At 48.0% G+C, this 144179-nt stretch overlaps 1 protein-coding gene across 5 annotated transcripts; it reads left to right on the forward strand.

Moving 5' to 3' along the window:
- The first annotated feature begins 12873 nt into the window (after window positions 1–12873).
- LOC121274989 lies at window positions 12874–71860 on the forward strand. 5 transcript variants are annotated; one of them, XR_005942330.1, is made up of 8 exons: window positions 12874–13017; window positions 49665–49765; window positions 60676–60792; window positions 63774–63807; window positions 64060–64110; window positions 65181–65262; window positions 69015–69188; window positions 69259–69730. XR_005942330.1 is itself a non-coding variant. In XM_041182381.1 (8 exons), exons 1-7 carry the CDS (start codon window positions 12903–12905, stop codon window positions 69136–69138), a joined length of 624 nt encoding a protein of 207 aa, XP_041038315.1. In that variant the 5' UTR covers window positions 12874–12902; the 3' UTR covers window positions 69139–69159; window positions 71190–71860. The 5 variants fall into 5 exon arrangements, 3 of the variants coding, with proteins under 3 accessions (XP_041038315.1, XP_041038316.1, XP_041038317.1); XM_041182381.1 differs by lacking the exon at window positions 69259–69730 and adding an exon at window positions 71190–71860 and having other exon boundaries at window positions 69015–69159; XM_041182382.1 differs by lacking the exon at window positions 69259–69730 and adding an exon at window positions 71190–71860 and having other exon boundaries at window positions 69018–69159.
- The last annotated feature ends 72319 nt before the right edge of the window (window positions 71861–144179 follow it).

Raw genomic sequence — 144179 nt, forward strand, 5'->3', positions numbered from 1 at the left:
GAGTAGGCCATTCAGCCCCACCATTCTGTTCTGTCATTCAGTGACTGAGGTACCATCTCAGTCAATACACCCACTTTTGCCCACCCCTCCCATACCTTAATACCTCAGGACAGCAAAAAATCTAGCAATGTACAATCTCGGATTTAAAAGTTAACAATCATCGCAGCCTCCATCATACTGTTAAAAGTCAGCTTGCGGGTACAGCAAGTAATGAGAAAGCCTTTATTGCGAAGGTGGGATGGAGTATAAGAGTTGGGATGTCTTGCTAAAAGTGGACAGGGCATTGGTGAGACCGCACCTGGAGCACTGGGTACAGTTCTGGTCTCCTCGCTAAGGGAGGGATAGGCTTCCATTGGAGGCCATTCAGGGAAGGTTCACTGGGCTGATTCCTGGGATGAAGGGGGTTTGTCTTGTGAAGAAAGGTTGGGCAGGTTGGGCCCTGTATCCATTGGAGTTTACAGGAATGAGAGGTGACCTTACAGGAACATGTAAAATCCTGAGGGGACTTGACAGTTGGATGCGAGGAGGAGGTTTCCCCCTCGAGGGGGAGTTTAGAATGGGGGGGGGTGGGGTCACGCAGTTTCAGAATAAGAAGATGGAGATGAGGAGGAATTTCTTCTCTCAGAGGGTGGTCAGTCTGTGGAACTCTCTCCCTCAGAGAGCAGCGGAGGCTGGGACATCGAATAGAGTCGAGGCCGAGTGAGGCAGGTTTCTGATCGACGAGGGAGCCGAGGGGTATCTGGGGGGTATGGGGAGGGGGTGTGGAAGCAGACGGGAAAATGGAGTTAAGGCCATTATCAGATCGGTGGTGATCTTATTGAATGGCAGAGCAGGCTCGAGGGGCTGATTGGCGGAGCAGGCTCGAGGAGCTGATTGTTGGAGCAGGCTCGAGGGGCTGATTGGCGGAGCAGGCTCGAGGGGCTGATTGTTGGAGCAGGCTCAAGGGGCTGATTGTTGGAGCAGGCTCAAGGGGCTGATTGGCGGAGCAGGCTCGAGGAGCTGATTGGCGGAGCAGGCTCGAGGAGCTGATTGGCTGAGCAGGCTCGAGGAGCTGATTGGCGGAGCAGGCTCGAGGAGCTGATTGGCGGAGCAGGCTCGAGGGGCTGATTGTTGGAGCAGGCTCGAGGAGCTGATTGGTGGAGCAGGCTCGAGGAGCTGATTGGCGGAGCAGGCTCGAGGAGCTGATTGGCGGAGCAGACTCGAGGGGCTGATTGGCGGAACAGGCCCCAGCGGCTGATTGGTGGAGCAGGCTCGAGGGGCTGATTGGCGGAGCAGGCTCGAGGGGCTGATTGTTGGAGCAGGCTCAAGGAGCTGATTGGCGGAGCAGGCTCGAGGCGCTGATTGGCGGAGCAGGCTCGAGGGGCTGATTGGCGGAGCAGGCTCGAGGCGCTGATTGGCGGAGCAGACTCGAGGAGCTGATTGGCGGAGCAGGCTCGAGGAGCTGATTGGCGGAGCAGGGCTCGAGGAGCTGATTGGCTGAGCAGGCTCGAGGAGCTGATTGGCGGAGCAGGCTCGAGGGGCTGATTGGTGGAGCAGGCTCGAGGAGCTGATTGTTGGAGCAGGCTCAAGGAGCTGATTGGCTGAACAGGCCTGAGGCGCTGATTGGCAGAACAGGCCCGAGGGGCTGATTGGTGGAACAGGCCCGAGGCGCTGATTGGTGGAGCAGACTCGAGGCGCTGATTGGCTGAACAGGCCCGAGGGGCTGATTGACAGAGCAGGCTCGAGGGGCTGATTGTTGGAGCAGGCTCAAGGCGCTGATTGGCTGAACAGGCCCCAGGGGCTGATTGGCTGAACAGGCCCGAGGCGCTGATTGGCGGAACAGGCCCGAGGGGCTGATTGGCGGAACAGGCCCGAGGGGCTGATTGGCAGAACAGGCCCGAGGGGCTGATTGACAGAGCAGGCTCGAGGGGCTGATTGTTGGAGCAGGCTCAAGGCGCTGATTGGCTGAACAGGCCCCAGGGGCTGATTGGCTGAACAGGCCCGAGGCGCTGATTGGCAGAACAGGCCCCAGCGGCTGATTGGCGGAACAGGCCCGAGGGGCTGATTGGCAGAACAGGCCCGAGGGGCTGATTGGCGGAACAGGTCCGAGGCGCTGATTGGCGGAACAGGCCCGAGCGGCTGATTGGCAGAACAGGCCCGAGGGGCTGATTGGCAGAACAGGCCCGAGGGGCTGATTGGCGGAACAGGCCCCGAGCGGCTGATTGGTGGAGCAGGCTCGAGGGGCTGATTGGCTGAACAGGCCCGAGGGGCTGATTGGCGGAACAGGCCCCGAGCGGCTGATTGGTGGAGCAGGCTCGAGGGGCTGATTGGCGGAACAGGCCCGAGGGGCTGATTGGCGGAACAGGCCCGAGCGGCTGATTGGCGGATCAGGCCCGAGGGGCTGAATGGCCTACTCCTGCTCCTATTTCGCACACTCTTATGTTCGCACGTCGCTTGTGGAAGTGAGCTCCCAACGCCAAGCACCCTTTGCGCAGAGAGGTGTTTCCCAGTTGCGCTCCCGAAGGCCCTGCCTCTGGTTTCGTGACTCTGCTCCATAGTCCTGGGCTGGCCTGGCAATAGGAACGGTCCCTCTGCAAACCCCCTTATCTCTTCCCCTTGATACCTTGCTCCTTAGCTCATAGAATCACGGGGCTGAAGGAGGCCATTCAGGCTTTCACACCCCTGCTGGCCCTCTGCCGGAGCACGTCAGCCGGTCTGGCCTCCCCCCTCGTCCTTTCCCCCTTCACCCTTGCAAAATGTGAGCTCTGGCTCCTGATCCCTCTGCCAATGGGAACAGTGTCTCCCTAAACTGCTTTTCCCAAACCACCCCAGGTCCTAAACCGCTCCCCCCCCGCACCCCCACCCCGCCAGCCACCTCGGTCAGACAGTCAGACATCCTCACAACCCTCTTTTCTCTCAGGGGAGGAACCCCTGCTTGTCCAGTCTCTCCAGGTAATGAAAGTCCCTCATCCCAGGAATCCCAGTAAATGCGTCGGAGGCAGTTCAGGGAAGGTTTGCCGGACTAATATCGGGAATGGGCGGGTTGTCTTACAAGGAAAGGTTGGACGGGTTAGGCTGGTATCCGCTGGGGTCTAGAAGAGCGAGAGGAGACTCGATTGAAACATGTACGATCCTGAGTGGTCTTGACAGGGGTGGATGTGGAGAGGGTGTTTCCTCTTGTGGGAGAATCTAGAACGAGGTGGGGGGAGGGGGGTGGGGGTCACTGCTTAAAAATAAGGGGATGCCCAGTTAGGACAGAGATGAGGAGAAACTTTTCCTGTCAAAGGGTGATGAGTCTTTGGAACTCTCCTCCTCCAAAGGCGCTGGAGTCTGAATATTTTTAAGGCCGAGCGAGATAGATTCTTGATTGACCAGGGAGGTGAAAGGTTATCGGGGGGGCGGGGGGTGGGGGGGGCAGGGGAGGCAGGAATGTGGGGTTGAGGTTACACTCAGGTCAGCCGTGATCTTATACTCGTGGTCTATACTCGATGGAGTTTAGAAGGATGAGGGGAGGGGATCTGATTGAAACTTACAGAATACTGAAAGGCCTGGATAGAGTGGACGTGGGGAAGAAGTTTCCATGAGTAGGAGAGACTAGGACCCGAGGGGCACAGCCCCTGAGTAAAGGGAAGACCTTTTAGAACAGAGATGAGGAGAAACTTCTTTAGCCAGAGAGTGGTGAATCTATGGAATTCATTGTCACAGAAGGCTGTGGAGGCCAGGTCATTGAGTGTATTTAAGAGCCAGATAGATAGGTTCTTGATTGGTATGGGGATCAAAGGTTACGAGGAGAAGGTGGGAGATTGGGGTTGAGAGACTTATCAGCCATGATTGAATGGCGGAGCAGACTCGATGGGCCGAATGTCTTATGGTCTTATGGTCTAAGTGTGCGATGTCCATGACTCCAGACCACCTCCACCGCAAGGGGGGTGACTCTTACCTGCCTCCTGACAAGGCCCTAAGCCAGCCGATCGGTTCAGGGGCAATTAGGGAGAGGCAACAAACACTAACCTGGAGAGTGACGTCCATAGCTCTCCCCCCCACCACCCCCACAGTGACTCCAGGGGTGACTTACCAACAGGCTTTGTGCTGAAGAACTACTTCTACCCACCAACCCCCCCTTGTATTCGAATCGATTGCTCATCGTGCGCTCTGATTTACTTTCAGAATTCACCATCCAAATCATCTTTATATCATTCCATATGCTCTGGAGATCTCTGTGCTCCTCTGATCTCAACCTCCTGATTCCCATCGCTCCACCATTGGCGGCCGGGCCTTCAGCTGTCTATGGCGGGGGGGGGGGTTCCCTCAGCTCTGGAATTCCCTCCCTAAACCCCTCTCCCTAAACACTGCCTCTCTGTCTCTCTCTCTCTCTCTCTCTCTCTCTCTCTCTCTCTCCCTGTCTTTCTCCCTGTCTCACTTTCTGCCTCTCTCTCTCTCTCTCCCCCGTCTCTCTTTCTCTCTATCTCTCTCTCTCTGTCTGTCTCTCTCTCCGTCTCTCTCTCTTTCTTTCTCTCTCTGCCCCTCTCTCTCTCTGTCCCTCTTTCTCTCTCTCTCTCTCTCTCTCTGTCCGTCTTTCTCTCTCTCTTTCTCTCTGTGTCTCTCTCTCTCTCTCTGTTTCTCTCTCTCTCACTCCCTTTTTCTGTCTCTCTGTTTCTCTCTCTCTGTCTCTCCCCCGTCTCTCTCTCCATCTCTTTCTTTCTGTCTCTTTCTCCCTCTCTCTCTCCCCCCTCTAACTCAGTCCTTAACACCCCCTCTCTCTCACTCCTTTAAGTCGCTCCTTAACCCCTCTCTGTCTCTCCATTTCCCTTTCCCTTTCTCTATATCTCTCTCCTCTAAGTCTCCTTAACACCTTTCTCTCTCTCTCCCCCTCTCTCTCTCTAACTCCTCCTATAAGTTGCGCCTGAACACCTCTCTGTCTCTGTCTCTCTCTCTCTGTCTCTACCTCTCTGACTCTCTCTCTTTCTCTGGCTCTCTCCCTATCTCTCTCCATCTCCCTCTCTCCCTCTATCTCTGTCACTCTCTCCCTGCCTGTCTCTCTCTCTCTCTGTCTAGCTCTCGCTCTCTGTCTCTTTCTCTCTGTCTCTCTCTCTCTCTCTGTCTCTTTCTCTCTGTCTCTCTCTCTCTCTGTCTCTTTCTCTCTGTCTCTCTCTCTGTCTAGCTCTCTCTCTCTCTCTCTCTCTCTGTCTCTCTCTGGCTTTCTGTCTGACTATCTTTCTCTCTAGCATACTGTCTCTCTCCTATAACTCACTCCTTAACACATCTCTATCTCTTTCTCTCTCTGCCCCTCTCTTTCTCCTCCTTTATGTCACTCCTCAAAACCTCCCTATCTTTCTGTCTCTCTCTCTGTCCCTTCTTCTCGCTATGTCTCTCTCTGTTTCTCCTTGTCTCTCTCTCACCCTCTTTCTCAGCCCCTCTTTCTCTTTATCTCTCTCTAGTCTCACTCTCTAACTATCTCTCTCTCTCCCTCTCCATTTCTCTTTCTGTCTCTGTTTCTTCCTCAATCCGTCTCTCTCCCTCTGTCTCTCTTTCTGTCTCTTTCTCAATGCCTCTCACACTCTCCGTCTCTCTCTATCTCTCTCTCTATACCTCTCTCCTCCTTTAAGTTGCTCCTTAACATCTCCCTCACTCTCTTTCTCTCCCCCTCTCTCTCTCCTCATTTAAGTTGCTCCTTAAACTGCTCTGTCTCTCTTTCTCTGTCTCTTTGTCTCGTTCTGTCTGTCTCTCTCCCTATCTCTCTTTCTCTCCTTCTGTCTCTGTCTCTCTTTCTCTCTCTCCCTCTCTCTCCTCCTTTAAAACGCTCCTTAAAACCTCTCTCTTTGACTGAGTTTTTGGTCACTTGTCCCTCATATCTTCCCCCGTGACCTGGGAGTATAGTTTCATTCCGTGACACTCTTATGAAGTCCCTTAAGGACATGTTCCTTTGTTAAAGGCGCTATAAAAATGCAAGCGAGTAAGTACTGAACAATTGTTCTTGTCAACAAGGATTTCACGTTTCTGTGGCACAGTACACCAGTTCAGGATGGCACATGCTGCATTACAGGTCAAGGGAACACACTGCATGTAGTCACTGATTTAATCTGCAAGATGTGACAGTCAGTTTGTGCAGAGCAAGTTCTCTGTTAGCGTCTCTCAATACTCGTCTGTTTCTCTGTCTCTCTCTGTCCCTCTCTCTGTCTCTCTCGCTCTTTGACTCTCACTTTGTCTCTCTCTTTCTCTCTGTCTCTCTCTCTTTCTCTCTGTCTCTCTCTCTCTTTGACTGTCTATCTCTCTCTCTCTGTCTCCCTCTCTCCCTGCCTCTCTCTCTCCCTTCTCTGTTTCTGCCTCTGTCTCTTTCTCAAACCCCCTCATTCACTCTGTCTTTGTCTCCGTCTCTCCCTCTCTAGCGTCTCTGCCTCTCACTCCCTCGCTCTCTCTGTCTCTCTCCCTGTCTCTGTGTCTCTCCCTCCCTCTCTCTCTCTCTCTCTCTCTCTGTCTCTGTCTGTCTCTCTCTCTCTGCCTCTATCACTGTTTCTCTCTCTCTCTCTCTGTATCTCTCTCCCCCTATTTGTCTCCCTGCCTCTGTCTATATCCCTAAGTCTCTCTCTGCCTCTCTCTGTCTCAGTCTCTCTCGCTTTCTGTCTCTCCCTCTCTCTTTGCTTCTCCCTCTTGCTGCCTCTCTCTGTCTCTCTCTCTGTCTCCCTCTCTCCCTGCCTCTCTCTCTCTCGCTGCCTCTCTCTGCCTCTCTCTCTTCCTGCTCTCTGTCTCACTCTCTACCTCTCTGTCACTCTCCCTGTCTCTCTCTCTCTCTCTCTGTGTCGCTCACTGTGTCTCTCTCTGTCACTCTCCTAGTCTCTCTCTCTCTCTGTCGCTCACTCTGTCTCTCTCTCTGTCACTCTCTCTGTCTCTCTCTGTCGCTCACTCTCTGTCTCTCTCCCTCCCTCTCTCTCTCTCTCTGCCTCTGTCACTGATTTTCTCTCTCTCTCTGCCTCTCTCTCTCTCTGTCTCTCCCTCTCCCCAGCTCCCTTTCTCTCTCTCGTCACCCTGTGACACACAACAGGTAAACACAATACCCAGGGGCTGGGGGAGGTGAGACCCCTCGACGCACAGAGACACTGCAGCACAGCCCCTGCTTTTGCCATTGGATAATATGGGTTGCAGTTGAACAACCTTCTGGGATTGCCAAGTCATAGGCTCTGGATTTCGTCAGAAGGGCTGAGGTGCAGATACAGGAACATTCCAACTGTACACACCCATCCAAGGAATTCTTCTGAACAAACAATATTTCAGCTGGGACTCAGTCAGTAAACCTCTGGTGTCAGGATTACAAAATTATAGATTCAGGCCCAACTCCAGAGTCTTGAACTCCATAATCCAGGCCGACACTCCCCCCGGTGCCAGTACTGAGGGAGTGCTGCACTGTCGGAGGGAGATGTATATACTCTAGGATTTGAACTCCATAATCCAGGCCGACACTCCCCCCGGGGTCGGTACTGAGGGAGTGCTGCACTGTCGGAGGGAGATGTATATACTCTAGGATTTGATTTCCATAATCCAGGCCGACACTCCCTCCAGTGCCAGCACCAAGGGAGTGCTGCACTGTCAGAGGTAGATGTATATACTCTAGGATTTGAGCTCCATATTCCAGGCCGACACTCCCCCCGGTGCCAGTACCGAGTGAGTGCTGCACTGTCGGAGACGCAAGCTTCTGGACATGTCTCAGATCAGTGTCTAGACTTCTATTGTACTTCATTGGCTGTACCAGGAGATGAGGAGGGATTCTTCTATCAGAGGGTGGTCGGTCTGTGGAATTCCCTCCCCCAGAGAACAGTGGAGGTTGGCCCATTGAATATAGTCAAGGCCGAGCGAGGCAGGTTTCTGATCAACAAGAGAGTTGAGGGGTATGGGGAATGGGCTAGACAGGTAAGTGGAGTTCAGACCACAATCAGGTCAGCCATGATCTTAATGAGTGGGGGAGCAGGCTCGAGGGGCTGAATGGCCTACTCCTGTTCCAAATATGTTCTTATTCCTGTCCTGTGAAGGTGATGAAAAGTCCCAGGACAAGTGGGGAAGTGGGTTAAAAGTGAAATATGGTCGTTTCTGTTTCAAACACGGGTGTGGGCAGAATAACAGTGATGTGAACCCTTTTCTCAAATGCTAGTTCAGCCTCAACTGGAGTATCATGGAAAGGCCTGAGTCCCGCATGTTTTGGGAAGGGTTTCAGGGCCCTGGAGAGGCCATGGAGGAGATTGACTAGAATGGTCCCAGAAATGAGGGACTTCAGTTCACGCGGACACGCTGGGAGAAACTGGTGGGGGGTGGGGGTATCGTTCCCCTGGGAGCAGGGAAGGTGAATGGGGTGGGATCGAATCGAGGCGTTCGAAACCAGGAAGGGTTTGCGATGGAGTCAACGAGGAGGAGAAACTGCTTCCGGAGTCAGGAGAGTCAAGAACCAGAGGGATGGAGACAGAGGATGGAAGGAAATCAGGGAAAGGAACCAGAGGGGCTGGAGGGGGAGAATCGGGATTAACAGAAAGAACGAAGGATTTGAAGAGGAGGATCAGAATTGTAGGGGCTGGAGGAGGTTACAGAGATAGGGAGGGAGGGGGTGAGGGAGGGACTTGAACAGGAGGATGAGAATTGTAGGGGCTGGAGGAGGTTACAGAGATAGGGAGGGAGGGGTTGAAGGAGGGATTTGAAGAGGAGGATGAGAATTGTAGGGGCTGGAGGAGGTTACAGAGATAGGGAGGGAGGAGTTGAGGGAGGGATTTGAAGAGGAGGATGAGAATTGTAGGGGCTGGAGGAGGTTACAGAGATACGGAGGGAGGGGTGAGCGAGGGATTTGAAGAGGAGGATGAGAATTGTAGGGGCTGGAGGAGGTTAGAGAGATAGGGAGGGAGGGGTTGAGGGAGGGATTTGAAGAGGAGGATGAGAATTGTAGGGGCTGGAGGAGGTTACAGAGTTAGGGAGGGAGGGGGTGAGGGAGGTGTTTGAACAGGAGGATGAGAATTGTAGGGTCTGGAGGAGGTTACAGAGATAGAGAGGGAGGGGGTGAGGGAGAGATTTGAACAGGAGGATGACAATTGTAGGGGCCGGAGGAGGTTACAGAGATAGGGAGGGAGGGGGTGAGGGAGGGATTTGAACAGGAGGATGAGAATTGTAGGGGTTGGAGGAGGTTACAGAGATAGGGAGGGAGGAGCTGAGGGAAGGATTTGAACAGGAGGATGGAATTGTAGGGACTGGAGGAGATTACAGAGATAGGGAGGGAGGGGATGAATGAGGGATTTGAACAGGAGGATGAGAATTGTAGGGGCTGGAGGAGGTTAGAGAGATAGGGAGGGAGGGGGTGAGGGAGGGATTTGAACAGGATGATGAGAATTGTAGGGGCTGGAGGAGGTTACAGAGATAGGGAGGGAGGGGTTGAGGGAGGGATTTGAAGAGGAGGATGAGAATTGTAGGGGCTGGAGGAGGTTACAGAGATAGGGAGGGAGGGGTTGAAGGAGGGATTTGAAGAGGAGGATGAGAATTGTAGGGGCTGGAGGAGGTTACAGAGATAGGGAGGGAGGGGTTGAGGGAGGGATTTGAAGAGGAGGATGAGAATTGTAGGGGCTGGAGGAGGTTACAGAGATACGGAGGGAGGGGTGAGCGAGGGATTTGAAGAGGAGGATGAGAATTGTAGGGGCTGGAGGAGGTTAGAGAGATAGGGAGGGAGGGGTTGAGGGAGGGATTTGAAGAGGAGGATGAGAATTGTAGGGGCTGGAGGAGGTTACAAAGTTAGGGAGGGAGGGGTTGAGGGAGGTGTTTGAACAGGAGGATGAGAATTGTAGGGTCTGGAGGAGGTTACAGAGATAGAGAGGGAGGGGGTGAGGGAGAGATTTGAACAGGAGGATGACAATTGTAGGGGCCGGAGGAGGTTACAGAGATAGGGAGGGAGGGGGTGAGGGAGGGATTTGAACAGGAGGATGAGAATTGTAGGGGTTGGAGGAGGTTACAGAGATAGGGAGGGAGGAGCTGAGGGAAGGATTTGAACAGGAGGATGGAATTGTAGGGACTGGAGGAGATTACAGAGATAGGGAGGGAGGGGATGAATGAGGGATTTGAACAGGAGGATGAGAATTGTAGGGGCTGGAGGAGGTTAGAGAGATAGGGAGGGAGGGGGTGAGGGAGGGATTTGAACAGGATGATGAGAATTGTAGGGGCTGGAGGAGGTTACAGAGATAGGGAGGGAGGGGGTGAGCGAGGGATTTGAACAGGAGAATGAGAATTGTAGAGACTGGAGTAGGTTACGGAGATAGGGAGGGAGGGGGTAAGGGAGGGATTTGAACTGAAGGATGAGAAATGTTGGGGCCGGAGGAGGTTACAGAGATAGGGAGGGAGGGGCTGTGGGAGGGATTTGAAGAGGAGGATGAGGATTGTAGGTGCTGGAGGAGGTTACAGAGATAGGCAGGGAGGGGGTGAGGGGGATTTGAAAAGGGGGATGAGAAGTTTAGGGGCTGGAGTAGGTTACAGAGATATTGAGGGAGGGGTTGAGGGAGGGATTTAAAAAGGAGGATGAGAATTGTGGAGGCTGGAGGAGGTTACAGAGATTGGGAGGGAGGGCGTGAGGGAGGGATTTGAACAGGAGGATGAGAATTGTAGGGGCTGGAGGAGGTTACGGAGATAGGGAGGGAGGAGGTGAGGGAAGGATTTGAACAGGAGAATGAGAATTGTAGGGGCTGGAGGAGGTTACAGCGATAGAGAGGGAGGGAGTGAGGGAGGGATTTGAACAGGAAGATGAGAATTGTAGAGGCTGGAGGAGGTTACACAGATAGGGAGGGAGGGTGTGAGGGAGGTATTTGAACAGGAGGATGAGAATTGTAGGGGCTGGAGGAGGGTACAGAGATAGGGAGGGAGGGGGTGAGGGATGGATTTGAACAGGAGGATGAGAATTGTAGGGGCTGGAGGAGGTTACAGAGATAGGGAGGGAGGGGGTGAGGGAGGTATTTGAACAGGAGGATGAGAATTGTAGGGGCTGGACGAGGTTACAGAGATAGGGAGGGAGGGGGTGAGGGAGGGATTTGAACTGAAGGATAAGAATTGTAGGGGCTGAAGGAGGTTACAGAGATAGGGAGGGGTTGAGGGAGGGATTTGAACAGGAGGTTGAGAATTGTAGGGGCTGGAGGAGGTTACAGAGATAGGGAGGGAGGGGGTGAGGAAGGGATTTGAACAGGAGGATGAGAATTGTAGGGGCTGGAGGAGGTTACAGAGATAGGGAGGGAGGGGGTGAGGGAGGGAGTTGAATAGGAGGATGAGAATTGTAGGGGCTGGAGGAGGTTACAGAGATAGGGAGGGAGGGGGTGAGGGAGGGATTGGAACAGGAGGATGAGAATTGTAGGGGATGGAGGAGGTTACAGAGATAGGGAGGGAGGGGGTGAGGGATGGATTTGAACAGGAGGATGAGAATTGTAGGGGCTGGAGGAGGTTACAGAGATAGGGAGGGAGGGGGTGAGGGAGGTATTTGAACAGGAGGATGAGAATTGTAGGGGCTGGACGAGGTTACAGAGATAGGGAGGGAGGGGGTGAGGGAGGGATTTGAACTGAAGGATAAGAATTGTAGGGGCTGGAGGAGGTTACAGAGATAGGGAGGGGTTGAGGGAGGGATTTGAACAGGAGGTTGAGAATTGTAGGGGCTGGAGGAGGTTACAGAGATAGGGAGGGAGGGGGTGAGGAAGGGATTTGAACAGGAGGATGAGAATTGTAGGGGCTGGAGGAGGTTACAGAGATAGGGAGGGAGGGGGTGAGGGAGGGAGTTGAATAGGAGGATGAGAATTGTAGGGGCTGGAGGAGGTTACAGAGATAGGGAGGGAGGGGGTGAGGGAGGGATTCGAACAGGAGGATGAGAAATGTTGGGGTCGGAGGAGGTTACAGAGATAGGGAGGGAGGGGGTGAGGTAGGGATTGGAACAGGAGGATGAGAATTGTAGGGGCTGGAGGAGGTTACAGAGATAGGGAGGGAGAGGGTGAGGGAGGGATTGGAACAGGAGGATGAGAATTGTAGGGGCTGGAGGAGGTTACAGAGATAGGGAGGGAGGGGGTGAGGGAGGGTTTTGAACTGAAGGATAAGAATTGTAGGGGCTGGAGGAGGTTACAGAGATAGGGAGGGGTTGAGGGAGGGATTTGAACAGGAGGTTGAGAATTGTAGGGGCTGGAGGAGGTTACAGAGATAGGGAGGGAGGGGGTGAGGAAGGGATTTGAACAGGAGGATGAGAATTGTAGGGGCTGGAGGAGGTTACAGAGATAGGGAGGGAGGGGGTGCGGGAGGGAGTTGAATAGGAGGATGAGAATTGTAGGGGCTGGAGGAGGTTACAGAGATAGGGAGGGAGGGGGTGAGGGAGGGATTCGAACAGGAGGATGAGAAATGTTGGGGTCGGAGGAGGTTACAGAGATAGGGAGGGAGGGGGTGAGGTAGGGATTGGAACAGGAGGATGAGAATTGTAGGGGCTGGAGGAGGTTACAGAGATAGGGAGGGAGGGGGTGAGGGAGGGATTGGAACAGGAGGATGAGAATTGTAGGGGATGGAGGAGGTTACAGAGATAGGGAGGGAGGGGGTGAGGGAGGGATTTGAACACGAGGGTGCGAATTTGAAAATCGAGTCGTTCTCACACCCGGAGGGAGGTGGGCGGGGGGGTGGGGGGTGGCGGTGTCCGAGTTCCAGCAGAGGGAGGGTAAGGAGTGGATGCCCGGGACGCGGTGTGAGCTGGGGCAGTAGGAGGGGTGGGTGGGTGTTTGAACGCGTCGCCCCCCCCTGATTTTCTCCCGGACCTGATCCCTCCTCAAGTGGCTCTGGAACTTCTTTTTGAAGTGATCCTGATGTCACACTTGGCCAGGCCCGTGGGGGATGGACATGTCTCGATGCGGGTACACACGTCACAGAGAGAGGAAGGTTGCTCAGGAAGTGAGCAAAGAATGTTCCAAGTTGCTCCCGTTTGGCACTCTCACTTTCGAATATATTTGTCTTTTAAAATGAACAAGCCGGCTTTCATTTTCTTTGCGTTCTCTATCCAAATATCTCAGTGTCAAGGTAAGGGAGCTTTTTAACCCCTTTGAGGCCAGTTGTTCACCTTTTTACTGAAACGTCCAGATGTTGCATCATCTATCTTGGTCTAGGCCGCAGCCTGAGATTCGCAGTGGGTGGATCGCCCACAGGGTGGGCGTGTTTGTCCGGGGTGCTTGCGGATTGTGGGTGGGTGGGCGGCTGTGGTTATCGAGGTGGGGGGCCCCCTTTCTCCCTCCCCATCCCCCCACCGCGGTCATGTTTTTAGTTTCTACCCGCCGCTCATACTCGCCCCCCTCGCCGATTGCTATCGGGGAACAGGGAACATGGCTGATGTTTTTGCCCGGGTTTCCCTGAGTGCTGCCCACGATGAGGCCATTCAGCCCACGGAGACTTTGCTGGCCCTTCCGAACGGGCGGCAAAGTCAATCCCCCTCCCTCTCTGCCTCTTCCCTGTAATCCCCCCGCCCCCCCCCCCCACCCCCCCCGCCATCTCCGCGTAAAACTTCCCCCCCTCCCACCCATTCGAGCGTCTATCCAACTCTCCTTTTTGAAATTTCCGAGTGGCTCTGTTTGGCTCTGTTTGGATCTGTTTCCCTCTCTTTGGCTCTGTTTGGATCTGTTCAGCTCTGTTTTGCTCTGTTTCACTCTGTTTTGCTCAATTTGGCTCTGTCTGGCTATGTTTTGCTCTGTTTGTCTCTGTTTGACTCTGTTTTGCTCTGATTGCCTCTGTTTGGCTATGTTTTGATCTGTTTGGCTCTGTTTTTCTCTGTTTGGCTATGTTGTGCTCTGTTAGGCTCTGTTCGGTTCTGTAAGGCTCTGTTTGGCTCTGTTTTGCTCTGTTTGGCTCTGTTTTGCTCTGTTTGGCTCTGTTTTGCTCTGTTTTGCTCTGTTTGGCTCTGTTTGGCTCTGTTTGGCCATGTTTTGCTCTGTTGGGCTCTGTTTGGCCATGTTTTGCCTTGTTTGGCTCTGTTTTGCTCTGTTTGACTCTGTTTGGCTCTGTTTGGCTCTGTTGGGCTCTGTTTGACTCTGACTCTGTTTTGCTCTGATTGCCTCGGTTTGGCTCTGTTTGGCTCTGTTGGGCTCTGATTGACTCTGTTTGGCTCTGTTTTGCTCTGTTTGACTCTGTTTGACTCTGTTTTGCTCTGATTGCCTCTGTTTGACTCTGGCTCTGTTTGACTCTGTTTGGCTCTGATTGCCTCTGTTTGACTCTGTTTTGCTCTGTTTGGCTCTGTTCGGCTCTGATTGCCTCTGTTTGACTCTGATTGCCTCGGTTTGGCTCTGTTTTGCTCTGTTTGGCTCTGTTTGACTCTGTTTTGCTCTGATTGCCTCTGTTTGGCTCTGTTTGACTCTGTTTGACTCTGACTCCGTTTGGCTCTGTTTGGCTCTGTTTTGCTCTGTTTGGCTCTGTTCAGCTCTGATTGGCTCTGTTTGGCTCTGTTTTGCTCTGTTTTGCTCTGTTTGACTCTGTTTTGCTCTGATTGCCTCGGTTTGACTCTGTTTTGCTCTGATTGCCTCGGTTTGACTCTGTTTTGCACTGATTGCCTCGGTTTGACTCTGTTTTGCTCTGATTGCCTCGGTTTGACTCTGTTTTGCTCTGATTGCCTCGGTTTGACTCAGTTTTGCTCTGATTGCCTCGGTTTGACTCTGTTTTGCTCTGATTGCCTCGGTTTGACTCTGTTTTGCACTGATTGCCTCGGTTTGACTCTGTTTTGCTCTGATTGCCTCGGTTTGACTCTGTTTTGCTCTGATTGCCTCGGTTTGACTCAGTTTTGCTCTGATTGCCTCGGTTTGACTCTGTTTTGCACTGATTGCCTCGGTTTGACTCCGTTTTGCTCTGATTGCCTCGGTTTGACTCTGTTTTGCTCTGATTGCCTCGGTTTGACTCAGTTTTGCTCTGATTGCCTCGGTTTGACTCTGTTTTGCTCTGATTGCCTCGGTTTGACTCTGTTTTGCTCTGATTGCCTCGGTTTGATTCTGCTTTGCTCTGATTGGCTCGGTTTCACTCTGTTGCGCCAAGTGAGTCTGCGTACACCATCCTTTCAGGCAGCACACACCAGAAGAGCCTGCTCAAAAATCCCTTCAAAAGATTCCACATACATGTCCAGACATGTCCGGAAGGCCTTTCCAAACAACACCAGCCCCGGTGTTCTTCCTCCATTGACGTCAAGTGCTGGAAGAGCAACTCTGACCGGAAGAAACCGGTTCAATAACCGGACCCACCCCGAGACCCTCGATTAGATTCCAGTCTATAACTCACTCCCGGGTATCTGTTATTCTATATATAAACTCCCCGAAACACTGGATTAGATTCCAGTCTGTAACTCACTCCCGGGTATCTGTTATTCCATATATAAACTACCCTGAATCCCTCGATTAGATTCCAGTCCGTAACTCACTCCCGGGTATCTGTTATTCTATATATAAACCACGCGAACCCCTCAATTAGATTCCAGTCTGTAACTCACTCCCGGGTATCTGTTATTCTGTATATAAATCTCCCCGAACCCCTCGATTAGATTCCAGTCTGTAATTCACTCTCGGGTATCTTTTATTCTGTATATAAACCTCCCCGAACCCCTCGATTAGATTCCAGTCTGTAACTCACTACCGGGTATCTGTTATTCTACATTTTAACCACCGAAAACCCCTCGATTAGATTCCAGTATATAACTCAATCCCGGGTATCTGTTATTCTATATATAAACCCCCCCGATCCCCTCAATTAGATTCCAGCCTGTAACTCAATCCTGGGTGTCTGTTATTCTATATATAAACGCCCTGAACCCCTCAATTAGATTCCAGCCTGTAGCTCACTCCCGGGTATCTGTTATTCTATATATAAACCACGCGAATCCCTCGATTAGATTCCAGTCTGTAACTCACTCCCGGGTATCTGTTATTCTATATATAAACCACGCGAACCCCTCAATTAGATTCCAGTCTGTAACTCACTCCCGGGTATCTGTTATTCTATGTATAAACCACCCCGAACCCCTCGATTAGATTCCAGTCTGTAATTCACTCTCGGGTATCTTTTATTCTGTATATAAACCTCCCCGAACCCCTTGATTAGATTCCAGTCTGTAACTCACTACCGGGTATCTGTTATTCTACATTTTAACCACCGAAAACCCCTCAATTAGATTCCAGTATATAACTCAATCCCGGGTATCTGTTATTCTATATATAAACCCCCCCGATCCCCTCAATTAGATTCCAGCCTGTAACTCAATCCTGGGTGTCTGTTATTCTATATATAAACGCCCTGAACCCCTCAATTAGATTCCAGCCTGTAGCTCACTCCCGGGTATCTGTTATTCTATATATAAACCACGCGAATCCCTCGATTAGATTCCAGTCTGTAACTCACTTCCAGGTATCTGTTATTCTATATATAAACTCCCCGAATCCCTTGATTAGATTGCAGCATATAACTCACTCCCGGGTATATGTTATTCTATATATAAATCACGCCAAACCCCTCGATTATATTCCAGTGTGTAACTCATTCCCGTCTATCTGTTATTCTATATATAAACCCCCCCGAAACCCTCGATTAGATTCCAGTCTGTAATTCACTCCCGGGTATCTATTATTTAAATATGAACCAGTCGAACCCCTCGATTACATTCCAGTCTGTAACTCACTCCCGGGTATCTGTTATTCTACCTATAAACCACAACGAAACTCTCGATTAGATTCCAGTCTGTAACTCACTCCCGGGTATCTGTTATACTATATATAAACCACCCAGAACCCCTCGAAATGATTCCAGTCTGTAACTCACTGCTGGGTATCTGTTATTATATGTTTAAAACCCCCAAACCCCTCGATTAGATTCCAGTCTTTAACTCACTCCCGGGTATCTGTTATTCTATATATAAACCACCCCAAACCCCTCGAGACAATTCCAGTCTGTAACTCACTACCAGGTATCTGTTATTTTGTATATAAACACCCCCGAACCCCTCGATTAGATTCCAGTCTTTAACTCACTCCCGGGTATCTGTTACTCTATATAGAAACCACCCCGAACCCCTTGATTAGATTGCAGTCTGTAACTCACTCCCAGGTATCTGTTACTCTACATATAAATCCCCGAACACCTCGCTTAGATTCCAGTCTGTAACTCATTCCCGGGTATATGTTATTCAATATATAAACCACCCCGAAACCCTCGATGAGATTCTAGTCTGTAACTCACTCCCGGGTATCTGTTATTCTATATATAAACCACCCTGAACCCCTCGATTATATTGCAGTGTGTAACTCACTCCCGGGTATTTGTTATTCTATATATAAAACCCCCGAACCCCTCGATTAGATTCCACTCTGTAACTCATTCCCGGGTATCTATTATTTATATATAAACCAGCCGAACCCCTCGATTATATTCCAGTCTGTAACTCAGTCCCGGGTATCTGTTATTCTACCTATAAATCACCCCCAACCTCTCGATTAGATTCCAGTCTGTAACTCACTGCCGGGTATCTGTTATTCTATATATAAACCAGCCGAACCCCTCGATTAGATTCCAGTCTGTAACTCACTGCCGGGTATCTGTTATTTTATATATAAACCACGCGAACCCCACGATTAGATTCCAGTAGGTAACTCACTGCTGGGTATCTGTTACTTTATGTTTAAACCCCCACGAACCCCTCGATTAGATTCCAGTCTTTAATTCACTCCCGGGTATCTGTTATTCTATATATAAACCACCCGAACCCCTCGATTAGATTCCAGTCTGTAACTCACTCCCGGGTCTCTGTTATTCTATATATAAACCACCCGAACCCCTCGATTAGATTCCAGTCTGTCACTCACTCCCGGGTATCTGTTACTTTATGTTTAAACCGCCACGAACCCCTCGATTAGATTCCAGTCTTTAATTCACTCCCGGGTATCTGCTATTCTATATAAAAATCCCGGAACACCTCGATTAGATTCCAGTCTGTAACTCATTCCCGGGTATCTATTATTTATAAAAAAACCAGCCGAACCCCTCGATTACATTCCAGTCTGTAACTCACTCCCGGGTATCTGTTATTCTGTATATAAACCACCCCGAACCCCTCGATTTGATTCCAGTCTGTAGCTCACTCCCGGGTATATGCTATTCTATATATAAACCAAACAGAACCCCTCGATTAGATTGCAGTCTGTAACACACTCCCGGGTATCTGTTATACTATATATAAACCACCCTGAACACCTCAATTAGATTCCAATCTGTAACTCACTGCTGGGTATCTGTTATTATATGATTAAAACCCCCCGAACCCCTCGATTAGATTCCATTCTGTAACTCACTCCCGAGTATCTGTTATTCCATATAAAAACCACCCCGAACCCCTCGATTAGATTCCAGTCTTTAACTCACTCCCGGGTATCTGTTTTTCTATATATAAACCACCCCGAACCCCTCGATTAGATTCCAGTGTGTAACTCATTCCCGGGTATCTGTTATTCTATATATAAACCACCCTGAACCCCTCAATTAGATTCCAGTCTGTAACTCACTCCCGGGTATCAGTTATTCCATAAATAAACCACCCCGAACCCCTCGATTAGATTCCAGTCTGTAACTCATTCCCGGGTATCTGTTATTATATGTTGAAACCCCCCCCGTATCCCCTCGATTAGATTCCAGTCTGTAACTCACTTCTGGGTGTCTGTTATTCGTTTTATAAACACCCCCGAACCCCTCGATTAGATTCCAGTCTGTAACTCACTCCCGGGTATCGGTTATTCGTTATATAAATCTCCCCAAACCCCTCGATTAGATTCCGGTCACTCACTCACTCCCGGGTATCTGTTATTCTATATATATTCCTCCCCGAACCCCTCGATTAGATCCAGTCTGTAACTCACTCCCGGGTATCTGCTATTCTACATATAAACCACCCCGAACCCCTCGATTAGATCCCAGTGTGTAACTCATTCCCGGGTATCAGTTATTCCATAAATAAACCACCCCGAACCCCTCGATTAGATTCCAGTCTGTAACTCATTCCCGGGTATCTGTTATTCTATATATGAACCACCTCAAACAACTCGATTCGATTCCAGTCTGTAAATCACTCCCGGGTATATGTTATTATATGTTGAAACCCCCCCCCCCCCGTATCCCCTCGATTAGATTCCAGTCTGTAACTCACTTCTGGGTGTCTGTTATCCGTTTTATAAACACCCCCGAACCCCTCGATTAGATTCCAGTCTGTAACTCACTCGCGGCTATCGGTTATTCGTTATATAAACCTCCCCAAACCCCTCGATTAGATTCCGGTCACTCACTCACTCCCGGGTATCTGTTATTCTATATATAATCCTCCCCGAACCCCTCGATTATATCCAGTCTGTAACTCACTCCCGGGTATCTGCTATTCTACATATAAACCACCCCGAACCCCTCGATTAGATCCCAGCCTGTAACTCAATCCCGGGTATGTTTTATTCTATACATAAACCACGCGAACCCCTCGATTAGATTCCAGTATATAACTCACTCCCAGATATCTGTTATTCTATATATAAACACCCCGAAGCCCTCGATTAGATTCCAGTCTGTAAGTCACTCCCGGGTATCTGTTATTCTGTATATAAACCACCCCAAACCCCTAGATTAGATTCCAGTGTGTAACTCACTCCCGGGTAGCTGTTATTCAATATATAAACCACCCCGAACCCCTCGATTAGATTTCAGTTTGTAACACAAACCCGGGAATCTGTTATTCTTTATATAAACCACCCCGAACCCCTCGATTAGATTCCAGTCTGTAACTCACTCCCGGGTATCTATTATTTATATATAAACCAGCCGAACCCCTCGATTACATTCCAGTTGGTAACTCACTCCTGGGTATTTGTTATTCTGTATATAAACCACCCCGAACCCCTCGATTAGATTCCAGTCTGTAACTCACTCCCGGGTATCTGTTATTCTGTATATAGACCACACAGAGCCCCTCGATTAGTTTCCAGTCTGTAACACACTCCCGGGTATCTGTTATACTATATATAAACCACACCGAACCCTTCAATTAGATTCCAGTCTGTAACTCACTGCCGGGTATCTGTTATTCTATATAGAAACCACCCGAACCCCTCGATTACATTCCAATCTGTAACTCACTGCTGGGTAGATGTTATTATATGTTTAAACCACCCCGAACCCCTGGATTAGATTCCAGTCTGTAACTCATTCCCGTGTATCTGTTTTATATATAAAAACCACCCTGAACCGCTCAATTAGATTCCAGTCTGTAACTCACTCCCGGGTATCTGTTATTCAATATATAAACCACTCGAACCCCTCGATTAGATTCCAGTCTGTAACTCACTCCCGGGTATCTGTTATTCCATATATAAACCACACAGAGCCCCTCGATTAGATTCCAGTCTGTAAGACACTCCCGGGAATCTGTTATTCAATATATAAACCACTCCCGAACCCCTCGATTAGATTCCAGTCTGTAACAAACACCTGGGTGTCTGTTATTTTTTATATACACCCCCCCGAACCCGTCGATTAGATTCCAGTCTGTAACTCACTCCCGGGTATCTGTTATTTTATATATTAACCCCACCGAACCCCTCGATTAGATTCCAGTCTGTAACTCACTCCCGGGTATCGGTTATTCTATATATTAACCCCACCGAACCCCTCGATTAGATTCCAGTCTGTAACTCACTCCCGGGTATCTGTTATTCTATATATTAACCCTACCGAACCCCTCGATTAGATTCCAGTCTGTAACTCACTCCCGGGTATCTGTTATTCAATATATAAACCTCCCCGAACCCCTCGATTAGATTCCGGTCACTCACTCACTCCCGGGTATCTGTTAGACTATATATAATCCTCCCCAAACCCCTCGATGAGATTCCAGTCTGTAACTCACTACCGAGTATCTGTTATTCTGTATATAAACCACCCCAAACCCCTCGATTAGATTCCAGTCTGTAACTCACTACCGGGTATCTGTTATTCTATATATAAACCACTCCGAACCCCTCGATTAGATTCCAGTCTGTAACTCACTCCCGGGTATCTGTTACACTATATATAAACCACTCCGAACCCCTCGATTAGATTCCAGTCTGTAACTCACTCCCGGTTATATGTTATTCTATATATTAACCCCACCGAACCCATCGATTAGATTCCAGTCTGTAACTCACTCCCGGGAAGCGGTTATTCTATATATAAACCTCCCCAAACCCCTCGATTAGATTCCGGTCACTCACTCACTACCGGGAATCTGTTATTTATATATAAACCAGCCGAACCCCTCGATTACATTCCAGTTGGTAACTCACTCCCGGGTATCTGTTATTCTGTATATAAACCACCCCGAACCCCTCGTTTAGATTCCAGTCTGTAACTCACTACCGGGTATCTGTTATTCTATATATAAACCACCCGAACCTCTCGATTAGATTCCAGTCTGTAACTCACTCCCGGGTATCTGTTATTCTATATATAAACCACACAGAGCCCCTCGATTAGATTCCAGTCTGTAACTCACTCCCGGGTATCTGTTATACTATATATAAACCACACCGAACCCTTCAATTAGATTCCAGTCTGTAACTCACTCCCGGGTATCTGTTATTCTAAATATAAACCACCCCGAACCCCTCGATTAGATACCAGCCTGTAACTCAATCCCGGGTATGGTTTATTCTATATATAAACCACGCGAACCCCTCGATTACATTCCAGTCTATAACTCACTCCCAGATATCTGTTATTCTATATATAAACCACGCGAACCCCTCGATTAGATTCCAGTCTGTAACTCACTCCCGGGTATCTGTTATTCTGTATATAAAACATCCCAAACCCTCGATTAGATTCCAGTCTGTAACTCACTCTCGGGAATCTGTTATTCTATATATAAACCACCCCGAACCCCTCGATTAGATTCCAGTCTGTAACTCACTTCTGGGTATCTGCTTTTCTGTATATAAACCACACCGAACCCCTCGATTAGATTCTAGACTGTAACTCACTCCCGGGTATCTGTTATTCTATATATACAAACCACCCCGAATCCCTCGATTATATTCCAGTGTGTAATTCACTCCCGGGTATCTGTTATTCTATATATAAACCCCCCCGAACCCCTCGATTAGGTTCCAGTCTGTAACTCACTCCCGGGTATCTGTTATTCTATAAATAAACCAAGCGAACCCCTCGATTACGTTCCACTCTGTAACTCACATCCAGGTATTAGTTATTCTATAAATAAACACCCCCGAACCCCTCGATTAGATACCAGCCTGTAACTCAATCCCGGGTATGTTTTATTCTATATATAAACCACGCGAACCCCTCGATTAGATTCCAGTCTATAACTCACTCCCAGATATCTGTTATTCTGCATATAAACTCCCCGAACCCCTCGATTAGATTCCAGTCTGTAACTCACTCCCGGGTATCTGTTATTCTGTATATAACCCACCCCGAACCCCTCGATTAGATTCCAGTCTGTAACTCACTCCCGGGTATCTGTTATTCTGTATATAACCCACCCCGAAGCCCTCGATTAGATTCCAGTCTGTAACTCCCGGGTATCTGTTATTCTGTATATAAAACATCCCAAACCCTCGATTAGATTCCAGTCTGTAACTCACTCTCGGGAATCTGTTATTCTATATATAAACCACCCCGAAACCCTCGATTAGATTCCAGTCTGTAACTCACTTCTGGGTATTTGCTTTTCTGTATATAAACCAGCCCGAACCCCTCGATTAGATTCTAGACTGTATCTCACTCCCGGGTATCTGTTATTCTATATATAAACCACCCCGAATCCCTCGATAATATTCCGTGTGTAATTCACTCCCGGGTATCTGTTATTCTATATATAAACCCCCCCGAACCCCTCGATTAGGTTCCAGTCTGTAATTCACTCCCGGGTATCTGTTATTCTATATATAAACCACGCGAACCCCTCGATTAGTTTCCAGTCTGTAACTCACATCCAGGTATCTCTTATACTATAAATAAACTCCCCGAATCCCTTGATTAGATTCCAGTCTGTAACTCACTTCTGGGTATCTGCTTTTCTGTATATAAACCACCCCGAACCCCTCGATTAGGTTCTAGACTGTAAATCACTCCCGGGTATCTGTTATTCTATATATAAACCATCCCGAACCCCTCGATTAGGTTCCAGTCTGTAAATCACTCCCGGGTATCTTTTATTCTATATATAAATCACGCGAACCCCTCGATTACGTTCCAGTGTATAACTCACTCCCAGATATCTGTTATTCTATATATAAATTCCCCGAACCCCTCGATTAGATTCCAGTCTGTAACTCACTCCCGGGTATCTGTTATTCTGCATATAAACCACCCCAAACCCCTCGATTAGATTCCAGTCTGTAACTCACTCCCGTGTATTTGTTATTCTGTATATAAATCACTCCGAACACCTCGATTAGATTCCAGTGTGTAACTCACTCCCGGGTATCTGTTATTCAATATATAAAACACTCCCGGACCCTCGATTAGATTCCAGTCTGTAACACAAACCCGGGTATCTGGTATTCTGTATATAAACCACCCCGAACCCCTCGATTAGATTGCAGTCTGTAACTCACGCCCGGGTATCTATTATTTATATATAAACCAGACGAACCCCTCGATTACATTCCAGTTGGTAACTCACTCCTGGGTATCTCTTATTCTGTATATAAACCACCCCGAACCCCTCGATTAGATTCCAGTCTGTAACTCACTACCGGGCATCTGTTATTCTATGTATAAACCACCCGAACCTCACGATTAGATTCCAGTCTGTAACTCACTCCCGGGTATTTGCTATTCTATTTTCAAACCACACAGAGCCCCTCGATTAGATTCCAGTCTGTAAGACACTCCCGGGTATCTGTTATACTATATATAAACCACCCCGAACCCTTCAATTAGATTCCAGTCTGTAACTCACTCCCGGGTATCTGTTATTCTATATATAAACCACGCGAACCCCTCGATTAGTTTCCAGTCTGTAACTCACATCCAAGTATCCCTTATTCTATAAATAAACTCCCCGAATCCCTTGATTAGATTCCAGTCTGTAACTCACTCCCGGGTATCTGTTATTCTATATATAAACCACCCCGAACCCCTCGATTAGGTTCCAGTCTGTAACTCACTCCCGGGTATCTTTTATTCTATATATAAATCACGCGAACCCCTCGATTACGTTCCAGTATATAACTCACTCCCAGATATCTGTTATTCTATATATAAATTCCCCGAACCCCTCGATTAGATTCCAGTCTGTAACTCACTCCCGGGTATCTGTTATTCTGCAATATAAACCACCCCAAACCCCTCGATTAGATTCCAGTGTGTAACTCACTCCCGGGTATCTGTTATTCAATATATAAAACACTCCCGGACCCTCGATTAGATTCCAGTCTGTAACACAAACCCGGGTATCTGTTATTCTTTATATAAACCACCCCGAACCCCTCGATTAGATTGCAGTCTGTAACTCACGCCCGGGTATCTATTATTTATATATAAACCAGCCGAACCCCTCGATTACATTCCAGTTGGTAACTCACTCCTGGGTATCTGTTATTCTGTATATAAAGCACCCCGAACCCCTCGATTAGATTCCAGTCTGTAACTCACTACCGGGCATCTGTTATTCTATGTATAAACCACCCGAACCTCACGATTAGATTCCAGTCTGTAACTCACACCCGGGTATTTGCTATTCTATATACAAACCACACAGAGCCCCTCGATTAGATTCCAGTCTGTAAGACACTCCCGGGTATCTGTTATACTATATATAAACCACCCCGAACACTTCAATTAGATTCCAGTCTGTAACTCACTGCCGGGTATCTGTTATTCTATATAGAAACCACCCCGAACCCCTCGATTAGATTCCAGTCTGTAACTCATTCCCGGGTATCTGTTATTATATATATAAACCACCCTGAAGCGCTCAATTAGATTCCAGTCTGTAACTCACTCCCGGGTATCTGTTATTCCATATATAAGCCACCCCGAACCTTCGATTAGATTCTAGCCTGTAACTCATTCCCGGGTATCTGTTATTCTATATATGAACCACCTCAAACAACTCGATTAGATTCCAGTCTGTAACTCACTCCCGGGTATCTGTTATTCTATATATAAACCACCCCGAACCCCTCGATTAGATTCCAGTCTGTAACTCACTCCCGGGTATCTGTTATTCCATATATAAACCACACAGAGCCCCTCGATTAGATTCCAGTCTGTAACACACTCCCGGGAATCAGTTATTCAATATATAAACCACTCCCGAACCCCTCGATTAGATTCCAGTCTGTAACTCACTCCGGGTATCTGTTATTCTGTATATAGAACACCCTGAACCCCTCGATTAGATTCCAGTCGGTAACTCACTCCCGGGTATCTGTTATTCCATATATAAACCACACAGAGCCCCTCGATTAGATTCCAGTCTGTAACACACTCCCGGGAATCAGTTATTCAATATATAAACCACTCCCGAACCCCTCGATTAGATTCCAGTCTGTAACTCACTCCGGGTATCTGTTATTCTGTATATAGAACACCCTGAACCCCTCGATTAGATTCCAGTCGGTAACTCACTCCCGGGTATCTGTTATTCCAGATATTAACCCCACCGGACCCCTCGATTAGATTCCAGTCTGTAACTCACTCCCGGGTATCGGTTATTCTATATATAAACCTCCCCAAACCCCTCGATTAGATTCCGGTCACTCACTCACTCCCGGGTATCTGTTAGTCTATATATAATCCTCCCCGAACCCCTCGATTAGATTCCAGTCTGTAACTCACTTCCGGGTATCTGTTATTCTGTATATAAACCACCCCAAACCCCTCGATTAGATTCCAGTCTGTAACTCACTACCGGGTATCTGTTATTTTATATATAAACCACAGAGAGCCCCTCAATTAGATTCCAGTCTGTAACACACTCCCGGGTATCTGTTATTCTATATATAAACCACCCCGAACCCCTCAATTAGATTCCAGTCTCTAACTCACTGCTGGGTAGCTGTTATTATATGTTTAAACCCCCCCGAACCCCTCGATTAGATTCCAGTCTGTAACTCACTCCCGGGTATCATCTTCCGACTAGGGACTTTACAGCCTTCCGGACTGAATATTGAATTCAACAACTTTAGGTCGTGAGTCCCCTCCCCCATCCCCACCCCCTTTCTGTTTCCCCCTTCTCTTTTTTTTTTCCCAATTATAAAGATTTTCCTTTTCCCACCTATTTCCATTATATAAAATAAAAAAAAAACCCACTAGAGCTATACCTTGAGTGCCCTACCATCCATTCTTAATTAGCACATTCGTTTAGATAATATCACCAACTTTATCTTTAACACCTATGTGTTCTATTGTACTATTGTTGTTGACATCTTTTGATATTCTGCTTCTATCACTGCTTGTTTGTCGCTACAACCACACCAACCCCCTCCACCTCTCTGTCTCTCTATCTCTCCGCCCCCCACACACACACCTTAAACCAGCTTATATTTCAGCTCTTTCCTGGACTCGAACTCAAGTTCTGTCGAAGGGTCATGAGGACTCGAAACGTCAACTCTTTTCTTCTCCGCCGATGCTGCCAGACCTGCTGAGTTTTTCCAGGTAATTCTGTTTTTATTCTATAAATTAACCCCACCGAACCCCTCGATTAGATTCCAGTCTGTAAATCACTGCCGGGTATCGGTTATTCTTCATATAACCCTCCCCAAACCCCTCGATTAGATTCCGGTCACTAACTCACTCCCAGGGTATCTGTTATTCTATATATAATCCTCCCCGAACCCCTCGATTAGATCCTGTCTGTAACTCATTCCCGGGTATCTGTTATTCTAAATATAAACCACCCCGAACCCCTCGATTAGATTCCAGCCTGTAACTCAATCCCGGGTATGTTTTATTCTATATATAAACCACGCGAACCCCTCGATTAGATTCCAGTCTATAACTCACTCCCAGATATCTGTTATTCTATATATAAACTCCCCGAACCCGTCGATTAGATTCCAGTCTGTAACTCACTCCCGGGTATCAGTTATTCTGTATATAAACCATCCCAAACCCTCGATTAGATTCCAGTCTGTAAATCACTCCCGGGTATCTGTTATTCTGTATATAAATCACTCCGAACACCTCGATTAGATCCCAGTGTGTAACTCACTCCCGGGTATCTGTTATTCAATATATAAAACACTCCCGAACCCCTCGATTACATTCCAGTCTGTAACACAAACCCGGGTATCTGGTATTCTGTATATAAACCACCCCGAACCCCTCGATTAGATTCCAGTCTGTAACTCACTCCCGGGTATCTTTTATTCTATATATAAACCACGCGAACCCCTCGATTACGTTCCAGTATATAACTCACACCCAGATATCTGTTATTCTATATATAAATTCCCCGAACCCCTCGATTAGTTTCCAGTCTGTAACTCACTCCCGGGTATCTGTTATTCTGCATATAAACCACCCCAAACCCCTCGATTAGATTCCAGTCTGTAACTCACTCCCGGGTATCTGTTATTCTGTATATAAATCACTCCGAACACCTCGATTAGATTCCAGTGTGTAACTCACTCCCGGGTATCTGTTATTCAAGATATAAAACACTCCCGGACCCTCGATTAGATTCCAGTCTGTAACACAAACCCGGGTATCTGTTATTCTTTATATAAACCACCCCGAACCCCTCGATTAGATTGCAGTCTGTAACTCACGCCCGGGTATCTATTATTTATATATAAACCAGCCGAACCACTCGATTACATTCCAGTTGGTAACTCACTCCTGGGTATCTCTTATTCTGTATATAAACCACCCCGAACCCCTCGATTAGATTCCAGTCTGTAACTCACTACCGGGCATCTGTTATTCTATATATAAACAACCCGAACCTCACGATTAGATTCCAGTCTGTAACTCACTCCCGGGTATCTGCTATTCTATACACAAACCACACAGAGCCCCTCGATTAGATTCCTGTCTGTAACACACTCCCGGGTATCTGTTATACTATATATAAACCACCCCGAACCCTTCAATTAGATTCCAGTCTTTAACTCACTGCCGGGTATCTGTTATTCTATATAGAAACCACCCGAACCCCTCGATTACATTCCAGTCTGTAACTCACTGCTGGGTAGCTGTTATTATATGTTTAAACTTCCCCGAACACTTCGATTAGATTCCAGTCTGTAACTCACTCCCGGGTATCTGTTATTCTATATAAAAACCATACCGAACCCCTCGATTAGATTCCAGTCTTTAAATCACTCCTGGGTATCTGTTATTCTATATATAAACCACCCCGAACCCCTCGATTAGATTCCAGTCTGTAACTCATTCCCGGGTATCTGTTATTATATATATAAACCACCCTGAACCGCTCAATTAGATTCCAGTCTGTAACTCACTCCCGGGTATCTGTTATTCCATGTATAAGCCACCCCGAACCTTCGATTGGATTCTAGCCTGTAACACATTCCCGGGTATCTGTTATTCTATATATGAACCACCTCAAACAACTCGATTAGTTTCCAGTCTGTAACTCACTCCCGGGTATCTGTTATTCTATATATAAACCACCCCGAACCCATCGATTAGATTCCAGTCTGTAACTCACTCCCGGGTATCTGTTATTCCATATATAAAACACACAGAGCCCCTCGATTAGATTCCAGTCTGTAACACACTCCCGGGAATCAGTTATTCAATATATAAACCACTCCCGAACCCCTCGATTAGATTCCAGTCTGTAACTCACTCCGGGTATCTGTTATTCTGTATATAGAACACCCTGAACCCCTCGATTAGATTCCAGTCGGTAACTCACTCCCGGGTATCTGTTATTCTATATATTAACCCCACTGAACCCCTCGATTAGATTCCAGTCTGTAACTCACTCCCGGGTATCTGTTATTCTGTATATAAACCTGCCCGAACCCCTCGATTAGATTCCAGTCTGTAACTCATTCCCGGGTATCGGTTATTCTATATATAAACCTCCCTGAACCCCTCGATTAGATTCCGGTCACTCACTCACTCCCGGGTATCTGTTAGTCTATATATAATCTTCCCCGAACCCCTCGATTAGATTCCAGTCTGTAACTCACTACCGGGTATCCGTTATTCTGTATATAAACCACCCCAAACCCCTCGATTAGATTCCAGTCTGTAACTCACTACCGGGTATCTGCTGTTTTATATATAAACCACAGAGAGCCCCTCAATTAGATTCCAGTCTGTAACACACTCCCGGGTATCTGTTATTCTATATATAAACCACCCCGAACCCCTCAATTAGATTCCAGTCTCTAACTCACTGCTGGGTAGCTGTTATTATATGTTTAAACCCCCCCGAACCCCTCGATTAGATTCCAGTCTGTAACTCACTCCCGGGTATCATCTTCCGACTAGGGACTTTACAGCCTTCCGGACTGAATATTGAATTCAACAACTTTAGGTCGTGAGTCCCCTCCCCCATCCCCACCCCCTTTCTGTTTCCCCCTTCTCTTTTTTTTTTCCCAATAAATTATAAAGATTTTCCTTTTCCCACCTATTTCCATTATATAAAATAAAAAAAAAACCCACTAGAGCTATACCTTGAGTGCCCTACCATCCATTCTTAATTAGCACATTCGTTTAGATAATATCACCAACTTTATCTTTAACACCTATGTGTTCTATTGTACTATTGTTGTTGACATCTTTTGATATTCTGCTTCTATCACTGCTTGTTTGTCGCTACAACCACACCAACCCCCTCCACCTCTCTGTCTCTCTATCTCTCCGCCCCCCACACACACACCTTAAACCAGCTTATATTTCAGCTCTTTCCTGGACTCGAACTCAAGTTCTGTCGAAGGGTCATGAGGACTCGAAACGTCAACTCTTTTCTTCTCCGCCGATGCTGCCAGACCTGCTGAGTTTTTCCAGGTAATTCTGTTTTTATTCTATAAATTAACCCCACCGAACCTCTCGATTAGATTCCAGTCTGTAAATCACTGCCGGGTATCGGTTATTCTTCATATAACCCTCCCCAAACCCCTCGATTAGATTCCGGTCACTAACTCACTCCCAGGGTATCTGTTATTCTATATATAATCCTCCCCGAACCCCTCGATTAGATCCTGTCTGTAACTCATTCCCGGGTATCTGTTATTCTAAATATAAACCACCCCGAACCCCTCGATTAGATTCCAGCCTGTAACTCAATCCCGGGTATGTTTTATTCTATATATAAACCACGCGAACCCCTCGATTAGATTCCAGTCTATAACTCACTCCCAGATATCTGTTATTCTATATATAAACTCCCCGAACCCGTCGATTAGATTCCAGTCTGTAACTCACTCCCGGGTATCAGTTATTCTGTATATAAACCATCCCAAACCCTCGATTAGATTCCAGTCTGTAAATCACTCCCGGGTATCTGTTATTCTGTATATAAATCACTCCGAACACCTCGATTAGATCCCAGTGTGTAACTCACTCCCGGGTATCTGTTATTCAATATATAAAACACTCCCGAACCCCTCGATTACATTCCAGTCTGTAACACAAACCCGGGTATCTGGTATTCTGTATATAAACCACCCCGAACCCCTCGATTAGATTCCAGTCTGTAACTCACTCCCGGGTATCTTTTATTCTATATATAAACCACGCGAACCCCTCGATTACGTTCCAGTATATAACTCACACCCAGATATCTGTTATTCTATATATAAATTCCCCGAACCCCTCGATTAGTTTCCAGTCTGTAACTCACTCCCGGGTATCTGTTATTCTGCATATAAACCACCCCAAACCCCTCGATTAGATTCCAGTCTGTAACTCACTCCCGGGTATCTGTTATTCTGTATATAAATCACTCCGAACACCTCGATTAGATTCCAGTGTGTAACTCACTCCCGGGTATCTGTTATTCAAGATATAAAACACTCCCGGACCCTCGATTAGATTCCAGTCTGTAACACAAACCCGGGTATCTGTTATTCTTTATATAAACCACCCCGAACCCCTCGATTAGATTGCAGTCTGTAACTCACGCCCGGGTATCTATTATTTATATATAAACCAGCCGAACCACTCGATTACATTCCAGTTGGTAACTCACTCCTGGGTATCTCTTATTCTGTATATAAACCACCCCGAACCCCTCGATTAGATTCCAGTCTGTAACTCACTACCGGGCATCTGTTATTCTATATATAAACAACCCGAACCTCACGATTAGATTCCAGTCTGTAACTCACTCCCGGGTATCTGCTATTCTATACACAAACCACACAGAGCCCCTCGATTAGATTCCTGTCTGTAACACACTCCCGGGTATCTGTTATACTATATATAAACCACCCCGAACCCTTCAATTAGATTCCAGTCTTTAACTCACTGCCGGGTATCTGTTATTCTATATAGAAACCACCCGAACCCCTCGATTACATTCCAGTCTGTAACTCACTGCTGGGTAGCTGTTATTATATGTTTAAACTTCCCCGAACACTTCGATTAGATTCCAGTCTGTAACTCACTCCCGGGTATCTGTTATTCTATATAAAAACCATACCGAACCCCTCGATTAGATTCCAGTCTTTAAATCACTCCTGGGTATCTGTTATTCTATATATAAACCACCCCGAACCCCTCGATTAGATTCCAGTCTGTAACTCATTCCCGGGTATCTGTTATTATATATATAAACCACCCTGAACCGCTCAATTAGATTCCAGTCTGTAACTCACTCCCGGGTATCTGTTATTCCATGTATAAGCCACCCCGAACCTTCGATTGGATTCTAGCCTGTAACACATTCCCGGGTATCTGTTATTCTATATATGAACCACCTCAAACAACTCGATTAGTTTCCAGTCTGTAACTCACTCCCGGGTATCTGTTATTCTATATATAAACCACCCCGAACCCATCGATTAGATTCCAGTCTGTAACTCACTCCCGGGTATCTGTTATTCCATATATAAAACACACAGAGCCCCTCGATTAGATTCCAGTCTGTAACACACTCCCGGGAATCAGTTATTCAATATATAAACCACTCCCGAACCCCTCGATTAGATTCCAGTCTGTAACTCACTCCGGGTATCTGTTATTCTGTATATAGAACACCCTGAACCCCTCGATTAGATTCCAGTCGGTAACTCACTCCCGGGTATCTGTTATTCTATATATTAACCCCACTGAACCCCTCGATTAGATTCCAGTCTGTAACTCACTCCCGGGTATCTGTTATTCTGTATATAAACCTGCCCGAACCCCTCGATTAGATTCCAGTCTGTAACTCATTCCCGGGTATCGGTTATTCTATATATAAACCTCCCTGAACCCCTCGATTAGATTCCGGTCACTCACTCACTCCCGGGTATCTGTTAGTCTATATATAATCTTCCCCGAACCCCTCGATTAGATTCCAGTCTGTAACTCACTACCGGGTATCCGTTATTCTGTATATAAACCACCCCAAACCCCTCGATTAGATTCCAGTCTGTAACTCACTACCGGGTATCTGCTGTTTTATATATAAACCACAGAGAGCCCCTCAATTAGATTCCAGTCTGTAACACACTCCCGGGTATCTGTTATTCTATATATAAACCACCCCGAACCCCTCAATTAGATTCCAGTCTCTAACTCACTGCTGGGTAGCTGTTATTATATGTTTAAACCCCCCCGAACCACTCGATTAGATTCCAGTCTGTAACTCACTCCCGGGTATCGGTTATTCTTCATATAAACCTCCCCAAACCCCTCGATTAGATTGCGGTCACTAACTCACTCCCAGGGTATCTGTTATTCTATATATAATCCTCCCCGAACCCCTCGATTAGATCCTGTCTGTAACTCATTCCCGGGTATCTGCTATTCTAAATATAAACCACCCCGAAACCCTGGATTAGATTCCAGCCTGTAACTCAATCCCGGGTATGTTTTATTCTATATATAAACCACGCGAACCCCTCGATTAAATTCTAGTCTATAACTCACTCCAAGATATCTGTCATTCTATATATAAACTCCCCGAATCCGTCGATTAGATTCCAGTCTGTAACTCACTCCCGGGTATCAGTTATTCTGTATATAAAACATCCCAACCCCTCGATTAGATTCCAGTCTGTAACTCACTCTCGGGAATCTGTTATTCTATATATAAACCAGCCCGAACCCCTCGATTAGATTCCAGCCTGTAACTCACTCCCGGGTATCTGTTATTCTGTATATAAACCACCCCAAACCCCTCGATTAGATTCCAGTCTGTAAATCACTCCCGGGTATCTGTTATTCTGTATATAAATCACTCCGAACACCTCGATTAGATTCCAGTGTGTAACTCACTCCCGGGTATCTGTTATTCAATATATAAAACACTCCCGAACCCCTCGATTACATTCCAGTCTGTAACACAAACCCGGGTATCTGGTATTCTGTATAAAAACCACCCAGAACCCCTCGATTAGATTGCAGTCTGTAACTCACGCCCGTGTATCTATTATTTATATATAAACCAGCCGAACCACTCGATTACATTCCAGTTGGTAACTCACTCCCGGGTATCTGTTATTCTGTATATAAACCACCCCGAACCCCTCGATTAGATTCCAGTCTGTAATTCACTACCGGGTATCTGTTATTCTATATATAAACCACCCGAACCTCACGGTTAGATTCCAGTCTGTAACTCACTCCCGGGTATCTGTTATTCTATATATAAACCACAGAGAACCCCTCGATAAGATTCCAGTCTGTAACACAATCCCGGGTATCTGTTATACTATATATAAAAATCCCCGAACCCTTCAATTAGATTCCAGTCTGTAACTCACTGCCGGGTATCTGTTATTCTATATATTAACCCCACCGAACCCCTCGATTAGATTCCAGTCTCTAACTCACTCCCGGGTATCTGTTATTCTGTATATAAACCAGCCCAAACCCCTAGATTAGATTCCAGTCTGTAACTCATCTCGGGTATCGGTTATTCTATATATAAACCTCCCTGAACCCCTCGATTAGATTCCGGTCACTCACTCACTCCCGGGTATCTGTTAGTCTATATATAATCCTCCCCGAACCCCTCGATTAGATTCCAGTCTGTAACTCACTACCGGGTATCTGTTATTCTGTATATAAACCACCCCAAACCCCTCGATTAGATTCCAGTCTGTAACTCACTCCCGGGTATCTGTTATTCTATATATAAACGAACCGAACCTCTCGATTAGATTCCAGTCTGTTACTCACTCCCGGGTATCTGTTATGCTATATATAAACCACCCCGAACCCCTCGATTAGATTCCAGTCTCTAACTCACTGCTGGGTAGCTGCTATTATATGTTTAAACACCGCCGAACCCCTCGATTAGATTCCAGTCTGTAACTCACTCCCGGGTATCTGTTACACTATGTATAAACCACTCCGTACCGCTCGATTAGATTCCAGTCTTTAACTCACTCCCGGTTATCTGTTATTCTACATATTAACCCGACCGAACCCCTCGATTAGATTCCAGTCTATAACTCACTGCCGGGCATCGGTTATTCTTTATATAAACCTCCCCAAACCCCTCGATTAGATTCCGGTCACTCACTCACTACCGGGTATCTGTTATTTATATATAAACCAGCCGAACCCCTCGATTACATTCCAGTTGGTAACTCACTCCCGGGTATCTGTTATTCTGTATATAAACCACCCCGAAACCCTCGATTAGATTCCAGTCTGTAACTCACTACCGGGTATCTGTTATTCTATATATAAACCACCCGAACCTCTCGATTAGATTCCAGTCTGTAACTCACTCCCGGGTATCTGTTATTCTATATATAAACCACACAGAGCACCTCGATTAGATTCCAGTCTGTAACTCACTCCCGGGTATCTGTTATACTATATTTAAACCACACCGAACCCTTCGATTAGATTCCAGTCTGTAATTCACTCCCGGGTATCTGTTATTCTATATATAAACCCCCCCGAACCCCTCGATTAGGTTCCAGTCTGTAACTCACCCCCGGTATCTGTTATTCTATATATAAACCACGCGAACCCCTCGATTACGTTCCACTCTGTAACTCACATCCAGGTATCTGTTATTCTATAAATAAACACCCCGAACCCCTCGATTAAATACCAGCCTGTAACTCAATCCCGGGTATGTTTTATTCTATATATAAACCACGCGAACCCCTCGATTAGATTCCAGTGTATAACTCACTCCCAGATATCTGTTATTCTACATATAAACTCCCCGAACACCTCGATTAGATTCCAGTCTGTAACTCACTCCCGGGTATCTGTTATTCTGTATACAAGCCACCCCAAACCCCTCGATTAGATTCCAGTCTGTAACTCACTCCCGGGTATCTGTTATTCTGTATATAAAACATCCCAAACCCTCGATTAGATTCCAGTCTATAACTCACTCTCGGGAATCTGTTATTCTATATATAAACCACCCCGAACCCCTCGATTAGATTCCAGTCTGTAACTCACTTCTGGGTATTTGCTTTTCTGTATATAAACCACCCCGAACCCCTCGATTAGATTCTAGACTGTAACTCACTCCCGGGTATCTGTTATTCTATATATAAACCACCCCGAATCCCTCGATTATATTCCAGTGTGTAATTCACTCCCGGGTATCTGTTATTCTATATATAAACCCCCCCGAACCCCTCGATTAGGTTCCAGTCTGTAACTCACTCCCGGGTATCTGTTATTCTATATATAAACCACGCGAACCCCTCGATTAGTTTCCAGTCTGTAACTCACATCCAGGTATCTCTTATTCTATAAATAAACTCCCCGAATCCCTTGATTAGATTCCAGTCTGTAACTCACTCCCGGGTATCGGTTATTCTGTATATAAATCACTCCGAACACCTCGATTAGATTCCAGTGTGTAACTCACTCCTGGGTATCTGTTATGCAATATATAAAACACTCCCGAACCCCTCGATTAGATTCCAGTCTGTAACACAAACCCGGGTATCTGGTATTCTGTATATAAACCACCCCGAACCCCTCGATTAGATTCCAGACTGTAACTCACGCCCGGGTAACTATTATTTATATATAAACCAGCCGAACCCCTCGATTACATTCCAGTTGGTAACTCACTCCCGGGTATCTGTTATTCTATATATAAACCACAGAGAGCCCCTCAATTAGATTCCAGTCTGTAACACACACCCGGGTATCTGTTATTCTATATATAAAGCACCCCGAACCCCTCAATTAGATTCCAGTCTCTAACTCACTGCTGGGTAGCTGTTATTATATGTTTAAAGCCCCCCGAACCCCTCGATTAGATTCCAGTCTGTAACTCACTCCCGGGTATCTGTTATTCTATATATAAACCATTCCGAACCCCTCGATTAGATTTCAGTCTGTAACTCACTCCCAGGGTATCTGTTATTCTATATATAATCCTCCCCGAACCCCTCGATTAGATCCTGTCTGTAACTCATTCCCGGGTATCTGTTATTCTAAATATAAACCACCCCGAACCCCTCGATTAGATTCCAGCATGTAACTCAATCCCGGGTATGTTTTATTCTATATATAAACCACGCGAACCCCTCGATTAGATTCCAGTCTATAACTCACTCCCAGATATCTGTTATTCTATATATAAACTCCCCGAACCCCTCGATTAGATTCCAGTCTGTAACTCACTCCCGGGTATCAGTTATTCTGTATATAAACTATCCCAAACCCTCGATTAGATTCCAGTCTTGTAACTCACTATCGGGAATCTGTTATTCTATATATAAACCAGCCCGAACCCGTCGATTAGATTCCAGCCTGTAACTCACTCCCGGGTATCTGTTATTCTGTATATAAACCACCCCAATCCCCTCGATTAGATTCCAGTCTGTAAATCACTCCCGGGTATCTGTTATTCTGTATATAAATCACTCCGAACACCTCGATTAGATTCCAGTGTGTAACTCACTCCCGGGTATCTGTTATTCAATATATAAAACACTCGCGAACCCCTCGATTACATTCCAGTCTGTAACACAAACCCGGGTATCTGGTATTCTGTATATAAACCACCCAGAACCCCTCGATTAGATTGCAGTCTGTAACTCACGCCCGTGTATCTATTATTTATATATAAACCAGCCGAACCACTCGATTACATTCCAGTTGGTAACTCACTCCCGGGTATCTGTTATTCTGTATATAAACCACCCCGAACCCCTCGATTAGATTCCAGTCTGTAACTCACTACCGGGTATCTGTTATTCTATATATAAACCACCCGAACCTCACGGTTAGATTCCAGTCTGTAACTCACTCCCGGGTATCTGTTATTCTATATATAAACCACAGAGAACCCCTCGATAAGATTCCAGTCTGTAACACAATCCCGGGTATCTGTTATACTATATATAAAAAACCCCGAACCCTTCAATTAGTTTCCAGTCTGTAACTCACTGCCGGGTATCTGTTATTCTATATAGAAACCACCCGAACCCCTCGATTACATTCCAGTGTGTAACTCACTCCCGGGTATTTGTTATTCAATATATAAAACACTCCCGGACCCTCGATTAGATTCCAGTCTGTAACACAAACCCGGGTATATGTTATTCTGTATATAAACCACGCCGAACCCCTCGATTAGATTCCAGTCTGTAACTCACGCCCGGGTATCTATTATTTATATATAAACCAGCCGAACCCCTCGATTACATTCCAGTTGGTAACTCACTCCCGGGTATCTGTTATTCTGTATATAAAGCACCCCGAACCCCTCGATTAGATTCCAGTCTGTAACTCACTCCCGGGTATCTGTTATTCTATATATAAACCACCCGAACCTCACGATTAGATTCCAGTCTGTAACTCACTCCCGGGTATCTGTTATTCTATATATAAACCACACAGAGCCCCTCGATTAGATTCCAGTCTGTAACTCACTGCCGGGTATCTGTTATTCTATTTAGAAAACACCCGAACCCCTCGATTACATTCCATTCAGTAACTCACTGCTGGGTAGCTGTTATTATATGGTTAACCCCCCCCCCCCACCCCCGAACCCATCGATTAGATTCCAGTCTTTAACTCACTTCTGGGTATCTGCTTTTCTGTATATAAACCACCCCGAACCCCTCGATTAGTTTCTAGACTGTAACTCACTCCCGGGTATCTCTTATTCTATATATAAACCACCCCGATTCCCTCGATTATATTCCAGTGTGTAATTCACTCCCGGGAAACGGTTAATCTATATATAACCCCCCCCGAACCCCTCGATTAGGTTCCAGTCTGTAACTCACTCCCGGGTTTCTGTTATTCTATATATAAACCACGCGAGTCCCTCGATTAGGTTCCAGTCTGTAACTCACATCCAGGTATCTGTTATTCTATTAATAAACTCCCCGAATCCCTTGAATGGATTCCAGTCTGTAACTCACTCCTGGGTATCTGTTATTCTGTATATAAACCACCCCAAACCCCTTGATTAGATTCAAGTCTGTAACTCACTCCCGGGTATCTGTTATTCTGTAAATAAATCACTCCGAACACCTCGATTAGATTCCAGTGTGTAACTCACTCCTGGGTATCTGTTATTCTATATAGCAACCACCCGAACCCCTCGATTACATTCCAGTGTGTAACTCACTCCCGGGTATTTGATATTCAATATATAAAACACTCCCGGACCCTCGATTAGATTCCAGTCTGTAACACAAACCCGGGTATATGTTATTCTGTATATAAACCACGCCGAACCCCTCGATTAGATTCCAGTCTGTAACTCACGCCCGGGCATCTATTATTTATATATTATCCAGCCGAACCCCTCGATTACATTCCAGTTGGTAACTCACTCCCGGGTATCTGTTATTCTGTATATAAAGCACCCCGAACCCCTCGATTAGATTCCAGTCTGTAACTCACTCCCGGGTATCTGTTATTCTATATATAAACCACCCGAACCTCACGATTAGATTCCAGTCTGTAACTCACTCCCGGGTATCTGTTATTCTATATATAAACCACACAGAGCCCCTCGATTAGATTCCAGTCTGTAACACGCTCCCCGGTATCTGTTATACTATATATAAACCACCCCGAACCCTTCAATTAGATTCCAGTCTGTAACTCACTGCCGGGTATCTGTTATTCTATTTAGAAAACACCCGAACCCCTCGATTACATTCCATTCAGTAACTCACTGCTGGGTAGCTGTTATTATATGGTTAACCCCCCCCCCCCGAACCCATCGATTAGATTCCAGTCTTTAACTCACTTCTGGGTATCTGCTTTTCTGTATATAAACCACCCCGAACCCCTCGATTAGTTTCTAGACTGTAACTCACTCCCGGGTATCTTTTATTCTATATATAAACCACCCCGATTCCCTCGATTATATTCCAGTGTGTAATTCACTCCCGGGAAACGGTTAATCTATATATAAACCCCCCCGAACCCCTCGATTAGTTTCCAGTCTGTAACTCACTCCCGGGTTTCTGTTATTCTATATATAAACCACGCGAGTCCCTCGATTAGGTTCCAGTCTGTAACTCACATCCAGGTATCTGTTATTCTATTAATAAACTCCCCGAATCCCTTGAATGGATTCCAGTCTGTAACTCACTCCTGGGTATCTGTTATTCTGTATATAAACCACCCCAAACCCCTTGATTAGATTCAAGTCTGTAACTCACTCCCGGGTATATGTTATTCTGTAAATAAATCACTCCGAACACCTCGATTAGATTCCAGTGTGTAACTCACTCCTGGGTATCTGTTATTCAATATATAAAACACTCCCGAACCCCTCGATTAGATTCCAGTCTGTAACTCACGCCCGGGTATCTATTATTTATATATAATCCAGCCGAACCACTCGATTACATTCCAGCTGGTAACTCACTCCCGGGTATCTGTTATTCTGTATATAAACCACCCAGAAGCCCTCGATTAGCTTCCAGTCTGTAACTGTCTACCGGGTATCTGTTATTCTATATATAAACCAGCCGAACCTCTCGATTGATTCCTGTCTGTAACACACTCCCGGGAATCTGTTATTCAATGTATAAACCACTCCCGAACCCCTCGATTAGATTCCAGTCTGTAACAACCTCCTGGGTGTCTGTTATTTTTTATATAAACACCCCCGAACCCGTCGATTAGATTTCAGTCTGTAACTCACTCCCGGGTATCTGTAATTCTATATATAAACCTCCCCGAACCCCTCGATTAGATTCCAGTCTGTAACTCACTACCGGGTAACTGTTATTCTGTATATAAACCACCCCAAACCCCTCGATTAGATTCCAGCCAGTAACTCACTCCCGGGTATCTGTTATTCTATATATAAACCACTCCGAACCCCTCGATTAGATTCTAGTCTGTAACTCACTCCCGGTTATCTGTTATTTTATATATTAACCCCACCGAACCCCTCGATTAGATTCCAGTCTGTAACTCACTCCCGGGTATCGGTTATTCTTTATATAAACCTCCCCAAACCCCTCGATTAGATTCCGGTCACTCACTCACTCCCGGGTATGTGTTATTCTATATATAATCCTCCCCGAACCCCTCGATTAGATCCAGTCTGTAACTCACTCCCGGGTATCTGTTATTCTAAATATAAACCACCCCGAACCCCTCGATTAGATTCCAGCCTGTAACTCAATCCCGGGTATGTTTTATTCTATATATAAACCACGCGAACCCCTCGATTAGATTCCAATCTATAACTCTCTCCCAGATATCTGTTATTCTATATATAAACTCCCCGAACCCCTCGATTAGATTCCAGTCTGTAACGCACTCGCGGGTATCTGTTATTCTGTATATAAACCACCCCAAACCCCTCGATTAGATTCCAGTCTGTAACTCACTCCCGGGTATCTGTTATTCTGTATATAAACCACCCCGATCCCTTCGATTAGATTCCAGTCTGTAACTCACTCCCGGGTATCTGTTATTCAATATATAAACCCCCCCGAACCTCTCTTTTAGGATGCAGTCTGTAACTCACTCCCGGGTATCTACTATTTATATATAAACCAGCCGAACCCCTCGATTACATTCCAGTCCGTAACATACTCCCGGGTATCTGTTATACTATATATAAAAAACCCCGAACCCCTCAATTAGATTCCAGTCTGTAACTCACTGCCGGGTATCTGTTATTCTATATATAAACCACCCCGAACCCCTCTTGACAATTCCAGTATGTAACTCACCTCCGGTATCTGTTATTCTATACGTAAACCCCCCCAAACCCCTCGATTAGATTCCAGTCTGTATCTCATTCCCGGGTATTTGTTATTTTGTATATAAACCATCCGAAACCCTCGATTAGATTCCAGTCTGTAACCCATTCCCGGGTATCTGTTATTCTATATATAAACCACCCCGAACCCCTCGATTAGATTCCAGTGTGTAACTCAATCCCGGGTATCTGTTATTCTATATATAAACCACCCCGAACGCCTCGATTAGATTCCAGTCTGTAACTCACTCCCGGGTATTTGTTATTCTATATATAAACCACCCCAAACCCCTCGATTAAATTCCAGCCTGTAACTCAATCCCGGGTATCTGTATTCTATATATAATCCTCTCCCGAACACCTCAATTAGATTCCAGTCTGTAACTCACTCCCGGGTATCTGTTATTCTATATATAAACCACCCGGAACCCCTCGATTAGATTCCAGTCTGTAACTCATTCCCGGGTATCTCTTATTCTATATATAAACCACCCCAAACCGCTCGATTAGATTCCAGTCTGTAACTCACTCCCGGGTATCTGTTATTCTATATATAAACCACCCCAAACCGCTCGATTAGATTCCAGTCTGTAACTCACTCCTGGGTATCTGCTTTTCTGTATATAAACCTCCCCGAACCCCTAGATTAGATTCCAGACAGTAACTCACTCCCGGGTATCTGTTATTCTATATATAAACCACCCCGAACCCCTCGATTAGATTCCAGTCTGTAACTCACTCCCGGGTATCTGTTATACTGTATATAAACCACCCCGAACCCCTCGATTTGATTCTAATCTGTAACTCACTCCTGGGTATCTGTTATTCTACATATAAACCATCCCGATCCTCTCGATTAGATTCCAGTCTGTAACTCACTCGCGGGTATGTGTTATTCTATAGATAAACCACACAGAACCTCTCGATTTGATTCCAGTCTGTAACACACTCCCGGGTATCTGTTATTCTGTATATAAACCATCCGGAACCCCTCGAATTGTTCCAGTCTTTAACTCGCTCCCGGCTATCTGTTATTCTCTATATAAACCACCCAGAGCCCCTCGATTAGATTTCAGTCTGTAACTCACTGCTGGGTATCTGTTATTACATGTTTAAACCACCCCGAACGCCTCGATTAGATTCCAGTCTGTAACTCACTCCCGGGTATCTGTTATTCTATATATAAACCACCCCAAACCACTCGATTAGATTCCAGTCTGTAACTCACTCCCGGGTATCTGTTATTCTATATATAAACCACCCGGAACCCCTCGATTAGATTCCAGTCTGTAACTCATTCCCGGGTATCTGTTATTCTATATATAAACCACCCCAAACCACTCGATTAGATTCCAGTCTGTAACTCATTCCCGGGTATCTGTTATTCTATATATAAACCACCCCAAACCGCTCGATTAGATTCCAGTCTGTAACTCATTCCCGGGTATCTGTTATTCTATATATAAACCACCCCAAACCACTCGATTAGATTCCAGTCTGTAACTCATTCCCGGGTATCTGTTATTCTATATATAAACCACCCCAAACCGCTCGATTAGATTCCAGTCTGTAACTCACTCCTGGGTATCTGCTTTTCTGTATATAAACCTCCCCGAACCCCTAGATTAGATTCCAGACAGTAACTCACTCCCGGGTATCTGTTATTCTGTATATAAACCACCCCGAACCCCTCGATTTGATTCTAATCTGTAACTCACTCCTGGGTATCTGTTATTCTACATATAAATCATCTCGATCCTCTCGATTAGATTCCAGTCTGTAACTCACTCCCGGGTATGTGTTATTCTATAGATAAACCACACAGAACCTCTCGATTAGATTCCAGTCTGTAACACACTCCCGGGTATCTGTTATACTATATATAAACCACCCCGAACCCCGCAATTAGATTCCAGCCTGTAACTCACTGCCAGGTATCTGTTATTCTGTATATAAACCATCCGGAATCCCTCGAATTGTTCCAGTCTTTAACTCGCTCCCGGCTATCTGTTATTCTCTATATAAACCCCCCAGAGCCCCTCGATTAGATTTCAGTCTGTAACTCATTGCTGGGTATCTGTTATTACATGTTTAAACCACCCCGAACCCCTCGATTAGAATGCAGTCTGTAACTCACTCCCGGGTATCTGTTATTCTATATATAAACCTCCCGAACCCCTCGATTAGGTTCCAGTCTGTAACTCACTCCCGGGTATCTGTTATTCTATATATAAACCTCCCGAACCCCTCGATTAGATTCCAGTCTGTAGCTCACTACCGGGTATCTGTTATTCTATATATAAACCTCCCGAACCCCTCGATTAGGTTCCAGTCTGTAACTCACTCCCGGGTATCTGTTATTCTATATATAAACCTCCCTGAACCCCTCGATTAGATTCCAGTCAGTAACTCGCTCCCGGGTATCTGTTATTCTATATATAAATTCTCGTACATCTCGATTAGATTCCAGTCTGTAACTTATTCCCGGGTATCTGTTATTCTATAAATAATCCACGCCGAACCCCTCGATTAGATTCCAGTCTGTACCTCACTCCGAGTATCTGTTATTCTGTATATAAACCACCCCGAACCCCTTGATTAGATTCTAGACTGTAACTCATTCCTTGTTATCTGTTATTCTATAAATAAACCACCCCGGACGCCTCGATTAGATTCCAGTCTGTAACTCACTCCCAGGTATCTGTTATTGTATATATTAACCCCACCGAACCCCTTGATTCGTTTCCAGTCACTCACTCAGTCCCGGGTATCTGTTATTCTATATATAAACCACTCCGAACCACTCGATTAGATTCCAGCCTGTAACTCAATCCTGGGTATCTTTTATTCTATATATAAACCACGCGAACCCCTCGATTAGATTCCAATCTGTAACTAACTCTCAGGTATCTGTTATTCTATATATAAACTCCCCGAACCCCTTGATTAGATTACAGTCTGTAACTCTCTCCCGGGTATCTGTTATTCTGTATATAAACCACCCCAAACCCCTCCATTAGATTCCAGTCTGTAACTCACTCCCAGGTATCTGTTATTCTGTATATAAACCATCCCAGCCCCCCGATTAGATTCCAGTCTGTAACTCACTCTCAGGTATTTTTTATTCTATATATAAACCACCCCGAACCCCTCGATTAGATTCCAGTGTGTTACTCACTCCCGGGTATCTGTTTTTCTATATATAAACCACCCAGATCCCCTCGATTATATTCCAGTGTGTTACTCACTCCCGGGTATCTGTTTTTCTATATATAACCCCCCCCCGAACCTCTCGATTAGTTTCCAATCTGTAACTCACTCCCGGGTATCTATTATTTATATATAATCCAGCCGAAGCCCTCGATTACATTCCAGTCTGTAACTCACTCCTGGGTATCTGCTATTCTGTATATAAACCACCCCGAACCCCTCGATTAGATTCCAGTCTGCAACTCACTCCTGGGTATCTGTTATTCTACATATAAACCACCCCGAACCTCTCGATTAGATTCCAGTCTGTAACTCACTCCCGGGTATCTGTTATTCAATATATAAACCACCCAGAACTCTTCGATTAGATTCCAGTCTGTAACTCACTCCCGGGTGTCTGTTATTCTATATATAAACCACCCCGAACCCCTAGATTAGATTCCAGTCTGTAACTCATTCCAGGGTATTTGTTATTTTGTATATAAACCATCCGAAACCCTCGATTAGATTCCAGTCTTTAACTCACTCTCGGGTATCTGTTACTCTATTTATAAATCCCCGAACACCTCGATTAGATTCCAGTCTGCAATCCATTCCCGGGTATCGGTTATTCTATATATAACCCACCCCGAACCCCTCGATTCGATTCCAGTCTGTAACTCACTCCCGGGTATCTGTTATTCTATATATAAACCATCCCGAACCCCTCGATTAGATTCCAGCCTTTAAAACACTCCCGGGTATCTGTTATTCTATATATAAACCATCCCGAACCCCTCGAGACAATTCCAGTCTGTAACTCACTCCCCGGTATCTGTTATTCTATATGTAAACCACCACGAACCCCTCGATTAGATTCCACTATGTAACTCACTCCCGGGTATCTGTTATTCTATATATAAACCCCCGAACCCCTCGAGACAATTCCAGTCTGTAACTCACTCCCCGGTATCTGTTATTCTATATATAAACCTCCCCGAACCCCTCGATTAGATTCCAGTCTGTAACTCACTCCTGGGTATCTGTTACTCTATATATAAACCTCTCCCGAATACATCGATTAGATTCCAGTCTGTAACTCACTCCCGGGTATCTGTTATTCTGTATATAAACTCCCCGAACCCCTCGATTAGATTCCAGTCTGTAACTCACATTCGGGAATCTGTTATTCTATATACAAACCACCCCAAACCCCTCGATTAGATTCCAGTCTGTAACTCACTCCCGGGTATCTGTTATTCTATATATAAACCACCCCGAACCCCTCGATTAGATTCCAGTCTGTAACTCAATCCCGGTTATCTGTTACTCTATATATAAACCTCTCCCGAATACCTCGAATAGATTCCAGTCTGTACCTCACTCCCGGGTATCTGTTATTCTATATATAAACTCCCCAAACCACTCGATTAGATTGCAGTCTGTAACTCACTCCTGGGTATCTGCTTTTCTGTATATAAACCTCCCCGAACCCCTCGATTAGATTCCAGTCTGTAACTCACTCCCGGGTATCTGTTATTCTTTATATAAACCACCCCGAACCCCTCGATTAGATTCCAGTCTGTAACTCACTCCCGGGTATCTGTTATTCTATATATAAACCAGCCGAACCCCTCGATTAGATTCCAGTCTGTAACTCACTCCCGGGTGTCTGTTATTCTATAGATAAACCACCCAGAACCCGTCGAATAGATTCTAGTCTGTAACTTACTCCCAGGTATCTGTTATTCTATATATAAAGCGCCCCGAATCCCTCGATTAGATTCCAGTCTCTAACTTACTCCCGGGTATCTGTTATTCTATATATAAAGCGCCCCGAACCCCTCGATTAGATTCCAGTCTTTAACTCACTCCCGGGTATCTGTTTTTCAATATGTAAACCACCCTGAACCCCACGATTAGATTCCAGTCTGTAACTCACTCCCAGGTATCTGTTATTCTGTATATAAACCATCCCAGCCCCCCGATTAGATTCCAGTCTGTAACTCACTCTCAGGTATTTTTTATTCTATATATAAACCACCCCGAACCCCTCGATTAGATTCCAGTGTGTTACTCACTCCCGGGTATCTGTTTTTCTATATATAAACCACCCAGATCCCCTCGATTATATTCCAGTGTGTTACTCACTCCCGGGTATCTGTTTTTCTATATATAACCCCCCCCCGAACCTCTCGATTAGTTTCCAATCTGTAACTCACTCCCGGGTATCTATTATTTATATATAATCCAGCCGAAGCCCTCGATTACATTCCAGTCTGTAACTCACTCCTGGGTATCTGCTATTCTGTATATAAACCACCCCGAACCCCTCGATTAGATTCCAGTCTGCAACTCACTCCTGGGTATCTGTTATTCTACATATAAACCACCCCGAACCTCTCGATTAGATTCCAGTCTGTAACTCACTCCCGGGTATCTGTTATTCAATATATAAACCACCCAGAACTCTTCGATTAGATTCCAGTCTGTAACTCACTCCCGGGTGTCTGTTATTCTATATATAAACCACCCCGAACCCCTAGATTAGATTCCAGTCTGTAACTCATTCCAGGGTATTTGTTATTTTGTATATAAACCATCCGAAACCCTCGATTAGATTCCAGTCTTTAACTCACTCTCGGGTATCTGTTACTCTATTTATAAATCCCCGAACACCTCGATTAGATTCCAGTCTGCAATCCATTCCCGGGTATCGGTTATTCTATATATAACCCACCCCGAACCCCTCGATTCGATTCCAGTCTGTAACTCACTCCCGGGTATCTGTTATTCTATATATAAACCATCCCGAACCCCTCGATTAGATTCCAGCCTTTAAAACACTCCCGGGTATCTGTTATTCTATATATAAACCATCCCGAACCCCTCGAGACAATTCCAGTCTGTAACTCACTCCCCGGTATCTGTTATTCTATATGTAAACCACCACGAACCCCTCGATTAGATTCCACTATGTAACTCACTCCCGGGTATCTGTTATTCTATATATAAACCCCCGAACCCCTCGAGACAATTCCAGTCTGTAACTCACTCCCCGGTATCTGTTATTCTATATATAAACCTCCCCGAACCCCTCGATTAGATTCCAGTCTGTAACTCACTCCTGGGTATCTGTTACTCTATATATAAACCTCTCCCGAATACATCGATTAGATTCCAGTCTGTAACTCACTCCCGGGTATCTGTTATTCTGTATATAAACTCCCCGAACCCCTCGATTAGATTCCAGTCTGTAACTCACATTCGGGAATCTGTTATTCTATATACAAACCACCCCAAACCCCTCGATTAGATTCCAGTCTGTAACTCACTCCCGGGTATCTGTTATTCTATATATAAACCACCCCGAACCCCTCGATTAGATTCCAGTCTGTAACTCAATCCCGGTTATCTGTTACTCTATATATAAACCTCTCCCGAATACCTCGAATAGATTCCAGTCTGTACCTCACTCCCGGGTATCTGTTATTCTATATATAAACTCCCCAAACCACTCGATTAGATTGCAGTCTGTAACTCACTCCTGGGTATCTGCTTTTCTGTATATAAACCTACCCGAAACCCTCGATTAGATTCCAGTCTGTAACTCACTCCCGGGTATCTGTTATTCTATATATAAACCACCCCGAACCCCTCGATTAGATTCCAGTCTGTAACTCACTCCCGGGTATCTGTTATTCTATATATAAACCAGCCGAACCCCTCGATTAGATTCCAGTCTGTAACTCACTCCCGGGTATGTGTTATTCTATAGATAAACCACCCAGAACCCGTCGAATAGATTCTAGTCTGTAACTTACTCCCAGGTATCTGTTATTCTATATATAAAGCGCCCCGAATCCCTCGATTAGATTCCAGTCTCTAACTTACTCCCGGGTATCTGTTATTCTATATATAAAGCGCCCCGAACCCCTCGATTAGATTCCAGTCTTTAACTCACTCCCGGGTATCTGTTTTTCAATATGTAAACCACCCTGAACCCCACGATTAGATTCCAGTCTGTAACTCACTCCTGAGTATCTGCTTTTCTGTATATAAACCAGCCCGAACCCCTCGATTAGATTCCAGCCTTTAACTCACTCCCGGGTATCTGTTATTCTATATATAAACCATCCCGAACCCCTCGAGACAATTCCAGTCTGTAACTCACTCCCCGGTATCTGTTATTCTATATGTAAACCCCCCCAAACCCCTCGATTAGATTCCAGTCTGTAACCCATTCCCGGGTATCTGTTATTCTATATATAAACCCCCCCGAACCCCTCGATTAGATTCCAGTCTGTAACTCACTCCCGGGTGTCTGTTATTCTATATATAAACCACCACGAACCCCTCGATTAGATTCCAGTCTGTAACTCACTCCCGGGTATCTGTTATTCTATATATAAACCATCCCGAACCCCTCGAGACAATTCCAGTCTGTAACTCACTCCCCGGTATCTGTTATTCTATATGTAAACCCCCCCAAACCCCTCGATTAGATTCCAGTCTGTAACTCACTCCCCGGTATCTGTTATTCTATATATAAACCTCCCCGAACCCCTCGATTAGATTCCAGTCTGTAATTCACTCCCGGGTATCTGTTATTCTATATATAAACCACCCCAAACCCCTCGATTAGATTCCAGTCTGTAACTCACTCCTGGGTATCTGTTACTCTATATATAAACCTCTCCCGAATACATCGATTAGATTCCAGTCTGTAACTCACTCCCGGGTATCTGTTATTCTGTATATAAACTCCCCGAACCCCTCGATTAGATTCCAGTCTGTAACTCACATTCGGGAATCTGTTATTCTATATACAAACCACCCCAAACCCCTCGATTAGATTCCAGTCTGTAACTCACTCCCGGGTATCTGTTATTCTGTATATAAACCACCCCGAAACCCCCGATTGGATTTGAATTATTACTTGCTATTTTCTCTCTGGCCATTCGAATGAGAGAACCACAGGAAAAAAATGTTAAATTGTCCTGCTGCATGATCAATGTTCCTTCCCTGCTGAAGTTTGTCTCATGAGATTTTGAAATGCTCCTGTTCCTGTGAAATGTTGGGACTCTGATGGTCATTGATAACATTAAAGCATTTAATTTTTTAAAGCTTTTGACAAGAATCCATTTCTCCACAGGTATTATCCCTATCCGTTATGAAGACTATCATTGTACTGAAGAAAATAATACTATTAACAGGGAGCCAGTGAACTGTACAGACATGCAACTCTCCTATAATGTGAGTCTCATTCACAGCCTAGGCAATTCAATTGTAAAGATCCTGAATGGCAATTGAGGCATTGGGAGAAGGTGGGCAGGTGGGGATTGAGGGAGACAGGGAGAAGGTGGGTACGTGGGGACTGAGGGAAAAGGGGAGAAGGTGGGTAGGTGGGGATTGAGGAAAACGGGAGAAGGTGGGTAGGTGGGGATTGAGGGAGACGGGGAGAACGTGGGTAGGTGGGGATTTGGGGAGATGGAGAGAAGGTGGGTAGGTGTGGATTGAGAGAGATGGGCAGAAGGTGGATAGGTGGGGATTGAGGGAGATGGGGAGAAGTGGGTAGGTGGTGATTGAGGGAGAATGGGTGAAGGTGGGTAGGTGGGGATTGAGAGAGACGGGCAGAAGGTGGGTTGGTGGTGATTGAGTGAGACGTGGAGAAGGAGGGTAGGTGGGGATTGAGGGAGACGGGGAGAAGGTGGGTAGGTAGGGATTGAGGGTGATGAGGTGAATGTGGGTAGGTGGGGATTGAGGGAGACGGGGTGAAGGTGGGTAGGTGGGGATTGAGGGAGATGGTGAGAAGGTGGGTAGGTGGGGATGGAGGGAGACGGGGTGAAGGTGGGTAGGTGGGGATTGAGGGAGACAGGAAGAAGGTGGGTAGGTGGGGATTGAGGTAGACGGGGAGAAGGTGGGTAGGTGGGGATTGAGGGAGATGGGGAGAAGGTGGAAAAGTGGTGATTGAGGGAGATGGGGAGAAGGTGTGTAGGTGGGGACTGAGGGAGACGGGGAGAAGGTGGGTAGCTGGTGATTGAGTGAGACGCGGAGAAGGAGGGTAGGTGGGGATTGAGGGAGACGGGGAGAAGTTGGGTAGGTGGGGATTGAGGGAGACGGGGGGAAGGAGGGTAGGTGGGCGTTGGCGGAGAAGGGGAGAAGGTGGGTAGGTGGGGATTGAGAGAGATGGGCAGAAGGTGGGTAGGTGGGGATTGAGGGAGACGGGCAGAAGGTGTGTAGGTGGGGACTGAGGGAGACGGGGAGAAGGTGGGTAGCTGGTGATTGAGTGAGACACGGAGAAGGAGGGTAGGTGGCGATTGAGGGAGACTGGGAGAAGGTGGGTATGTGGGGATTGAGCGAGACGGGGAGAAGGTGGGTAGGTGGGGATTGAGGGAGACGGGGAGAAGGTGGGTAGGTGGGGATTGATGGAGAAGGGGAGAAGGTGGGTAGGTGTGGATTGAGGGAGACGGGGTGAAGGTGGGTAGGTGGGGATTGAGGCAGACAGGAAGAAGGTGGGTAGGTGGGGATTGAGGTAGACGGGGAGAAGGTGGGTAGGTGGGGATTGAGGGAGATGGGGAGAAGGTGGAAAAGTGGTGATTGAGAGAGATGGGGAGAAGGTGTGCAGGTGGGGACTGAGGGAGACGGGGAGAAGGTGGGTAGCTGGTGATTGAGTGAGACGCGGAGAAGGAGGGTAGGTGGTGATTGAGGGAGACTGGGAGAAGGTGGGTAGGTGGAGATTGAGGAAGATGGGGTGACTGCGGGTAGGTGGGGATTGAGGGAGACGGGGAGAAGATGGGTAGGTGGGGATTGAGGGAGACGTGGAGAAGGAGGGTAGGTGGGTATTGAGGGAGATGGGGAGAAGGTGGGTAGGTGGTGATTGAGTGAGACGTGGAGAAGGTGGGTAGGTGGGGATTGAGGGAGTCGGGGAGAAGGTGGGTAGGTGGGGATTGAGGAAGACAGGAAGAAGGTGGGTAGGTGGGGATTGAGGTAGACGGGGAGAAGGTGGGTAGGTGGGGATTGAGGGAGATGGGGAGAAGGTGGAAAAGTGGTGATTGAGAGAGATGGGGAGAAGGTGTGTAGGTGGGGACTGAGGGAGACGGGGAGAAGGTGGGTAGCTGGTGATTGAGTGAGACGCGGAGAAGGAGGGTAGGTGGTGATTGAGGGAGACTGGGAGAAGTTGGGTAGGTGGAGATTGAGTGAGACGTGGAGAAGGAGGGTAGGTGGGGATTGAGTGAGACGTGGAGAAGGTGGGTAGGTGGGGATTGAGGAAGACGGGGTGAAGGCGGGTAGGTGGGGATTGAGGGAGACGGGGTGAAGGCGGGTAGGTGGGGATTGATGGAGACGGGGAGAGGGTGGGGAGCTGGGGATTGAGGGAGATGGGGAGAAGGTGGGTAGGTGGGGACTGAGGGAGACAGGGAGAAAGATGGTAGGTGGGGTTTGCGTCGAAGGGGAGAAGGCGGGTTGGTGGGGAATGAGGGAGACGGGGACAACGTGGGTAGGCGGGGAATGAGAGAGACGGGCAGATGGTGTGTAGGTGGGGACTGAGGGAGACGGGGAGAAGGTGGGTAGGTGGGGATTGAGGGAGACGGGGAGAAGATGGGTAGGTGGGGGTTGGCGGAGACAGGGAGAAGGTGGGTAGGTGGGGATTGAGGGAGATGGGGAGGAGCTTGGTAGGTGGGGATTGAGGGAGACGGGGAGAATGTGGGTAGGTGGGGATTGAGGGAGACGGGGAGAAGGTGTGTAGGTGTGGATTGAGGGAGATGGGGTGAATGTGGGTAGGTGGGGATTGAGGGAGACAGGGAGAATGTGGGTAGGTGGGGATTGAGAGAGACAAGGAGAAGGTGGGTGGGTGTGTATTGAGGGAGATGGTGTGACGGCGGGTAGGTGGGGATTGAGGGAGACAGGGAGAAGATGTGTATTTGGGGATTGAGGGAGACGGGGAGACGGTTGGTAGGTGGGGATTGAGGGAGACGGGGAGAAGGTGGGAAAGTGGGGATTGAGAGAGACGGGGAGAAGGTGGGTAGGTGGGGATTGAGGGAGACGGGGAAAAGGTGGGTAGGTGGGGATTGAGGGAGAAGGGGAAAAGGTGGGTAGGTGGGGATTGAGGGAGACGGGGAGAAGGTGGGGAGGTGGGGATTGAGAGAGACTTGGAGAAGGTGTGTAGGTGGGGATTGAGGGAGACGAGGAGTAGGAGGGTAGGTGGGGGTTGGCAGAGACGGGGAGAAGGTGGGTAGGTGGCGATTGAGGGAGATGGGGAGAAGCTGGGTAGGTGGGGTTTGAGGGAGACGGAGAGAATGTGGGAATGTGTGGATTGAGGGGGATGGGGTGATGGTGGGTAGGTGGGGATTGAGGGAGACAGGGAGAAGGTGGGTAGGTGGGGATGGAGGGAGACGGGGAGAAGGTGGGTAGGTGGGTTTTGAGTGAGATGGGGAGAAATTGTGTAAGTTGGGATTGAGAGAGATGGGGAGAAGTTGGGTAGGTGGGGATTGAGGGAGACGGGTAGAAGGTGGGTAGATGGGGATTGAGGGAGACGTGGAGAAGCTGGGTAGGTGGTGATTGACGGAGACGGGGTGAAGGCGGGTAGGTGGGGATTGAGGGAGATGGGGAGAAGGTGGGGAGCTGGGGATTGACGGAGACGGGGTGAAGGCGGGTAGGTGGGGATTGAGGGAGATGGGGAGAAGGTGGGTAGGTGGGGATTGAGGGAGACAGGAAGAAGGTGGGTAGGTGCGGATTGAGGTAGACGGGGAGAAGGTGGGTAGGTGGCGATTGAGGGAGACTGGGAGAAGGTGGGTATGTGGGGATTGAGCGAGACGGGGAGAAGGTGGGTAGGTAGGGATTGAGGGTGATGAGGTGAATGTGGGTAGGTGGGGATTGAGGGAGACGGGGAGAAGGTGGGTAGGTGGGGATTGATGGAGAAGGGGAGAAGGTGGGTAGGTGTGGATTGAGGGAGACAGTGTGAAGGTGGGTAGGTGGGGATTGAGGGAGACAGGAAGAAGGTGGGTAGGTGGGGATTGAGGGAGATGGGCAGAAGGTGTGTAGGTGGGAACTGAGGGAGACGGGGAGAAGGTGGGTAGCTGGAGATTGAGTGAGACGCGGAGAAGGAGGGTAGGTGGTGATTGAGGGAGACTGGGAGAAGGTGGGTAGGTGGAGATTGAGGAAGATGGGGTGACTGCGTGTAGGTGGGGATTGAGGGAGACGGGGAGAAGTTGGGTAGGTGGGGATTGAGGGAGACGTGGAGAAGGAGGGTAGGTGGGTATTGAGGGAGATGGGGAGAAGGTGGGTAGGTGGTGATTGAGTGAGACGTGGAGAAGGAGGGTAGGTGGGGATTGAGGGAGTCGGGGAGAAGGTGGGTAGGTGGGGATTGAGGAAGACGGGGTGAAGGCGGGTAGCTGGGGATTGAGGGAGACGGGGTGAAGGCGGGTAGGTGGGGATTGAGGGAGACGGGGAGAGGGTGGGGAGCTTGGGATTGAGGGAGACGGGGAGAAGGTGGGTAGCTGGTGATTGAGTGAGACACGGAGAAGGAGGGTAGGTGGCGATTGAGGGAGACTGGGAGAAGCTGGGTATGTGGGGATTGAGCGAGACGGGGAGAAGGTGGGTAGGTAGGGATTGAGGGTGATGAGGTGAATGTGGGTAGGTGGGGATTGAGGGAGACGGGGTGAAGGTGTGTAGGTGGGGATTGAGGGAGATGGTGAGAAGGTGGGTAGGTGTGGATTGAGGGAGACGGGGACAAGGTGGGTAGGTGGGGATTGAGGGAGACAGGAAGAAGGTGGGTAGGTGGGGATTGAGGGAGATGGGGAGAAGGTGGAAAAGTGGTGATTGAGAGAGATGGGGAGAAGGTGTGTAGGTGGGGACTGAGGGAGACGGGGAGAAGGTGGGTAGCTGGTGATTGAGTGAGACGCGGAGAAGTAGGGTAGGTGGTGATTGAGGGAGAATGGGAGAAGTTGGGTAGGTGGAGATTGAGTGAGACGTGGAGAAGGAGGGTAGGTGGGGATTGAGTGAGACGTGGAGAAGGTGGGTAGGTGGGGATTGAGGAAGACGGGGTGAAGGCGGGTAGGTGGGGATTGAGGGAGACGGGGTGAAGGCGGGTAGGTGGGGATTGAGGGAGACGGGGAGAAGGTGGGGAGCTGGGGATTGAGGGAGACGGGGAGAAGGTGGGTAGGTGGGGATTGAGGGAGACAGGGAGAAAGATTGTAGGTGGGGTTTGCGTCGAAGAGGAGAAGGCGGGTTGGTGGGGAATGAGGGAGACGGGGACAACGTGGGTAGGTGGGGACTGAGGGAGACGGGGAGAAGGTGGGTAGGTGGTGACTGAGTGAGACGGGGTGAAGGTGGGCAGGTGGTGTTTGAATGAGACGTGGAGAAGGAGGGTAGGTGGTGATTGAGGGAGATGGGTTGAAGGTGGGGTAGGTGGGGATTGAGGGAGACGGGGAGAAGGTGGGTAGGTGGGGATTGAGGGAGACGGGGAGAATGTGGGTAGGTGGGGATTGAGGGAGACGGGGAGAAGGTGGGTAGGTGGGGGTTGGCGGAGACAGGGAGAAGGTGGGTAGGTGGGGATTGAGGGAGATGGGGAGAAGCTTGGTAGGTGGGGATTGAGGGAGACGGGGAGAAGGTGTGTAGGTGTGGATTGAGGGAGATGGGGTGACGGCGGGTAGGTGGGGATTGAGGGAGACAGGGAGAAGATGTGTAGTTGGGGATTGAGGGAGACGGCGAGAAGGTTGGTAGGTGGGGATTGAGGGAGACGGGGAGAAGGTGGGAAAGTGGGGATTGAGAGAGACGGGGAGAAGGTGGGTAGGTGGGGATTGAGGGAGACGGGGAAAAGGTGGGTAGGTGGGGATTGAGGGAGAAGGGGAAAAGGTGGGTAGGTGGGGATTGAGGGAGACGGGGAGAAGGTGGGGAGGTGGGGATTGAGAGAGACGGGGAGAAGGTGGGTAGGTGGGGATTGAGGGAGACGAGGAGTAGGAGGGTAGGTGGGGGTTGGCGGAGACGGGGAGAAGGTGGGTAGGTGGGGATTGAGGGAGACGGAGAGATTGTGGGAATGTGTGGATTGAGGGGGATGGGGTGATGGTGGGTAGGTGGGGATTTATGGAGATAGTGAGAAGGTGGGTAGGTGGGGATGGAGGGAGACGGGGAGAAGGTGGGTTGGTGGGTTTTGAGTGAGATGGGGAGAAATTGTGTAAGTTGGGATTGAGAGAGACGGGGAGAATTTGGGTAGGTGGGGATTGAGGGAGACGGGTAGAAGGTGGGTAGAAGGGGATTGAGGGAGACATGGAGAAGCTGGGTAGGTGGTGATTGACGGAGACGGGGTGAAGGCGGGTAGGTGGGGATTGAGGGAGATGGGGAGAAGGTGGGGAGCTGGGGATTGAGGGAGACGGGGAGAAGGTGGGTAGGTGGGGATTGAGGGAGACGGGGACAATGTGGGTACGTGGGGATTGAGCGAGACGGGGAGAAGCTGGGTAGGTTTGGATTGAGAGAGTCGGGCAGAAGGTGGGTAGGTGGGGATTGAGGGAGACAGGCAGAAGGTGTGTAGGTGGGGACTGAGGGAGACGGGGAGAAGGTGGGTCGGTGGTGATTGAGGGAGACAGGGAGAAGGTGGGTAGGTGGGGATTTATGGAGATAGTGAGAAGGTGGGTAGGTGGGGATGGAGGGAGACGGGGAGAAGTTGGGTAGGTGTGGATTGAGGGAAACGGGGAGAAGGTGGGTAGGTGGAGATGGAGGAAGATGGGGTGAATGCGGGTCGGTGGGGATTGAGTGAGACGGGGAGAAGATCGGTAGGTGGGGATTGAGGGAGACGGGGAGAAGGTGGGTAGGTGGGTATTGAGGGAGACCGGGTGAAGGCGGGTAGGTGGGGATTGAGGGAGACGGGGTGAAGGCGGGTAGGTGGGGATTGTGGGAGACGGGGTGAAGGCGGGTAGGTGGGGATTGAGGGAGACGGGGTGAAGGCGGGTAGGTGGGGATTGAGGGATACGGGGTGAAGGCGGGTAGGTGGGGATTGTGGGAGACGGGGACAAGGTGGGGATGTGGGGATTGAGGGAGACGGGGACAAGGTGGGTAGGTGGGGATTGAGGGAGACGTGGAGAAGGAGGGTAGGTGGGGGTTGGCGGAGACGGGAAGAAGGTGGGTAGGTGGGGATGGAGGGAGATGGGGAGATGCTGGGTAGGTGGGGATTGAGGGAGACGGGGAGAATGTGGGTAGGTGGGGATTGAGGGAGAGGGGGAGAAGGTGGGTAGGTGTGGATTGAGGGAGATGGGGTGAAGGTGGGTAGGTGGGGATTGAGGGATACAGGGAGAATGTGGGTAGGTGGGGATTGAGGGAGGCAAGAAGAAGGTGTGTAGGTGTGGATTTAGGGAGATGGGATGAAGGTGGGTAGTTGGGGATTGAGGGAGACAGGGAGAAGATGTGTAGTTGGGGATTGAGAGAGACGGGGAGAAGGTGGGTAGGTGGGGATTGAGGGAGACGTGGAGAAGTTGGGTAAGTGGGGATTGATAGAGACGGGGAGAAGATGGGTAGGTGGGGATTGAGGGAGACGGGGAGAAGGTGGGTAGGTGGGGATTGAGGGAGACGGGGAGAAGCTGGGTAGGTGGGGATTGAGGGATACGGGGTGAAGGCGGCTAGGTGGGGATTGAGGGAGACGGGGACAAGTTGGGGAGGTGGGCATTGAGGAAGACGGGGAGAAGTTGGGTAGGTGGGGATTGAGGGAGACGGGGAGAAGGTGGGTAGGTGGGGATTGAGGGAGACGAGGAGTAGGAGGGTAGGTGGGGGTTGGCGGAGACGGGGAAAGGTGAGTAGGTGGGGATTGAGGGAGATGGGGAGAAGCTGGGTAGGTGGGGATTGAGGGAGACAGGGAGAAGGTGAGTAGGTGGGGATTGATGGAGATGGTGAGAAGGTGGGTAGGTGGGTATTGAGGGAGACGGGGTGAAGGCGGGTAGGTGGGGATTGAGGGAGACGGGGTGAAGGCGGGTAGGTGGGGATTGTGGGAGACGGGGACAAGGTGGGGATGTGGGGATTGAGGGAGACGGGGTCAAGGTGGGTAGGTGGGGATTGAGGGAGACGGGGAGAATGTGGGTAGGTGGGGATTGAGGGAGACGGGGAGAAGGTGGGTAGGTGTGGATTGAGGGAGATGGGTTGAAGGTGGGTAGGTGGGGATTGAGGGATACAGGGAGAATGTGGGTAGGTGGGGATTGAGGGAGGCAAGAAGAAGGTGTGTAGGTGTGGATTTAGGGAGATGGGATGAAGGTGGGTAGGTGGGGATTGAGGGAGACAGGGAGAAGATGTGTAGTTGGGTATTGAGGTAGACGGAGAGAAGGTGGGTAGGTGGGGATTGAGGGAGACATGGAGAAGTTGGGTAAGTGGGGATTGATAGAGACGGGGAGAAGATGGGTAGGTGGGGATTGAGGGAGACGGGGAGAAGGTGGGTAGGTGTGGATTTAGGGAGATGGGATGAAGGTGGGTAGGTGGGGATTGAGGGAGACAGGGAGAAGATGTGTAGTTGGGGATTGAGGGAGACCGTGAGAAGGTGGGTAGGTGGGGATTGAGGGAGACGTGGAGAAGTTGGGTAAGTGGGGATTGATAGAGATGGGGAGAAGATGGGTAGGTGGGGATTGAGGGAGACGGGGAGAAGGTGGGTAGGTGGGGATTGAGGGATACGGGGTGAAGGCGGCTAGGTGGGGATTGAGGGAGACGGGGACAAGTTGGAGATATGGGCATTGATGAAGACGGGGAGAAGTTGGGTAGGTGGGGATTGAGGGAGACGGGGAGAAGGTGGGTAGGTGGGGATTGAGGGAGACGAGGAGTAGGAGGGTAGGTGGGGGTTGGCGGAGACGGGGAAAGGTGAGTAGGTGGGGATTGAGGGAGATGGGGAGAAGCTGGGTAGGTGGGGATTGAGGGAGACAGGGAGAATGTGGGTAGGTGGGGATTGAGGGAGACGGGGAGAAGGTGCGTAGGTGTGGATTGAGGGAGATGGGGTGATGGTGTGTAGGTGGGGATTGAGGGAGACAGGGAGGAGGTGAGTAGGTGGGGATTGATGGAGATGGTGAGAAGGTGGGTAGGTGGGTATTGAGGGAGACGGGGTGAAGGCGGGTAGGTGGGGATTGAGGGAGACGGGGTGAAGGCGGGTAGGTGGGGATTGAGGGTTACGGGGTGAAGGCGGGTAGGTGGGGATTGTGGGAGACGGGGACAAGGTGGGGATGTGGGGATTGAGGGAGATGGGGACAAGGTGGGTAGGTGGGGATTGAGGGAGAAGTGGAGAAGGAGGGTAGGTGGGGATTGAGGGAGACGGGGAGAAGGTGGGTAGGTGTGGATTGAGGGAGATGGGGTGAAGGTGGGTTGGAGGGGATTGAGGGATACAGGGAGAATGTGGGTAGGTGGGGATTGAGGGAGGCAAGAAGAAGGTGTGTAGGTGTGGATTTAGGGAGATGGGATGAAGGTGGGTAGGTGGGGATTGAGGGAGACAGGGAGAAGATGTGTAGTTGGGGATTGAGGGAGACGGGGAGAAGGTGGGTAGGTGGCGATTGAGGGAGACGGGGAGAAGGTGGATAGGTGGGGATTGAGGGAGACGGGGGGAAGCTGGGTAGGTGGGGATCGAGGGATACGGGGTGAAGGCGGCTAGGTGGGGATTGAGGGAGACGGGGACAAGTTGGGGAGGTGGGCATTGAGGAAGACGGGGAGAAGTTGGGTAGGTGGGGATTGAGGGAGACGGGGAGAAGGTGGGTAGGTGGGGATTGAGGGAGACGAGGAGTAGGAGGGTAGGTGGGGGTTGGCGGAGACGGGGAAAGGTGAGTAGGTGGGGATTGAGGGAGATGGGGAGAAGCTGGGTAGGTGGGGATTGAGGGAGACGGGGAGAATGTGGGTAGGTGGGGATTGAGGGAGTCGGGGTGAAGGTGCGTAGGTGTGGATTGAGGGAGATGGGGTGATGGTGTGTAGGTGGGGATTGAGGGAGACAGGGAGAAGGTGAGTAGGTGGGGATTGATGGAGATAGTGAGAAGGTGGGTAGGTGGGGATTGAGGGAGACGGGGAGAATGTGTGTAGGTGGGGACTGAGGGAGACGGGGAGAAGGTGGGTAGGTGGTGATTGAGTCAGACGGGGAGAAGGAGGGTAGGTGGGGATTGAGGGAGACAGGGAGAAGGTGGGTAGGTGGGGTTGGCGGAGAAGGGGAGAAGTCGGGTAGGTGGGGATTGAGGGAGACGGGGACAACGTGGGTATGTGGGGATTGAGGGAGATGGGGAGAAGCTGGGTAGGTGGGGATTGAGAGAGACGGGCAGAAGGTGGGTAGCTGGGGATTGAGGGAGACGGGCAGAAGGTGTGTAGGTGGGGACTGAGGGAGACGGGGAGAAGGTGGGTAGGTGGTGATTGAGTGAGACGGGGTGAAGGAGGGTAGGTGGGGATTGAGGGAGACGGTGAGAAGGTGGGTAGGCGGGGATTGAGCGAGACGGGGATAAGTTGTGTAGGTGGGGATTGAGGGAGATGGGGAGAAGGTGTGTATGTGGGGATTGAGGGAGACGGGGAGAAGGTGGGTAGGCGGGGATTGAGCGAGACGGGGATAAGTTGTGTAGGTGGGGATTGAGGGAGATGGGGAGAAGGTGTGTATGTGGGGATTGAGGGAGACGGGGAGAAGGAGGGTAGGTGGGGATTGAGGGAGACGGTGAGAAGGTGGGTAGGTGGGGATTGAGGGAGATGGGGCGAAGCTGGGTAGGTGGAGATTGAGGGAGACGGGGAGAAGGTGGGTAGGTGGAGATTGAGGGAGATTGCGAGAAGGTGGGTAGGTGGGGATTGAGGGAGATGGGGAGAAGCTGGGTAGGTGGAGATTGAGGGAGACGGGGATAAGTTGTGTAGGTGGGGATTGAGGGAGACGGGGAGAAGGTGGGTAGGTGGGGATTGAGGGAGATTGCGAGAAGGTGGGTAGGTGGGGATTGAGGGAGATGGGGAGAAGCTTGGTAGGTGGAGATTGAGGGAGACGGGGAGAAGGTGGGTAGGTCGGGATTGAGCGAGACGGGGATAAGTTGTGTAGGTGGGGATTGAGGGAGACGGGGAGAAGGTGGGTAGGTAGGGATTGAGGGAGACATGGTTGCTGATTTTGTGAATCGAACTATTTGTGATTATCAATTCCGGTTTCGTGTTCTGATCTTGTCCTGATGTAGAATGCTCTCTCCATCCCTCTCTCTGTCTTATAGAATACTATTGTTTATACAAGTCCTCCACCTGAATTCCTCCATCCTCTCATGGATTTCCCTGGTCCCAACTTTTTCACCATTCAGGGATGTCATGTTATTGAGCTTAAATGTTATACGGTAAGTATTATTCTGAACTCTTTTTTCTCTGCCTCTCTTATTCTCTGAGCTGACTGTCTGTCTCTCTGCTTCAATCTGTGCCTGTGCCTGTGTCTCTCTCACTGTCTCTTTATCTTCCTGCTTATCCCTGTATCGCTCTCACCCACTTTCTCTGAATCTTTCTGCATTTTTTTGCTCCAAATCTCTGTCTCTCTATGTTTCTCTCTTTCTGTCCCCTCCTCTTGTCTCTGTCTCTATCTCTCTCTCTGTCTCTCTCTCACCCTCTCTGTCTCTCTGTCTATGTGTCTCTCTCTCCCTCTGTCTCTTTCTCTCTCTTTTTGTATCTCTCTCTGCCTCCCTCTCTCTGCCTCTCCCCTCTGTCTCTCTTTCTGCCTCCCTTTGCCTCGTTTCTGTCTCTTTGTCTCTCTCTTTGTCTGTCTCCCTTTCTTTCTCTCTCTTTCTGTCTCTCTCTGCCTCCCTCTCCCCGCCTTTCTCTCTCTCTGTCTCTTTTTCTGTCTCTCTCTCTCTGCCTTTCTCTCTTTTTCTCTCCCTCTGTCTCCCTCTGTCTGCCTCTGTCTCTCTCTCTATCTATTTCTCTCTCTCTCTCTATCTCTCTGACTCTCTCTCTCTGTCTCTCTCTCTTTCTCTCTGTCTCTCTGTCTCTCTCTCATTGTCTCCCTCTCTCTGCATTTCTCTGACTCTCTCTCTCTCTGTCTCTCTCTCATTGTCTCCCTCTCTCTGCCTCTCTCTCTATTTCTCTGACTCTCTCTCTGACTCTCTCTCTCTGTCTCTCTCTCATTGTCTCCCTCTCTCTGTCTCTCTCTATTTCTCTGACTCTCTCTCTCTGTCTCTCCCCCTCTCTCTCTCTGTCTCTCCCTATCTCCCTATCTCTGTCTCTCCCCCTCTCTCTCTCTATTTCTCTGACTCTCTCTCTCTGTCTCTCTCTCTCTCTTTCTGTCTCTCTCCCATTGTTTCCCTCTCTCTGCCTCTCTCTCTTTCTATTTCTCTGACTCTCTCTCTCTCTCTCTCATTGTCTCCCTCTCTCGGCCTCTCTCTTTCTCTCTATTTCTCTGACTCTCTCTGTCTCTCCCACCCTCTCTCTCTCTCTGTCTCTCCCTCTCTCCCTATCTCTGTCTCTCCCTCTGTCTCTCTCTGTCTCTCCCCCTCCCTCTTTGCCTCTCCCTCTCCCTCTGTCTCTCCTCTGTCTCTCTCTCTCTCCCACCCTCCCCATGTGTGTTTGTCTCTCTCCGTCTCTCTCTCTCTGTCTCTCTCTCTGTCTCTCTCTCATTGTCTCCCTCTCTCTGCCTCTCTTTCTCTCGCTCTCCATCTCTCCCTCCCTCTCTCTGTTTGTCTCTCTCTGCCTCTCTCTCTTTTTGTTTCTCTCTCTCTGTCCCCTCTCTCTGCCTCTGTCTGCCTCTCTATTTCTCTGACTCTCTCTCTCTGACTCTCTCTCTCTCTGTCTCTCTCTCATTGTCTCCCTCTCTCTGTCTCTCTCTATTTCTCTGACTCTCTTTCTCTGTCTCTCCTCCCCCCTCTCTCTGTCTCTCCCTCTCTCCATATCTCTGTCTCTCCCTCTGTCTCTCTCTGTCTCTTCCACTCTCTCTCTCTATTTCTCTGACTCTCTCTCTCTGTCTCTCTATCTCTCTCTCTGTCTCTCTCTCATTGTCTCCCTCTCTCAGCCTCTCTCTCTCTCTCTATTTCTCTGACTCTCTCTCTCATTGTCTCCCTCTCTCTGTCTCTCTCTATTTCTCTGACTCTCTCTCTCTGTCTCTCCCCCGACCCCTCTCTCTCTGTCTCTTCCTCTCTCCCTATCTCTGTCTCTCCCTCTGTCTCTCTCTGTCTCTCCCCACCTCTCTCTCTCTGTCTCTCCCTCTCTCCCTATCTCTGTCTCTCCCTCTGTCTCTCTCTGTCTCTCCCCCTCTCTCTCTCTGTTTCTCCCCCTCTCTCTCTGTCTCTCCCCCTCCCTCTTTGTCTCTCCCTCTCCCTCAGTCTCTCCCTCTGTCTCTCTCTCATTGTCTCCCTCTCTCTCTGCCTCTCTCTCTCTCTCTCGCTCTCCATCTCTCTCTCCCTCTCTCTGTTTGTCTCTCTCTGCCTCTCTTTTTTGTCTCTCTCTCTGTCCCCCTCTCTCTGCCTCTCTCTGTCTCTTTCTCTCTATTTCTCTGACTCTCTCTCTCTCTCTCTTTCTGTCTCTCTCTCATTGTCTCCCTCTCTCGGCCTCTCTCTTTCTCTCTATTTCTCTGACTCTCTCTCTGTCTCTCTCTCTCATTGTCTCCCTCTCTCTGTCTCTCTCTATTTCTCTGACTCTCTCTCTCTGTCTCTCCCCACCTCTCTCTCTCTCTGTCTCTTCCTCTCTCCCTATCTCTGTCTCTCCCTCTGTCTCTCTCTGTCTCTCCCCCCTCTCTCTCTATTTCTCTGACTCTCTCTCTCTGTCTCTTTCTCTCATAGTCTCCCTCTCTCTCTATTTCTCTGACTCTCTCTCTCTGTCTCTCCCCCGCCCCCTCTCTCTGTCTCTTCCTCTCTCCTTATCTCTGTCTCTCCCTCTGTCTCTCTCTGTCTCTCCCCACCTCTCTCTCTCTCCCTATCTCTGTCTCTCCCTCTGTCTCTCTCTGTCTCTCCCCCTCTCTCTCTCTGTTTCTCCCCCTCTCTCTCTGTCTCTCCCTCTCTCTCTCTCTCCCACCGCCCCCCCATGTGTGCGTGTCTCTCTCTCTCTGTCTCTCTCTCAATGTCTCCTTCTCTCTGCCTCTCTCTCTCGCTCTGTCTCTCTCTCTCTCTCTCTCGCTCTCTGTCTCTCTCACTCTGTCTCTCTCTCTCTGTCTCTCTCTCTGTCTCTCTCTTGTTCTCTGCCTCTCTCTCTTGCTCTCTGTCTCTCTCTCTCTCTCTTCCGGTCTCTATAAGTCAGTTTAAATGTTAAACCTGTGAATGAGCTGGACAAATCATTGACTAAAATGATGGTTTATTCCTTCCTGTCTTGTGTCTAATTCACCCTGCGCCCTCTCTTCAAGGATGATAAGCAAGAGTTCCACGTCATTTATACTGGTGAGTCTCGATTTCTATTCTCTTCAACTTGTGTTTTACATACCCCTCCCTGTCCTTCCCCACTTCCTTCAAATGCACGCCCCCACTCCTCCTCCCTGAGATAGCCCTCCCTCTTCCCAGATACCCTTCCCCTCTCCCCCACACACACACCCCCCTCCTCACCCTGAGATCAGTCTAGTCCTGCCGCTGTTTGGTGTTTGGTGTCTCTCTGATGGGATTACTAACCGGTTTGAATCTGCTCCCTCTCTCCAGGTGTGAAGGTTAAGACGACACCCATGGTTAAAAATGATAGCCTGTATATTGGTAAGAACTGGTCATCATCAGCACAAGAACATTCGTTCTCATCTCCTCCAGCCGACTGGCCATTCTTCCCTCCCTCTATCACTCCCTCCCTCTCCCTCTCCCTCAGCCTGTGCCTCTTTCTCTCTCTGCCTTTATCCTCCCCTCTCTCTCTCTTCCTCAACCACTTTATCACTCTGTCTATCGATGCTTTTCTCCCCCCTTTATTTCCCTCACTCCCTCTGTCCCTCCCTCCGTCAGTACCTCTTTCCATCTGTCTCTCCATCCCTCCTCTCTCTACCTCACTCTCTCTCTACGTCACTCCCTCTATCCCTTCCCCTCTCCTTCCCTCACCGCCTCTGTCCCTTCGTGTCAGTATGTCTTTATATCTTTCCCTCCATCCCTCCCTCTCTCTTAATCCCCCAGTCCTGCATTCCCTCCCTCTCTCTCTATGCTTCTCTCCCTCTCTCACCCTTTGTCCCTCTCTCCCTCCCTCAGTCAGTACCTCTTTCTATCTCTCCCTCTATCCCTCCCCCTCTCTCTCCTTCACTCACTCTATCCCTCAGTCTGTCGATGCTTCCCTCCCTCTCTCTCACCCTCACTCCCTCAGTCCCTCCCTCAGTCAGTACCTCTTTCTATCTCCCCCTCTATCCCTCCCCTCTCTCTCTCCCTCACCCCCTCTATCCTTCTGCCTGCCTATGCTGCCCTCTCCCTCATTTTACTTCACCCCCTCCTGTGCTTCCCTCTGGCAGAACCTCTTTCTATCTCTTCATGCATCCCTCCCTCTTCCTCTCCCTCACTCCCTCCAGCACGCCCTCCACGCGTCCCTCCGTCTCTCCCTCCCTCCCAATCTCGTCCTTCCCTCTGTCGAGCCCCTCAACCCATCGATCTGTCCCTCTCTTCCCCCTGTTCCTCCCCCTCCCTCCCTCCATCCCCACCCTCCCTCCCTCGCTCTGTCTCTCTCTCTCTCTGTCTATTTGATGAAATGCCTTCTCCCTCTTGGCCCCTGAATATAGCTCCAGATGTTGCCCTGTTGGGAGAGGGTGTTTGCTACATGAGAGAATCTTTGCTCATCTTGAATTTGCTTCATTCAGGGCGGGGTGTTGGTTTTGGTATTGCCATAATCGGAGCAGTGGGATTGGTGGGATATATCCTTTACAACACATATTGCGAGAGGTAAGATATTCTGTCTCTCGTGCAAATTCATAACTTTCAAATTCTCATCCTCCTGTTCAAATCCCTCCCTTGCCCTCTCCCTCCCTATTCCTGTAACCTCCTCCAGCCCCTACAATTCTCACCCTCCTGTTCAAATCCCTCCCTCACCCCCTCCCTCCCTATCTCTGTAACCTCCTCCAGCCCCTACAATACTCACCCTCCTGTTCAAATCTCTCCCTCACCCCCTCCCTCCCTACCTCTGTAACCTCCTCCAGCCCCGACAATTCTCATCCTCCCGTTCAAATCTCTCCATGGCCCCTCACCCCCTCACTGATGATTACACAATGTTCAGCACCATTCGCGACTCCTCTGATACTGAAGCAGTCCATGTCCAAATGCAGCAAGACCTGGACAATATCCAGGCTTGGGGCTGACAAGTGGCAAGTAACATTCACGCCACACAAGTGCCAGGCAATGATCATCTCCAACAAGAGAGAATCCAACCATCTCCCCTTGACATTCATTGTCATTACCCTCACAGTATTCCCCACTATCATCATCCTGGGGGTTACCATTGACCAGAAACTGAACTGAACCAGCCATATAAATACTGTGGCTACAAGAGCAGGTCAGAGGCTGGGAATCCTGCAGCGAGTAACTCACCTCCTGACTCCCCAAAGCCTGTCCACCATCTACAAGGAACAAGTTGCTTGCCTGGATGAGTGCAGCTCCCACAACACTCAAGAAGCTCGACACCGTCCAGGACAAAGCAGCCCCGCTTGATCGGCACCCCATCCACAAACATTCACTCCCTCCAGCACCGACACACAGTAGCAGCAGCGTGTGTACCATCTACAAGATGCACTGCAGGAATTCACCAAGGCTCCTTCGACAGCACCTTCCAAACCCACGACCTCCACCATCTAGAAGGACAAGGGCAGCAGACACATGGGAACACCACCACCTGGAAGTTCCTCTCCAAGCCCCTCACCATCCTGACTTGGGAATATATCGGCCGTTCCTTCACTGTCTCTGGGTCAAAATCCTGGAACTCCCTCCCTAACAGCACTGTGGGTGTACCTACACCACAGGGACAAAATCCTGGAACTCCCTCCCTAACAGCACTGTGGGTGTACCTACACCACAGGGACAAAATCCTGGAACTCCCTCCCTAACAGCACTGTGTGTGTACCTACACCACAAGGACAAATTCCGCGAACTCCCTCCCTAACAGCACTTTGGGTGTATCTTCTGCACAGGGACAAATTCCTGGAACTCCCGCCCTAAAATCACTGTGGGTGTACCTACACCACTGGGACATAATCCTGGAACTCACTCACTAACAGCACTGTGAGTGTACCTACACCACAGGGACATAATCCTGAACATCCCTCCTTAACAGCACTGTGGGAGTTCCAACACCACAGGGACAAAATCCTGGAACTCCCTCCCTAAAAGCTCTGTGGGTGTAGCTACAACACAGGTACAAATCCTGGAAATCGCTGCCTAACAGCCCTGTTGGTGTATCTACAGCGGAGCGACAAACTGCTGGAACACCCTCCCTAACAGCACTGTGGGTGTACCTACACCACATGGACAAGTTCCTCGAAATCCATGCATAAAGAAATGTGGGTGTACCTTGAGCACAGGGACAAAATCCTGGAACTCCCTCCCTAACAGCACTGTGGGTGTACCTACACCACAGGGACAAAATCCTGGAACTCCCTCCCTAACAGCACTGTGGGTGTACCTACACCACAGGGACAAAATCCTGGAACTCCCTACCTAACAGCACTGTGGGTGTACCTACACCACAGGGACAAAATCCTGGAACTCCCTACCTAACAGCACTGTGGGTGTACCTACACCACAGGGACTGGAGCTGCTCAAGAAGGCAGCTCACCCACCACCTTCACAAGGGGCAATTAGGGATGGGCAATAAATGCTGGGTTCAAATCCCTCCACAGACCCTCCCTATCCCTGTGAGCTCCCACAACCTTCCGAGTTCTTGTGGCTCTTCCAATTCCGGCCTCTCGAGGACTCCCCGATTTCAACTCGCTCTGCCAGTGGCCTGGTGGTTAGTAGGGGGGACTCCAAGCTCTGGAATTCCTCCTGTAAACCTCTCCGCCCCTCTCTGTCTCTCTTTCTCTCTCTCTCATTCTTTCTCTCCTTCTCACTCTGTCTCCTTCCTCCCTTACGATGCTCCTTAAAGCCTCCCCACTTTGAGCGAGGTCTGGTCTCCTGTCCCTACAATCTCATCGTGGGGCTGGGGTTCAGTTTGTATTGGCCAATCCCTCTAGCGAGGCGCCTTGGGGGCGTTAAAGGGGCTACAGGGATAAAGATTGTCGTTGTAAACTGACACCTTTCAGCCCCTCCACGTTTCACAGCCATTGAAGGACTTTCCCTCAACTGCCCTCAGGTTATGGAGCTCACATCCTAGAGTATATACATCTACCTCTGACAGTGCAGCACTCCCTCAGTACTGGCACCGGGGGGAGTGTCGGCCTGGATTATGTAGCTCAAATCCTAGAGTATATACATCTCCCTCCGACAGTGCAGCACTCCCTCAGTACTGGCACCGGGGGGAGTGTCGGCCTGGATTATGGAGATTAAACCCAGAGTATATACATCTCCCTCCGACAGTGCAGCACTCCCTCAGTACTGACACCGGGGGGACTGTCGGCCTGGATTATGGATCTCAAATCCTAGAGTATATACATCTATCTCCGACAGTGCAGCACTCCCTCAGTACTGGCACCGGGGGGACTGTCGGCCTGGATTATGGAGATTAAACCCAGAGTATATACATCTCCCTCCGACAGTGCAGCACTCCCTCAGTACTGGCACCGGGGGGAGTGTCGGCCTGGATTATGGAGATTAAACCCAGAGTATACACATCTCCCTCCGACAGTGCAGCACTCCCTCAGTACTGGCACCGGGGGGAGTGTCGGCCTGGATTATGGAGATCAAATCCTAGAGTATATACATCTACCTCTGACAGTGCAGCACTCCCCCAGTACTGGCACCGGAGGGAGTGTCAGTCTGGATTATGTAGCTCACATCCTAGAGTATATACATCTACCTGGGTCAGTGCAGCACTCACTCAGTACTGGCACCAGGGGGAAGTGTCGGCCTGGATTATGTAGTTCACATCCTAGAGTATATACATCACCCTCCAACAGTGCAGCACTCCCTCAGTACTGACACCAGGGGGAAGTGTCGGCCTGGATTATGTAGCTCACATCCTAGAGTATATACATCACCCTCCAACAGTGCAGCACTCCCTCAGTACTGGCACCGGGGGGAGTGTCGGCCTGGATTATGGAGATTAAACCCAGAGTATATACCTCTCCCTCCGACAGTGCAGCGCTCCCTCAGTACTGGCACCGGGGTGAGTGTCGGCCTGGATTATGGATCTCAAATCCTAGAGTATATACATCTCCCTCCGACAGTGCAGCACTCCCTCAGTACTGGCACCGGGGGGAGTGTCGGCCTGGATTATGGAGATTGAACCCAGAGTATATACATCTCCCTCCGACAGTGCGGCACTCCCTCAGTACTGGCACGTTGGGGGGTGGGGGGCGGGGGGGTGCAGTGTCGGCCTGGGTTGTGGAGCTCAAACCTCTGATGTGGGGTCTCGAAAACCCCCCCCACCGCTGAGACCAAGTGGATATTATTCCCGAGGTGGGGAGTGGATGGTGAAGGGGATGGGTCAATGCGGGCTGTGGGTGGAGCTGTTTGCACTGATATCCGATTCATGTTTCTCCCTTCAGCAGGAAGAAGCCTCTGCCTGAAGGAGGAGCAGAAGAGGGAAGTACACTCTTCAATAATGATGCAGCCCAGAGTCGTACACACCCCCAGTTGGAAATTAGTGTTCCTATAGAAATGGAGGATTAGTGCAAGGACTCGGTGGTACAGGTACGTGTCTCTCTCTCTATCACTCTCAGGTGATCATAACAAATAGGAGCAAGGACTCGGTGGTACATGTATGTGTCTCTCTCTCTCTATCACTCTCAGGTGATCATAACAAATAGGAGCAAGGACTCGGTGGTACATGTACGTGTCTCTCTCTCTATCACTCTCAGGTGATCATAAGAATCAGGAGCGGGAGCAGGCCACTCAGCCCCTCGAGACTGCTGTCCCATTCAATAAGGTCGTGGCTGACCTAACTGTAACCTCAACCCCACATCCTTGCCTGTCACCCCGCCCCCCCACCGCCATACCCCTCGACTCCCTCGTCGATCAGAAACCTGCCTCACTCGGCCTTGACTCTATTCGATGGCCCAGCCTCCGCTGCTCTCTGGGGGGAGAGAGTTCCACAGACCGACCACCCTCTGAGAGAAGAAATCCCTCCTCATCTCCCTCTTCGACGGGGGACTCTCCTATTCTGAAACCTGCGTGACCCCCCCTCTTCATTCTAAACTCCCTCACGAAGGGGGAAACCTCCTCCTCGCATCCACCCTGTCAAGTCCCCTCAGGATCTTAGATGTTTCAATAAGGTCGCCTCTCATTCCTCTAAACTCCAATGGATACAGGGCCCAACCTGCCCAACCTTTCCACATAAGACAAACCCCCTTCATCCCAGGAATCAGCCCAGTGAACCTTCTCTGAAATGCTTCCAATGTAATTGTGTCCTTCCTTAAATAAGAGGGGAAAAACTGTGCACAGTATTCCAGATGTGGTCTCACCAACACCCTGAACAACTGCAACAAAACGTCCCCACTGTTATATCCCATTCCACGCCCCCCCCCCCCACTCAATGGACAACAATACTCCATTCGCCTTCCTCATCACTTGCTGGACCAGCATACTAACATTTTGTGATTCACCTACCAGGACGCCCAGATCCCTCTGTACTGCAGAATCCTGCAGTCCCTCTCTGTTTGAATAATATTTCAGCTTTTACATTTTTCCTACTCAACTGGACACTTCCCACATTGTACTCCATCTGCCAACTTTTTTGTCCACTCGCTTATCCCATTGATGTCCCTTTGCAGGCTCTTTGTATCCTCCTCACAGCTTGCTTTCCTCCCCCACCTTTGTATCATCACTTATCTTATGCCGCAAGCTTTTTTGAGGCGCCACATTAAATACCTTTTCAAAACCTAAACACACAACATTTCCAGGTTCCCTTTTATCCACCCGGCTTGTTACATCCTCAAAGAAGTTCAATAACTGGTCAAACACTTTTTCCCTTTCACAAAACCATGTAGACTCTGCCAGATTCAAAATAATGCATCTTAGTGTTTTCCCATTGACAGATGTCAGGCTAATTAACCTATATTTTCCTGTTTGCTTTCTCCCCACCCCCTCCAAAATTATTGACCCTATCAGCAAAATTTTGCCATGCGTTTGGCTCCCAAATGCTAAATCTTTGTCCCATGACTTTTATTTTAGGCTTTTTTTCTCCTTAAAAGGAAACTTTACAGGTTGGGGAGAAAGGTCACCAACTCTTGCCCCAGCGGTTCAAAGGTCACTGTCTGCCCCTTACCCCAAAGGGTGAAAGGCCAGTGTCTCAACCCCGCCTCCCCCACCCCCCACCGTCACCCTTGGCTCTGAGCGCCGGAAGTGACAGCAAACAAGCGGGAAACCGAGTTGGAGTTAAGGAAGTAATTTTTTTTTTTGGATATCGCTGAATCGCGGGACACACTTATCAGGACAGATGGAAGAATGCCAAATTTGAAAGGGGCCAACTCTTTACAGTGGATGGGAAAAGGGTGCAGACTGGTTGGCGAGCCTGATTGGTCGAGGCGTTGCCGTGGAGAATGCATCAGGGAACTCCTCCCCTCCCTGGCAACACCTTGACCAATCAGAGCCGGCCTGCCGACCCACCAAGCGTCCTTTTCCCGCGCGGTATAAATCGTTGTTCCCTTTGAAATTTGGCATTCTTGGGTCTGTCCTGATGAGTCCAAGGCAAAAACCTTTGACAGCTTGTCTCTTTATTTCAGCAATAGTTTATTTCTCTCAGGACAACCTGTACCTCAGCCTGGGACACTGGATAAATTTCTTGGACCAAACGTCAAGTTGCCTTCTCAACGTCTGCTTTGAAAGAAACTTCGCTCTCCTGGCAAGAGAGACAAACTGGGACCCATCTGAAGCGCACCCTGCGCTACGAGCGCTCAAGTGTAATTTTTTTTTCCCCTTGATGTTATTTGTTGGTGGGATCTTCCTGTGCCAGGTATGACTCCACCCAGAGGAGAGTTTTTCCTTCCCGATTTCCATTGACTTTGTGGTTTGCCTGAGCTCCCTGTGGATCCACAAGACCATAAGACACGGGAGCAGAAATTAGACCATTCGGCCCATCGAGTCTGCTCCGCCATTCAATCATGGCTGACACATTTCTCAACCCCATTCTCCCACCTTCTCCCCCGTAACCTTTGACCCCCCTTACCAATCGAGAACCTGTCTATCTCGGTCTTAAATACACTCAGTGACCTGGCCTCCACAGCCTTCTGTGACAATGAATTCCATGATCGGGTCTTGATGTGGAGGCCAGTCACTCCCACCTCACCCCAGGAGCGTTGAGCTCTTTTGTCCATGTTTGAACCAAGGCGGTTAATGAAGTCAGGAGCCTAGTTGCCCCTGCCGGAACCCAAACTGGGCACCAGTGAGCAGGTTATTGCAGTGTAAGTGCCGCTTGATAGCACAGTTGATGACCCCTTCCATCACTTTATTGAGGATCGAGAGTAGACTGACGGGGGGGTAACTGGTGGGGTTGGATTTGCCCTGCTCTTTTGTGTACAGGACATACCTGGGCAATTTTCCACGTAGCTGGGTAGATGCCAGTGTTTTCGCTGTACTGGAACAGCTTGGCTAGGGGCCCGGCAAGTTCTGGGGCACAAGTCTTCAATACTAGTGCCAGAACATTGTCAGGGCCCATAGCCTTTGCAGTATCCAGTGCCTTCAGCCATCTCTTGATATCACGTGGAGTGAATCGAATTGGCTGAAGACTGGCATCTGTGGTGCTGGGGACCTCTGGAGGAGGCCTAGGTGGATCATCCACTGGGCACTTCCAGCTGAAGATAGCTCCATAGGCTTCAGTCCTGTCTTTTGTCCCAATGTGCTGGGCTCCCCTGTTCTTGAGGATGGGGATAAAAACTAAAGAACTGCGGATGCTGGAAATCCAAAACAACAACGGAATTACCTGGAAAAACTCAGCAGGTCTGGCAGCATCGGCGGAGAAGAGCAAAGTTGACGTTTTGAGTCCTCATGACCCTTCGACAGAACTGTTGAAGTAAATGTTCCTTATGGTTGGATCTGACACTATATTTTATATATATATATATATACACATATGTGTGTGTGTAACAAATATTTTTAAAATTGAATGTGTTTTTACTGAAGCAGAGAATGCAAACACTTTTTAAAAAGTGCATCATTATATATTGTATTTTGTTTTGTTAATGCATATCTTGATCATTATGATCAACAAATACTTCATATGTGTACATGAATATGGTATTTGGAAAGGGGAAATAATTGCAGGGCAAAAGGAGAGGGAAGCAGGTAAATAAGTCTGGGTGATAAATCGTTGGGTTAGCCGGGCCAGGTTTAAGCTGTTTCGTGTTGCATTCGCTGTGGAAAGCTAAGAATGCCTTTTGAACCCCTCACATTCACCAGTATTAATGTACAAGGGACCAGTTACCAGACAGCTACAGCTCATCAAATCATTAGCGAGCCTTGATTGAGTTGCTATTAATGAATGTGTGTTAATATCCACATTAGTGCATTAATATTTTACAGGGGGCCCCCGGGAGTGTGTTACTATTTATATGGGGTTCCTGGGAGTGTTTTAAATTAACCCAGCCACAGAGTGGAAGTTACCAGCCCAAGTCTGATATGGGATTTGGGGATAACGGTCATTTTGGGGTTAAAAGCAGAGGCTCCCTTCCCAGGGGCTGCCTCACTCACCAGATACCCCCGCCCAGGATTCCCGGAGAATATGACGGGGTTCGAGAGGGTTATGCTTGTATGGACTGTTTACCTGTGTGAAGCGGGTAACGTCTTGTCTCAAGCTGCTACGTTTAATATTAACGTGAATAATCTTTTTAAATTGTCTATTGGTTGTAAAGAGCTCAAGTGTTATAGAGAGATGACGCAATGCTGATTTAACTTGTTCAATTGGCTGTATAAGTTCAAGTTGTAGAATTAATGTCTATACATGTTAATTATGTTTGCGTCCAAAATGATTATAATCTATACCTTTTCATTCCAAATCATCAATTCTGTATTGATCAGACTTGCTTGTTGAATTCACATTCTAACAGTGCAGACATACCCTGTGTGAGAAGGACACTTTGACAGTTAAATAAATCATTTCTGATTTCACTGAACGCAGCCTGGCTTATATCCTCATGTTACACTTTCTATCCAATGTGACATGGAGAAAGGGAATAGGGGATGTATATTATATATATGTATATATAGAGAGAGTGAGAGAGAGAGATAGAGAGGGGAAGATATATATGGAGAAAGAGTAGAGAGAGATATATATAATAGAGAGAATGAGAGTGAGTGTATATATATATTTATAGAGAGTGAGAGATAGAGTATACATAGAGGGAGAGAGGGGGAAATATATATATGGAAAGAGAGGGAGAGAGACGGAGAGAGATAGAGACATAGAGAGTGGGAGATACATAGATATGGAGAGAGTAGAGAGCGATCGAATATATATATATATAGAGGGAGAGAGAGTGAGAGTATATATATATATATTTATGGAGGGTGAGAGATAGAGTATATATATAGAGAGAGAGAAAGAGGGAGAGTGAGAGGGAGACAGTATATATATATATATATATATATATGTATAAAGAGGGAGAGAGGAATATATATATGGAGAGAGAGATACAGAGAGGGAGAGAGATATAGGAGATATAGAGAGAGGGAGGGAGATATAGAGGGCAGGAGAGAGACATAGAGAGAGGGAGAGAGATATAGAGAGAGGGAGAGAGATAAATCGAGGGCGAGAGAGATATGTATATACAGAGAGAGAGAAATATATATATGGAGAGAGAGATAGAGAGAGGGAGAGAGATATAGAGAGAAGACGAGAGAGAGCGAGATAAATATATATGTAGAGAGATAGGGAGAGAGGCAGAGATATATGTATATATGGAGAGAGAGAGATAGGCAGAGATATAGAGAGAAGGAGAGAGAGAATGAGAGAAATAGAGAGGGGGAGATATATATGGGGAGAGAGAAATGGGAGGGAGAGATATCAAGCGAGGGAGAGCTATTAGAGAGGGACAGATAGAGAGGGGGAGATATATTTATATGGTGAGAGATATAGAGACAGTGAGAGGTATAGAGGGAGGGAGAGGGATAAGAGAGGGAGAGAGATATATAGAGGGGGAGATATATATATATATAGAGAGAGATATAGAGAGGGAGAGAGTTTTAGAGGGAGAGAAAGATACATATAGAGGGTGAGATAAATAGATATATGGAGAGAGGGGGAGAGATATAGAGTGAGGGAGAGAATATAGTGAGAGGGAGAGAGATCTGGAGAGAGATAGAGATGGAGAGGAAGATGGAGAAAGAGAGATGTAGAGATAGAAGCAGAGAGGGATACTCAGAGACAGAGATAGGGAGAAAAATGGAGACACAGTGAGAGGGAGACAAATGGAGAGACACGGAGAGAGGGAGAGACAAAGAGAGAGAAAAAAACAGAGAAAGACAGGGATACAGAGACACAAAGAGAGAGAGAGACAATCAGAGTGTGGCACAGGGACAGACGCTGAGAGAGGGAGATAGACAGAGCTGGAAAGAGACGAGATGGGAAGAGGGAAAGACAAAGGAAGAGAAAGAGACAGACAGAGAGGAAGGAGAGACAGAGGAGGTTGATAGGGAGAGAGAGAGAGAAAGAACGAGTCAAAGACACGTATCCTTGGGAAGGTTTCATTAATTCTGCTGATCAAGGTTCCTTCAAGTATTTGAGGATCTGTGGGAGGATGTGAATATTTACAGCACAATTTGCAAATATCACTGATGGATTCAGCAGTCACACTTGGTTATACAGGTTGTAGCACAGGCTGCAAGAGCCCATGTCAGGCAAAGCGCATGGGGAACTCCAAACTGTTAACTGTGTTCAGTTGGGGCATCACGAGTCAGGAGGGTGTCTAGACATTAGAGGAGTGAGCAGCCCAGATGTGTATATACTCGAGGGCTTTAACTTCATAATCCAGGCCGACACTCCCCCCGGTGCCAGTACTGAGGGAGTGCTGCACTGTCGGAGGGAGATGTATATACTCTAGGATTTGATCTCCATAATCCAGCCCGACACTCCCCCCGGTGCCAGTACTGAGGGAGTGCTGCACTGTCGGAGGGAGATGTATATACTCTAGGATTTGAGATCCATAATCCAGGCCGACACTCCCTCCCGGTGCCAGTACCTAGGGAGTGCTGCACTGTCAGAGGTAGATGTATATACTCTAGGATTTGAGATCCATAATCCAGGCCGACACTCCCCCCTGGTGCCAGTACTGAGGGAGTGCTGCACTGTCGGAGGGAGATGTATATACTCTAGGATTTGAGGTCCTTAATCCAGACCGACACTCCCCCCTGGTGCCAGTACTGAGGGAGTGCTGCACTGTCGGAGGGAGATGTATATACTCTAGGATTAGAGTACACTCCCCCTTCTGGCTGTACTGAGGGAGTGCTGCACTGTCGGAGGGAGATGTATATACTCCAGGATTTGAGGTCCTTAATCCAGCCCGACACTCCCCCCAGTGCCAGTACTGAGGGAGTGCTGCACTGTCGGAGGGAGATGTATATACTCTAGGATTTGAGCTCTATAATCCAGGCCGACAATCCTCCCCGGTGCCAGTATTGAGGGAGTGCTGCACTGTCGCAGGGAGATGTATATACTCTAGGATTTGAGCTCCGTAATCCCGGCCGACACTCCCCCCCTCCCCGGTGCCAGTACTGAGGGAGTGCTGCACTGTCGGAGGGAGATGTATATACTCTAGGATTTGAGCTCCGTAATCCCGGCCGACACTCCCCCCCTCCCCGGTGCCAGTCCTGAGGGAGTGCTGCACAGTCAGAAGTTCCTGGATGAGATGTTAAAGCGAGCACCCTCTCCGCCCTCTCGAGTGGACGGAACATGGCTGCTATTGGGGGAAGAGCCACGCGGGCGGGGTGATCTCCCCCTCTCCCCCTCCCCCCCACCCCCCCCCCCCCCCCCACCCTCCCCATGGTGTCCTGGGGCCAATATTTGCCCCTCAACCAACATCACTGAGAAAAAAATCTGAGCTGACCTGGGTCATTATCACATTGCTGGTTTGTGGGAGCTTGCTGTGCGCACACAATGGCTGCCGAGATTCGCAGCATAGCAACCGTCAGCATGCTTCAGATAGAGTCAGCCGTCGGCTGTGAAGGGTTTTGTGGGCGTCCTGAGGTGGCGAAAGGTGCTAGATGAATGCAGGTCCCCTTTTTATTTAGGGGCTAGCAGGAGTCCATCAAGGGGCTGAATGGCCTCGACCTGTTCCCTTTGTTGCAAAGGGCATGGTGCAATGGTGCCGGGCAATTTACTAATGTGGTACAGATAGTTTGAAATAGAGGGAGAGGTAACATTTTCCCTCCACAAATATTCCAAACAGTCAGTCACAAACTCCACCCCAGACAGGCGGCTCCAGAGATGGTTCACCACCTCACCCTGAGGGGCCTGATTGCCAATTAGATACTATCTACATTCAGGGAAAGTCTGTTAGCAAACAACACTGACTCACCTCCTGACTCCCCAAAGTCTGTCCAACTACATCTACATCTACAAGGCACAAGTCAGGAGTGTGAAGGGATACTCCCCACTTGCCTGGATGAGTGCAGCTCCCACAACACTCAAGAAGCTCGACACCATCCAGGACAAAGCGGCCCCGCTTGATCGGCACCCCATCCACAAACATTCACTCCCTCCACCACCGACGCACAGTAGCAGCAGCGTGTGTACCATCTACAAGATGCACTGCAGCAACTCACCAAGGCTCCTTCGACAGCACCTTCCAAACCCACGACCGCTACCATCTAGAAGGACAAGGGCAGTAGACACATGGGGAACATCAGCACCTGGAAGTTCCCCTCCAAGTTACTCTCCATCCTGACTGGGAAACATATCAGCCGTTCCTTCAGTGTCACTGGGTCAAAATTTACAGGGTGTCCCTGGGAGCGTGTTAATATTTAACAGGGGGTCTCCATGAGTGTGTTTATATTTACAGCGGCTCCCTGGGAGTGTGTTAATATTTACAGGGGGTACCCGGGAGTGTGTTAATATTTACAAGGGGTCTCCAGGCGTGTCTTAATATTTACAGGAGGTACCCAGGAGTGTGTTAATATTTACAGGGGGTCTCCAGGCGTGTCTTAATATTTACAGCGGGTCCCTGGGAGTGTGTTAATATTTACAGGGCGTCTCCGGGAGTGTGTTAATATTTACAGGGGGTCCCCGGGAGTGTGTTAATATTTACAGGGTGTCCCCGGGAGTGTGTTAATATTTACAGGGTGTCCCTGGGAGTGTGTTAATATTTACAGGGTGTCCCTGGGAGTGTGTTAATATTTACAGGGCGTCTCCGGGAGTGTGTTACTATTTACAGGGGGTCCCCGGGAGTGTGTTAATATTTACAGGGTGTCCCCGGGAGTGTGTTAATATTTACAGGGTGTCCCTGGGAGTGTGTTAATATTTACAGGGCGTCTCCGGGAGTGTGTTACTATTTACAGGGTGTCCCCGGGAGTGTGTTAATATTTACAGGGGGTCCCCGGGAGTGTGTTAATATTTACAGGGTGTCCCCGGGAGTGTGTTAATATTTACAGGGTGTCCCCGGGGGTGTGTTAATATTTACAGGGGGTCCCCGGGAGTGTGTTAATATTTACAGGGTGTCCCCGGGGGTGTGTTAATATTTACAGGGGGTCCCCGGGAGTGTGTTAATATTTACAGGGGTCCCCGGGAGTGTGTTAATATTTACAGGGGATCTCCGGGAGTGTGTTAACATTTACAGGGTGTCGCCGGGAGTGTGTTAACATTTACAGGGTGTCGCCGGGAGTATGTTAATATTTACAGGGGGTCCCCGGGAGTGTGTTAACATTTACAGCGTGTCCCCGGGAGTGTGTTAACATTTACAGGGTGTCCCCAGGAGTGTGTTAACATTTACAGGGGGTCCCCGGGAGTGTGTTAATATTTACAGGGGGTCCCTGGGAGTATGTTAATATTTACAGGGTGTCCCCGGGAGTGTGTTAACATTTACAGGGGACCCGGGAGTGTCTTAATATTTACAGGGGGTCCCCGGGAGTGTGTTAACATTTACAGGGGGTCCCCGGGAGTGTGTTAACATTTACAGGGGGTCCCCAGGGGTGTGTTAATATTTACAGGGGGTCCCCAGCAGTGTGTTAATATTTACAGGGTGTCTCCGGGAGTGTGTTAATATTTACAGGGGGTCCCCGGGAGCGTGTTAATATTTACAGGGTGTCTCCGGGAGTGTCTTAATATTTACAGGGTGTCCCCGGGAGTGTGCTAACATTTACAGGGTGTCCCCGGGAGTGTGTTAATATTTACAGGGTGTCCCCGGGGGTGTGTTAATATTTACAGGGGGTCCCCGGGAGTGTGTTAATATTTACAGGGGTCCCCGGGAGTGTGTTAATATTTACAGGGGATCTCCGGGAGTGTGTTAACATTTACAGGGTGTCGCCGGGAGTGTGTTAACATTTACAGGGTGTCGCCGGGAGTATGTTAATATTTACAGGGGGTCCCCGGGAGTGTGTTAACATTTACAGCGTGTCCCCGGGAGTGTGTTAACATTTACAGGGTGTCCCCAGGAGTGTGTTAACATTTACAGGGGGTCCCCGGGAGTGTGTTAATATTTACAGGGGGTCCCTGGGAGTATGTTAATATTTACAGGGTGTCCCCGGGAGTGTGTTAACATTTACAGGGGACCCGGGAGTGTCTTAATATTTACAGGGTGTCCCCGGGAGTGTGTTAACATTTACAGGGGGTCCCCGGGAGTGTGTTAACATTTACAGGGGGTCCCCAGGGGTGTGTTAATATTTACAGGGGGTCCCCAGCAGTGTGTTAATATTTACAGGGTGTCTCCGGGAGTGTGTTAATATTTACAGGGGGTCCCCGGGAGCGTGTTAATATTTACAGGGTGTCTCCGGGAGTGTATTAATATTTACAGGGTGTCCCCGGGAGTGTTCTAACATTTACAGGGGGTCCCCGGGAGTGTGTTAATATTTACAGGGGGTCCCCAGGAGTGTGTTAATATTTACAGGGGGTCCCTGGGAGTATGTTAATATTTACAGGGGTCTCCGAGAGTGTGTTAATATTTACAGGGTGTCTCCGGGAGTGTGTTAATATTTACAGGAGGTCCCAGGGAGTATGTTAATATTTACAGGGGTCCCTGGGAGTGAGTTAATATTTACAGGGTGTCCCTGGGAGTGTGTTAATATTTACAGGGTGTCTCCAGGCATGTGTTAATATTTACACGGTGTCTCCAGGCATGTGTTAATATTTACAGGGTGTCCCCGGGAGTGTGTTAACATTTACAGGGGGTCCCCGGGAGCGTGTTAATATTTACAGGGTGTCTCCGGGAGTGTGTTAATATTTCCAGGGGGTCCCCGGGAGTGTGTTAATATTTACAGGGTGTCTCCAGGCATGTGTTAATATTTACAGGGGGTCTCCGGGAGTGTGTTAATATTTACAGGGGGTCCCCGGGAGTGTGTTAATATTTACAGGGTGTCCCCGGGAGTGTATTAATATTTACAGGGGGTCCCCGGGAGTGTGTTAATATTTACAGGGGTCCCCGGGAGTGTGTTAATATTTACAGGGGGTCTCCGGGAGTGTGTTAACATTTACAAGGTGTCGCCGGGAGTGTGTTAATATTTACAGGGGGTCTCCGGGAGTGCGTTAATATTTACAGGGTATCTCCAGGAGTGTGTTAATATTTACAGGATGTCCCCGGGAGTGTGTTAATATTTACAGGGTATCTCCAGGAGTGTGTTAATATTTACAGGATGTCCCCGGGAGTGTGTTAATATTTACAGGGTGTCTCCGGGTGTGTGTTAATATTTACAGGGTGTCTCCGGGAGTGTGTTAATATTTACAGGGTGTCTCCGGGAGTGTGTTAATATTTACAGGGGGTCCCCGGGAGTGTGTTAATATTTACAGGGGGTCCGCGGGAGTATGTTAATATTTACAGGGGGTCCCCGGGAGTGTGTTAACATTTACAGGGTGTCTCCGGGAGTGTCTTAATATTTACAGGGTGTCCCCGGGAGTGTGCTAACATTTACAGGGGGTCCGCGGGAGTGTGTTAATATTTACAGGGGGTCCCCAGGAGTGTGTTAATATTTACAGGGGGTCCCTGGGAGTATGTTAATATTTACAGGGGTCTCCGAGAGTGTGTTAATATTTACAGGGTGTCTCCGGGAGTGTGTTAATATTTACAGGAGGTCCCTGGGAGTATGTTAATATTTACAGGGGTCCCTGGGAGTGAGTTAATATTTACAGGGTGTCCCTGGGAGTGTGTTAATATTTACAGGGTGTCTCCAGGCATGTGTTAATATTTACACGGTGTCTCCAGGCATGTGTTAATATTTACAGGGTGTCCCCGGGAGTGTGTTAACATTTACAGGGGGTCCCCGGGAGCGTGTTAATATTTACAGGGTGTCTCCGGGAGTGTGTTAATATTTCCAGGGGGTCCCCGGGAGTGTGTTAATATTTACAGGGTGTCTCCAGGCATGTGTTAATATTTACAGGGGGTCCCCGGGAGTGTGTTAATATTTACAGGGGGTCCCCGGGAGTGTGTTAATATTTACAGGGTGTCCCCGGGAGTGTATTAATATTTACAGGGGGTCCCCGGGAGTGTGTTAATATTTACAGGGGTCCCCGGGAGTGTGTTAATATTTACAGGGGGTCTCCGGGAGTGTGTTAACATTTACAAGGTGTCGCCGGGAGTGTGTTAATATTTACAGGGGGTCTCCGGGAGTGTGTTAATATTTACAGGGTATCTCCAGGAGTGTGTTAATATTTACAGGATGTCCCCGGGAGTGTGTTAATATTTACAGGGTATCTCCAGGAGTGTGTTAATATTTACAGGATGTCCCCGGGAGTGTGTTAATATTTACAGGGTGTCTCCGGGAGTGTGTTAATATTTACAGGGTGTCTCCGGGAGTGTGTTAATATTTACAGGGTGTCTCCGGGAGTGTGTTAATATTTACAGGGGGTCCCCGGGAGTGTGTTAATATTTACAGGGGGTCCGCGGGAGTATGTTAATATTTACAGGGGGTCCCTGGGAGTGTGTTAACATTTACAGGGCGTCCCCGGTAGTGTGTTAACATATACAGGGTGTCCCCAGGAGTGTGTTAACATTTACAGGGGGTCCCCGGGAGTGTGTTAACATTTACAGGGGGTCCCCAGGAGTGTGTTAATATTTACAGGGGGTCCCCAGAAATGTGTTAATATTTACAGGGGGTCCCTGGGAGTATGTTAATATTTACAGGGTGTCCCCGGGAGTGTGTTAACATTTACAGGGGGTCCCCGGGAGTGTGTTAACATTTACAGGGGGTCCCCGGGAGTGTGTTAACATTTACAGGGTGTCCCCGGGAGTGTGTTAACATTTACAGGGGGTCCCCGGGAGTGTGTTAATATTTACAGGGGGTTCCTGGGAGTGTGTTAATATTTACAGGGTGTCCCCGGGAGTGTGTTAATATTTACAGGGTGTCTCCGGGAGTGTGTTAATGTTTACAGGGGGGCCCGTGAGTGTGTTAATATTTACAGGGTGTCTCCGGGACTGTGTTAATATTTACAGGGGGTTCCCGGGAGTGTGTTAACATTTACAGGGGTCACCGGGAGTGTGTAAATATTTACAGGGGGTCTCCGGGAATGTGTTATTATTTACAGGGGGTCCCCTGGACTATTTTATAAGTTATAACGCCTTCAAATAATATCAATTTGTCGAAGACAATTTCATGAATTCTGAGCATATGGAAAACAGGTTTATGGAATCAAGTTCACCTTTCATTTCGCAAGATCTGTTTATGACTTAGCTACAGGTTATTGTGAGTCAGGAATTAAAGATAAGGACTAACTAATTAACAGGGTGTCTGGATCAAGATTGTATTTGGTTTGAAGGTGGGATTGTTTACCCCAGTGCACAGCTGAGGCACAATTCTTTGGCAATGGAATCAAATAATTGTGGTAAGGTTGGTTTCGTCCCACATCCAGAGTCTTGAGCAAAGTATCCAGACCAACACTCCCCTCGGTGACAGTACTGCGGGAGTGCTGCACTGTCGGAGGGAGATGTATATACTCTAGGATTTGAGATCCATAATCCAGGGCGACACTCCCCCCCGGTGCCAGTACTGAGGGAGTGCTGCACTGTCGGAGGTGCTCTCTTTCATGATGAGATATTAAACCGAGGGCCCTGTCTATCCTCTGGGGAAGATGTAGAAGACAGCACGGCTGCTATTGGAAGGACACGGGGTTCGGGGGAACTTGGTCTGTTGTCCTGAGGCCCATGTTCACCTCTGAACCACGACACCATCCTGCATTTCTGTAGAAGCTTTAACATCCCCAAGGCCCTCTACAGCAACGATTATAGACCACAGTCTGACGCCGAGTGATGTGAGGAGGTGTGAGGGATAGGTGAGCAAAAACTCGGTCAGAGAGAGAGATTTAGGGTGGGAATTGCAGAGCTTAGGTCCCATCCCCCTGCGTCCCCAACTCTCTGCCTCCCCAAACCCCACCATGCCTCTCACCAGCCCAGGCAGCTGAAGGCCAGACTGACCATGGCGGAGAGTTGGGAATGAGGGGAGATCCTCGAGATGCCGGAATGGGAGGAGCGCAGGGATCTCGGAGGGTTGGAGGAGGTTACAGAGATAGGCAGGGAGGGGGTGAGGGACGGATTTGAACAGGAGGATGAGAATTGTAGGGGCTGGAGGAGGTTACAGAGATAGGGAGGGAGGGGGTGAGGGAGGGATTTGAACAGGAGGATGTGAATTGTAGGGGCTGGAGGAGGTTATAGAGATAAGGAGGGAGGTGGTGAGGGAGGGATTGGAACAGGAGGATGAGAATTGTAGGGGCTGGAGGAGGTTACAGAGATAGGGAGGGGGGGATTTGAACAGGAGGATGAGAATTGTAGGGGCTGGAGGAGGTTACAGAGATAGGGAGGGAGAGGGTGAGGGAGGGATTTGAACAGGAGGATGAGAATTGTAGGGGCTGGAGGAGGTTACTGAGATAGGGAGGGAGAGGGTGAGGGAGGGATTTGAACAGGAGGATGAGAATTGTAGGGGCTGGAGGAGGTTACAGAGATAGGGAGGGAGGGGGTGAGGGAGGGATTTGAACAGGGGGATGAGAATTGTAGGGGCTGGAGGAGGTTACAGAGATAGGGAGTGAGAGGGTGAGGGAGGGATTGGAACAGGAGGATGAGAATTGTAGGGGCTGGAGGAGGTTACAGAGATAGGGAGGAAGGGGGTGAGGGAGGGATTTGAACAGGAGGATGAGAATTGTAGGGGCTGGAGGAGGTTACAGAGATAGGGAGGGAGGGGGTGAGGGAGGGATTTGAAAAGGACGATGAGAATTGTAGGGGCTGGAGGAGGTTACAGAGATAGGGAGGGAGGGGGTGAGGGAGGGATTGGAACAGGAGGATGAGAATTGTAGGGGCTGGAGGAGGTTACAGAGATAGGGAGGGAGGGGGTGAGGGAGGGATTGGAACAGGAGGATGAGAATTGTAGGGGCTGGAGGAGGTTACAGAGATAGGGAGGGAGGGGGTAAGGAAGGGATTTGAACAGGAGGATGAGAATTGTAGGGGCTGGGGGAGGTTACAGAGATAGGGAGGGAGGGATTTGAACAGGAGGATGAGAATTGTAGGGGCTGGAGGAGGTTACAGAGATAGGGAGTGAGGGTGTGAGGGAGGGATTTGAACAGGAGGATGAGAATTGTAGGGGCTGGAGGAGGTTACAGAGGTAGGGAGGGAGGGGGTGAGGGAGGGATTGGAACAGGAGGATGAGAATTGTAGGGGCTGGAGGAGGTTACAGAGATAGGGAGGGAGGGATTTGAACAGGAGGATGAGAATTGTAGGGGCTGGAGGAGGTTACAGAGATAGGGAGGGAGGGGGTGAGGGAGGGATTTGAACAGGAGGATGAGATTTGTTGGGGCTGGAGGATGTTACAGAGATAGGGAGAGACGGGGTGAGGGAGGTATTTGAAAAGGAGGGTGAGAATTATAGGGACTTGAGGAGCTTACAGAGATAGGGAGGGAGTGGGTGAGGGAGGGATTTGAACAGGAGGATGAGAATTGTAGGGGCTGGAAGAGGTTACAGAGATAGGGAGGGAGTGGGTGAGGGAGGGATTTGAACAGGAGGATGAGAATTTGAAAAGCGAGGCGTTGCTGGACTGGGAGCCGGTGTGGGGTCAGCGAGCACAGGGGGGTGGGTGGGTGGGTGAGCTGGTGGGTGTGGTGGGGGTGGTGGGGGGGGGCGGTGTGAGTGTATGAACGGGACCCGGTGTGAGTTAGGGACAGGGTTTTGCACCGTGTGAATGACCCGGAGAGACGAGGAGGCATGTGGGACACAGGTTCAGCGTGAGAGGGGCTGTTGCCCGCGTTGTCACTCTCATGAAGGTCGGGGAGTGTGGGTGAGCGGGCAAGACTGTGGCTCGGCACTGGTCACTCGGAGGGACGGTCTGGGCGAGGCTCCTGGCATGGGGGCGGTAGGGAGGGACCTCAGTAATGTTTGGGTAACCCCCCAGTCCCTCCCTTCTGCCCTGTAAAATTAGCAGGAGGATGGGAACAGACACGTTGTTTCTTGCAGTGAAGGTAGGAGAGCCCGTATCCTTGGCAAGGAAGCAGCAGTTTATCCCTCCTCCTCCTCTGTCTGTCTGTCTCGCTCTCTCTCTCTGCTCCTGAGCAGCAGCAGTCTCTATTCTGGACACAGCCCAGTCGTTCACAGGTCCAGGAGGCTCTCTCACAGCCTGTCTGTCAGAAACGGCAGCCTGTCTCGCCTAACAGGTACACACGTGTGTGTGTGTGTGTGTGTGTGTGTGTGTGTGTGTGAGTAGCTCTACTTTCTCTCTCTCTCCCTCTCTCCCTGCCACGGGGTAGAACTCTGTGTTGGTCTTCCTTCAACACCTCTCCTTTTCCTTCCCTCTCTCCCCACTTTCCCATCACGTTCAATCTTATTCATGTCCAGTTGCTGATTTTTATTTCTATCACTCTGTTGCACTCGCTCTATCTCTCCCTCTCTCTCTCTTTTTCTCTCTCGTTCTCTCTGTCACACTCTGTGTTGCTCTTTCTCTCTTTTTCTCCCTTTGTCTGTCTCTCTCTGTCTCTCTCCCTCACTCTTTCTGTCTGTCTCTCTGTCTCTGTCTGTCTCTCTCCCTCACTCTTTCTGTCTGTCTCTCTGTCTCTGTCTCTCTCCCTCAATCTTTCTGTCTGTCTGTCTCTCGCTGTCTGTCTCTCTCTGCCTTTCTCTCTCTGCCTGTCTCTCTCCCTCTCCCTTTCTGTCTGTCTCTCTTTGTCTCTCTTTCTTCAACTCAAATTCTATCTCTCTGACTCTCAGCTTTTCTGTCTCTTTCTCTCTCTGTCTCTTTCTCTCTCTCTTGGTTTCTCTGTTCCTCCCACTCTCTCTTTCTCTGTTTCTGTCTCTCCCTCTGTCTGTCTCTCTGTCTTTATCGCTTTCTCCCACATTGATTCTCTGTCTCCCAAATTCTGTCTACCTCTCTCTCTGTCTCTGTCTGTCTCTCTCTCTCTCTGTCTCTTTCTCTCACATTCACTCCCTCTGTTTCTCTCGCTCTCTCTCTCAAATTCTCTCTCTCTGTCTCTCTCTGCCTGTCTCTCCCTCACCCTTTCTGTCTGTCTCTCTCTCTCTCTGTCTCTCTCTGCCGGTCTCTCTCCCTCACCCTTTCTGTCCGTCTCTCTTTGTCTCTTTCTTTAATTTAAATTCTATCTTTCTGATTCTCAATTTTACTGTATGACTCTCACTTTCTGGGTTTCTCTGTTCCTCCCCCCTATGTTTCTGTCTCTCTCTCTGTGTCAGTCTCTTTCTTTCAGTGTCTGTCTCTTTCTCTCACATTTTCTCTGACTCTCAAATTTTCTGTCTATCTCTCTCTCACTCTGTCTCTCTCTGTCTCAGTCTCCCACTGTCTCTTTCACTCACATTCTCTCCCTCTGTGTCCCTCTCTCTCTCTCTGTCTCCCTCTCTCTTTCTCTCTGTCTCACTCTCTCTCTGTCTCTCTCTCTCTCTGTCTCCCTCTCTCTCTCTCTCAAATTCTCTCTCTGTCGCTCTCTCTCTGTCTCCCTCTCTTGCTCTCTCTGTCACCCTCTCTCTCACTCTCAAATTCTCTCTCTGTCTCTCTCTCTCTTTCCTTTTCTCTCTCTGCTTCCCTCACTCTCTCTGGTTCGGTTTCTCTGACAATGGGGTTCATGTTACGATGTGATGTAAAATCAGTGACAGGAAACTGTGCGGCTGTCCAACCATCACTTAAATAGTGTTCCCTTTGAAGTGTCTGCAAAATCATTATTGTCAGTTTCATACTGTCCGAGACAGGTGTCACAGAGAGAGACAGGGAGCGAGAGAGACAGGGAGAGAGAGAGAGACAGGGAGAGAGAAAGAGAGACAGAGTGAGAGAGAGAGAAAGAGAGAGAGAGAGACAGGGAGGGAGAGAGAGAGAGACAGAGCGGGAGAGAGAGAAAGAGAGAGAGAGGCAGAGAGAGAGACAGAGAGAGAGACAGAGTGAGAGAGAGGGACAGACAGACAGGTACAGAGAGAGAGACAGAGAAAGAGAGAGAGAGGGGAAGAGCAAGAGAGAGGGACAGACAGAGAGAGAGAGACAGAGAGATAGTGAGAGAAAGAGAAAGAGAGAAAGAGCAGGAGAGACAGACAGACAGAGAGACAGGGACAGAGAGAAACAGAGAGGCAGAGAGAGAAAGAGACAGAGATAGAGAGAGAGAGACAGTGAGAGAAAGAGAGAGAAAGAGGAAGAGCGAGAGAGAGGGACAGACAGAGAGAGAGAGACAGAGAAAGAGACAGAGTGAGAGAGAGGGACAGACAGACAGGGACAGAGAGAGAGAGACAGTGAGAGAAAGAGCGAGAAAGAGGAAGAGCGAGAGAGAGGGACAAACAGAGAGAGAGAGACAGAGACAGAGAGACAGTGAGAGAAAGAGAGAGAGAGAAAGAGCAGGAGAGACAGACAGACAGAGAGACAGGGACAGAGAGAGAGAGACAGAGAGGCAGAGAGAGAAAGAGAGAGAGAGACAGAGACAGAGAGAGAGAGAGACAGAGGGAGAGACAGGGAGACAAAGTGAGAGAGAGAGACAGGGACAGAGAGAGAGAGAGAGACAGTGAGAGAAAGAGAGAAAGAGGAAGAGCGAGAGAGAGGGACAGACAGAGAGAGAGAAACAGAGAGAGAGACAGAGAGAGAGAGGGACAGACAGACAGGGACAGAGAGAGAGAGAGAGACAGTGAGAGAAAGAGAGAGAAAGAGGAAAAGCGAGAGAGAGGGACAGACAGAGAGACAGGGACAGAGAGAGAGAGAGACAGTGAGAGAAAGAGAGAGAAAGAGGATGAGTGAGAGAGAAGGACAGACAGAGAGAAAGAGACAGAGACAGAGAGAGACAGTGAGAGAAAGAGAGAGAGAAAGAGCAGGAGAGACAGACAGACAGAGAGACAGGGACAGGGAGAGAGAGAGAGAGAGTGGCAGAGAGAGAAAGAGAGAGAGAGAGACAGAGAGAGAGAGTGACAGAGACAGAGAGAGAGACAGGGAGACAAAGTGAGAGAGAGAGAGACAGGGACAGAGAGAGAGTGAGAAAGAGAAATGGTGAAAGCAAAACAGTGCGAGAGATAGAGTGAGAGAGAAACAGAAAAAAGAGACAGATAAAGAGAGAGAGAGACAGAGACATAGAGAGAGAAAGAGAGAGACAGAAAAGAGAGAGAGAGAGAGAGAGAGGGTGGGGGTGGGGGTGGGGGCAGTGGGGAGGACGAGGATGGGGGTGGGGGTAACAGAGGGGACTCAGGCGTGTAACAATGGTGGTTTAGTTTTGAGTGTGGGACAGGTGCAGCTGTTCTGAGCTGATCCAGCCCAGCTAGTTCCCCCGGAACAATCTCAGTGCTCGGGAGCTCAGTCAGAGGGTGCACAGGGTGGGGGGCTTAAACTACAGATCGAGGGAGGGAGGGAGCGAGAGAGGGAGGGAGGGAGAGAGGGACACACTCTCTGAATAAGGGGCACTCCCTTTACAAAATCTCTGTCTCTATAAAACCCTCCTCCCGCTCTCTCCCTCCTCCTCGCTTCACAGCACCCACTCCCACCTCTCTCTCTCTCTCTTAGAGGCTCTAACTCCCTCCAGACCTGCTTCAACCCCATTCCCTCCCTCATTCCACCTCTACCTCCCTCCCTCCCTCCCTGTCTCAACCCCATTCCCTCCCTCACTCCACCTAACTCCCTCCCGACCTGCTTCGACCCCATTCCCTCCCTCACTCCACCTCTAACTCCCTCCCGACCTGCTTCAACCCCTTTCCCTCCCTCATTCCACCTCTACCTCGCTCCCTCCCTCCATCCGTCTCAACTCCATTCCCTCCCTCATTCCACCTCTACCTCCCTCCCTCCCTCCATCCGTCTCAACTCCATTCCCTCCCTCATTCCACCTCTACCTCCCTCCCTCCCTCCCTGTCTCAACCCCATTCCCTCCCTCATTCCACCTCTACCTCCCTCCCTCCCTCCCTGTCTCAACCCCATTCCCTCCCTCATTCCACCTCTACCTCCCTCCCTCCCTCCCTGTCTCAACCCCATTTCCTCCCTCATTCCACCTCTACCTCCCTCCCTCCCTCCCTGTCTCAACCCCATTCCCTCCCTCATTCCACCTCTACCTCCCTCCCTCCCTCCCTGTCTCAACCCCATTTCCTCCCTCACTCTGTGTCTCAATACCATTCCCTCCTTCACTCCACCTCTACCTCCCTCTCTCTCTCACTGTCTCAACTGCATTCCCTCCCTCACTCCACCTCTACCTCCCTCCCTCACTCTCTCTGTCTCAACCGCATTCCCTCCCTCACTCCACCTCTAACTCCCTCCCTACCTGCTTCAATCCCATTACCTCCCTCACTCCACCTCTAGCTCACTCCCTCTCTCTGTCTGTCTCAAACGCATTCCCTCCCTCACTCCACCTCTAACTCCTTCCCTACCTGCTTCAACCCCATTCCCTCCCTCACTCCACCTCTACCTCCCTCCCTCGCTCTCTCACACTCTCTACCTCCCTCCCTCCCTGTCTCAACGCCATTCCCTCCTTCACTCCACCTCTACCTCCCTCCCTCTCTCTGTCTCAACCCCATTCCCTCCCTCACTCCACCTCTACCTCCCTCCATCCCTCCATCCGTCTCAACTCCATTCCCTCCCTCACTCCACCTCTACCTCCCTCCGTCCCTCTCTCTCTGTCTCAAACCCATTCCCTCCCTTACTCCACCTCTACCTCCCACTCTCTCTCTGTCTCAACCCCATTCCCTCCCTCATTCCACCTCTACCTCCCTCCCTCTCTCTGTCTCAAACCCATTGCCTCCCTCACTCCACTTCTACCTCCCTCTCTCTCCCTGTCTCAACCCCATTCCCTCCCTCACTCCACCTCTACCTCCCTCCCTCCCTCCCTGTCTCAACCCCATTCCCTCCCTCATTCCACCTCTACCTCCCTCCCTCCCTGTCTCAACCCCATTCCCTCCCTCATTCCACCTCTACCTCCCTCCCTCCCTCCCTGTCTCAACCCCATTTCCTCCCTCATTCCACCTCTACCTCCCTCCCTCTCTCTCTGTCTCAACCCCATTTCCTCCCTCACTCTCTCTGTGTCTCAATACCATTCCCTCCTTCACTCCACCTCTACCTCCCTCTCTCTCTCACTGTCTCAACTGCATTCCATCCCTCACTCCACCTCTACCTCCCTCCCTCACTCTCTCTGTCTCAACCGCATTCCCTCCCTCACTCCACCTCTACCTCCAGCCCCCTCTCTCTCACTGTCTCAACTGCATTCCGTCGCTCACTCCACCTCTACCTCCCTCCGTCACTCTCTCTGTCTCAACCGCATTCCCTCCCTCACTCCACCTCTAACTCCCTCCCTACCTGCTTCAATCCCATTACCTCCCTCACTCCACCTCTAGCTCACTCCCTCTCTCTGTCTGTCTCAAACGCATTCCCTCCCTCATTCCACCTCTAACTCCTTCCCTACCTGCTTCAACGCCATTCACTCCCTCACTCCACCTCTACCTCCCTCCCTCGCTCTCTCACACTCTCTACCTCCCTCCCTCCCTGTCTCAACGCCATTCCCTCCTTCACTCCACCTCTACCTCCCTCCCTCTCTCTGTCTCAACCCCATTCCCTCCCTCATTCCACCTCTACCCCGACCTCTCTCTCTCTCTCACACTCTCCACCTCCCTCCTTCTCTCTCTGTCTCAACTGCATTCCCTCCCTCACTCCACCTCTACCTCCCTCCCTCCCTGTCTCAACCTCATTCCCTCCCTCACTCCACCTCTACCTCCCTCCCTCCCTGTCTCAATCCCATTCCCTCCCTCACTCCACCTCTACCTCCCTCCCTCCCTCTATCTCAATCGCATTCCCTCCCTCACTCCACCTCTCTCCCTCCCTCCCTGTCTGTCTCAACCCATTCCATCCCTCACTCCACCTCTACCTCCCTCCCTCTCTCTGTCTCAACCCCATTCCCTCCCTCACTCCACCTCTACCTCGCTCCCTCCCTCTCTCTGTCTCAACCCCATTCCCTCCCTCACTCCACCTCTACCTCCCCCCCTCGCTCTCTGTCTCAATCAAATTCCATCCCTCACTCCATCTCTACCTCCCTCCCTCTCTCTGTGTCTCAACCCCTTCCCTCCCTCACTACACCTCTACCTCCATCTCTCTCTCTCACACTCTCTAACTCCCTCCCTCCCTCTCTGTCTCAACCCCATTCCCTCCCTCACTCCACCTCTACCTCCCTCCCTCCCTCTGACTCAATCCCATTCCCTCCCTCACTCCACCTCTATCTCCCTCCCTCTCTCTCTGTCTCAACCCCATTCTCTCCCTCACTCCACCTCTACCTCCCTCCCTCTCTGTCTCAACCCCATTCCCTCCCACACTCCACCTCTACATCCCTCCGTCCCTCTCTCCCTGTTTCAACCTGATTCCCTCCCTCATTCCACCTCTACCTCCCTCCCTCTCTCTCTGTCTCAACCCCATTTCCTCCCTCACTCTCTCTGTGTCTCAATACCATTCCCTCCTTCACTCCACCTCTACCTCCCTCTCTCTCTCACTGTCTCAACTGCATTCCATCCCTCACTCCACCTCTACCTCCCTCCCTCACTCTCTCTGTCTCAACCGCATTCCCTCCTTCACTCCACCTCTACCTCACTCCGTCACTCTCTCTGTCTCAACCGCATTCCCTCCCTCACTCCACCTCTAACTCCCTCCCTACCTGCTTCAATCCCATTACCTCCCTCACTCCACCTCTAGCTCACTCCCTCTCTGTCTGTCTCAAACGCATTCCCTCCCTCACTCCACCTCTAACTCCTTCCCTACCTGTCTCAACCCCATTCCCGCCCTCACTCCACCTCTACCAACCGACCTCACACTCTCTGTCTCAATCCCATTCCCTCCCTCATTCCACCTCTACCCTCACCTCTCTCTCTCTCTCACACACTCTCCACCTCCCTCCTTCTCTCTCTGTCTCAACTGCATTCCCTCCCTCACTCCACCTCTACCTCCCTCCCTCCTTCCCTGTCTCAACCTCATTCCCTCCCTCACTCCACCTCTACCTCCCTCCCTCCCTGTCTCAACCCCATTCCCTCCCTCACTCCACCTCTACCTCCCTCCCTCCCTCTATCTCAATCGCATTCCCTCCCTCACTCCACCTCTCTCCCTCCCTCCCTGTCTGTCTCACCCCATTCCATCCCTCACTCCACGTCTACCTCCGTCCCTCTCTCTCTGTCTCAACCCCATTCCCTCCCACACTCCACCTCTACTTCCCTCCCTCTCTCTCTGTATCAACCCCATTCCCTCCCACACTCCACCTCTTCCTCCCTCCGTCCCTCTCTCCTTGTCTCAACCCCATTCCCTCCTTCACTCCACCTCTACCTCCCTCCCTCTTTCTGTCTCAACCTCATTCTGTCCCTCACTCCACCTCTACCTCCCTCCCTCTCTCTCTGTCTCAATGCCATTCCCTCCCTCTCTCTCTCTGTGTCTCAATACCATTCCCTCCTTCACTCCACATCTACCTCCCTCCCTCCCTCTCTGTCCCAAACCCATTCCCTCCCTCACTCCCCCTCTACCTCCCTCTCTCTCTCTCTGTCTCAACCCCATTCCCTCCCTCACACCAACTCTATCTCCCTCCCTCTCTCTGTCTCAACCCCATTCCCTCCCTCACTCCACCTCTACCTCCCTCCCTCCCTCCATCCGTCTCAACTCCATTCCCTCTCTCACTCCACCTCTACCTCCCTCCGTCCCTCTCTCTCTGTCTCAAACCCATTCCCTCCCTCACACCAACTCTATCTCCCTCCCTCTCTCTGTCTCAACCCCATTCCCTCCCTCACTCCACCTCTACCTCCCTCCCTCTCTCTGTCTCAAACCCATTGCCTCCCTCACTCCACTTCTACCTCCCTCTCTCTCTCTGTCTCAACCCCATTCCCTCCCTCACTCCACCTCTACCTCCCTCCCTCTCTCTCTCTGTGTCTCAACCCCATTCCCTCCCTCACTCCACCTCTACCTCCCTCCCTCTCTCTCTCTCTGTCTCAACCCCATTCCCTCCCTCACTCCACTACCTCCCTCCCTTTCTCTCTCTCTGTCTCAACCCCATTCCCTCCCACACTCCACCTCTACCTCCCTCCGTCCCTCTCTCCCTGTCTCAACCCCATTCCCTCCTTCACTCCACCTCTACCTCCCTCCCTCTCTCTGTCTCAACCCCATTCCCTCCCTCACTCCACTTCTTCATCCCTCCGTCCCTCTCTCCCTGTCTCAACCCTATTCCCTCCTTCACTCCACCTCTACCTCCCTCCCTCTCTCTGTCTCAACCCCATTCCCTCCCTCACTCCTCCTCTACTTCCCTCCCTCTCTCTCTGTCTCAACCCCATTCCCTCCCTCACTCCACATCTACCTCCCTCCCTCTCTCTCTGTCTCAAATCTTTTCCCTCCCTCACTCCACTTCTGTCTCCCTCCCTCTCTGTCTGGATGTGGGGTTGAGGGGTGTGTGAGCGGGTGGGCGTGGTGTGGGGTGGGGTGACATGATGTGTGATGGGGAGAGGGGGGCGGGGGTGGAGAGGTGGGGAAGAGGGGGGTGGGTAGTGAGGGGGGTTGTGAGGAGGGCGTTGAGAGGTTGGTGAGGGGGGTGAGCGGGTGAGGGGGGTGAAGGGGTGTAAGGCTGGTGAGGGGCGTGTGAGGAGGGTGAGGGTGGTGAATGGAGTGGTGAGGTGGGTGATGGGGTGAGGAGGTGGGTGGTGGGGGGTGGTGAGTGGGGGTGAGGGGTGAGGGGGATAGTGAGGGGGATAGTGAGGGGGTTTGGTGAGGGGGCTAGTGAGTGGGGTAGTGAGTTGGTGGTGAGGGGGAGGTGAGTGGGGTAGTGAGGGGGATTAGTGAGGGGGTAGTGATGGGGATTAGTGAGTGGTGGTAGTGAGGGGGTTGGTGAGGGTAGTAGTGAGGGTGGTAGTGTGGTGGGATTAGTGAGAGGAGGAGGTGAGGGGGTAATGAGGGGGTAGTGAGGGGGATTAGTGAGGGGGTAGTGAGGGGGAATTAGTGAGTGGGGGTAGTGAGGGTGTTGGTGAGGTGAGTAGTGAGGGGAGTAGTGAGGGGTTAGTGAGGGGGGTAGTGAGGGGGTAGTGAAGGAGTAGTGAGGGGGGTAGTGAGGGGGGATTAGTGAGAGGGGGTAGCGAGGGGGAGGTGATGGGGTAATGAGGGGGTAGTGAGGGGGTAGTGAGGGGGGTAGTGACGGGGGATTAGTGACAGGGGGTAGCGAGGGGGAGGTGAGGGGGGTAGTGAGGGGGGTAGTGAGGGGGTAGTGAGGTGGGATTAGTGAGAGGGGGTAGTGAGGGGGAGGTGATGGGGTAATGTGGGGGTAGTGAGGGGGTAGTGAGGGGGATAGTGAGGGAGTAGTGAGGGGGTAGTGAGGGGGGTGGTGAGAGGGGGAGGTGAGGGGGTAGTGATGGGGTAATGAGGGGGGTAATGAGGGGGATAGTGAGGGGGCTAGTGAGGGGGGTAGTGAGGAGGGTAGTGAGGGAGGTAGTGAGGGAGGGTAGTGAGGGGTTAGTGAGGGGGTAGTGAGGAGGGTAGTGAGGAGGGTAGTGAGAGGGGGTGGTGAGGGGAGGCGAGGGTGGATGTGAGGGTGCGGGTGAGGGGGTAGTGAGGGGGTAGTGAGCAGGTAGTGAGGGGGTAATGAGGGGGGTAATGAGGGGGTAGTGAGGGGGTAGTGAGGGGGAGGTGAGGGGGAGGTGAGTGGGAGGTGAGGGGGTAGTGAGGGGGAGGTGAGGGGGGAGGTGAGGGGGAGGTGAGGGGGAGGTGAGGGGGTAGTGAGGTGGTAGTGAGGGGGATGTGAGGGGGGAGGTGAGGGGGGATGTGAGGGGGGTAGTGAGGGGGTAGTGAGGGGGTAGTGAGGGGATAGTGAGGGGGATGTGAGGGTAGTGAGGGGGTAATGAGGGGGTAGTGAGGGGGGTAGTGAGGGGGGTAGTGAGGTGGGATTAGTGAGAGGGGGAGGTGAGGGGGATTAGTGAGAGGGGGTAGCAAGGGGGAGGTGATGGGGTAATGAGGGGGTAGTGAGGGGGGTAGTGAGGTGGGATTACTGAGAGGGGGTAGCAAGGGGGAGGTGATGGGGAAATGAGGGGGTAGTGAGGGGGTAGTGAGGGGGATAGTGAGGGAGTAGTGAGGGGGTAGTGAGGGGGTAGTGAGAGGGGAATGAGAGGGTAATGAGGGGGGTAGTGAGGGGTTAGTGAGGGGGTAGTTAGGGGGTAGTGAGAGGGGGAGGTGAGGGGGAGGTGAGGGGGTAGTGAGGGGGTAGTGAGGGAGTAGTGAGAGGGTAGTGAGGGGGTAGTGAGGGGGGTGGTGAGAGGGGTAGGTGAGGGGGTAGTGATGGGGTAATGAGGGGGGTAATGAGGGGGGTAGTGAGGGGGCTAGTGAGGGGGGTAGTGAGGAGGGTAGTGAGGGAGGTAGTGAGGGAGGGTAGTGAGGGGGTTAGTGAGGGGGTAGTGAGGAGGGTAGTGAGGAGGGTAGTGAGAGGGGGTGGTGAGGGGAGGCGAGGGTGGATGTGAGGGTGCGGGTGAGGGGGTAGTGAGGGGGTAGTGAGCAGGTAGTGAGGGGGTAATGAGGGGGGTAATGAGGGGGGAGTGAGGGGGTAGTGAGGGGGGAGGTGAGGGGGATGTGAGGGGGTAGTGAGGGGGTAGTGAGGGGGTAGTGAGGGGGTAGTGAGGTGGTAGTGAGGGGGATGTGAGGGTGTAGTGAGGGGGTAGTGAGGGGGGAAGTGAGGGGGAGGTGAGGGCGGATGTGAGGGGGGAGGTGAGGGGGATGTGAGGGGGGTAGTGAGGGGGTAGTGAGGGGGTAGTGAGGGGGTAGTGAGGTGGTAGTGAACGGGATGTGAGGGTGTAGTGAGGAGGTAGTGAGGGGGGAGGTGAGGGGGAGGTGAGGGGGGATGTGAGGGGGTAGTGAGGGGGTAGTGAGGGGGTAGTGAGGGGGTAGTGAGGGGGATGTGAGGGTAGTGAGGGGGTAATGAGGGGGTAGTGAGGAGGGTAGTGAGGGAGGTAGTGAGGGAGGTAGTGAGGGAGGGTAGTGAGGGGGTTAGTGAGGGGGTAGTGAGGGGGTAGTGAGGGGGATGTGAGGGGTAGTGAGGGGGGTAATGATGGGGTAGTGAGGAGGGTAGTGAGGGAGGTAGTGAGGTGGTAGTGAGGGGGGTAGTGAGGTGGGTAGTGAGGGGAGTAGTGAGGGGTTAGTGAGGGGGGTAGTGAGGGGGTAGTGAGGGGGTAGTGAGAGGGGATAGTGAGGGGGGTAGTGAGAGGGTAGTGAGGGGGGTAGTGAGGGAGGGTAGTGAGGGGTGTAGTGAGGAGGGTAGTGAGGGGGGTAGTGAGGGGGGTAGTGAGGGGGTAGTGAGGGGGGGTAGTGAGGGTTGTAGTGAGGGGGTAGTGAGGGAGGGTAGTGAGGGGGTAATGAGGGGGTAGTGAGGAGGGTAGTGAGGGAGGTAGTGAGTGAGGTAGCGAGGGAGGGTAGTGAGGGGGTTAGTGAGGGGGTTAGTGAGGGGGGTAGTGAGGGGGGAGGTGAGGGTGGTAGTGAGGGGGTAGTGAGGGGGGAGTTAGTGAGGGGGGTAGTGAGGGGGGTAGTGAGAGGGGGTAGTGAGGGGGGTAGTGAGAGGGGTAGTGAGGGGGGTAGTGAGGGGGTAGTGAGGGAGGGTAGTGAGGGGGTAGTGAGGAGGGTAGTGAGGGGGGTAGTGAGGGGGTAGGTGAGGGAGGGTAGTGAGGGAGGGTAGTGAGGGGGTAGTGAGGGGGGGTAGTGAGGGTTGTAGTGAGGGGGTAGTGAGGGAGGGTAGTGAGGGGGTAATGAGGGGGTAGTGAGGAGGGTAGTGAGGGAGGTAGTGAGTGAGGTAGCGAGGGAGGGTAGTGAGGGGGTTAGTGAGGGGGTTAGTGAGGGGGTAGTGAGGGGGGAGGTGAGGGTGGTAGTGAGGGGGTAGTGAGGGGGGAGTTAGTGAGGGGGGTAGTGAGGGGGGTAGTGAGAGGGGGTAGTGAGGGGGGTAGTGAGAGGGGTAGTGAGGGGGGGTAGTGAGGGGGTAGTGAGGGGGGTAGTGAGGGGGTAGTGAGGAGGGTAGTGAGGGGGGTAGTGAGGGGGTAGGTGAGGGAGGGTAGTGAGGGAGGGTAGTGAGGGGGGAGGTGAGGGGGTAGTGAGGGGGGGTAGTGAGGGGGGAGGTGAGGGGGTGTAGTGAGAGGGGAGGTGAGGGGGAGGTGAGGGGGTAGTGAGGGGGGGTAGTGAGGGGGGTAGTGAGGGGGTATTGGGGGGTAGTGAGGGAGGGTAGTGAGGGAGGGAAGTGAGGGGGGTAGTGAGGGGGTAGTGAGGGGGGTAGTGAGGGGGAGGTGAGGAGGGGTAGTGAGGGGGTAGTGAGGGGGGAGGTGAGGGTGGTAGTGAGGGGTACACTGCAAATGACATCAATCTGTGTCTGATAGGACACTGCAAACGGAGGTCAATCTGTGTCTGATAGGACACTGCAAATGGTCATCAATCTGTGTCTGATAGGACACGGCAAATGGACATCAATCTGTGTCTGATAGGCACTGCAAATGGAGGTCAATCTGTGTCTGATAGGACACTGCAAATGGACATCATTCTGTGTCTGATAGGACACTGCAAATGGAGGTCAATCTGTGTCTGATAGACACTGCAAATGACATCAATCTGTGTTGATGGACACTGCAAATGGACAGTCAATCGGTCTGATAGGACACTGCAAATGGAGCAATCTGTGTCAGATAGGACACTTCAAATGGAGGTCAATCTGTTTCTGATAGGACACTGAAAATGAGGTCAATCTGTGTCTGATAGGACACTGCAATGGACATCATCTGGTCAATAGACACTGCAAAAGGATGTCAATCTGTGTCTGATAGGACACTGCAAATGGACATCAATCTGTGTCTGAAAGGATACTGCAAATGGAGGTCAATCTGTGTTGATAGGACACTTCAAATGGACAATCAAAAGTGTCTGATAGGACACTGAAAAAATGACTCAATCTGTGTCCTGATAGGACACTGCAAAATGACATCAATCTGTTCTGATAGACACTGCAAATGGACATCAATCTGTGTCTGATAGGACACGGCAAATGGAGGGCAATCTGTGTCTGATAGGACACTGCAAATGGAGGTCAATCTGTGTTCTATAGGTCACTGCAAATTGACATCAATCTGTGTCTGATAGGACACTGCAAATGGAGGTCAATCTGTGTCTGATAGGACACTGCAAATGGACATCAATCTGTGTCTGATAGGACACTGCAAATGGACATCAATCTGTGTCTGATAGGACACTGCAAATGGAGGTCAATCTGTGTCTGATAGGACACTGCAAATGGAGTCAATCTGTGTCTGATAGACACTGCAAATGGAGTCAATCTGTGTCTGATAGGACACTGCAAATGGAGGTCATCTGTGTCTGATAGGACACTGCAAATGGAGTTCAATCTGTGTCTGATAGGACACTGCAAATGGACATCAATCTGTGTCTGATAGGACACTGCAAATGGAGGTCAATCTGTGTCCTATAGGACACTGCAAATGGAGGTCAATCTGTGTCCTATAGGACACTGCAATTGGACATCAATCTGTGTCTGATAGGACACTGCAAATGAGGTCAATCTGTGTCTGATAGGACACTTCAAATGGAGGTCAATCTGTGTCTGATAGGCACTGCAAAATGGAGGTCATTCTTTGTCTGATAGGACACTGCAAATAGACTTCAATCTGTGTCCGATAGGACACTGCAAATGGACATCAATCTGTGTCTGATAGGACACTGCAAATGGACATCAATCTGTGTCTGATAGGACACTGCAAATGGACATCAATCTGTGTCTGATAGGACACTGCAAATGGAGGTCAATCTGTGTCTGATAGGACACTGCAAATGACATCAATCTGTGACTGATACACTGCAAACGGAGGTCAATCTGTTTCTGATAGGACACTGCAAATGGAGTCAACTGTGTCTGATAGACACGCAAATGGACATCAATCTGTGTCTGATAGGACACTGCAAATGGAGTCAATCTGGTCTGATAGGACACTGCAAATGGACATCAATCTGTGTCTGATAGACACACTGCAATGGTCAATCGGTCTGATAACACTGCAAATGGAGTCAATCTGTGTCTGATAGGACACTGCAAATGGAGGTCAATCTGTGTCGATAGGACACTGCAAAATGAGTCAATCTGTGTCTGATAGGACACTGCAAATGTTCAATCTGTGTCTGATAGGACACTGCAAATGGACATCAATCTGTGTCTGATAGGACACTGCAAATGGACATCAATCTGTGTCTGATAGGACACTGCAAATGGACATCAAAATGTGTCTGATAGGACACTGAAAATGGACATCAATCTGTGTCTGATAGGACACTGCAAATGGACATCAATCTGTGTCTGATAGGACACTGCAAATGGAGGTCAAACTGTGTCTGTTTGGACACTGCAAATGAGGTCAATCTGTTCTTGGTAGGACACGGCAAATGGACATCAATCTGTGTCTGATAGGACACTACAAATGGAGGTCAATCTGTCTGTTTGGACACTGCAAATGGACATCAATCTGTGTCTGATAGGACACTGCAAATGGGCATCAATCTGTGTCTGATAGGACACTGCAAATGGACATCAATCTGTGTCTGATAGGACAGTGCAAATGGAGGTCAATCTGTGTCTGATAGGACACTGCAAATGGAGGTCAATCTGTGTCTGATAGGACACTGCAAATGAGGTCAATCTGTGTCTGATAGGACACTGCAAATGGACATCAATCTGTGTCTGATAGGACACTGCAAATGGACATCAATCTGTGTCTGATAGGACACTGCAAATGGACATCAATCTGTGTCTGATAGGACACTGCAAATGGAGGTCAATCTGTGTCTGATAGGACACTGCAAATGGACATCAATCTGTGTCTGATAGGACACTGCAAATGGAGGTCAATCTGTGTCTGATAGGACACTGCAAATGGAGGTCAATCTGTGACTGATAGGACACTGCAAATGGACGTCAATCTGTGTCTGATAGGACACTGCAAATGGACATCAATCTGTGTCTGATAGGACACTGCAAATGGAGTTCAATCTGTGTCTGATAGGACACTGCAAATGGACATCAATCTGTGACTGATAGGACACTGCAAATGGACATCAATCTGTGTCTGATAGGACACTGCAAATGGACATCAATCTGTGTCTGATAGGACACTGCAAATGGAGGTCAATCTGTGTCTGATAGGACACTGCAAATGGAGGTCAATCTGTGTCTGATAGGACACTGCAAATGAGGTCAATCTGTGTCTGATAGGACACTGCAAATGGAGGTCAATCTGTGTCTGATAGGACACTGCAAATGGCGGTCATTCTGTGTCTGATAGGAAACTGCAAATGGACATCAATCTGTGTCTGATAGGACACTGCAAATGGAGTCAATCTGTGTCTGATAGGACACTGCAAATGGAGTCAACTGTGTCTGATAGACACTGCAAATGGACATCAATCTGTGTCTGATAGGACACTGCAAAATGGAGGTCAATCTGTGTCTGATAGGACACTGCAAATGACAGCCATCTGTGTCTGATAGGACACTGCTAATGGACGTCATTCTGTGTCCTGATAGGACACTTGCAAATGACGTCAATCTGTGTCTGATAGGACACTGCAAATGGACATCATCTGTGACTGATAGGACACTGCAAATGGACATCAATCTGTGGTCTGATAGGACACTGCAAATGACATCAATCTGTGTCTGATAGGACACTGCAAATGGAGGTCAATCTGTGTCTGATAGGACACTGCAAATGGACGTCAATCTGTGTCTGATAGGACACTGCATGGACATCAATCTTGTCTGATAGGACACTGCAAATGGACGTCCAATCTGTGTCAGATAGGACACTGCCAAATGGCCTCAATCTGTGTCTGATAGGACACTGCAAATGACATCAATCTGTGTCTGATAGGACACTGCAAATGGACTCATTCTGTGACTGAATAGGACACTGCAAATGGAGGCCAATCTGTATCTGATAGGACACAGCAATTGGAGTTCAATCTGTGTCTGATGGGACACTGCCAATGGAGGTCAATCTGTGTCTAATAGGACACTGCAAATGGACATCAATCTGTGTCTGATAAGACACTGAAAATGGACATCTGTGTCTGATAGGACACTGCAAATGGATGTCAATCTGTGTCTGATAGGACACTGCAAATGGACATCAATCTGTGTCTGATAGGACACTGCAAATGGACATCAATCGGTTTCTGATAGGACACTGCAAATGGAGGTCAATCTGTGTCTGATAGGACACTGCAAATGGACGTCAATCTGTGTCTGATAGGACACTGCAAATGGACATCAATCTGTGTCTGACAGGACACTGCAAATGGAGGTCAATCTGTGTCTGGTAGGACACTGCAAATGGAGGTCAATCTGTATCTGATAGGACACTGCAATTGGACACCAATCTGTGTCTGATAGGACACTGCAAATGGAGGTCAATCTGTGTCTGATAGGACACTGCAAATGCACATCAATCTGTGTCTGATAGGACACTGCAAATGGAGGTCAATCTGTGTCTGATAGGACACTGCAAATGGACATCAATCTGTGTCTGATAGGACACTGCAAATGGAGGTCAATCTGTGTCTGATAGGACACTGCAAATGGACATCAATCTGTGTCTGATAGGACACTGCAAATGGACATCAATCTGTGTCTGATAGGACACTGCAAATCGACATCAATCTGTGTCCGATAGGACACTGCAAATGGACATCAATCTGTGGCTGATATGGCACTGCAAATGGGCATCAATCTGTGTCTGATAGGACACTGCAAATGGACATCAATCTGTGTCTGATAGGACACTGCAAATGGAGATCAATCTGTGTCTGATAGGACACTGCAAATGGACATCAATCTGTGTCTGATAGGACACTGCAAATGGAGGTCAATCTGTGTCTGATAGGACACTGCAAATGGAGGTCAATCTGTGTCTGATAGGACACTGCAAATGGAGGTCAATCTGTGTCTGATAGGACACTGCAAATGGAGGTCAATCTGTGTCTGATAGAACACTGCAAATGGACGTCAATCTGTGTCTGATAGGACACTGCAAATGGACATCAATCTGTGTCTGATAGGACACTGCCAATGGAGGTCAATCTGTGTCTGATAGGACACTGCAAATGAACATCAATCTGTGTCTGATAGGACACTGCAAATGGACATCAATCTGTGTCTGATAGGACAATGCAAATGGACATCAATCTGTGTCTGATAGGACACTGCAAATGGAGGTCAATCTGTGTCTGATAGGACACTGCAAATGGACATCAATCTGTGTCTGATAGGACACTGCAAATGGACATCAATCTGTGTCCGATAGGACACTGCAAATGGACATCAATCTGTGTCCGATAGGACACTGCAAATGGACATCAACTGTGTCTGATAGGATACTGCAAATGGACATCAATCTGTGACTGATAGGAAACTGCAAATGGACATCAATCTGTGTCTGATAGGACACTGCAAATGGACATCAATCTGTGTCTGATAGGACACTGCAAATGGACATCAATCTGTGTCTGATAGGACACTGCAAATGGAGTCAATCTGTGTCTGATAGGAGACTGCAAATCGAGGTCACTCTGTGTCTGATAGGACACTGCAAATAGAGGTCAATCTGTCTGATAGGACACTGCAAATGGACATCAATCTGTGTCTGATAGGACACTGCAAATGTAGCTCAATCGGTGTCTGTTAGGACACTGCAAATGCACATCAATCTTTGTCTGATAGGACACTGCAAATGGTGGTCAATCTGTGTCAGATAGGACACTGCAAATGGAGTCAATCTGTGTCTGATAGGACACTGCAAATGGAGGTCAATCTGTGTCTGATAGGACACTGCAAATGGACATCAATCTGTGTCTGATAGGACACTGCAAATGGAGGTCAATCTGTGTCTGATAGGACACTGCAAATGGTAGTCAATCTGTGTCTGATAGGACACTGCAAATGGACATCAATCTGTGTCTGATAGGACACTGCAAATGGACATCAATCTGTGTCTGATAGGACACTGCAAATGGAGGTCAATCTGTGTCTGATAGGACACTGCAAATGGACGGTCAATCTGTGTCTGATAGGACACTGCAAATGGACAGTCAATCTGTGTCTGATAGGACACTGCAAATGGACGTCAATCTGTGTCTGATAGGACACTGCAAATGGAGGTCAATCTGTGTCTGATAGGACACTGCAAATGGACATCAATCTGTGTCTGATAGGACACTGCAAATGGACAGTCAATCTGTGTCTGATAGGACACTGCAAATGGAAGTCAATCTGTGTCTGATAGGACACTGCAAATGGACATCAATCTGTGTCTGATAGGACACTGCAAATGGACGTCAATCTGTGTCTGATAGGACACTGCAAATGGAGGTCAATCTGTGTCTGATAGGACACTGCAAATGGAGGTCAATCTGTGTCTGATAGGACACTGCAAATGGACGTCAATCTGTGTCTGATAGGACAATGCAAATGGACATCAATCTGTGTCTGATAGGACACTGCAAATGGACAGTCAATCTGTGTCTGATAGGACACTGCAAATGGAGGTCAATCTGTGTCTGATAGGACACTGCAAATGGACGTCAATCTGTGTCTGATAGGACACTGCAAATGGAGGTCAATCTGTGTCTGATAGGACACTGCAAATGGAGGTCAATCTGTGTCTGATAGGACACTGCAAATGGAGGTCAATCTGTGTCTGATAGGACACTGCAAATGGACATCAATCTGTGTCTGATAGGACACTGCAAATGGAGGTCAATCTGTGACTGATAGGACACTGCAAATGGAGGTCAATCTGTGTCTGATAGGACACTGCAAATGCAGGTCAATCTGTGTCTGATAGGACACTGCAAATGGAGGTCAATCTGTGTCTGATAGGACACTGCAAATGGAGGTCAATCTGTGTCTGATAGGACACTGCAAATGGAGTCAATCTGTGTCTGATAGGACACTGCAAATGGACATCAATCTGTGTCTATAGGACACTGCAAATGGACAGTCAATCTGTGTCTGATAGGACACTGCAAATGGACATCAATCTGTGTCTGATAGGACACTGCAAATGACATCAAGCTGTGTCTGATAGGACACTGCAAATGACATCAATCTGTGTCTGATAGGACACTGCAAATGGACATCAATCTGTGTCTGATAGGACACTGCAAATGGACATCAATCTGTTTCTGATAGGACACTGCAAATGGCAGTCAATCTGTGTCTGATAGGACACTGCAAATGGAGCTCAATCTGTGTCTGATAGGACACTGCAAATGGAGGTCAATCTGTGTCTGATAGGACACTGCAAATGGAGGTCAATCTGTGTCTGATAGGACACTGCAAATGGACATCAATCTGTGTCTGATAGGACACTGCAAATGGAGGTCAATCCGTTTCTGATAGGACACTGCAAATAGAGCTCAATCTGTGACTGATAGGACACTGCAAATGGAGGTCAATCTGTGTCTGATAGGACACTGCAAATGGCGGTCAATCTGTGTCTGATAGGACACTGCAAATGGACATCAATCTGTGTCTGATAGGACACTGCAAATGGACATCAATCTGTGTCTGATAGGACACTGCAAATGGACCTCAATCTGTGTCTGATAGGACACTGCAAATGGACATCAATCTGTGTCTGATAGGACACTGCAAATGGAGGTCAATCTGTGTCTGATAGGACACTGCAAATGGACGTCAATCTGTGTCTGATAGGACACTGCAAATGGAGGTCAATCTGTGTCTGATAGGACACTGCAAATGGACATCAATCTGTGTCTGATAGGACACTGCAAATTGAGGTCAATCTGTGTCTGATAGGACACTGCAAATGGACATCAATCTGTGTCTGATAGGACACTGCAAATGAGGTCAATCTGTGTCTGATAGGACACTTCAAATGGGCATCAATCTGTGTCTGATAGGACACTGCAAATGGACATCAATCTGTGTCTGATAGGACACTGCAAATGGAGGTCAATCTGTGTCCTATAGGACACTGCAAATGGACATCAATCTGTGTCTGATAGGACACTGCAAATGGACATCAATCTGTGTCTGATAGGACACTGCAAATGGACATCAATCTGTGTCTGATAGGACACTGCAAATGGACGTCAATCTGTGTCTGATAGGACACTGCAAATGGAGGTCAATCTGTGTCCTATAGGACACTGCAAATGGACATCAATCTGTGTCTGATAGGACACTGCAAATGGAGGTCAATCTGTGTCTGATAGGACACTGCAAATGGACATCAATCTGTGTCTGATAGGACACTGCAAATGGACGTCAATCTGTGTCTGATAGGACACTGCAAATGGACATCAATCTGTGTCTGATAGGACACTGCAAATGGACATCAATCTGTGTCTGATAGGACACTGCAAATGGACGTCAATCTGTGTCTGATAGGACACTGCAAATGGAGGTCAATCTGTGTCTGATAGGACACTGCAAATGGAGGTCAATCTGTGTCTGATAGGACACTGCAAATGGAGGTCAATCTGTGTCTGATAGGACACTGCAAATGGACATCAATCTGTGTCTGATAGGACACTGCAAATGGACGTCAATCTGTGTCTGATAGGACACTGCAAATGGACATCAATCTGTGTCTGATAGGACACTGCAAATGGACGTCAATCTGTGTCTGATAGGACACTGCAAATGGACATCAATCTGTGTCTGATAGGACACTGCAAATGGAGGTCAATCTGTGTCTGATAGGACACTGCAAATGGAGGTCAATCTGTGTCTGATAGGACACTGCAAATGGACGTCAATCTGTGTCTGATAGGACACTGCAAATGGAGGTCAATCTGTGTCTGAATGGACACTGCAAATGGAGGTCAATCTGTGTCTGATAGGACAATGCAAATGGAGGTCAATCTGTGTCTGATAGGACACTGCAAATGGAGGTCAATCTGTGTCTGATAGGACACTGCAAATGGACGGCAATCTGTGTCTGATAGGACACTGCAAATGGACATCAATCTGTGACATATAGGACACTGCAAATGGATATCAATCTGTGTCTGATAGGATACTGCAAATAGAGGTCAATCTGTGTCTGATAGGACACTGCAAATGGACATCAATCTGTGTCTGATAGGACACTGCAAATAGAGGTCAATCTGTGACTGATAGGACACTGCATTTGGACGTCAATATGTGTCTGATAGGACACTGCAAATGGACATCAATCTGTGTCTGATAGGACACTGCAAATGGACATCAATCTGTGTCTGATAGGACACTGCAAATGGACATCAATCTGTGTCTGATAGGACACTGCAAATGGACAGTCAATCTGTGTCTGATAGGACACTGCAAATGGACATCAATCTGTGTCTGATAGGACACTGCAAATGGACAGTCAATCTGTGTCTGATAGGACACTGCAAATGGAGGTCAATCTGTGTCTGATAGGACACTGCAAATGGACATCAATCTGTGTCTGATAGGACACTGCAAATGGACATCAATCTGTGTCTGATAGGACACTGCAAATGGACATCAATCTGTGTCTGATAGGACACTGCAAATGGACATCAATCTGTGTCTGATAGGACACTGCAAATGGAGGTCAATCTGTGTCTGATAGGACACTGCAAATGGAGGTCAATCTGTGTCTGATAGGACACTGCAAATGGACGTCAATCTGTGTCTGATAGAACACTGCAAATGGAGGTCAATCTGTTTCTGATAGGACACTTCAAATGGGCATCAATCTGTGTCTGATAGGACACTGCAAATGGAGTCAATCTGTGTCTGATAGGACACTGCAAATGGACATCAATCTGTGTCTGATAGGACACTGCAAATGGACGGTCAATCTGTGTCTGATAGGACACTGCAAATGGACATCAATCTGTGTCTGATAGGACACTGCAAATGGAGGTCAATCTGTGTCTGATAGGACACTGCAAATGGACAGTCAATCTGTGTCTGATAGGACACTGCAAATGGAGGTCAATCTGTGTCTGATAGGACACTGCAAATGGAGATCAATCTGTGTCTGATAGGACACTGCAAATGGAGATCAATCTGTGTCTGATAGGACACTGCAAATGGACATCAATCTGTGTCTGATAGGACACTGCAAATGGAGGTCAATCTGTGTCTGATAGGACACTGCAAATGGAGTCAATCTGTGTCTGATAGGACACTGCAAATGGAGGTCAATCTGTGTCTGATAGGACACTGCAAATGGAGGTCAATCTGTGTCTGATAGGACACTGCAAATGGACATCAATCTGTGTCTGATAGGACACTGCAAATGGAGGTCAATCTGTGTCTGATAGGACACTGCAAATGGACATCAATCTGTGTCTGATAGTACACTGCAAATGGAGATCAATCTGTGTCTGATAGGACACTGCAAATGGAGGTCAATCTGTTTCTGATAGGACACTTCAAATGGGCATCAATCTGTGTCTGATAGGACACTGCAAATGGACATCAATCTGTGTCTGATAGGACACTGCAAATGGAGGTCAATCTGTGTCTGATAGGACACTGCAAATGGACAGTCAATCTGTGTCTGATAGGACACTGCAAATGGACGTCAATCTGTGTCTGATAGGACACTGCAAATGGAGGTCAATCTGTGTCTGATAGGACACTGCAAATGGAGGTCAATCTGTGTCTGATAGGACACTGCAAATGGACAGTCAATCTGTGTCTGATAGGACACTGCAAATGGAGGTCAATCTGTGTCTGATAGGACACTGCAAATGGACATCAATCTGTGTCTGATAGGACACTGCAAATGGACATCAATCTGTGTCTGATAGGACACTGCAAATGGAGGTCAATCTGTGTCTGATAGGACACTGCAAATGGACATCAATCTGTGTCTGATAGGACACTGCAAATGGAGGTCAATCTGTGTCTGATAGGACACTGCAAATGGACATCAATCTGTGTCTGATAGGACACTGCAAATGGAGGTCAATCTGTGTCTGATAGGACACTGCAAATGGACATCAATCTGTGTCTGATAGGACACTGCAAATGGAGGTCAATCTGTGACTGATAGGACACTGCAAATGGACATCAATCTGTGTCTGATAGGACACTGCAAATGGACATCAATCTGTGTCTGATAGGACACTGCAAATGGACATCAATCTGTGTCTGATAGGACACTGCCAATCGAGGTCAATCTGTGTCTGATAGGACACTGCAAATGGAGTTCAATCTGTGTCTGATAGGACACTGCAAATGGACATCAATCTGTGTCTGATAGGACACTGCAAATGGAGGTCAATCTGTGTCTGATAGGACACTGCAAATGGAGGTCAATCTGTGTCTGATAGGACACTGCAATTGGAGGGTCAATCTGTGTCTGATAGGACACTGCAAATGGACAGTCAATCTGTGTCTGATAGGACACTGCAAATGGACATCAATCTGTGTCTGATAGGACACTGCAAATGGACATCAATCTGTGTCTGATAGGACACTGCAAATGGACATCAATCTGTGTCTGATAGGACACTGCAAATGGAGCATCAATCTGTGTCTGATAGGACACTGCAAATGGAGTCAATCTGTGTCTGATAGGACACTGCAAATGGACGTCAATCTGTGTCTGATAGGACACTGCAAATGGACATCAATCTGTGTCTGATAGGACACTGCAAATGGACATCAATCTGTGTCTGATAGGACACTGCAAATGGACATCAATCTGTGTCTGATAGGACACTGCAAATGGACGTCAATCTGTGTCAGATAGGACACTGCAAATGGAGGTCAATCTGTGTCTGATAGGACACTGCAAATGGACATCAATCTGTGTCTGATAGGACACTGCAAATGGACGTCAATCTGTGTCTGATAGGACACTGCAAATGGACATCAATCTGTGTCTGATAGGACACTGCAAATGGACATCAATCTGTGTCTGATAGGACACTGCAAATGGAGGTCAATCTGTGTCTGATAGGACACTGCAAATGGACATCAATCTGTGTCTGATAGGACACTGCAAATGGACATCAATCTGTGTCTGATAGGACACTGCAAATGGAGGTCAATCTGTGTCTGATAGGACACTGCAAATGGAGGTCAATCTGTGTCTGATAGGACACTGCAAATGGACGTCAATCTGTGTCTGATAGGACACTGCAAATGGACATCAATCTGTGTCTGATAGGACACTGCAAATGGAGGTCAATCTGTGTCTGATAGGACACTGCAAATGGACGTCAATCTGTGTCTGATAGGACACTGCAAATGGAGGTCAATCTGTGTCTGATAGGACACTGCAAATGGACATCAATCTGTGTCTGATAGGACACTGCAAATGGAGATCAATCTGTGTCTGATAGGACACTGCAAATGGACATCAATCTGTGTCTGATAGGACACTGCAAATGGAGGTCAATCTGTGTCTGATAGGACACTGCAAATGGACATCAATCTGTGTCTGATAGGACACTGCAAATGGAGGTCAATCTGTGTCTGATAGGACACTGCAAATGGACAGTCAATCTGTGTCTGATAGGACACTGCAAATGGAGGCTCAATCTGTGTCTGATAGGACACTGCAAATGGACATCAATCTGTGTCTGATAGGACACTGCAAATGGAGGTCAATCTGTGTCTGATAGGACACTGCAAATGGACGTCAATCTGTGTCTGATAGGACACTGCAAATGGAGGTCAATCTGTGTCTGATAGGACACTGCAAATGGAGCATCAATCTGTGTCTGATAGGACACTGCAAATGGACATCAATCTGTGTCTGATAGGACACTGCAAATGGACAGTCAATCTGTGTCTGATAGGACACTGCAAATGGACAGTCAATCTGTGTCTGATAGGACACTGCAAATGGAGTCAATCTGTGTCTGATAGGACACTGCAAATGGACATCAATCTGTGTCTGATAGGACACTGCAAATGGACGTCAATCTGTGTCTGATAGGACACTGCAAATGGAGGTCAATCTGTGTCTGATAGGACACTGCAAATGGACGTCAATCTGTGTCTGATAGGACACTGCAAATGGACATCAATCTGTGTCTGATAGGACACTGCAAATGGACATCAATCTGTGTCTGATAGGACACTGCAAATGAGGTCAATCTGTGTCTGATAGGACACTGCAAATGGACGTCAATCTGTGACTGATAGGACACTGCAAATGGAGGTCAATCTGTGTCTGATAGGACACTGCAAATGGAGGTCAATCTGTGTCTGATAGGACACTGCAAATGGAGGTCAATCTGTGTCTGATAGGACACTGCAAATGGACGTCAATCTGTGTCTGATAGGACACTGCAAATGGAGGTCAATCTGTGTCTGATAGGACACTGCAAATGGACATCAATCTGTGTCTGATAGGACACTGCAAATGGACATCAATCTGTGTCTGATAGGACACTGCAAATGGAGGTCAATCTGTGTCTGATAGGACACTGCAAATGGACATCAATCTGTGTCTGATAGGACACTGCAAATGGAGGTCATTCTGTGTCTGATAGGACACTGCAAATGGAGGTCAATCTGTGTCTGATAGGACACTGCAAATGGACATCAATCTGTGTCTGATAGGACACTGCAAATGGAGGTCAATCTGTGTCTGATATGACACTGCAAATGGACTCAATCTGTGTCAGATAGGGACACTGCAAATGGAGGTCAATCTGTGTCTGATAGGACACTGCAAATGGACAGTCAATCTGTGTCTGATAGGACACTGCAAATGGACGTCAATCTGTGTCTGATAGGACACTGCAAATGGACAGTCAATCTGTGTCTGATAGGACACTGCAAATGGAAGTCAATCTGTGTCTGATAGGACACTGCAAATGGACAGTCAATCTGTGTCTGATAGGACACTGCAAATGGACATCAATCTGTGTCTGATAGGACACTGCAAATGGACATCAATCTGTGTCTGATAGGACACTGCAAATGGACATCAATCTGTGTCTGATAGGACACTGCAAATGGACATCAATCTGTGTCTGATAGGACACTGCAAATGGACGTCAATCTGTGTCTGATAGGACACTGCAAATGGAGGTCAATCTGTGTCTGATAGGACACTGCAAATGGAGGTCAATCTGTGTCTGATAGGACACTGCAAATGGACATCAATCTGTGTCTGATAGGACACTGCAAATGGAGGTCAATCTGTGTCTGATAGGACACTGCAAATGGACATCAATCTGTGTCTGATAGGACACTGCAAATGGACATCAATCTGTGTCTGATAGGACACTGCAAATGGACATCAATCTGTGTCTGATAGGACACTGCAAATGGAGGTCAATCTGTGTCTGATAGGACACTGCAAATGGAGGTCAATCTGTGTCTGATAGGACACTGCAAATGGAGGTCAATCTGTGTCTGATAGGACACTGCAAATGGAGGTCAATCTGTGTCTGATAGGACACTACAAATGGAGGTCAATCTGTGTCTGTTTGGACACTGCAAATGGACATCAATCCGTGTCTGATATGGCACTGCAAATGGAGGTCAATCTGTGTCTGATAGGACACTGCAAATGGACATCAATCTGTGGCTGATAGGACACTGCAAATGGAGCATCAATCTGTGTCTGATAGGATACTGCAAATGGAGGTCAATCTGTGTCTGATAGGACACTGCAAATGGAGTGCAATCTGTGTCTGATAGGACACTGCAAATGGAGGTCAATCTGTGTCTGATAGGACACTGCAAATGGACGTCAATCTGTGTCTGATAGGACACTGCAAATGGACATCAATCTGTGTCTGATAGGACACTGCAAATGGACATCAATCTGTGTCTGATAGGACACTGCAAATGGACATCAATCTGTGTCTGATAGGACACTGCAAATGGAGGTCAATCTGTGTCTGATAGGACACTGCAAATGGACATCAATCTGTGTCTGATAGGACACTGCAAATGGAGGTCAATCTGTGTCTGATAGGACACTGCAAATGGAGGTCAATCTGTGTCTGATAGGACACTGCAAATGGAGGTCAATCTGTGTCTGATAGGACACTGCAAATGGACATCAATCTGTGTCTGATAGGACACTGCAAATGGACTTCAATCTGTGTCTGATAGGACACTGCAAATGGAGGTCAATCTGTGTCTGATAGGACACTGCAAATGGAGGTCAATCTGTGTCTGATAGGACACTGCAAATGGAGGTCAATCTGTGTCTGATAGGACACTGCAATTGGAGGTCAATCTGTGTCTGATAGGACACTGCAAATGGACATCAATCTGTGTCTGATAGGACACTGCAAATGGACATCAATCTGTGTCTGATAGGACACTGCAAATGGACGTCAATCTGTGTCTGATAGGACACTGCAAATGGACATCAATCTGTGTCTGATAGGACACTGCAAATGGAGGTCAATCTGTGTCTGATAGGACACTGCAAATGGAGGTCAATCTGTGTCTGATAGGACACTGAAAATGGACATCAATCTGTGTCTGATAGGACACTGAAAATGGACATCAATCTGTGTCTGATAGGACACTGCAAATGGAGGTCAATCTGTGTCTGATAGGACACTGCAAATGGACATCAATCTGTGTCTGATAGGACACTGCAAATGGACGTCAATCTGTGTCTGATAGGACACTGCAAATGGACGTCAATCTGTGTCTGATAGGACACTGCAAATGGAGGTCAATCTGTGTCTGATAGGACACTGCAAATGGACGTCAATCTGTGTCTGATAGGACACTGCAAATGGACATCAATCTGTGTCTGATAGGACACTGCAAATGGAGGTCAATCTGTGTCTGATAGGACACTGCAAATGGACATCAATCTGTGTCTGATAGGACACTGCAAATGGAGGTCAATCTGTGTCTGATAGGACACTGGAAATGGAGGGTCAATCTGTGGTCTGATAGGACACTGCAAATGGAGGTCAATCTGTGTCCTATAGGACACTGCAAATGGACATCAATCTGTGTCTGATAGGACACTGCAAATGGAGGTCAATCTGTGTCTGATAGGACACTGCAAATGGACATCAATCTGTGTCTGATAGGACACTGCAAATGGAGTCAATCTGTGTCTGATAGGACACTGCAAATGGAGCTCAATCTGTGTCTGATAGGACACTGCAAATGGACATCAATCTGTGTCTGATAGGACACTGCAAATGGAGGTCAATCTGTGTCTGATAGGACACTGCAAATGGAGGTCAATCTGTGTCTGATAGGACACTGCAAATGGACATCAATCTGTGTCTGATAGGACACTGCAAATGGACATCAATCTGTGTCTGATAGGACACTGCAAATGGAGGTCAATCTGTGTCTGATAGGACACTGCAAATGGAGGTCAATCTGTGTCTGATAGGACACTGAAAATGGACATCAATCTGTGTCAGATAGGACACTGCAAATGGAGGTCAATCTGTGTCTGATAGGACACTGCAAATGGAGGTCAATCTGTGTCTGATAGGACACTGCAAATGGACATCAATCTGTGTCTGATAGGACACTGCAAATGGAGGGCAATCTGTGTCTGATGGGACACTGCCAATGGAGGTCAATCTGTGTCTAATAGAACACTACAAATGGAGGTCAATCTGTGTCTGATAGGACACTGCAAAAGGACATCAATCGGTGACTGATAGGAGAATGCAAATGGACGTCAATCTGTGTCTGATAGGACACTGCAAATGGACGTCAATCTGTGTCTGATAGGACACTGCAAATGGAGGTCAATCTGTGTCTGATAGGACACTGCAAATGGACATCAATCTGTGTCTGATAGGACACTGCAAATGGACATCAATCTGTGTCTGATAGGACACTGCAAATGGAGTTCAATCTGTGTCTGATAGGACACTGCAAATGGACATCAATCTGTGTCTGATAGGACACTGCAAATGGAGGTCAATCTGTGTCTGATAGGACACTGCAAATGGACATCAATCTGTGTCTGATAGGACACTGCAAATGGAGGTCAATCTGTGTCTGATAGGACACTGCAAATGGACATCAATCTGTGTCTGATAGGACACTGCAAATGGACATCAATCTGTGTCTGATAGGACACTGCAAATGGACATCAATCTGTGTCTGATAGGACACTGCAAATGGAGGTCAATCTGTGACTGATAGGACACTGCAAATGGACGTCAATCTGTGTCTGATAGGACACTGCAAATGGAGGTCAATCTGTGTCTGATAGGACACTGCAAATGGACGGTCAATCTGTGTCTGATAGGACACTGCAAATGGACATCAATCTGTGTCTGATAGGACACTGCAAATGCAGGTCAATCTGTGTCTGATAGGACACTGCAAATGGACATCAATCTGTGTCTGATAGGACACTGCAAATGGAGGTCAATCTGTGTCTGATAGGACACTGCAAATGGACGTCAATCTGTGTCTGATAGGACACTGCAAATGGACATCAATCTGTGTCTGATAGGACACTGCAAATGGAGGTCAATCTGTGTCTGATAGGACACTGCAAATGGACGTCAATCTGTGTCTGATAGGACACTGCAAATGGAGGTCAATCTGTGTCTGATAGGACACTGCAAATGGAGGTCAATCTGTGTCTGATAGGACACTGCAAATGGACGTCAATCTGTGTCTGATAGGACACTGCAAATGGACGTCAATCTGTGTCTGATAGGACACTGCAAATGGAGGTCAATCTGTGTCTGATAGGACACTGCAAATGGACGTCAATCTGTGTCTGATAGGACACTGCAAATGGACATCAATCTGTGTCTGATAGGACACTGCAAATGGAGGTCAATCTGTGTCTGATAGGACACTGCAAATGGACGTCAATCTGTGTCCGATAGGACACTGCAAATGGAGGTCAATCTGTGTCTGATAGGACACTGCAAATGGACATCAATCTGTGACTGATAGGACACTGCAAATGGACATCAATCTGTGTCTGATAGGACACTGCAAATGGACATCAATCTGTGTCTGATAGGACACTGCAAATGGACATCAATCTGTGTCTGATAGGACACTGCAAATGGACATCAATCTGTGTCTGATAGGACACTGCAAATGGACATCAATCTGTGTCTGATAGGACACTGCAAATGGAGATCAATCTGTGTCTGATAGGACACTGCAAATGGAGGTCAATCTGTGTCTGATAGGACACTGCAAATGGACATCAATCTGTGTCTGATAGGACACTGCAAATGGACATCAATCTGTGTCTGATAGGACACTGCAAATGGAGGTCAATCTGTGTCTGATAGGACACTGCAAATGGAGGTCAATCTGTGTCTGATAGGACACTGCAAATGGACGGCAATCTGTGTCTGATAGGACACTGCAAATGGAGCTCAATCTGTGTCTGATAGGACACTGCAAATGGACATCAATCTGTGTCTGATAGGACACTGCAAATGGACATCAATCTGTGTCTGATAGGACACTGCAAATGGACATCAATCTGTGTCTGATAGGACACTGCAAATGGACAGTCAATCTGTGTCTGATAGGACACTGCAAATGGACAGTCAATCTGTGTCTGATAGGACACTGCAAATGGAGGTCAATCTGTGTCTGATAGGACACTGCAAATGGACATCAATCTGTGTCTGATAGGACACTGCAAATGGACATCAATCTGTGTCTGATAGGACACTGCAAATGGACATCAATCTGTGTCTGATAGGACACTGCAAATGGACATCAATCTGTGTCTGATAGGACACTGCAAATGGAGGTCAATCTGTGTCTGATAGGACACTGCAAATGGAGGTCAATCTGTGTCTGATAGGACACTGCAAATGGACGTCAATCTGTGTCTGATAGGATAATGCAAATGGACATCAATCTGTGTCTGATAGGACACTGCAAATGGAGATCAATCTGTGTCTGATAGGACACTGCAAATGGACATCAATCTGTGTCTGATAGGACACTGCAAATGGAGGTCAATCTGTGTCTGATAGGACACTGCAAATGGAGGTCAATCTGTGTCTGATAGGACACTGCAAATGGACGTCAATCTGTGTCTGATAGGACACTGCAAATGGAGGTCAATCTGTGTCTGATAGGACACTGCAAATGGAGGTCAATCTGTGTCTGATAGGACACTGCAAATGGACGTCAATCTGTGTCTGATAGGACACTGCAAATGGAGTGCAATCTGTGTCTGATAGGACACTGCAAATGGAGGTCAATCTGTGTCTGATAGGACACTGCAAATGGACGGCAATCTGTGTCTGATAGGACACTGCAAATGGACATCAATCTGTGTCTGATAGGACACTGCAAATGGACGTCAATCTGTGTCTGATAGGACACTGCAAATGGACATCAATCTGTGTCTGATAGGACACTGCAAATGGAGGTCAATCTGTGTCTGATAGGACACTGCAAATGGACATCAATCTGTGTCTGATAGGACACTGCAAATGGACGTCAATCTGTGTCTGATAGGACACTGCAAATGGAGGTCAATCTGTGTCTGATAGGACACTGCAAATGGAGGTCAATCTGTGTCTGATAGGACACTGCAAATGGACAGGTCAATCTGTGTCTGATAGGACACTGCAAATGGAGGTCAATCTGTGTCTGATAGGACACTGCAAATGGACATCAATCTGTGTCTGATAGGACACTGCAAATGGACATCAATCTGTGTCTGATAGGACACTGCAAATGGCCATCAATCTGTTTCTGATAGGACACTGCAAATGGACATCAATCTGTGTCTGATAGGACACTGCAAATGGACATCAATCTGTGTCTGATAGGACACTGCAAATGGACATCAATCTGTGTCTGATAGGACACTGCAAATGGAGGTCAATCTGTGTCTGATAGGACACTGCAAATGGACATCAATCTGTGTCTGATAGGACACTGCAAATGGACAGTCAATCCGTGTCTGATAGGACACTGCAAATGGAGGTCAATCTGTGTCTGATAGGACACTGCAAATGGACATCAATCTGTGTCTGATAGGACACTGCAAATGGACATCAATCTGTGTCTGATAGGACACTGCAAATGGAGGTCAATCTGTGTCTGATAGGACACTGCAAATGGAGGTCAATCTGTGTCTGATAGGACACTGCAAATGGAGGTCAATCTGTGTCTGATAGGACACTGCAAATGGAGGTCAATCTGTGTCTGATAGGACACTGCAAATGGACATCAATCTGTGTCTGATAGGACACTGCAAATGGACGTCAATCTGTGTCTGATAGGACACTGCAAATGGAGTCAATCTGTGTCTGATAGGACACTGCAAATGGACATCAATCTGTGTCTGATAGGACACTGCAAATGGACATCAATCTGTGTCTGATAGGACACTGCAAATGGACATCAATCTGTGTCTGATAGGACACTGCAAATGGACATCAATCTGTGTCTGATAGGACACTGCAAATGGACATCAATCTGTGTCTGATAGGACACTGCAAATGGACGTCAATCTGTGTCTGATAGGACACTGCAAATGGACATCAATCTGTGTCTGATAGGACACTGCAAATGGACGTCAATCTGTGTCTGATAGGACACTGCAAATGGACATCAATCTGTGTCTGATAGGACACTGCAAATGGAGGTCAATCTGTGTCTGATAGGACACTGCAAATGGACATCAATCTGTGTCTGATAGGACACTGCAAATGGAGGTCAATCTGTGTCTGATAGGACACTGCAAATGGAAGGTCAATCTGTGTCTGATAGGACACTGCAAATGGAGGTCAATCTGTGTCTGATAGGACACTGCAAATGGACAGTCAATCTGTGTCTGATAGGACACTGCAAATGGAGGTCAATCTGTGTCTGATAGGACACTGCAAATGGACGTCAATCTGTGTCTGATAGGACACTGCAAATGGAGCATCAATCTGTGTCTGATAGGACACTGCAAATGGACATCAATCTGTGTCTGATAGGACACTGCAAATGGACGGTCAATCTGTGTCTGATAGGACACTGCAAATGGACAGTCAATCTGTGTCTGATAGGACACTGCAAATGGAGGTCAATCTGTGTCTGATAGGACACTGCAAATGGAGATCAATCTGTGTCTGATAGGACACTGCAAATGGACATCAATCTGTGTCTGATAGGACACTGCAAATGGAGGTCAATGTGTGTCTGATAGGACACTGCAAATGCACATCAATCTGTGTCTGATAGGACACTGCAAATGGAGGTCAATCTGTGTCTGATAGGACACTGCAAATGGAGGTCAATCTGTGTCTGATAGGACACTGCAAATGGAGGTCAATCTGTGTCTGATAGGACACTGCAAATGGACATCAATCTGTGTCTGATAGGACACTGCAAATGGAGGTCAATCTGTGTCTGATAGGACACTGCAAATGGACGTCAATCTGTGTCTGATAGGACACTGCAAATGGAGGTCAATCTGTGTCTGATAGGACACTGCAAATGGACATCAATCTGTGTCTGATAGGACACTGCAAATGGAGGTCAATCTGTGTCTGATAGGACACTGCAAATGGACAGTCAATCTGTGTCTGATAGGACACTGCAAATGGAGTCAATCTGTGTCTGATAGGACACTGCAAATGGAGTCAATCTGTGTCTGATAGGACACTGCAAATGGACGTCAATCTGTGTCTGATAGGACACTGCAAATGGACGTCAATCTGTGTCTGATAGGACACTGCAAATGGAGTCAATCTGTGTCTGATAGGACACTGCAAATGGAGGTCAATCTGTGTCTGATAGGACACTGCAAATGGACATCAATCTGTGTCTGATAGGACACTGCAAATGGACATCAATCTGTGTCTGATAGGACACTGCAAATGGACTTCAATCTGTGTCTGATAGGACACTGCAAATGGACATCAATCTGTGTCTGATAGGACACTGCAAATGGAGGTCAATCTGTGTCAGATAGGACACTGCAAATGGACGTCAATCTGTGTCTGATAGGACACTGCAAATGGACGTCAATCTGTGTCTGATAGGACACTGCAAATGGACATCAATCTGTGTCTGATAGGACACTGCAAATGGACGTCAATCTGTGTCTGATAGGACACTGCAAATGGACGTCAATCTGTGTCTGATAGGACACTGCAAATGGACATCAATCTGTGTCTGATAGGACACTGCAAATGGACATCAATCTGTGTCTGATAGGACACTGCAAATGGACAGTCAATCTGTGTCTGATAGGACACTGCAAATGGAGGTCAATCTGTGTCTGATAGGACACTGCAAATGGAGCTCAATCTGTGTCTGATAGGACACTGCAAATGGAGTCAATCTGTGTCTGATAGGACACTGCAAATGGAGGTCAATCTGTGTCTGATAGGACACTGCAAATGGACGTCAATCTGTGTCTGATAGGACACTGCAAATGGAGGTCAATCTGTGTCTGATAGGACACTGCAAATGGACATCAATCTGTGTCTGATAGGACACTGCAAATGGACATCAATCTGTGTCTGATAGGACACTGCAAATGGACATCAATCTGTGTCTGATAGGACACTGCAAATGGACGTCAATCTGTGTCTGATAGGACACTGCAAATGGAGGTCAATCTGTGTCTGATAGGACACTGCAAATGGACATCAATCTGTGTCTGATAGGACACTGCAAATGGACGTCAATCTGTGTCTGATAGGACACTGCAAATGGACATCAATCTGTGTCTGATAGGACACTGCAAATGGACATCAATCTGTGTCTGATAGGACACTGCAAATGGAGGTCAATCTGTGTCTGATAGGACACTGCAAATGGAGTGCAATCTGTGTCTGATAGGACACTGCAAATGGGCATCAATCTGTGTCTGATAGGACACTGCAAATGGACATCAATCTGTGTCTGATAGGACACTGCAAATGGACATCAATCTGTGTCTGATAGGACACTGCAAATGGACATCAATCTGTGTCTGATAGGACACTGCAAATGGACGTCAATCTGTGTCTGATAGGACACTGCAAATGGAGGTCAATCTGTGTCTGATAGGACACTGCAAATGGAGGTCAATCTGTGTCTGATAGGACACTGCAAATGGACATCAATCTGTGTCTGATAGGACACTGCAAATGGAGGTCAATCTGTGTCTGATAGGACACTGCAAATGGAGGTCAATCTGTGTCTGATAGGACACTGCAAATGGAGGTCAATCTGTGTCTGATAGGACACTGCAAATGGACGTCAATCTGTGTCTGATAGGACACTGCAAATGGAGTCAATCTGTGTCTGATAGGACACTGCAAATGGACATCAATCTGTGTCTGATAGGACACTGCAAATGGACAGTCAATCTGTGTCTGATAGGACACTGCAAATGGAGGTCAATCTGTGTCTGATAGGACACTGCAAATGGAGGTCAATCTGTGTCTGATAGGACACTGCAAATGGAGCTCAATTTGTGTCTGATAGGACACTGCAAATGAACGGAAATCTGTGTCTGATAGGACACTGCAAATGGACATCAATCTGTGTCTGATAGGACACTGCAAATGGACATCAATCTGGGTCTGATAAGACACTGCAAATGGACATCAATCTGTGTCTGATAGGACACTGCAAATGGAGGTCAATCTGTGTCCGATGGGACACTGCAAATGGACATCAATCTGTGTCTGATAGGACACTGCAAATGGAGGTCAATCTGTGTCTGATAGGACACTGCAAATGGAGGTCAATCTGTGTCTGATAGGACACTGCAAATGGACATCAATCTGTGTCTGATAGGACACTGCAAATGGACATCAATCTGTGTCTGATAGGACACTGCAAATGGACGTCAATCTGTGTCTGATAGGACACTGCAAATGGACATCAATCTGTGTCTGATAGGACACTGCAAATGGAGGTCAATCTGTGTCTGATAGGACACTGCAAATGGACGTCAATCTGTGTCTGATAGGACACTGCAAATGGAGGTCAATCTGTGTCTGATAGGACACTGCAAATGGAGGTCAATCTGTGTCTGATAGGACACTGCAAATGGAGGTCAATCTGTGTCTGATAGGACACTGCAAATGGACTTCAATCTGTGTCTGATAGGACACTGCAAATGGACATCAATCTGTGTCTGATAGGACACTGCAAATGGACGTCAATCTGTGTCTGATAGGACACTGCAAATGGACATCAATCTGTGTCTGATAGGACACTGCAAATGGAGGTCAATCTGTGTCTGATAGGACACTGCAAATGGACATCAATCTGTGTCTGATAGGACACTGCAAATGGAGGTCAATCTGTGTCTGATAGGACACTGCAAATGGACCGTCAATCTGTGTCTGATAGGACACTGCAAATGGAGGTCAATCTGTGTCTGATAGGACACTGCAAATGGACGGCAATCTGTGTCTGATAGGACACTGCAAATGGACATCAATCTGTGTCTGATAGGACACTGCAAATGGACATCAATCTGTGTCTGATAGGACACTGCAAATGGACATCAATCTGTGTCTGATAGGACACTGCAAATGGACGTCAATCTGTGTCTGATAGGACACTGCAAATGGACGTCAATCTGTGTCTGATAGGACACTGCAAATGGACATCAATCTGTGTCTGATAGGACACTGCAAATGGACGTCAATCTGTGTCTGATAGGACACTGCAAATGGACATCAATCTGTGACTGATAGGTCACTGCAAATGGAGGTCAATCTGTGTCTGATAGGACACTGCAAATGGAGCATCAATCTGTGTCTGATAGGACACTGCAAATGGAGGTCAATCTGTGTCTGATAGGACACTGCAAATGGAGGTCAATCTGTGTCTGATAGGACACTGCAAATGGAGTCAATCTGTGTCTGATAGGACACTGCAAATGGACATCAATCTGTGTCTGATAGGACACTGCAAATGGAGGTCAATCTGTGTCTGATAGGACACTGCAAATGGACATCAATCTGTGTCTGATAGGACACTGCAAATGGACGTCAATCTGTGTCTGATAGGACACTGCAAATGGAGTCAATCTGTGTCTGATAGGACACTGCAAATGGACATCAATCTGTGTCTGATAGGACACTGCAAATGGACAGTCAATCTGTGTCTGATAGGACGCTGCAGATGGACGTCAATCTGTGTCTGATAGGACACTGCAAATGGACATCAATCTGTGTCTGATAGGACACTGCAAATGGACGTCAATCTGTGTCTGTTCCGACACTGCAAATGGAGGTCAATCTGTGTCTGATAGGACACTGCAAATGGACATCAATCTGTGTCTGATAGGACACTGCAAATGGACGTCAATCTGTGTCTGATAGGACACTGCAAATGGACATCAATCTGTGTCTGATAGGACACTGCAAATGGACGTCAATCTGTGTCTGATAGGACACTGCAAATGGACAGTCAATCTGTGTCTGATAGGACACTGCAAATGGAGGTCAATCTGTGTCTGATAGGACACTGCAAATGGACGATCAATCTGTGTCTGATAGGACACTGCAAATGGAGTCAATCTGTGTCTGATAGGACACTGCAAATGGAGGTCAATCTGTGTCTGATAGGACACTGCAAATGGACGTCAATCTGTGTCTGATAGGACACTGCAAATGGACAGTCAATCTGTGTCTGATAGGACACTGCAAATGGAGATCAATCTGTGTCTGATAGGACACTGCAAATGGACATCAATCTGTGTCTGATAGGACACTGCAAATGGAGGTCAATCTGTGTCTGATAGGACACTGCAAATGGACATCAATCTGTGTCTGATAGGACACTGCAAATGGAGGTCAATCTGTGACTGATAGGACACTGCAAATGGACGTCAATCTGTGTCTGATAGGACACTGCAAATGGAGTGCAATCTGTGTCTGATAGGACACTGCAAATGGAGGTCAATCTGTGTCTGATAGGACACTGCAAATGGACGGCAATCTGTGTCTGATAGGACACTGCAAATGGACGTCAATCTGTGTCTGATAGGACACTGCAAATGGACGTCAATCTGTGTCTGATAGGACACTGCAAATGGAGGTCAATCTGTGTCTGATAGGACACTGCAAATGGAAGTCAATCTGTGTCTGATAGGACACTGCAAATGGACATCAATCTGTGTCTGATAGGACACTGCAAATGGACATCAATCTGTGTCTGATAGGACACTGCAAATGGACATCAATCTGTGTCTGATAGGACACTGCAAATGGAGGTCAATCTGTGTCTGATAGGACACTGCAAATGGACGTCAATCTGTGTCTGATAGGACACTGCAAATGGACATCAATCTGTGTCTGATAGGACACTGCAAATGGAGATCAATCTGTGTCTGATAGGACACTGCAAATGGAGGTCAATCTGTGTCTGATAGGACACTGCAAATGGAGGTCAATCTGTGTCTGATAGGACACTGCAAATGGAGGTCAATCTGTGTCTGATAGGACACTGCAAATGGACATCAATCTGTGTCTGATAGGACACTGCAAATGGACATCAATCTGTGTCTGATAGGACACTGCAAATGGACATCAATCTGTGTCTGATAGGACACTGCAAATGGAGGTCAATCTGTGTCTGATAGGACACTGCAAATGGAGGTCAATCTGTGTCTGATAGGACACTGCAAATGGACATCAATCTGTGTCTGATAGGACACTGCAAATGGAGTTCAATCTGTGTCTGATAGGACACTGCAAATGGACATCAATCTGTGTCTGATAGGACACTGCAAATGGACAGTCAATCTGTGTCTGATAGGACACTGCAAATGGACATCAATCTGTGTCTGATAGGACACTGCAAATGGAGGTCAATCTGTGTCTGATAGGACACTGCAAATGGACGTCAATCTGTGTCTGATAGGACACTGCAAATGGAGGTCAATCTGTGTCTGATAGGACACTGCAAATGGACATCAATCTGTGTCTGATAGGACACTGCAAATGGAGGTCAATCTGTGTCTGATAGGACACTGCAAATGGACATCAATCTGTGTCTGATAGGACACTGCAAATGGAGGTCAATCTGTGTCTGATAGGACACTGCAAATGGAGGTCAATCTGTGTCTGATAGGACACTGCAAATGGAGGTCAATCTGTGTCTGATAGGACACTGCAAATGGACATCAATCTGTGTCTGATAGGACACTGCAAATGGACATCAATCTGTGTCTGATAGGACACTGCAAATGGACGTCAATCTGTGTCTGATAGGACACTGCAAATGGACATCAATCTGTGTCTGATAGGACACTGCAAATGGAGGTCAATCTGTGTCTGATAGGACACTGCAAATGGACGTCAATCTGTGTCTGATAGGACACTGCAAATGGACGTCAATCTGTGTCTGATAGGACACTGCAAATGGACATCAATCTGTGTCTGATAGGACACTGCAAATGGACATCAATCTGTGTCTGATAGGACACTGCAAATGGAGGTCAATCTGTGTCAGATAGGACACTGCAAATGGAGGTCAATCTGTGTCTGATAGGACACTGAAAATGGACATCAATCTGTGTCAGATAGGACACTGCAAATGGAGGTCAATCTGTGTCTGATAGGACACTGCAAATGGACATCAATCTGTGTCTGATAGGACACTGCAAATGGACATCAATCTGTGTCTGATAGGACACTGCAAATGGACAGTCAATCTGTGTCTGATAGGACACTGCAAATGGACGGTCAATCTGTGTCTGATAGGACACTGCAAATGGAGGTCAATCTGTGTCTGATAGGACACTGCAAATGGACGTCAATCTGTGTCTGATAGGACACTGCAAATGGAGGTCAATCTGTGTCTGATAGGACACTGCAAATGGAGGTCAATCTGTGTCTGATAGGACACTGCAAATGGACATCAATCTGTGTCTGATAGGACACTGCAAATGGACGTCAATCTGTGTCTGATAGGACACTGCAAATGGAGGTCAATCTGTGTCTGATAGGACACTGCAAATGGACGTCAATCTGTCTCTTGTAGGACACTGCAAATGGATGTCAATCTGTGACCGATAGGGCACTGCAAATGGACATCAATCTGTGTCTGATAGGACACTGCAAATGGAGGTCAATCTGTGTCTGATAGGACACTGCAAATGCAGGTCAATCTGTGTCTGATAGGACACTGCAAATGGACATCAATCTGTGTCTGATAGGACACTGCAAATGGACATCAATCTGTGTCTGATAGGACACTGCAAATGGAGGTCAATCTGTGTCTGATAGGACACTGCAAATGGACATCAATCTGTGTCTGATAGGACACTGCAAATGGACATCAATCTGTGTCTGATAGGACACTGCAAATGGACATCAATCTGTGTCTGATAGGACACTGCAAATGGAAGGTCAATCTGTGTCTGATAGGACACTGCAAATGGAGGTCAATCTGTGTCTGATAGGACACTGCAAATGGAGGTCAATCTGTGTCTGATAGGACACTGCAAATGGAGGTCAATCTGTGTCTGATAGGACACTGCAAATGGACGTCAATCTGTGTCTGATAGGATAATGCAAATGGACATAAATCTGTGTCTGATAGGACACTGCAAATGGAGTTCAATCTGTGTCTGATAGGACACTGCAAATGGACATCAATCTGTGTCTGATAGGACACTGCAAATGGACATCAATCTGTGTCTGATAGGGCACTGCAAATGGACATCAATCTGTGTCTGATAGGACACTGCAAATGGACATCAATCTGTGTCTGATAGGACACTGCAAATGGAGGTCAATCTGTGTCTGATAGGACACTGCAAATGGACATCAATCTGTGTCTGATAGGACACTGCAAATGGACGTCAATCTGTGTCTGATAGGACACTGCAAATGGAGGTCAATCTGTGTCTGATAGGACACTGCAAATGGACATCAATCTGTGACTGATAGGACACTGCAAATGGATATCAATCTGTGTCTGATAGGACACTGCAAATGGAGTCAATCTGTGTCTGATAGGACACTGCAAATGGAAGTCAATCTGTGTCTGATAGGACACTGCAAATGGACATCAATCTGTGTCTGATAGGACACTGCAAATGGAGGTCAATCTGTGTCTGATAGGACACTGCAAATGGACGTCAATCTGTGTCTGATAGGACACTGCAAATGGACATCAATCTGTGTCTGATAGGACACTGCAAATGGAGGTCAATCTGTGTCTGATAGGACACTGCAAATGGACATCAATCTGTGTCTGATAGGACACTGCAAATGGACGTCAATCTGTGTCTGATAGGACACTGCAAATGGACATCAATCTGTGTCTGATAGGACACTGCAAATGGAGGTCAATCTGTGTCTGATAGGACACTGCAAATGGAGGTCAATCTGTGTCTGATAGGACACTTCAAATGGGCATCAATCTGTGTCTGATAGGACACTGCAAATGGACATCAATCTGTGTCTGATAGGACACTGCAAATGGACATCAATCTGTGTCTGATAGGACACTGCAAATGGGCATCAATCTGTGTCTGATAGGACACTGCAAATGGACATCAATCTGTGTCTGATAGGACACTGCAAATGGACATCAATCTGTGTCTGATAGGATACTGCAAATGGAGGTCCATCTGTGTCTGATAGGACACTGCAAAAGGAGTGCAATCTGTGTCTGATAGGACACTGCAAATGGAGGTCAATTTGTGTCTGATAGGACACAGCAAATGGACATCAATCTGTGTCTGATAGGACACTGCAAATGGAGTTCAATCTGTGTCTGATAGGACACTGCAAATGGACATCAATCTGTGTCTGATAGGACACTGCAAATGGAGGTCAATCTGTGTCTGATAGGACACTGCAAATGGACATCAATCTGTGTCTGATAGGACACTGCAAATGGACATCAATCTGTGTCTGATAGGACACTGCAAATGGAGGTCAATCTGTGTCTGATAGGACACTGCAAATGGACATCAATCTGTGTCTGATAGGACACTGCAAATGGAGGTCAATCTGTGTCTGATAGGACACTGCAAATGGACGTCAATCTGTGTCTGATAGGACACTGCAAATGGACGTCAATCTGTGTCTGATAGGACACTGCAAATGGGACATCAATCTGTGTCTGATAGGACACTGCAAATGGAGGTCAATCTGTGTCTGATAGGACACTGCAAATGGAAGTCAATCTGTGTCTGATAGGACACTGCAAATGGAGGTCAATCTGTGTCTGATAGGACACTGCAAATGGAGCATCAATCTGTGTCTGATAGGACACTGCAAATGGAGGTCAATCTGTGTCTGATAGGACACTGCAAATGGAGCATCAATCTGTGTCTGATAGGACACTGCAAATGGACATCAATCTGTGTCTGATAGGACACTGCAAATGGAGCATCAATCTGTGTCTGATAGGACACTGCAAATGGAGGTCAATCTGTGTCTGATAGGACACTGCAAATGGACGGTCAATCTGTGTCTGATAGGACACTGCAAATGGAGCGTCAATCTGTGTCTGATAGGACACTGCAAATGGACAGTCAATCTGTGTCTGATAGGACACTGCAAATGGACATCAATCTGTGTCTGATAGGACACTGCAAATGGAGCATCAATCTGTGTCTGATAGGACACTGCAAATGGACATCAATCTGTGTCTGATAGGACACTGCAAATGGACATCAATCTGTGTCTGATAGGACACTGCAAATGGAGGTCAATCTGTGTCTGATAGGACACTGCAAATGGAGGTCAATCTGTGTCTGATAGGACACTGCAAATGGAGATCAATCTGTGTCTGATAGGACACTGCAAATGGACATCAATCTGTGTCTGATAGGACACTGCAAATGGAGGTCCATCTGTGTCTGATAGGACACTGCAAATGGACAGTCAATCTGTGTCTGATAGGACACTGCAAATGGACAGTCAATCTGTGTCTGATAGGACACTGCAAATGGACGTCAATCTGTGTCTGATAGGACACTGCAAATGGACGTCAATCTGTGTCTGATAGGACACTGCAAATGGAGTCAATCTGTGTCTGATAGGACACTGCAAATGGAGTCAATCTGTGTCTGATAGGACACTGCAAATGGACAGTCAATCTGTGTCTGATAGGACACTGCAAATGGACGTCAATCTGTGTCTGATAGGACACTGCAAATGGAGGTCAATCTGTGTCTGATAGGACACTGCAAATGGAGGTCAATCTGTGTCTGATAGGACACTGCAAATGGAGTCAATCTGTGTCTGATAGGACACTGCAAATGGAGATCAATCTGTGTCTGATAGGACACTGCAAATGGAGGTCAATCTGTGTCTGATAGGACACTGCAAATGGACATCAATCTGTGTCTGATAGGACACTGCAAATGGAGGTCAATCTGTGTCTGATAGGACACTGCAAATGGACCGTCAATCTGTGTCTGATAGGACACTGCAAATGGACGTCAATCTGTGTCTGATAGGACACTGCAAATGGACGTCAATCTGTGTCTGATAGGACACTGCAAATGGACATCAATCTGTGTCTGATAGGACACTGCAAATGGACATCAATCTGTGTCTGATAGGACACTGCAAATGGAGGTCAATCTGTGTCTGATAGGACACTGCAAATGGAGGTCAATCTGTGTCTGATAGGACACTGCAAATGGAGGTCAATCTGTGTCTGATAGGACACTGCAAATGGACATCAATCTGTGTCTGATAGGACACTGCAAATGGACATCAATCTGTGTCTGATAGGACACTGCAAATGGACATCAATCTGTGTCTGATAGGACACTGCAAATGGAGCATCAATCTGTGTCTGATAGGACACTGCAAATGGACGGTCAATCTGTGTCTGATAGGACACTGCAAATGGACGTCAATCTGTGTCTGATAGGACACTGCAAATGGACAGTCAATCTGTGTCTGATAGGACACTGCAAATGGAGATCAATCTGTGTCTGATAGGACACTGCAAATGGACATCAATCTGTGTCTGATAGGACACTGCAAATGGACATCAATCTGTGTCTGATAGGACACTGCAAATGGACATCAATCTGTGTCTGATAGGACACTGCAAATGGAGGTCAATCTGTGTCTGATAGGACACTGCAAATGGACATCAATCTGTGTCTGATAGGACACTGCAAATGGAGGTCAATCTGTGTCTGATAGGACACTGCAAATGGACATCAATCTGTGTCTGATAGGACACTGCAAATGGAGGTCAATCTGTGTCTGATAGGACACTGCAAATGGAGGTCAATCTGTGTCTGATAGGACACTGCAAATGGCGGTCAATCTGTGTCTGATAGGACACTGCAAATGGAGGTCAATCTGTATCTGATAGGACACTGCAATTGGAGGTCAATCTGTGTCTGATAGGACACTGCAAATGGACATCAATCTGTGTCTGATAGGACACTGCAAATGGACATCAATCTGTGTCTGATAGGACACTGCAAATGGACGTCAATCTGTGTCTGATAGGACACTGCAAATGGACATCAATCTGTGTCTGATAGGACACTGCAAATGGACATCAATCTGTGTCTGATAGGACACTGCAAATGGACATCAATCTGTGTCTGATAGGACACTGCAAATGGAGCTCAATCTGTGTCTGATAGGACACTGCAAATGGACATCAATCTGTGTCTGAAAGGACACTGCAAATGGACGTCAATCTGTGTCTGATAGGACACTGCAAATGGAGGTCAATCTGTGTCTGATAGGACACTGCAAATGGACGTCAATCTGTGTCTGATAGTACACTGCAAATGGAGATCAATCTGTGTCTGATAGGACACTGCAAATGGACATCAATCTGTGTCTGATAGGACACTGCAAATGGACATCAATCTGTGTCTGATAGGACACTGCAAATGGACATCAATCTGTGTCTGATAGGACACTGCAAATGGAGGTCAATCTGTGTCTGATAGGACACTGCAAATGGACATCAATCTGTGTCTGATAGGACACTGCAAATGGAGGTCAATCTGTGTCTGATAGGACACTGCAAATGGAGGTCAATCTGTGTCTGATAGGACACTGCAAATGGACGTCAATCTGTGTCTGATAGGACACTGCAAATGGAGGTCAATCTGTGTCTGATAGGACACTTCAAATGGGCATCAATCTGTGTCTGATAGGACACTGCAAATGGAGGTCAATCTGTGTCTGATAGGACACTGCAAATGGAGGTCAATCTGTGTCTGATAGGACACTGCAAATGGAGGTCAATCTGTGTCTGATAGGACACTGCAAATGGAGGTCAATCTGTGTCTGATAGGACACTGCAAATGGACATCAATCTGTGTCTGATAGGACACTGCAAATGGACATCAATCTGTGTCTGATAGGACACTGCAAATGGACATCAATCTGTGTCTGATAGGACACTGCAAATGGACATCAATCTGTGTCTGATAGGACACTGCAAATGGAGGTCAATCTGTGTCTGATAGGACACTGCAAATGGACAGTCAATCTGTGTCTGATAGGACACTGCAAATGGAGGTCAATCTGTGTCTGATAGGACACTGCAAATGGACAGTCAATCTGTGTCTGATAGGACACTGCAAATGGAGCATCAATCTGTGTCTGATAGGACACTGCAAATGGACATCAATCTGTGTCTGATAGGACACTGCAAATGGACATCAATCTGTGTCTGATAGGACACTGCAAATGGAGGTCAATCTGTGTCTGATAGGACACTGCAAATGGAGGTCAATCTGTGTCTGATAGGACACTGCAAATGGAGGTCAATCTGTGTCTGATAGGACACTGCAAATGGACATCAATCTGTGTCTGATAGGACACTGCAAATGGACATCAATCTGTGTCTGATAGGACACTGCAAATGGACATCAATCTGTGTCTGATAGGACACTGCAAATGGAGGTCAATCTGTGTCTGATAGGACACTGCAAATGGACATCAATCTGTGTCTGATAGGACACTGCAAATGGAGGTCAATCTGTGTCTGATAGGACACTGCAAACAGAGGTCAATCTGTGTCTGATAGGACACTGCAAATGGACGTCAATCTGTGTCTGATAGGACAATGCAAATGGACGTCAATCTGTGTCTGATAGGACACTGCAAATGGACGTCAATCTGTGTCTGATAGGACACTGCAAATGGAGCATCAATCTGTGTCTGATAGGACACTGCAAATGGACAGTCAATCTGTGTCTGATAGGACACTGCAAATGGACATCAATCTGTGTCTGATAGGACACTGAAAATGGACATCAATCTGTGTCTGATAGGACACTGCAAATGGACATCAATCTGTGTCTGATAGGACACTGCAAATGGAGGTCAATCTGTGTCTGATAGGACAGTGCAAATGGAGTCAATCTGTGTCTGATAGGACACTGCAAATGGGCATCAATCTGTGTCTGATAGGACACTGCAAATGGACGTCAATCTGTCTCTTGTAGGACACGGCAAATGGAGGTCAATCTGTGTCTGATAGGACACTGCAAATGGAGGTCAATCTGTGTCTGATAGGACACTGCAAATGGACATCAATCTGTGTCTGATAGGACACTGCAAATGGAGGTCAATCTGTGTCTGATAGGACACTGCAAATGGAGGTCAATCTGTGTCTGATAGGACACTGCAAATGGACATCAATCTGTGTCTGATAGGACACTGCAAATGGACATCAATCTGTGTCTGATAGGACACTGCAAATGGACGTCAATCTGTGTCTGATAGGACACTGCAAATGGAGGTCAATCTGTGTCTGATAGGACACTGCAAATGGAGGTCAATCTGTGTCTGATAGGACACTGCAAATGGACATCAATCTGTGTCTGATAGGACACTGCAAATGGAGGTCAATCTGTGTCTGATAGGACACTGCAAATGGAGGTCAATCTGTGTCTGATAGGACACTGCAAATGGATGTCAATCTGTGTCTGATAGGACACTGCAAATGGACATCAATCTGTGTCAGATAGGACACTGCAAATGGAGGTCAATCTGTGTCTGATAGGACACTGCAAATGGACATCAAAATGTGTCTGATAGGACACTGCAAATGGACATCAATCTGTGTCTGATAGGACACTGCAAATGGAGTCAATCTGTGTCTGATAGGACACTGCAAATGGAGGTCAATCTGTGTCTGATAGGACACTGCAAATGGAGTCAATCTGTGTCTGATAGGACACTGCAAATGGACATCAATCTGTGTCTGATAGGACACTGCAAATGGACGTCAATCTGTGTCTGATAGGACACTGCAAATGGACATCAATCTGTGTCTGATAGGACACTGCAAATGGACATCAATCTGTGTCTGATAGGACACTGCAAATGGAGGTCAATCTGTGTCTGATAGGACACTGCAAATGGAGGTCAATCTGTGTCTGATAGGACACTGCAAATGGAGGTCAATCTGTGTCTGATAGGACACTGCAAATGGAGGTCAATCTGTGTCTGATAGGACACTGCAAATGGACATCAATCTGTGTCTGATAGGACACTGCAAATGGACATCAATCTGTGTCTGATAGGACACTGCAAATGGACATCAATCTGTGTCTGATAGGACACTGCAAATGGAGGTCAATCTGTGTCTGATAGGACACTGCAAATGGACATCAATCTGTGTCTGATAGGACACTGCAAATGGAGGTCAATCTGTGTCTGATAGGACACTGCAAATGGAGGTCAATCTGTGTCTGATAGGACACTGCAAATGGAGGTCAATCTGTGTCTGATAGGACACTGCAAATGGACATCAATCTGTGTCTGATAGGACACTGCAAATGGACATCAATCTGTGTCTGATAGGACACTGCAAATGGACATCAATCTGTGTCTGATAGGACACTGCAAATGGACATCAATCTGTGTCTGATAGGACACTGCAAATGGAGGTCAATCTGTGTCTGATAGGACACTGCAAATGGACATCAATCTGTGTCTGATAGGACACTGCAAATGGAGGTCAATCTGTGTCTGATAGGACACTGCAAATGGAGGTCAATCTGTGTCTGATAGGACACTGCAAATGGACATCAATCTGTGTCTGATAGGACACTGCAAATGGACGATCAATCTGTGTCTGATAGGACACTGCAAATGGACATCAATCTGTGTCTGATAGGACACTGCAAATGGACATCAATCTGTGTCTGATAGGACACTGCAAATGGAGGTCAATCTGTGTCTGATAGGACACTGCAAATGGAGATCAATCTGTGTCTGATAGGACACTGCAAATGGAGGTCAATCTGTGTCTGATAGGACACTGCAAATGGAGGTCAATCTGTATCAGATAGGACACTGCAAATGGACGTCAATCTGTGTCTGATAGGACACTGCAAATGGACATCAATCTGTGTCAGATAGGACACTGCAAATGGAGGTCAATCTGTGTCTGATAGGACACTGCAAATGGACATCAATCTGTGTCTGATAGGACACTGCAAATGGAGTTCAATCTGTGTCTGATAGGACACTGCAAATGGACATCAATCTGTGTCTGATAGGACACTGCAAATGGACATCAATCTGTGTCTGATAGGACACTGCAAATGGACATCAATCTGTGTCTGATAGGACACTGCAAATGGAGGTCAATCTGTGTCTGATAGGACACTGCAAATGGACATCAATCTGTGTCTGATAGGACACTGCAAATGGAGGTCAATCTGTGTCTGATAGGACACTGCAAATGGACGGTCAATCTGTGTCTGATAGGACACTGCAAATGGAGGTCAATCTGTGTCTGATAGGACACTGCAAATGGACATCAATCTGTGTCTGATAGGACACTGCAAATGGAGGTCAATCTGTGTCTGATAGGACACTGCAAATGGACATCAATCTGTGTCTGATAGGACACTGCAAATGGACATCAATCTGTGTCTGATAGGACACTGCAAATGGACATCAATCTGTGTCTGATAGGACACTGCAAATGGAGGTCAATCTGTGTCTGATAGGACACTGCAAATGGAGGTCAATCTGTGTCTGATAGGACACTGCAAATGGAGGTCAATCTGTGTCTGATAGGACACTGCAAATGGACATCAATCTGTGTCTGATAGGACACTGCAAATGGACATCAATCTGTGTCTGATAGGACACTGCAAATGGACATCAATCTGTGTCTGATAGGACACTGCAAATGGAGGTCAATGTGTGTCTGATAGGACACTGCAAATGGACATCAATCTGTGTCTGATAGGACACTGCAAATGGAAGTCAATCTGTGTCTGATAGGACACTGCAAATGGAGGTCAATCTGTGTCTGATAGGACACTGCAAATGGAGGTCAATCTGTGTCTGATAGGACACTGCAAATGGACATCAATCTGTGTCTGATAGGACACTGCAAATGGACATCAATCTGTGTCTGATAGGACACTGCAAATGGAGGTCAATCTGTGTCTGATAGGACACTGCAAATGGACATCAATCTGTGTCTGATAGGACACTGCAAATGGAGGTCAATCTGTGTCTGATAGGACACTGCAAATGGACATCAATCTGTGTCTGATAGGACACTGCAAATGGACGTCAATCTGTGTCTGATAGGACACTGCAAATGGACATCAATCTGTGTCTGATAGGACACTGCAAATGGACATCAATCTGTGTCTGATAGGACACTGCAAATGGACATCAATCTGTGTCTGATAGGACACTGCAAATGGAGGTCAATCTGTGTCTGATAGGACACTGCAAATGGACAGTCAATCTGTGTCTGATAGGACACTGCAAATGGACATCAATCTGTGTCTGATAGGACACTGCAAATGGACGTCAATCTGTGTCTGATAGGACACTGCAAATGGAGGTCAATCTGTGTCTGATAGGACACTGCAAATGGACATCAATCTGTGTCCGATAGGACACTGCAAATGGACATCAATCTGTGTCTGATAGGACACTGCAAATGGACATCAATCTGTGTCTGATAGGACACTGCAAATGGGCATCAATCTGTGTCTGATAGGACACTGCAAATGGAGGTCAATCTGTGTCTGATAGGACACTGCAAATGGACATCAATCTGTGTCTGATAGGATACTGCAAATGGAGGTCAATCTGTGTCTGATAGGACACTGCAAATGGACGTCAATCTGTGTCTGATAGGATAATGCAAATGGACATAAATCTGTGTCTGATGGGACACTGCAAATGGAGTTCAATCTGTGTCTGATAGGACACTGCAAATGGACATCAATCTGTGTCTGATAGGACACTGCAAATGGAGGTCAATCTGTGTCTGATAGGACACTGCAAATGGACATCAATCTGTGTCTGATAGGACACTGCAAATGGAGGTCAATCTGTGTCTGATAGGACACTGCAAATGGACGTCAATCTGTGTCTGATAGGACACTGCAAATGGAGGTCAATCTGTGTCTGATAGGACACTGCAAATGGACATCAATCTGTGTCTGATAGGACACTGCAAATGGACATCAATCTGTGTCTGATAGGACACTGCAAATGGACATCAATCTGTGTCTGATAGGACACTGCAAATGGACATCAATCTGTGTCTGATAGGACACTGCAAATGGACATCAATCTGTGTCTGATAGGACACTGCAAATGGAGGTCAATCTGTGTCTGATAGGACACTGCAAATGGAGGTCAATCTGTGTCTGATAGGACACTGCAAATGGAGGTCAATCTGTGTCTGATAGGACACTGCAAATGGAGTCAATCTGTGTCTGATAGGACACTGCAAATGGACATCAATCTGTGTCTGATAGGACACTGCAAATGGAGGTCAATCTGTGTCTGATAGGACACTGCAAATGGAGGTCAATCTGTGTCTGATAGGACACTGCAAATGGACGTCAATCTGTGTCTGATAGGACACTGCAAATGGACATCAATCTGTGTCTGATAGGACACTGCAAATGGAGGTCAATCTGTGTCTGATAGGACACTGCAAATGGACATCAATCTGTGTCTGATAGGACACTGCAAATGGACATCAATCTGTGTCTGATAGGACACTGCAAATGGACGTCAATCTGTGTCTGATAGGACACTGCAAATGCAGGTCAATCTGTGTCTGATAGGACACTGCAAATGGAGGTCAATTTGTTTCTGATAGGACACTGCAAATGGACATCAATCTGTGTCTGATAGGACACTGCAAATGGACATCAATCTGTGTCTGATAGGACACTGCAAATGGACATCAATCTGTGTCTGATAGGACACTGCAAATGGACATCAATCTGTGTCTGATAGGACACTGCAAATGGACATCAATCTGTGTCTGATAGGACACTGCAAATGGACGTCAATCTGTGTCTGATAGGACACTGCAAATGGACATCAATCTGTGTCTGATAGGACACTGCAAATGGACATCAATCTGTGTCTGATAGGACACTGCAAATGGACTTCAATCTGTGTCTGATAGGACACTGCAAATGGACATCAATCTGTGTCTGATAGGACACTGCAAATGGACGTCAATCTGTGTCTGATAGGACACTGCAAATGGAGGTCAATCTGTGTCTGATAGGACACTGCAAATGGACGTCAATCTGTGTCTGATAGGACACTGCAAATGGACATCAATCTGTGTCTGATAGGACACTGCAAATGGAGGTCAATCTGTGTCTGATAGGACACTGCAAATGGAGCATCAATCTGTGTCTGATAGGACACTGCAAATGGAGGTCAATCTGTGTCTGATAGGACACTGCAAATGGACATCAATCTGTGTCTGATAGGACACTGCAAATGGACAGTCAATCTGTGTCTGATAGGACACTGCAAATGGACAGGTCAATCTGTGTCTGATAGGACACTGCAAATGGACATCAATCTGTGTCTGATAGGACACTGCAAATGGACGGTCAATCTGTGTCTGATAGGACACTGCAAATGGAGGTCAATCTGTGTCCTATAGGACACTGCAAATGGACATCAATCTGTGTCTGATAGGACACTGCAAATGGACGTCAATCTGTGTCTGATAGGAAACTTCAAATGGGCATCAATCTGTGTCTGATAGGACACTGCAAATGGAGGTCAATCTGTGTCTGATAGGACACTGCAAATGGATGTCAATCTGTGTCTGATAGGACACTGCAAATGGACATCAATCTGTGTCTGATAGGACACTGCAAATGGAGCATCAATCTGTGTCTGATAGGACACTGCAAATGGACATCAATCTGTGTCTGATAGGACACTGCAAATGGAGGTCAATCTGTGTCTGATAGGACACTGCAAATGGACATCAATCTGTGTCTGATAGGACACTGCAAATGGAGGTCAATCTGTGTCTGATAGGACACTGCAAATGGACATCAATCTGTGTCTGATAGGACACTGCAAATGGAGGTCAATCTGTGTCTGATAGGACACTGCAAATGGACATCAATCTGTGTCTGATAGGACACTGCAAATGGACATCAATCTGTGTCTGATAGGACACTGCAAATGGACGTCAATCTGTGTCTGATAGGACACTGCAAATGGACATCAATCTGTGTCTGATAGGACACTGCAAATGGACGTCAATCTGTGTCTGTTCCGACACTGCAAAAGGACATCAATCTGTGTCTGATAGGACACTGCAAATGGACGTCAATCTGTGTCTGATAGGACACTGAAAATGGACATCAATCCGTGTCTGATAGGACACTGCAAATGGACATCAATCTGGGTCTGATAAGACACTGCAAATGGACATCAATCTGTGTCTGATAGGACACTGCAAATGGAGGTCAATCTGTGTCTGATAGGACACTGCAAATGGAGGTCCATCTGTGTCTGATAGGACACTGCAAATGGAGTGCAATCTGTGTCTGTTGGATACTGCAAATGGAGGTCAATCTGTGTCTGATAGGACACTGCAAATGGACATCAATCTGTGTCTGATAGGACACTGCAAATGGACGTCAATCTGTGTCTGATAGGACACTGCAAATGGACATCAATCTGTGTCTGATAGGACACTGCAAATGGAGGTCAATCTGTGTCTGATAGGACACTGCAAATGGAGGTCAATCTGTGTCTGATAGGACACTGCAAATGGAGGTCAATCTGTGTCTGATAGGACACTGCAAATGGAGGTCAATCTGTGTCTGATAGGACACTGCAAATGGACATCAATCTGTGTCTGATAGGACACTGCAAATGGAGGTCAATCTGTGTCTGATAGGACACTGCAAATGGACATCAATCTGTGTCTGATAGGACACTGCAAATGGACATCAATCTGTGTCTGATAGGACACTGCAAATGGAGGTCAATCTGTGTCTGATAGGACACTGCAAATGGACATCAATCTGTGTCTGATAGGACACTGCAAATGGAGGGCAATCTGTGTCTGATAGGACACTGCAAATGGAGGTCAATCTGTGTCTGATAGGACACTGCAAAAGGACATCAATCGGTGACTGATAGGACACTGCAAATGGACATCAATCTGTGTCTGTATGGACACTGCAAATGGACAGGTCAATCTGTGACTGATAGGACACTGCAAATGGACATCAATCTGTGTCTGATAGGACACTGCAAATGGAGGTCAATCTGTGTCTGATAGGACACTGCAAATGGACGTCAATCTGTGTCTGATAGGACACTGCAAATGGACATCAATCTGTGTCTGATAGGACACTGCAAATGGACATCAATCTGTGTCTGATAGGACACTGCAAATGGAGGTCAATCTGTGTCTGATAGGACACTGCAAATGGACATCAATCTGTGTCTGATAGGACACTGCAAATGGAGGTCAATCTGTGTCTGATAGGACACTGCAAATGGACAGTCAATCTGTGATCTGATAGGACACTGCAAATGGACGTCAATCTGTGTCTGATAGGACACTGCAAATGGACATCAATCTGTGTCTGATAGGACACTGCAAATGGAGGTCAATCTGTGTCTGATAGGACACTGCAAATGGAGGTCAATCTGTGTCTGATAGGACACTGCAAATGGACGTCAATCTGTGTCTGATAGGACACTGCAAATGGACATCAATCTGTGTCTGATAGGACACTGCAAATGGAGTTCAATCTGTGTCTGATAGGACACTGCAAATGGAGGTCAATCTGTGTCTGATAGGACACTGCAAATGGACATCAATCTGTGTCTGATAGGACACTGCAAATGGACATCAATCTGTGTCTGTTAGGACACTGCAAATGGAGGTCAATCTGTGTCTGATAGGACACTGCAAATGCACATCAATCTGTGTCTGATAGGACACTGCAAATGGAGGTCAATCTGTGTCTGAAAGGACACTGCAAATGGAGGTCAATCTGTGTCTGATAGGACACTGCAAATGGAGGTCAATCTGTGTCTGTTAGGACACTGCAAATGGACATCAATCTGTGTCTGATAGGACACTGCAAATGGAGGTCAATCTGTGTCTGATAGGACACTGCAAATGGACATCAATCTGTGTCTGATAGGACACTGCAAATGGAGGTCAATCTGTGTCTGATAGGACACTGCAAATCGAGGTCAATCTGTATCTGATAGGACACTGCAAATGGAGGTCAATCTGTGTCTGATAGGACACTGCAAATGGACATCAATCTGTGTCCGATAGGACACTGCAAATGGACGTCAATCTGTGTCTGATAGGACACTGCAAATGGAGGTCAATCTGTGTCTGATAGGACACTGCAAATGGAGGTCAATCTGTGTCTGATAGGACACTGCAAATGGAGATCAATCTGTGTCTGATAGGACACTGCAAATGGAGATCAATCTGTGTCTGATAGGACACTGCAAATGGACAGGTCAATCTGTGTCTGATAGGACACTGCAAATGGACATCAATCTGTGTCTGATAGGACACTGCAAATGGACATCAATCTGTGTCTGATAGGACACTGCAAATTGACATCAATCTGTGTCTGATAGGACACTGCAAATGGAGGTCAATCTGTGACTGATAGGACACTGCAAATGGACATCAATCTGTGTCTGATAGGACACTGCAAATGGAGTGCAATCTGTGTCTGATAGGATACTGCAAATGGAGATCAATCTGTGTCTGATAGGACACTGCAAATGGACGTCAATCTGTGTCTGATAGGACACTGCAAATGGACATCAATCTGTGTCTGATAGGACACTGCAAATGGAGGTCAATCTGTGTCTGATAGGACACTGCAAATGGGCATCAATCTGTGTCTGATAGGACACTGCAAATGGACATCAATCTGTGTCTGATAGGACACTGCAAATGGACATCAATCTGTGTCTGATAGGACACTGCAAATGGACATCAATCTGTGTCTGATAGGACACTGCAAATGGACGTCAATCTGTGTCTGATAGGACACTGCAAATGGACGTCAATCTGTGTCTGATAGGACACTGCAAATGGACATCAATCTGTGTCTGATAGGACACTGCAAATGGACATCAATCTGTGTCTGATAGGACACTGCAAATGGACATCAATCTGTGTCTGATAGGACACTGCAAATGGAGGTCAATCTGTGTCTGATAGGACACTGCAAATGGAGGTCAATCTGTGTCTGATAGGACACTGCAAATGGACATCAATCTGTGTCTGATAGGACACTGCAAATGGACATCAATCTGTGTCTGATAGGACACTGCAAATGGACATCAATCTGTGTCTGATAGGACACTGCAAATGGACATCAATCTGTGTCTGATAGGACACTGCAAATGGACATCAATCTGTGTCTGATAGGAGACTGCAAATGGACATCAATCTGTGTCTGATAGGACACTGCAAATGGACATCAATCTGTGTCTGATAGGACACTGCAAATGGAGGTCAATCTGTGTCTGATAGGACACTGCAAATGGACGTCAATCTGTGTCTGATAGGACACTGCAAATGGACATCAATCTGTGTCTGATAGTACACTGCAAATGGAGATCAATCTGTGTCTGATAGGACACTGCAAATGGACATCAATCTGTGTCTGATAGGACACTGCAAATGGACGTCAATCTGTGTCTGATAGGACACTGCAAATGGAGGTCAATCTGTGTCTGATAGGACACTGCAAATGGACGTCAATCTGTGTCTGATAGGACACTGCAAATGGACATCAATCTGTGTCTGATAGGACACTGCAAATGGAGGTCAATCTGTGTCTGATAGGACACTGCAAATGGAGGTCAATCTGTGTCTGATAGGACACTGCAAATGGACATCAATCTGTGTCTGATAGGACACTGCAAATGGACGTCAATCTGTGTCTGATAGGACACTGCAAATGGAGTCAATCTGTGTCTGATAGGACACTGCAAATGGACATCAATCTGTGTCTGATAGGACACTGCAAATGGAGCATCAATCTGTGTCTGATAGGACACTGCAAATGGAGGTCAATCTGTGTCAGATAGGACACTGCAAATGGAGGTCAATCTGTGTCTGATAGGACACTGCAAATGGAGGTCAATCTGTATCTGATAGGACACTGCAAATGGACATCAATATGTGTCTCATTTGACACTGCAAATGGACATCAATCTGTGTCTGATAGGACACTGCAAATGGAGTTCAATCTGTATCTGATAGGACAATGCAAATGGAGGTCAATCTGTGTCTGATCGGATACTGCAAATGGAGATCAATCTGTGTCTGATAGGACACTGCAAATGGACATCAATCTGGGTCTGATAGGACACTGCAAATGGACATCAATCTGTGTCTGATAGGACACTGCAAATGGAGGTCAATCTGTGTCTGATAGGACACTGCAAATGGAGGTCAATCTGTGTCTGATAGGACACTGCAAATGGACATCAATCTGTGTCTGATAGGACACTGCAAATGGACATCAATCTGTGTCTGATAGGACACTGCAAATGGACATCAATCTGTGTCTGATAGGACACTGCAAATGGAGGTCAATCTGTGTCTGATAGGACACTGCAAATGGACATCAATCTGTGTCTGATAGGACACTGCAAATGGACGTCAATCTGTGTCTGATAGGACACTGCAAATGGACATCAATCTGTGTCTGATAGGACACTGCAAATGGTGTCAATCTGTGTCTGATAGGACACTGCAAATGGAGGTCAATCTGTGTCTGATAGGACACTGCAAATGGAGGTCAATCTGTGTCTGATAGGACACTGCAAATGGAGGTCAATCTGTGTCTGATAGGACACTGCAAATGGAGGTCAATCTGTGTCTGATAGGACACTGCAAATGGACATCAATCTGTGTCTGATAGTACACTGCAAATGGAGATCAATCTGTGTCTGATAGGACACTGCAAATGGACATCAATCTGTGTCTGATAGGACACTGCAAATGGAGGTCAATCTGTGTCTGATAGGACACTGCAAATGGACATCAATCTGTGTCTGATAGGACACTGCAAATGGACATCAATCTGTGTCTGATAGGACACTGCAAATGGAGAAAATGTGTGTCTGATAGGACACTGCAAATGCACATCAATCTGTGTCTGATAGGACACTGCAAATGGAGGTCAATCTGTGTCTGATAGGACACTGCAAATGGAGGTCAATCTGTGTCTGATAGGACACTGAAAATGGACATCAATCTGTGTCTGATAGGACACTGCAAATGGACATCAATCTGTGTCTGATAGGACACTGCAAATGGAGGTCAATCTGTGACTGATAGGACACTGCAAATAGACGTCAATCTGTGTCTGATAGGACACTGCAAATGGAGGTCATTCTGTGTCTGATAGGACACTGCAAATGGACGGCAATCTGTGTCTGATAGGACACTGCAAATGGACATCAATCTGTGTCTGATAGGACACTGCAAATGGACATCAATCTGTGTCTGATAGGACACTGCAAATGGACATCAATCTGTGTCTGATAGGACACTGCAAATGGAGTCAATCTGTGTCTGATAGGACACTGCAAATGGACAGTCAATCTGTGTCTGATAGGACACTGCAAATGGAGGTCAATCTGTGTCTGATAGGACACTGCAAATGGACATCAATCTGTGTCTGATAGGACACTGCAAATGGAGGTCAATCTGTGTCTGATAGGACACTGCAAATGGACATCAATCTGTGTCTGATAGGACACTGCAAATGGACAGTCAATCTGTGTCTGATAGGACACTGCAAATGGACATCAATCTGTGTCTGATAGGACACTGCAAATGGAGGTCAATCTGTGTCTGATAGGACACTGCAAATGGACATCAATCTGTGTCTGATAGGACACTGCAAATGGACGTCAATCTGTGTCTGATAGGACACTGCAAATGGACATCAATCTGTGTCTGATAGGACACTGCAAATGGACATCAATCTGTGTCTGATAGGACACTGCAAATGGACATCAATCTGTGTCTGATAGGACACTGCAAATGGACGTCAATCTGTGTCTGATAGGACACTGCAAATGGAGGTCAATCTGTGTCTGATAGGACACTGCAAATGGAGTCAATCTGTGTCTGATAGGACACTGCAAATGGACTCAATCTGTGTCTGATAGGACACTGCAAATGGACATCAATCTGTGTCTGATAGGACACTGCAAATGGACATCAATCTGTGTCTGATAGGACACTGCAAATGGAGGTCAATCTGTGTCTGATAGGACACTGCAAATGGACATCAATCTGTGTCTGATAGGACACTGCAAATGGAGGTCAATCTGTGTCTGATAGGACACTGCAAATGGAGGTCAATCTGTGTCTGATAGGACACTGCAAATGGAGGTCAATCTGTGTCTGATAGGACACTGCAAATGGACATCAATCTGTGTCTGATAGGACACTGCAAATGGACGATCAATCTGTGTCTGATAGGACACTGCAAATGGACATCAATCTGTGTCTGATAGGACACTGCAAATGGACATCAATCTGTGTCTGATAGGACACTGCAAATGGAGGTCAATCTGTGTCTGATAGGACACTGCAAATGGAGTTCAATCTGTGTCTGATAGGACACTGCAAATGGACATCAATCTGTGTCTGATAGGACACTGCAAATGGAGGTCAATCTGTGTCTGATAGGACACTGCAAATGGACATCAATCTGTGTCTGATAGGACACTGCAAATGGACATCAATCTGTGTCTGATAGGACACTGCAAATGGACGTCAATCTGTGTCTGATAGGACACTGCAAATGGACATCAATCTGTGTCTGATAGGACACTGCAAATGGAGGTCAATCTGTGTCTGATAGGACACTGCAAATGGAGGTCAATCTGTGTCTGATAGGACACTGCAAATGGAGGTCAATCTGTGTCTGATAGGACACTGCAAATGGACATCAATCTGTGTCTGA

This window comes from Carcharodon carcharias (assembly GCF_017639515.1).
Source record: "Carcharodon carcharias isolate sCarCar2 chromosome 39 unlocalized genomic scaffold, sCarCar2.pri SUPER_39_unloc_6, whole genome shotgun sequence".
NCBI classification, from domain to species: domain Eukaryota; kingdom Metazoa; phylum Chordata; class Chondrichthyes; order Lamniformes; family Lamnidae; genus Carcharodon; species Carcharodon carcharias.

Coding starts and splice junctions, on each gene's coding strand:
- LOC121274989 (XM_041182381.1), top strand. CDS start 12,903: ATGTTCCAAGTTGCTCCCGTTTGGCACTCTCACTTTCGAATATATTTG. Junction 49,766..60,675: donor ACATGCAACTCTCCTATAAT/GTGAGTCTCATT, acceptor TCTGTCTTATAG/AATACTATTGTTTATACAAG. Junction 60,793..63,773: donor TTGAGCTTAAATGTTATACG/GTAAGTATTATT, acceptor CCTCTCTTCAAG/GATGATAAGCAAGAGTTCCA.